This window comes from Cetorhinus maximus, chromosome 4 (genome assembly GCF_964194155.1).
Source record: "Cetorhinus maximus chromosome 4, sCetMax3.hap1.1, whole genome shotgun sequence".
In the NCBI taxonomy this organism is placed as follows: Eukaryota; Metazoa; Chordata; class Chondrichthyes; order Lamniformes; family Cetorhinidae; genus Cetorhinus; species Cetorhinus maximus.
In genome coordinates this window covers 131,677,186-131,799,081 of record NC_135882.1, presented here as the reverse complement: position 1 = coordinate 131,799,081, position 121,896 = coordinate 131,677,186, and the positions used below count along the sequence as shown (strand labels likewise).

Here is a 121,896-nt window from a genome sequence, read left to right as displayed (position 1 = left end):
GCAACAGTCATCGGATCCAACAGAGTTTCCTCTAAGAACTGAATGTCAGCTAGGAACACTTGCTTGTTGATATGATACACCTGAGCACAATCCAGTAATTTAAACACTGGTATCAATCCAGGGATCCCCCAACTTGAACTTCATCAGCCTTTTGTACTCTGTTAAAGTCCAGAATATACTCTTCCATAACAATCTGTTTTCCAAATACTAACTAAGCTTGATGTACAAAGGGACTTGGGTGTCCTTGTACACCAATCACTGAAAGCAAGCATGCAGATGAAGCAAGCATTTAAGAAGGCCTTCATAGAGTCATAGAGGTCTACAGCACAGAAAAAGGCCCTTCGGCCCATTGGGTCTGCACCGGTCAAACAAGTACCTTACTATTCTAATCCCATTTTCCAGCACTAGGCCCATAGCCTTGTATGCCATGGCATCATAAGTGCACATCCAAATACTTCTTAAATAGTTTGAGGGTTTCTGCCTCTATCACCCTTTCAGGCAGAGCGTTCCAGATTCCCACCACCTTCTGGGTGAAAAATTTCTTCCTCATTCCCTCTAAACCCCCTGCCCCTTACCTTAAATCTGTGCCCCCTGGTTATTGATCCCACCACCACCTTCCTATCTACCCTATCTATGCCCCTCATAATTTTATACACCTCAATCATGTCCCCCCTCAATCTCCTTTGCTCCAGGGAAAATAACCCCAATCTATCCAATCTCTCCTCATAACTAAAACTCTCCAGCCCAGGCAACATCCTGGTAAATCTCCTCTGCACTCTCTCTAGTGCAATCTCATCCTTTCTATAATGCGGATTCCAGAACTGCATGCAATAGCCTAGCTGTGGCCTAACCAGCATCTTATACAGTTCCAGCATAACCTCCCTGCTCTTATATTCTATGACTCGGCTAATGAAGGCAGGTATCCGATATGTCTTCTTAACCACCTTATCTACCTGTCCCACTACCTTAAGGGACCAGTGAACATGCACACCAACTGATCCTCAGTACTTCCCAGGATCCTACCATTCATCATGTATTCCCATCCCTTGTTTGTCCTGCCCAAGTGCACCATCTCACATTTATCCGGATTAAATTCCATTTGCCACTGATCTGATCAGCCCGTCTATATCCTCCTGTAATCTAAGGCTCTCCTCCTCACTATTTACCACCCCAACAATTTTTGTGTCATCAGCAAACTTATTGATCAACCCTCCTACATTCAAGTCTAAATCGTTTATATATACCACAAACAGCAAGGGACCCAACACTGATCCCTGTGGAACCCCACTGGACACAGGCATCCAGTCACAAAAACACCCCTTGATCATCACCCTCTGCTTCCTGCCACTCAGCCAATTCTGGATCCAATTTACCAAATTGCCTTGGATCCCAAGGGCCCTTACCTTCGTTATCAGTCTCTCATGCGGAAGTCCAAGTAGACTACAAATGCATTGCCCTCATCTACACACCTGGTCACCTCTTTGAAAAATTCAATTAAATTGGTCAGACACGACCTCCCCTCGACAAAACCATGCTGACTGTCCTTGATTAATCCCTGCCTCTCCAAGTATAGATTAATTCTGTCCCTCAGAATTCCAATAGTTTCCCCATCACTGAGGTTAGACAGACTGGCCTGTAGTGCCACATTGGCTGTCCTCCAGTCCTCTGGCACCTCTCCTTGGCCAGAGAGGTATTGAAAATTATTGCTAGCACCTCTGCTATCTCCTCCCTTGCCTCACTCAACAGCCTGGGATACAGTTCATCCAGACCTAGAGATTTATCTATCTTTCAGCCTGCCAGACCACTTAGAACCTCCTCCTTTTCTATGCTAATTTCTTTAATTATATCACAGTCCTGCCTGATGTCCATACCCACGTCGTCCCTCTCACTTGTGAACACCGACACAAAGTATTCATTGAGAACCCTACCTATGTCTTCCAGCTCCACACACTAATTGCCACTATGGTCCTTAATGGGCCCTACTCTTCCCCTAGTTATCCTCTCACTCTTAATGTATTTGGAAAATAACTGGATTTTCCTTTATTTTACCTGCTAATATTTTTTCATGCCCCCTTTTTACTCTCCTAATTTCCTTTTTAAGTTTCTCCCCTACACATTCTATACTCCTCTAGGGCTTCCGCTGTTTTGAGCCCTTGGTATTTGCCATAAGCCTCCCTTTTTCTCCTTATCCAATCCTGTATATCCCTCAACATCCAGGGTTCCCTGGATTTGTTGGTCCCACCCTTTGTCATTACTGGAATATGTTGGCCCTGTACTCTCCCTATTTCCTTCTTGAATGAGTTCCACTGCTCTGACGCAGATTTACCTAACAGTAGCTGCTCCCAGTCTGCTCTGGCCAAATCATATCTGATCTTATTAAAATCGGCCTTCCCCCAATTTAAAACTCTGATTTCTGGCCCATCCTTGTCCTTTTCCATAACAACCTTGAGTCTAACGGAGTTATGATCACTATCTGCAAAATGTTCCCCCACTGAAACCTCTACCACTTGCCTGGCTTCATTCCCTAAAATTAAGTCCAGGACCATCCCCTCCCTTGTAGGACCTTCTACGTACTGGCTTAAAAAGCTCTCCAGGATGCATTTTAAGAATTCTGCTCCCTCTAAACCAATCACAATATGACTAACCCAGTTAATTTTGGGAAAGTTGAAATCCCCCACTATTACTACCCTAAAATTTTTACACTTCTCTAGGGCTACAGAAATTTGCCTACATATCTGCTCTTCTATTTCTCTCTGACTGTTTTGGGGCCTATAGTACAGTCCCAGCAATGTTATTGCTCCTTTTTTTGTTTTTCAGTTCTACCCATATGGCTTCATTTGAGGAGCCTTCTAAGATGCCATTCCTCCTTACTGCTGTAATTGATTCCTTGATCAATATTGTGATACCCCCTCCTCTTTTACCTCCTTCCCTGTCTCACCTGAAGGCCCGATATCTTGGAATACTGAGCTGCCAATCCTGCCCCTCTCTCAACCATGTCTCTGTGACAGCAATGACATCATACTTCCATCTGTTAATTTGTGCCCTCAACTCATCTGCCTTATTCGTCAGACTCCTTGCATTAAAATAAATACCATCCAACCTTGCCAAACTCCCTTGTGTCTTAACTGGCCTATAATTTCTATGCCTTCCAGACTCTCTTGCTCTCTCTCCTAATTTTGGCTGTGCATCTCCCCCTGCTGAACCTCCTCTCAGTATCCCACCCCCCTGCCAAGTTAGTTTAAACCCTCCCCAACAGCACTAGCAAACTGCCCCGCAAGGGTGTTGGTCCCATTCTGGTTCAGGTGCAACCCGTCCGCCTTGTACAGGTCCCAGTGCCCCCAGAAATCTAAAACCCTCCCCCTTGCACCATCTCTGCAACCACACATTCATCTGGACTAAACGTCTATTCCTATACTCACTTGCGCGTAGCACCGGAAGTAATTCAGAGATCACTGCCTTTGAGGTTCTGCTTTTTAATCTGTTTACTAGCTCCCTAAATTCTGCTTGCAGGACCTCATCCATCTTTCTACCAATGTCCTTGGTACCAATATGTACCATGATCTCTGTATGTTTGCCCTCCCCTTTTAGAATGCCCTGCAGCCATTCAGTGACAGCCTTGACCCTGGCACCAGGGAGGCAACATACCATCCTGGAGTCACATCTACGGCCGGAGAAATGCCTGTCTGTTCCCCTAACTATCGTGTCTCCGACCACTATTGCTCTTCCCCTCTTTTTCCTCCTCCCCACCCCGCTGCTGTGCAGCTGAGCCACTCACAGTGCCATGAGCGTGGCTGCACTCCCCAGAGCAACCATCACTCTCACCGTTTCCCAACACAGAAAAACAGTTCTTGAGCGAGATGCATCCTGGGGATTTCCTGACTACCTGCCTGACCTCTTTCTTCTGACTGATGGTTACCCATTCCCTCTCTGTCTGCACTTCCATAAGCTGTGGGGTCTGAAAACGTGCTATCCACGAAACTCTCAGCCTTGTGGATGCACCTCAGCGCCTCCAGCTGCCGCTCAAGCTCCGAAACTCGGAGCTCAAGTAGCTGGAGGTGGTGGCACTTCCTGCACACGTGGTCGGGCATAGCGCAAGGAGCATCTAGGACTTCCCACATTTTGCAGGTGGTATATGACACGGACTGAGCTGCCCTGCCATGTCTCTAGTTGAAAAAAACCCTTAATTTAAGTTAAATACAGTAAAAAAAAGTTAAATTATTCATGTACTTTAGACAAAAACTAGAAGTCTTACCTTTCCTTAGCTTAATCTATTTTAAACTGGAGAAAAACACTTACCCACTACTCACCAGTCACCTTCATTACAGAGGACTTGAGTACAGGAGCAAGGATGTCTTTCTGCAGATGTAAATAGCCTTGGTGTGACCACACCTCGAGTATTAAATGCAGTTTTGGTCTCCTTACCTAAAAAAGGATATACTTGCCATAGAGAAAGTGCAGCAAAGGTTTACCTGACTGATTCCTGGGATGGCAGGATTGTAGTATGAGAAGAGATTGGGCCAACTAGGCCTGGATTCATTGGAGTTCAGAAGAATGAGAGGGGATCTCATTGAAACATATAAAGTTCTGACAGGGCTAGACAGACTAGATGCAGGGATGATGTTTCTTCTGGTTGGAGGTCTAGAACAAGGGGTCACAGGCTCACGATACAGGGTAGGCCATTTAGGACTGAGATGAAAAACTTCTTCACTCAGAGGGTGCTGAACCTGTGGGATTCACTACCACAGAGGGTTGTGCGGGCCAAGTCACTGAATATATTTAAGAAGGAAATAGATAGATTTCTAGACTCTGAATGGCATCAAGGGCTATGGGGAGAGAGTGGGAGTATGGCATTGAGATAGATGATCAGCCATGATCCTACTGAATGGCGGAACAGGCTCGAAGGGCTGAATGACCTACTTCTGCTCCCATTTTTCTGTTTCTATGTTTCTAATTTACACTGGATAAGACCTTTTTTGGGGAAGTGAACTTTAGGAGAAAGAACTGGATGTGTAGAAGTGGACAAATAGAGATAGAGAGGGGAAGTTTCCTCCCCTGCACTTCCCAAGAAATATCCTGAAAATACCTTCCTCTTTCCAAGCAGGGATGTCTTCTATAACCTAGCAACAACTGCAACTGTTTGATATTTAGAATGTGAGCCTGGCATTAATGAAAGAAAATTATAAATAATAATGCAATTATGTTTTGTTAATTTTCAGGTTTTTGTAAGGATTAATTGGATAGGTTATGAAAATCTAACAGGAATCATTCATGATATTTTCCATAAATAGCTGTCCATACCCATTAGATCTGTTATAAAACCATTGAGACAGCATTGTTTTATCTAGGTCAAATGCAGTTGCTGTTAACACTATTTGGCATTGGGTGGGAATGGGGCCCTGGGGACTGAAGGAATTTAGCTATTGAAGAATTCTGAGGATACTTTACTGAGCTTTTGCCTATTGTCATTGCTTTTTTTTTAACAATATGTATTTTTATTTCACAGCAAGCACTTGATGTTAACTGTGGTCAGTAATAGTACTCTCACCTCTGAGTCAGAAGCTTGTGGGTTTAAGTCCTACTCCAGAGCAGATAGTCTAGGCTGACACTCCAGTTCAGAACTGAGGGGTGCTACTCTGTTGCAGGATCTGCATTTCAGGTAAGTAGTTAAACCCGGCCCTGTCTGCTTTCTCAGGTGTGCTTAAAGTGTGTACAGTACTATTCGAAGAGAACAAGGGAGTTCTTTTCGTGTCCTGGCCTATATTTGATTCGCACCAAGAGAGGGTATCTGGTCACCTTACCTAAGAAAGGATATACTTTCCATAGAGGGAGTGCAGCAAAGGTTCACCAGACTGATTCCTGGGATGACAGGATTGTCTTATGAGGAGAGATTGGACTGACTAGGCCTGGATTCATTGGAGTTTAGAAGAATGAGAGGGGATCTCATTGAAACATATAAAATTCTGACAGGGCTGGACAGACTGGGTGCAGGGATAATGTTTCTTCTGGCTGGAGGACTAGAACAAGGGGTCACAGTCTCACGATACAGGGCTATTTAGGACTGAGATGAGGAGAAACTTCTTCACTCAGAGGTGCTGAACCTGTGGGATTCACTCCAACAGAGGGTTGTGCGGGCCAAGTCACTGAATATATTTAAGAAGGAAATGGATAGATTTCTAGACTCTGAATGGCATCAAGGGGCATGGGGAAAGATTGGGAGTATGGCATTGAGATCAGCCATGATCATATTGAATGGCGGAACAGGCTCGAAGAGCCAAATGATTGCATTATTTACAATTTTCTTTCATTAATGCCAGGCTCACATTCTAAATATCAAAGAGTTGCAGTTGTTGCTAGGTCATGGAAGCCATCTCTGCTCGGAAGGAGGAAGGTATTTTCGGGATATTCCTCGGGAAGTGCAGGGGAGGAAACTTCCCCTCTCTATCTCTATTTGTCCACTTCTACCCATCCAGTTCTCTCTCCTAAAGTTCACTTCCCCAAAAAAGGTCTTCTCCAGTGTAAATTAGAAACATAGAAACAGAAAAATAGGAGCAGAATGCAGCTTCCATCCCTTCCACTAGCCCACTGAGCCAAACCGCCTCTAAAGCTCCTCCCTGCCTTGAATTTGCATCTCTCTATATACTTTCTCTCCTGACTTCCCTCATATCCTCCAAGTTCTTCTTGCCCCTAAAATCCACCTCCTGCTCCCTGGACCCTATTCTCAATAAACTGCTGACCACTCAACTTCCCTTCCTAATCCTCATGTTAGCTGATATCCTTGGGTGTTGTCCCTCTCTCCTTAGAATCTGCTGTCATTACTCCTCTCCTCAAAAAAACCAACCAATGATTCCACCATCCTTGCAAATTACTATCCCATCTCCAACCTCCCTTCCCTTGCCAAAGTCCTTGAACGTGTTATTGCCTCGAAAACCTGTGCCCATCTTTACTGGAACTCCATGTTCAAATTCCTCCAATCAGATTTCCACCCCACAACAGTACCAAAATAGCTCTGATCAAAGTCACAAATGACAATCTATGTGACTGTGGTATACTATCCCTCCTCATCTATCCATTCCTTGGAATTCCCTCCTAAACCTCTCTGCCTTTCTATCTCTCTTTCTCCCTTTTAAAACGCTCCTTAAAACCTATCACTTTGACCAAGCTCGTGACTTATTTGGCTTGGGGCCTGTTTGCTTTATAACACTCCTGTGATGCACCTTGGGATGTTTTATTATGTTAAAGGTGCTATAAAAGTTGTTCTTTCTAGTCAGTTCCCTTCTCAATAGTGTTTCTAGTGGGGAGTCCAGAAGCAGGAATAATGTTCAGATTAGATTTAAGCTGTTTCAGAGTGATATCACGAATCACTATTTCACACAAAGTATGGTGGAAATTTGGATCTTGCTCCCCAAAAATGAAGTGCATGCTGGGGCAATCCCATTTGGGGAGTTAGGAGGTGAGTTACTTGCTGGTGATTAGTGAAATCAGTGAAAGGAGTTTAAACTATTTAAAAGTAGGAACAGGCTAGATGTCTTTTCAAAGAAACCAGTGAGCCCTTAGCATGCATTGTTGGCTTGAAAGGTGATTGCTGACTCTCTGGCTTCCTTCAAAAGGGAGCAGGACTGGTTCTTAGCTCGGAGTACATTTTACAGAAGCTTCATTTCCACATGGTCAATGTGATCTCCCCGTCTGGAATGGAATCTCCCAGTTTTGTTTTTCTCTTAACTAAAAGCAAAATACTAGGGATGCTGGAACTCTGAAATAAAAACAGAAAACGCTGGGAATGTTCAGGTCTGGCAGCATCTGTGGAGAAAGAAAACGAGTTAAGTTTCTGGATGAATATGGCAAAAGAAGCAATGGAGACATGAGAAGAAACATTTTGATGCAGTGAGTGGTTAAGATCTGGAATAGGCTGCCTGAGTGTGGTGGATGCAGGTTCAATCAAGGCATTCAAAAGGGAATTGGAGTAATTTCTGAAAAGGAAGTATGTGCAGGGTTATGGAGAGAAGGTGGGAGAATGGCACTCAGTGAATTGCTCATACAGAGAGCTGATGCAACATGATGGGCTGAATGATCTCCTTTTGTGCTGTAACAATTCTGTGATTCAGTGACTTCTTCAGAACAGAATTCTGCTTCTCTCCACTGATGTAGCCAGACCTGCTAAGTATTTCCAGCATTTTCTGTTTTCATTTGGTTTTTCTCTTATTGGCCTTATTTTCTCCCCCGGGATTTTTTTGTCTCTCCCAGGAGTGTCACGTGGCAATGAGGCAGGGGGCAAGGGCACTGGTGTTATTTTTATTCATTTATGCGTTGTGGGCTTTGCTGGCTAGACCAGCATTTATTGCCCATTTCCAATTGCCCTTGAGAAGGTGGTGGTGAGCTGTCTTCTTGAAGTGCTGCAGCCCTGCGGTGTTGGTACACCCGCAGTGCGGTTACGGAGGCAATTCCATGATTTTGACCAAGCAACAGTGAAGGAACAGCGATATATTTCCAGTGAGTAGCTTGGATGGGAACTTCCAAGTGGAGGTGTTCCCATGTATCTGCTGCCCTTGTCTTCTAGATGGTAGCAGTCGTGAGTTTGGAAGGTGCTGTCTCAGGAGCCTTGGTGGGTTTCTGCAGTGCATCTAATAGATGGTACACACTGTGTGTCAGTGGTGGAGAAAGTGAATGTTTGTGGAAGGAGTGCCAATCAAGCAGGCTGCTTTGTCCTGGATGGTGTTGAGCTTCTTGAGTGTTGTTGGAGCTGCACTCATCCAGGCAAATGGGGAGTATTCCATCACACTCCTGACTTGTACCTTGTAGATGGTGGACAGGCTTTGGAGAGTCAGGAGGTGAGTTACTCACTGCAGGATTCTTAGCCTCTGACCCACTCTTGTAGCCACAGTATTTATATGGCTAGCCCAGTTCAGTTTCTGGTCAATGGTAACCCCCAGGATGTTGATGGTAAGGGATTCAGTGATGGTAATGCAATTGGATGTCAAGGGGCAATGGTTAGATTTTCTGTTGTTGGAGATGGACAAGATGCTTCTGGTCATTGATATTTGACATATTACATCAGGAATTTGGGCCAGGCTTGATCAAACAGCTGATCTTTTTCTTCCCAACACATTGGCACATTCCAATGTCTTGCAGTACATAGCTACTCCAGAAAAAAGCAAATTTCTTTTCATAACGTTCTGGATCTTTCTATACAACATTAAACAAAACATTATAGTTCTTATCTTCCTTGCCTAGTTAACTGAAGCTGTCAAATATGTAGGCCAAAGAGCCCCGTATTTCCTAAATACACAAGAAATTATGGTGAATTTGTGATTGATAGTCCATCAAGAACAGACTGCTTTCCTCCCTGAACTTGCAGATCCTTGCCAGTACTTTTCCATCGGGCAGCTGTCGAAGTGCTTTGTGAATCAGAACTTGCTGCTGGAAGCATTCCCATTTCTACTTCTAGCAGCGAGAAGAGCCATGAGTACACCCGAATGCCATGTCTGTCTGCCCTTTTAGATAGATAGGAAAGATCCCAAGGCACGAGATGAAGAATAACAGGGGTGTTCTCTCAATCTCTGGTCAACGTTTTGGCCATCAACCACATCACTACAAACACGATCTCATTGTTGTTTGTGTATCTTGCTATGTGCAAGTTAGCTATCACATTTCTCTACATTATAACAGTGACTACTCTTCAAAGTACTTCATTGGCTGTAAAGCACTTTGGGAAGTTCTGCTGTTATGAAAAGCACGCTATAAATACATGTTATGTCTTTTTGTGCAAAAAATTTTGCCCAGCAGCAAGTTTCATTCTTGCATCCCGAGAAGACTTTTAACCCCACCATGTAAATCTGAAAACAATCATTCTGCTCCATATTTTTATCTGTTCAAGTAGCTGTCTAAAATTTTGTGCAACTCTTCGCCGGCGGTTCTCGTTGGTACCAAATGGCAAAATATTGTCCGTATGACTCTAAAGAGGAGTCGTGCAGACTCGAGAGGTTAACTCTGTTTCCCTCTCCACAGATGCTGCCAGACCTGCTTAGTTTGCCCAGCTTTCTCTGGTTTTATTATGGTAAATATAGAATTCTCGTTGACCTCGGATGAGCTGGTGATTCAAACGATCTTCAATATGCTGCATTGAGGCAGTCATTTGTAATGGATCAAGATCATTGAACAGCTCTTTCAAAGAGCAGGCATAGATATGATGGACCGAGTAACCTCTTCCTGTTCTGGCAGATTCGTTGATTTTGTGAAATATAAGCTTATATTTCACCTCTCTTCTATTTTTACTTAGTTCTGTTGAAGAGTCATATGGACTCGAAACGTTAACTGTGCTCCTCTCCGCAGATGCTGCCAGACCCGCTGAGTATTTCCAGGTATTTTTATTTTTGTCAATAGAAAATGTCTCTGGTCTTCTCTCTGTCCCCCTTTGTATCCCTCTCTCTCTCTCCCTCTCTAATCGTCTCTCTCTTTCCCTCTCTAATCCTCTCTCTATTTCACTCTTTGTCCCTCTCTCTGTGTGTCTCTCTCCATTCCTTCCTCTGTGTCCCTCTCTCCATTCCTTCCTCTCTCTGTGTCCCTCTCTAATCCCCCCCCCCCCCCCCCCACTCTCTCTCTCTGTCCCTCTCTTATCTGTCTCGCTTTGTTTGAATCTCTTGCGTTTCTTTATCTCACCCACTTCCCTTTGTCATTCTGGCTCTGGCTCTTTGTTTTCTGCCTCCTTTTCATCAATTCTTTTCCAACTCGCTCATTCAGCCCCCTATCCCACCCAGTTCTGTCTGACTCTGCGACTCATTAATAAATGAATCACGTTCCCCACCCCCCCCCCCCCCCCCACCACCGCCCCTCTCCGCTCTCCAGCATCTACCTGCCCCTGGTTAAGAGTGTAAAGAGATACATTTAAGATTCTTCCCGCATTCGCTTAGCGATCTATAATAGGCGCAGGTTGCTATGCGATTTGTGAAGATGCATTTTAAAGACAAATGAATGATTGACACATTCGGTCAGCTCCGTCCAAGTTAAAAGCAAAATACTTGCGGATGCTGGAAATCTGAAATAAGAACAGAAAACGCCAGGAAAACTCAGCGGGTCTGGCAGCACCTGTGGAGAAAGAAAGAGTTAACGTTTCGAGTCCGTAAGAAGGGTCTGAAGAACAAACTCTGTTTCTCTCTCCACAGGTGCTGTCAGACCCGCTGAGTTTTTCCAGCGTTTTCTGTTTTTAGCTCCGTTCAAGTGTCGCTTCCAGATCAGCAAGGTTGAGGCGGGAGCAGAGTGACTCCAACATCCAAAACCCGAGCAGCCCCTCCGGCTCCGTTAAAACCCACAGATTCCTATTAATAGGACATGGGTGAGAGTGAATGTGAGTGACTGAATATGTAAGAGAGAGTATAGAGCACGAGTGTGAGAATATGTATGAGTTCGGAATGTGTGTGTGAGGTATGTGTGTGTCGGGATGCGGGAGTGGGGTTGGTGGGAATATATGTGATTGTGAGTGTGAGAGAATGTGTAAGAGAATAAGGTGAGAATGCGTGTGAGAAGAGTGAAAATATGTGGGCGAGAGACTGGAGTGCGAGATAGTGTGAGATTATGTATGAGCATGCGCAAGTGAGAACGAGAGAGAATGTGTGAATGTGTGAGAATGTGTATGAGAACATATGTGCGTGAGAATGTGTGTGTGAATGTATGTGTGTGAGAATGTGAGTGGGAGAACGGGAATGTGTCAGTGTGAGAATGTGTGTGAGGGTGAATGAGAGCATGTCTCAGTGTTTGGGAGTGAGTGTACATGTTTGTGTGCGGCTGAACGTTCTCTCATCCATTCATAGCGACAACCCCTGGCCCCGACGGCCGACACGAATCACCAACAATGAGAACGCCGAGGATTGCGCACCGCTCTCTGTCTGTTTAAATCACATCACAGACTAAATAATCCAGGATACAGAGTGTAAACCGATTACTGTAATACTGTTTTGTAGACGCCAACCCCCACCTCGGCCACAGAAACAAACCCGAAGAAAGCCCGGGGTTAGTGTGAGGGGTGTGTGTGTGAATGTGAGTGTTTGATGTGGAGTTAAGAAACGGCCAGGGCGCGTCATCGCTACGTCTGCAGCAGATAGACTTTGGTACCGAGAGAGAGAGATCCACAGATTAATTAGATTCTCATCTTCTCCAACAGTGTGTGGACCCCAGCCCCTCAACCTTCCCCTCCCCCCACCCCAATCCAAAGGATTTTAAAAATGAAGAATAGCAGCATTTAAAAAAAAATCACAACAGATAGCAGCTGGAAGTTTGTGTGAGGAGAGAATCGAGGTATTCCAGCATGGGAAGGAGGAGTGAGTCCGAGCTCCGCTGCAGCCTGGGCTGGAAGCTGCTCCTGGTAGCTTGGGCTTTCTCAATCCGATTCGTGGCAGTGGCTGTTACCGGTGAGTAACTGAGAACTTGTGTAACTAATAATTTACCAGGAGCCAGCCCCTCCAGGTTATAGTGAGTGTGGAGGTCTGCTCCTCCATTCGACACCCACAGCTTCTGAGCGAGAGCTTTTGTCTTTCCATCGAGTCTAATTTTCCTGTATACAACCTTATATATGTGGTTAAACTGCTGATCCCAATAGTCTTTAAATGCCTCTACAGTCCACCTTGCCATAAATAGGGAACAGGAAGGGAGCTTCAATGGGATTGCGATATAATGTGGAGGGATGATTTAAAGAGGGGGTAGAAGGCGGGGGTTCACAGACAACGCTTATATCGAAGGTATGGAGAGTGGCTCCATTTCGGATAATTGATGGATTTGAAATAATCAGACGGCGAAAGACCCCTCACAGTGAAGTGATCCACAATATATATTGATTGGGTGATATAGATTGTATGCAGATTGGCTAATTTCGAAAGTATATAGTTGGGCAATATTGATCGTGTGATCTATGTGGGTTGGGCGTTATAGATTGTTGATTTGGTAATGTAGATTGTATATAGTTTGAGTATCATAGATTGTATGTAGCTTTGATAATGCAGATTATGTATCTTGCATAGATTGAATAATATAGGTTGCATACAGATTGGGTAATATGGGTTGTATGTAGGCTGAGTTATATAGATAGTGTATGATTGGGTAAGATATGTGCATAGGTTGGTAATGTAGAATGCATAGATTAGACAATATTTATATACTGATTACATAATATAGGTTTATACAGCTTGGGCAATGAAGATTGTATACAGATTAAATTTGGATTGGTTAATATAGTTTGTATATAGGTTGAGTAATGTACATTGTATGGATCGGGCATTGGTATCTGTGTACAGATTAGACATTATAGAGTTTATATAGCTTGAAAAATGTAGATTGTGCATAAGATAGGTAATATACATTAGTGACAAGTATCATACACAGATTGGGTAATATCAATTGCATATATGTTTGGTAATGTGTACTGTATCTAAATTGGGTAATATAGATTATATATATGTTTGACTATATATTGTAAATGGTTTGGGTAATGTAATGTAAATATGCTATCTTGTGTATATATAGGTGGTATCAATTGTTTGTGTTCAGTAAAATATATATATTTATTAGACAAAGTTGATTGTATAAAGATATGGTGATATAGATTGGTGATTGGTTTGATATATATAAAATGCAGATTAGTAAGAGATCATATATATAGACTGTTTAGATTGGCATTTGTTGATTGTTTACTGGTTGAATAATACATATTACATATATATCCCTATATACAGGACATGGAGGTGGCTGTAATATTTCATATTTGTGACTGTTAACTTAAAAGCTAATTTTAGCACACTGTGATGTCCGCTGTATTCTGAAACATTTCTAACAGAGAAGATAACCAGCAGCTTTGTGCCTTTTTGTTCTCTTTCTTACTGCTGTATTGGAATTTGGCAGTTAAGATGTCTGCTATGAGCTGGCCAGTAATTTCTTTCTTTATTGCCGTCAAAATTTCCTTGTTTTTTCACTGAATTTAGAACCATCTCATCTTTAAAAGGGAAACAAAAGAGTACAATACAGGGCGGAGGGTGTCTGCAGTCCATGGCTGATACACGTTTAATGTAACATATATCTTGATTCATGGCAGTACATCTTCTGCACAGCACATGGATGTAGATGGTACAGCTTCAAGCAGTAATAGAATCCAATGTGCCTCTGCAAATTATGGTTATACAACCATTACAAGCATTGCACAATGCATGTGCACATATACATTTGCCAAATGTATGAATTTGTATAGAATGCAAGTACAGTACATACACATCACATAGACCAAAATTGTGAATCTATAATTTATGTAGAGACAGACAATGTTTGAACATTATATACGGATGCTCTGTACTGGGTGGGGTTTTATACAGATGTACAGTGTGAGGTGCTATATAGCTCTGGTGTACATTGTGGCATTTATGTACGGATATAGTGTACTGTGGGCGCTTGTATGCAGATCTTGTGTACGGTGGGATTATATGCAGGTATAATGTACAATATAGTGATGATGCGTAGATGTAATGTAACAGTGGGGTGATATACAGATGTGTGTTTTGTGGGGTTATATACAGATGCAGTGTATAGTGTGGGTATTATATACATAGATGTAGCATACAATGTAGGGATATATACAGTTATGGCATGCAATATAGGGATAGTTACAGATGTAATGTTCAGTGTGGGCATGTTATAGTGTTGAGGGGTTATATATCGATGTAGTGCACATTGGTGTGGTGATATACATAGAATAAAATCAAAGAATCATAGAAACTTACAGCATGGATGGAGGCCATTTGGCCCATCATGTTCACACCAGCTGACAAGGAGCCATTCAGCCTAACCCCACTTTCCAGCTCTTGGTTAGTAGCCTTCTGGGTTACAGCACTTCAAGCTTATATCCAAGCACTTTTTAAATGTTATGAGGGTTTCTGCCTCTCCCACCCTTTCAGACAATGAGTTCTAGATCTCCACCATGCTTTTCTCCTCAAATCCCCTCTAAACCTCCTACCTCTTACCCTATATCTATGCTCTTTGGTTACAGACCCCTCAACCATGCGAATAGAGCCTTCAGATTCACTCTATCAATGCCCCTCATAATTTTATACACTTTAATTAGGTCTTCCCTCAGCCCTCTCTATGCCAAAGAAAACAACCCCAATCTTTGTAATCTTTCCTCATCACTAACATTCTCCAGTCCAGACAACATGCTCCTCTGAACCATTTCTAGTACAATCACATCTTTCATGTGGTGCAGTGACCCAAACTGCACACAGTACTCTAGCTGTGGTCTGACGAGTGTTTTATACAGTTCCAGCATAACCTCCCAGCTCTTATATTCTAAGCCTCAGCTAATAAAGACAAGAATCCTTTTTGCATCCTTGACCATTATATCTACCTGTCCAGCCACCTTCAGGAATCTTCAATGTCCCTCTGTCCTCTACATTTCTCAGTATCCCATCATTCATTGTGTATTCTCTTGCCTTGTAGTGTACAGATGTAGTGTGCAGCATGGGGTGATATACAGATGTACTGTACAGTGTGGGATTATATACAGATGCAGTATACTTTGTGGAGCTGATATTCATAGGACTTAGGAGCAGGAGTAGGCCATTCAGCCCTTCGGGTCTGTGTTCAGATACACTGTAGAGTTTGGGTTTATACACAGATGTAGTATACAGTGTGGGGGTGATATACAGATGTAGAGTATCATGGAGAGGTTATATACAGCTATACTGTGTGGTGTGGGGTGACATACAGATGTGGGGTTATATATAGATGTCGTGTGGTGGTATGTTACAGTACACTTGGAGTCTGAGCTGCTGCGGCAATATACACTTTTACATGCCCATTATAGTCCAGGAGCTATGGATGGTGATGATAGATGTTCCAATTTCTTCCCATCACTGCCTGACCAGGAATCTACCCCGCTCCTACTGCTTGCCATTGGCTATGTTACATGGATTTACAGGTTGATACTCACCCTGTTTGGCCACGTTATGAAAGATATCATGTTCCCATGGTTTTACATACAGATGTAGAGCACAGTCTAATGTGTGATAGGGTAGCAAAGTCATTTGAGGCCTCACGGAATGGTCATCCCTATTCTTTCGTGAACTGCTGCAGGTCCAGGTAAGGGTCCCATGGCCAATGCTGGAACCAGCCAATTACAGGCAGAAGAACTAAAGCCTCAATGGCTGCTTACAAGTGTAGGATTGTTTGGGAAGAGGACTTGTATTTCCTTAACAGCACACGAGAAAGGCAATGTGAAATCACTTCATGTATTCTTTTTCCTAGCCATATTGCTCATTGAAATTGAACATAGAAGGATCCTAGAAGCAACTGAAGAGGAAAGTGCAGGACCACAAGACATGGAGCAATGAGTAGAGGACCTGCTCTTAGGCAGACTACTGCTCCAAACAGTATTGAGTGTGGGGCTGAAATTCAGATGTCGTATACAGTTGGGGAGTTAAACACAGGTGTAGTTTACAGTTTAGGGGTTTTATAAACATGTAGAATCACAGAAGAAGGCACTGTTGCACCTGTTGCTCGAAAGGAACAATTCACCTAGAGCCACTCCCCATACTACTCCCTGTAACCCTGCAGGGTTTTCCTTTTCAGATAATAACCTAATACCCTCTTGAATGCCTCAATGGAATCTGCCTCCCCTACAGTCTCAGGCAGCACATGCCAGAGCTTAAACACTCGCTGAGTGAAATAACTTTTCTTCAGGTCGACATTGCTTCTTTTGCCAATCACCTTAACTCTCTGTTGTCTGGTCCTCACTCCTTCCACCAGTGGGAACAGTTTCTCCCTATCTACTCTGTTCAGTCCCCTCATGATTTAGAATTCCTCTATCAAATCTCCTTCACTTCTCCAAGGAAGACAGTCCCAACTTCTCTAATCTATCTGCATAACTGAAGTTCATCATCCCTGGAATCATTCTTGTGAATCTTTTCTGCACCCACTTTTATGCCTTCAAAAACTTCCTCAGGTCTGGTGTCCATAACTGGACACAATAATCCAGTTGAGACTGAACCAGTGTCTTATACAAGTTTAACATAACTTCCTTGCTTCTATACCCTATGTCCCTGTGATGATGCTGTATGGTCTATTATCTGTTCTGCCACCTTCAATGATTTATGCACATGTACACCCAGGTCCCTTTGCACCTGCACCCTCTTTAGAATTGCACTTGTTATTTTATACTGCCTCTCCCCATTCTTCACTGTGGGGTTATATACAGATGTAATATACAGTGTGGGTTATATCTATGCAATTGTTCATACATTTTGCCCAATACACACAGATGTCATATATCATGCAAATAGTACATATAAAGGTGTACAAATGTAGAAATTGTATGTATATTACACATATATTCATTCTGCTCATTTTAAATATAAGTTCACATATTACCCATATGAAAAATACTTATAGATATGAGGCAAATGAGTGAAGCTGAGGAACTGAGTGCATATCTGAGAGTTTGGTGAGTGGGGGAGTTTAAAGTATTAATTTTGTTCTTGAAAAATCTAGGCTTGTCTGTAATTAGCAGTAACTGGAAAGTACTGTGCAAGTAGACTAAGTTTCTTTCTTTCTTCCAGTGTTGAACTGGTAAACACACTCTACTGAGATAGCTGAGTAGTATTAGCTAACTGGTTGAATCTGGTTTCTTTAGCCCCAGTTCAGTTTTCTATAAATCCAGGGTTATTTAGTGCAAAAGAGTGCAGCTGAGGAACTGAGTGCATGCCTGAGAGTTTGAGTGGTGGAGTTCAGTGAGGAGGGGAAGGAAGTGTTTCTTTGCTTTTTCTAACATTCTCAACCTGTAGGAATTGGTTCTTACTATGCTACAGGGGAAGAAGCTAGCTGTTTGGTGAGTATCTGGTAAGTGGTTAATGTCAATTCTAGTCCTAAGGTTTAAAATAAGAGATGAACTGGTGATAAAGTTAATAAAATGTTAAAAAAAACATAAATAAATGAATAATACAATAAGTAATCAATTAAAACACATTAAGGATGGCAGGACAGGTGATGTGTTAATGCTGCAGAATGTGGGAACTCCTGGATGCCAGTGTGATCCAGGGCAAACACGTCTGCAGTAAGTGTTTGTGGCTTGAGGGGCTTTGGTTCAGAATCATTGAGCTGAAGGCTGAGCTGCAGAAACAGAGACACATCGGGGAGGGGGAAAGTTACCTGGATGCTTTGTAACAAGAGGCAATCACATCAATTAGGATAGGGTCTTCTGATTTGGAAGGTGGTCAGGAACAGGAGGGTGTGACTGCGAGTGAAGCAGGTAAGGGGACCCAGAGGGCAGGAGTGTGAGCTTCTGCAATTGTCCAATAGGTTTGAGGTTCTCTCTGCTTGTTTGGATGAGAATATAGGCTGCAAGGTGGATGAGCAGACTGGCTATGGCACTGTGGCACAAGAAGCCTTTTAAGTGGGGGGTGCAAAAAAGGAATCTAGTGGTAGTAGTATTATAGTGAGGGGGATTAACACTGTTCTCTGTAGCAAAGAGCGAGAGCCCAGTTGGCTGTGTTGCCTGCCTGGTGCCAGGGTTCGGGGCATCTGTTGAGGGCTGAAGAGGCACTTGCAGTGGAAGGGGGAAGATCCAGTTGTCATGGACCATACAGGTACCAATGACATATGTAGAACTAGGAAAGAGATTCTGCATAGAGAGCATGAGGAGCTAGGCACTAAATTGAAAAGCAGAACCTCAAAGATTATAATCCCTGTATTATTACATGAGCCACATGCAAATTGGCATAGGGCACATAAAATAGAGAGATGAATACATGGCTCAAAGACTGGTGTGGGAGGAGAGGGTTCTGATTTCTGGGCACTGGCACCAGTACTGGGGAAAGTGGGGGCTATATCATTGGGATGGTCTACACCTGAACCATGCTGGAACCAGTGTTTTTGCAAATTGCATAGTTATGAAAGTAGAGAGAGTTTTAAACTAACTAGTGGGGGCAAGGAATCAGGCATGGTGTATCAAAGAGTAAAGAAAAGGCAAGAGAGAAAGGCATTAATATGGGAAATGATAAACAGACTGTGACAGGAAGGGACAGACAGTACAAGTCTAAGAGTAAATCAACAGATAAGGTAAGAGGTTACAAAAATAATAAAATTTTATTATTTATAAATAAATTTATTATAAATAATAAAATAATAAAACTTAAGGCTCAGTATCTGAATGCACGTAGCATTCAAAACAAAATATAAACTGACATTGCAAATAGAGATTAACAAGTATGATCTAATAGCCATTACATAGACATGGCTATAGGATGGCATAGATTGAGACCTGAATATTGAAGGGTATGTGACTTTTAGGAAGGATAGGAAAGTAGGAAAAGGTGGAGGGGTGGTTCTGTTAATTAAAGCCAACACTAGCACAATAGAGAGGGATGACCTAAGTTCAGGAAACCAGGATATAGAAGTGGTTTGGGTAAAGATGAGGAATGATAAGGGCAAGAAGTTGCTTGTGCTAGTGGTGTCCTAATCACATGGTAGGATGGGGTATCAGAGAAGAAATAGTGGGAGCTTGTCAGAAAGATATGGCAATTATCATGGGGGATTTTAATCTGCATGGAGACTGGAACAATCAGATGGGCAAAGGTAGCATAGATGATGAATTCATAGAATGTTTTTGGGATAATTTCTTAGATCAGCATGTTCTGGAGCCAACCAGGGAGCAGGCTATAAAATACAGGGCATTGTGCAATGAGATAGGATTAATTAATGACCTCATAGTGAAGGCACCCCTAGGTAGCAGTGATTATAATATGATTGAATTTTACATTCAGTTTGAGGAAGAGAAGAGAGGGTTGAAGACTACTATTTTAAACTTAAAATAAGGGCAATTATGTGGGCATGAAAGCAGAACTAGTGAAAGCGGACTGGCAATTTAGGTTAAGGGATAGGTCAATGGAGATGCAGCGGAAGACATTTAAGGGGATATTTCAGAATACATAGAATAGATGCATTCCAACGAGAGAGAAAAATTCCAAGGAGAGGACCCATCATCTCTGGTTAACTAAAAAAGTTAAACATAGTATCAAACTTAAAGCAAAAGCGTATAATTATGCAAAGCTGGGTGGCAGGTTAGAAGATTGGACAGAATATAAAACACAGCAAAGAATGGCTAAAAGATTAATAAGGAGGGAAACAGAGTATGAGAGAAAGCTGGCTAGGCATATAAAGACACAGCATAAAAGTTTATATAGATACTTAAAAAAAGTTAACAAAATGAGCATTGGTCCTATAGAAAGTGAGTCTGGGAGTTAATAATGGATAACAAGGAAATGGCAGATGAATTGAACAGGCATTTTGCATCGGTCTTCACTTTGGAGGATACAAATAACATCCCAGAAATGGCTGTAAATCAGCAATTGGGAGAGAAGGAGGAACTCCAGCAAATTGCAATCATCAGGGAAGTGGTACTTGTCAACCGCAGTTCCAACAATTTGCTAAGTCCCTGGGTCCTAATGGACTTCACCCCAGGGTCTTAAAAGAAGTGGCTAGTGAGATAATTGGTGCATTGGTTTTAATTTTCCAAAATTCACAGGATTGGGGAAGGCCCCATTAGTTTGGAAAATAGCTAATGTAACCCCTTTATTCAAAAAGCAGGAAACTATAGGCCAGTTAGCTTAACATCTGTCATAGGGAAAATGATTAAAGATGTTAATCAAGCAGAGTCAACATGATTTTGTGAAAGGGAAATCCATGTTTAATCAATTTATTGGAGTTCTTTGAAGAAGTAACAAGCGCTGTGGATAAAGGGGAACCAGTGGATGTGCTGTACTTAGATTTCCAGAATTCATTTGATAAGGTGCCTCATCAGAGGTTATTGTGGAAAATAAAAACTCATGGCGTAGAGAGTAACATATTAATTGGCATGGATAGAAGACTGCTTAGTTAACAAGAAACAGTGAGTAGGCATAAAGGGTCATTTTCTGGTGGGCAGGATGTGACAGGTGTGCCACAGGGATCAGTGCTGGGGCCTCAACTCTTTACAATTTATATAAATGACTTGGATAGGAACCAATGGTATGGTTGCTAAATTTGCTGATGACACAAAGATACTTTGGGAAGTAAGTTGTGACGAGGACATAAGGAGGCTACAAAAGGATATAGATAGATTAGGTGAGTGTGCAAAGATCTGGCAAATGGAATATAATGTGGGAAAATGTAAGGTTGTCCATTTTGCAGGACAAATGAAAAAGAAGCATATTATTTAAATGGTGAGAGATTGCAGAGCTCTGAGCTGCAGAGGGATCTGGTTGTCCTAGTGAATTGCAAAAGGCTAGTATGCAGGTACAGCAGGTAATTAGGAAAGCTAATAGAATGTTATCATTTATTATGAGGGGAATTGAATACAAGAGTTGGGAGGTTATGCTTCAGTCACACAGGGCATTGGTGGGACCACATCTGGAGTACTGTGTACAGTATTGGTCTCCTTATTTAAGGAAAGATGTAAATGCGTTGGAAACAGTTCAGAGGTTTAGTAGGTTAACACCTGGAATGGACAGGTTGTCTTATGAGGAAAGGCTGGACTGGCGAGATTGTATACACTGAGGTTTAAAAGAGTAAGAGGCAACTTGATTGAAACATATACGATCCTGAGGGAACTCGATAGGGTGAATGTGGAAAGGATGTTTCCTCTTGTGGGATAATCTAGAACTAGGGCTCACTGTTTAAAAATAAGGGCCACCCATTTAAGACAGAGATGAAGAAAAAAACTTTCTTTCAGAGGGTCGTAAGTCTTTGAAATTCTCTTCCTCAAAGGGTGGTTGAGGCAGAATCTTTGAATATCTTTAAGACAGAAGTGGATAGATTCTTGATAAACAAGGGGGTAAAAGGTTATCAGGGGTGGGCAGGAATGTGAAGTTGAGGTTAAAATTAGATCATCCATGATCTTATTGAATGGTGGAGCAGGCTCGAGGGACCGAGTAGCCTACCCCTGCTCCTAATTCGTATGTTTGTATGTCCTTAGGTATAACTGGTATATATTAATGTTTACAACATATGTTTGGATGTATACAAGTGTATGAGCATTTTAAGAAAGTGTATACAGATATAATATAGCACGAGCATTATATACATTAGCTTGGTTTCCCTCTCCACAGATGGTGACTGACCTGCTGGGTGACTTCAATAATTTCCATTTCCAGCATTCATTTGTTGGACAGCATGCTTCTGATAGGCAAATGTTATATGCTCTATAATCATTATATATACCTATATATTGATGTTAAACTCAGTAAGCCAATTATATGGAACTGTTAAATAGTATTTCCATCATGTATAAATTTTATGGACAACATTTCCATTCTATACACTTTTATACTTGGTGTATTGCATAGCATGTTCATTATTTACAGATGTTATATACATGTGTATATTACATACATCTGTGTACAGATATTCTATAATATGTACATTTAATACACATGTTTTACCCAGTTACACCACTCTATCCTTCCCCACCTCATTCCCAATCTGCTCTGCTCTATTCCAGGATCAGATGACACAGTGTCTGCCTACTCTACTGAGAATACCACTTCTGCTGTGCTAAACATCGACAATTCCTCATCTCTCACCCATTCTTATGCCCCAGATCCCCAGACAGCTACCGCTGTCCCTCGCCTCAAGGATTCCCCAAATGTTTCCACTACCCCCAGCTACTCCTCTTGGCCAACCCCCGGTGAATCCTCCCAAGCTCTAGCAGATGGATTAGGGAAGAGCTCCATGGAAGAACAGCTCCAGAGTGAGGGGCTGGATGGTGGAACTGGGAGTGGACAGTTGGGTTGGGAGCAGGGAGTAAATGGCAGCCACCCTGGGTCAGAGGAACTGGGTGGCCTAGGGGTAACTTCCCCTCCTTTGGCCAATGACTTGGATCAGGAGCATGGGGGCTGCCTAGGTTGCCAGGGAACTGAGCAGGAGTTGGAAGACGAGCCATCCAGCCCAGCCAGCCCATCTACTGGACAAATTGCAGTCCCTGGCTTAGACTGGGTAAAAGGGGTGGAGGGAAGCGGGGGGACTTCTGGACCAACAGGAGGGACCACTGCATTCGAAGAGAATCAGTACACCAAGTTGGGCTTATTTGAAGAGGCCACCAACCTCACAACCCAAGGGGCAGAAGGAAGCACTGACTACACCCGGATGGACTTGGAGATGCAGTTGTGGTCCCAGGTGGGTACCATCCCTGCCCTCCAACCCCTGACAACAAGTGAGCCCTCTAAGCTGCCCACAGATTACAGTTATGACCCTGAAAATAGTACAACCATTGGCAGATTTCCCATTGTTGAAGCTTCAGATGTTCTCATGACATCATCCAACTTAGGCTCCACAGAAGATTACTTGCCTGACCTTCCTGCCTTGACACATGGTCCTGATGTCAGTGTCTCAGATATCCAAATGGCCACATTATATTATTGGGATGAAATCTCCACTGAGCTGGAGGATGAGAATGAGCTTAGGCTGACCACAGTCTCTCCTAAGATACAGACCATGTTGGTGAAGGAAGAAGGCATAAGCATGCAGACTGAGCCCAACCAGGACTTCAGATCAGAATCTTTCCTCAAGAAAAATGCCTTCACTGGCTCCTCTGGCTCAGAGAGCAGACGAGACACTAGCCTATCACCCCCTGTTCTTGGAGAAAATGGGAGTGACTGCAAGCTGGGATACCTGAAACAGAATAAGTCTTGCAAGTCCATTTGTGACATGGTCCCAAACTACTGCTACAATGGTGGGCAGTGTTACATCATGGAAAATGTTGGAGCTATTTGCAGGTAAGCAACATCTTATTTTTGAGTTGGGTTTGAATGTGCAAGCTAGTGCATCATCAACAAAATGCAAGCTTGGTAAGACTCACATCACAAGATTTAGGTGAAGAAGGCCTACTTCCCAATATCAGTCCTACTTTCTATCCATTGCAATATTCACATCCACCTCAACAGGACTTGGTTTTGTGTCTGAGCTGAAGGATAACACTTCTAACAACACAGCATTTCCTGAAATGTCAGCCAAATTTCTGTACTCAGATATGGTTTGGGGCTTTGAATCAGCCATCACCTGACCCTGAAGCAAATATGCCACCAATGGTTAGGATGGAAGAGGCAATGAGCGACAGTTTCACATTCCTCTACCCAGATAGGTCAAATTCCTGATCGCTGGTTTATAGCTTCTGAAATCCAAGTCACTGATGGCATATTACTTGAGTGTGTTACGCCCAGAAACCTTTGAATTGGGGTAACCATCAGCGAATTGAGGGGAGAACATGTCCCCTCCAAATTCTTTGTCATAGGCTAAGATACAAATAGCAAGACCTGTAAGCATTAAGCATTAACTTCTTTGGATTGCTCTGCCCTTTGTAAAACATCCCTGAACCGACCCACTTTTCCTTCTACCTCAACTCTTCATACTTGCTTTACATCTGGATCAGATTGGAATGATTTGGGCATCACTGGTTATCTAAGGATAGAAGAAAATCCAGAGCATGGCTCTTCAATCTCACTCCATCCAGACTCCAGATATGATTATTCTTTCATGGGCTACCTTCCTATGCCACCTGTTCTAAGTTCCCTCACTTCGCTCTTTTCAAAATAAATAGCTAGCAGAACTTTTGATATCTCTCTAGCCTCAAAGCATCTTCACAACTGATTGTAATCTAGCTTCTCTTTTACAGGCAGTATTAGCAAAAACCTGCTAAAAGGCTGGATTAATTCCTTCTGATGGCAAATGGTGTGTGTTGGATGGGAATCCCTAAACAAGAGAAAGGAAAAGAAAATGCTTATAGAATGGTTTCTAATCCGTGCTGTACCTGTCCTGGGAGTGTTTGATGGGACAGTGTAGAGGGAACTTTACTTGATATCTAATCCGACTGTACCTGACTGAGGCGTGTTTGCTGGGATGGTGTTGAGAGAGTTTTATCATGAGTTTGGTCTGTCTTTTACCTGACTTGGATATACTTGGTGCTGACAGCTCTGATATGGGCATCCCTCATGTTTGTAAGTCCAAAACCAATTCTCACCCTGAAAACAGTGTATTGAAAAACATTTTACAATTTGTTTACATCTGAAGAATGACACAGGCAGGCTGTGAGCCTGACATTGGTCAGAAATAAGTTATTGGGTGACATTGTATAGGATGTGATATATAACCACTCAAAGAGCTCAGTGATGATTAGGGACACCCAGCATTGTTAGTAGAACATAGGCCTGATTTATTAAACAGATTGAGTTACCTTGAGGAATTGATGGATGTGTGTAGACTAGTTGATGGAGTAAGTTCTGATTTCCAAAAAGTGTTCAATAAAACACTGTTAAAAGCCCCTAAAGAATTTTTGTGTTCCAATGAGATAATGTCTCATTCTTCTGAACTACTGGATTAAAAACATTGAGATCTGATGGGCTTGTGCGGCAATCATTATGTTGCACCTGTAGCTATTTAATATCACGGAAGCAGTGAAATGTTCAGAACTTGTTTCTTTATTTATTCAAGGGATGTAGGCATCGTTGCCTAGGCCAGCATTTATTGTCCATCCCTAATTGCCCTTGAGAAGGTGATGGTGAGCTGCCTTCTTCAATCACTACAGTCCATGTGGTGTAGATACACCCACAGTGCTGTTAGGAAGGGAGTTCCAGGATTTTGACTCAGCAGCAGTGGAGGAACGACGATGTAATTCCAAGTCAGGACTGTGAGTGACTTGGAGGGTAACTTGAAGGTGGTGGTGTTCCCATGCATTTGCTGCCCTTGTCCTTCTTGGTGGTAAAAGTCATTGATTTGGAAGGTGCTGTCAAAGGAGCCTTGCTGAGTTGCTGCAGCACATCTTGTAGATGGTACATGTGAGGAAATGTGACTGGGCTTTGGTTAGAGTGAGGTTTCACAGGACTATGTTTTGGCTGGTCATCATTCCCAATAATATCTAGAGGAGGGTTTCAGCAGACCATTCTTAAATTCAGAGAAGATACCATAATGTGTGCAGGAATGGATTAGCAATTCAAAGCATTGCAATAGATCAAAGGCTGAATGAGAGAATTTTAAGGAATAGGCTTATTTGTGATAGATATGATTTAATGAGGAGAAGTGCAGTGGTAGAAATGATTGTATAAAGTTACTGGACGAAGAAACAGATGTAGTGTAGAGTTGACCATCTGTTAAAGGTATACAAGAAAATGAGGTAACTTATGAGAAAGCAAATATGGTTTTATGTTATACTGTGCCAAACATTGAGTACAAAGTGAAGAAGATTATATGTAGACTACTAAAGACTCTGGGACACCTGTGCTTAAAGTACTGGGACAAATTTTCTTCATGTCATAGACAATCGTCTGCTGAAACTCAGGCACCCAGCTGAACATAAGAATAGAAGAAATGGGAGCAAGAGCAGACCCTTTGAGCCTGCTCTGCCATTTAATAAAATCATAGCTGATCTTCTACTTCCACTCCACCTTCCTGCATTATCCCATATCTCTTAATTCCCTTAGTGCCCAAAAATCTACCTGCTTCTGTCTTGAACATACTAAACAACTGGAGCATCCACAGCTCTCTGGGATAGACAATTCCAAAGATTTCTAACCCTTTGAGTGAAGAAATTTCTCCTCATCTCAGCCTTAAGTGGCTGACTTATCCTGAGACTGTGATCCAGTGTTCTAGATTCCCAAACCAGGGAAAACACTTTCTCAGCATCTAGCCTGTCAAGCCCCTTAAGAATTTTTGTGTTCCAGTGAGATAATCTCTCATTCTTCTGAACTCCAAGGTATATAGGACTAGTCTACTCAATCTCTCCCCGCTGGGATAATCCCCCATCCCAGGAACACTCTCCATTTGTTAAATTTTATCTGTTCTTGCCAGGTGATAATACATGTCAGGAGCAGGGAAGTGAGAAGTTTATTCAATTGTGTCCAATTATGGCTCTCCGTATGTGGTGAAAGATAGTGAGGGTGTAGAGAAGGATGTAGCAGAAGGGTGACTAAATTGATACTAGGCCTTAGTGCTCTTAGCTGATAGGATAGTATCAAGAGTTAGAGCTAATTACTCTGGAGAAATTCAAGGTTATTGAGGATATGAATGAAACTTTCAAATGATGAGGGGATTGGATATAATCCCCCTAGGTTGGTTATTTGGGATAGAGATTATTGGTCCAGAAGGCATGACTGTAAAATGATTAAAGGATTGGATACAGTCCCATTAGATTGATTATTTAAGACAGATAGAGCTGGTGGGATGAGAGAGCTTGGCCATAAACTATGAAGGCAGAGTTGGAGGCTAGAGGGCATGAGAGAGTCATTGCCCTTTGGAACAAACTGCAAGATTGCTCCAGTTCATTGAAAGGGAACTTGACAAGTTGTTAAAAGGATAGGGCATTCCCAGCATTGGGGGTAAACTATTCAGTGGAGCTTGCTTAGTCAGGGAGTTAGAGAGGAATTTTCCAGAGCTTTCTTGAATTAATCCCAGGAATTCCCAGCCCCCCACGCTCCTGCCTTTTTTCCTCCCTCAAGAGGCAGTGTGGTTAGGGGATTGGGACAACCTGTGATCAGATGTGGTAGGCTTGATGGATCAGATGGATTTTTCTCACCTTTTTGTACAATTGTAGGTTTAATCAGATTTGGTGAAACTATTCCAGTGGTCTTCTCTGTGGCCTCACCACCTCCACCATCCATAAAATTTAGATAATCTAAAACCTGCATCTTGAAAACCCATTGAAGAGAAATTAAAATGTTTAAAAAAATCAGTTTCTGCATATGCTCCACTTCTTCGAGAAATGAATCGAATGAATGGGGAACTTTACCCCCTATGATTCCAGAGGCAACATATTTAATCTGCTGTCAGATTTCCCAAAATATTGGTATGGTAGATGACCTTTTGAACCTTTTTTTAGAGGTCAGCCTCACCTACCTACATTTTCATCATCCCCTCCTTCCAGTTTCGTTATCCACTTCAGTCACTTGTTCCACAACTTGATTACACTTTGAGTAACAACTCTTTAAGTAACCGTCTTACCCCTCATGTCCTCATTTTTTAACTTGCTGTTCCTTAGGATCTGAACCATTCACCACACAGAACAATTTGCCTGGTAAAAAAGTTGTCAGCCCTTCATAATCTTGAAAACCTGTTAAATGGTTCCAGCTCCTTCTGACAAGGTGCCTCAGTTCCGTGTCATCTTGTTTGCTGCGGCATATGTGGAGTAACTAATAGCTGAACAGAGATTGAGAAGCAAACTTGGATCTTGATGGAGCTTCACTTTATTGAGTCTGGTGTACCTTATTAATCCACAACAATTGCAAAGATTTAAAACAGCTGGTTTTTAATAGCTTGAAAACTTTGATCACCTCACCCCTTAAGCTTCTAAATTTCAGGGACTATAGATGTTTGTGCAACCACTCCTCATAATTTAATCCTTGGAGTCCAGTTATCATTCTGGTAAATATTTGCTACAATCCTTCCAAGGTCAGTTTATCTTTCTCAAGGTGTGGTGCCCAGAATTGCCCACAGTACTCCAGCTGTGGTCTAACCAGTGTTGGTGCATGACCTACATAAGATTACATAGGATATATGACACAGAAACAGGCCATGTGGCCCAATCAGACCATGCCAATGTTTATGCTCCACTCAAGGCTCCTCTCATCTTTCTTATCTCAATCTACAATCTTAGCCCTATATTCCCTTAATTTAAATGCTTACCTAAATTCCCCTTAAATGCATCTACACTATTCACTTCAGCCAGTTCCTGTAGTAACGAATTCCACATTCTCACCACTCTTTAGATAAAGCAGTTTCTTCTAAATTCCCTGTTGTATTTCTTGGTGACTATTGTCTATTGATGGCCACTAGCTAATCTCTTCCCCACAAGAGGAAACTTTCTCTTTGCATCTACTCAATCAAAACCATTCATCATTTTAAAGACCTTTATAGGTCACCCCCCTTTTACCCCCTTGTATTCTTTTTTTGATTGTTGTCTGTATCTGTTCATGACATTTTAATGATTTATGTACATAGACCTCCAAGTCTCTTTGGACCTCCACTTTCCAGTTTTGCACCATTTAGAAAGTACACTGTTTCATGCTTTTTAGGTCAAAAGTGGATGACCTCACATGAAATCTATTTGCCATAGTTCAGTCCACTCACTTAATCTATCAATTGCTCTGTAATTTTATACTTCTGTCAACACTTCTTACAATACTGTCTATCTTTCTGTCATTGGCAAACTTGGATAAGTCGCATCCTCATCAACAGAGCTACCAGAGACCCTATCTCAGCGAGAACTGGGATCAAATATGGCCATGTCATTGCACCAACTCTGTTCTTCATTTTCCTCGCCCCAATACTGCCCCTCATCTCCAGCAAATTACCCAGAGGCATGGAGATAATCTACAGAACAGACGCGAAACTATTCAACCTATGCTGCCTTCAATCCAAAACCAAAATACTTCCAACCTATAGTCATTGAGCTTCAGTATGCAGATTACATGTGTGCGCTCACTCAGAAATTGAGCTCCAGATCATTGTCGATTCCTTCTCTGAAGCATATGAGAAAATTGGCCTTTGACTAAATGCCCAGAAAACTAAGGTCCTCTGCCAACCAGCTCCCACAGCAAAACACCTCCTCCCATCGATTAAGATCAATGGCGAAATCCTGGAAAATGTGGAGCATTTTCCGTACCTTGGGAGCCTCCTCTTGACGGAGGCAGACATAGAAGACAAATTTAATCATCGCCTCCAATGTGCCAGCTCAGCCTTTGGCTGTCTGGGGAAAGAGTATTAGAAGACCAAGATCTCAAACCTGAGACTAAGGTCGTGGTTTACCGGGCAGCAGTGATCCCTGCACTCCTATATGCTTCGGCGACTTGAACAACCTACAGCCGGCACCTCAAAGCACTGAATAAGTACCACCAGTGGTACCTTCACAAGATCCTCCAAATCCTGTGGCAAGAAAGGTTGTCCAACAGCAGCATCCTCTCCCTGCCAATTTAAGTACCTGTCCATTATTCCGATCGTTAGCCATCTGCCATTAGCCAATTCCTAACCATGTCAGTAATTTGTCTTCAATTTCATGAACGTCATCTTTAACTTTAACTAACAGTGTGCAGAATCGTCCCAGATTTGCACTAAGTGCGGTAGTGGGCGGGTAAAACGATGTTTTACCCACCGGCCGCAATGGAGGCTTTTCACGCCATATCGTCCCGAAGCTGCCACATTAATTATGCATTCCCGGGAAACACGCTGTTTCCATGGCGGGCAGGCTTTCATTTGCCCACCACGCCATCACCTCGCTGCTTCAGCAAGCCAGGCGCCATATTCAAAGTCCAGCCGCTTTGCTCGGTTTACTCTGGACAGTTTGTGTTTCATTGCGTTGAAGTCGGCATTAACTAAATTTAGAATCTTAGTACTATTTTGCATTCTCCCTTTCAAACACTACAGGACAGATTTTCGCTACCAAAGTAGGAAGCCCAGGTCAGGAGATTTCCCAACTCAGCGGACCCATCTCAGTTTAAAGGGCGTCATAACACCAAATCTTTACTCCAGGGAGGTGGGGTGGGATACAGTCCAGCCCACTGACCCCGGAAGCAGATTGTAGGTGCCCATGGGGTGAGCGAGTGCAGAGGTGGGCTGGTTAGAAGGTCTGCCTTGGTTCTCTAGAATTTTTGTCCCAGTTGTTTTAGAAGCTGTGAGGCCCCCTAGCTGTCACCCTCAGACCCACCTTACCACCACCACTCCCTCCATGACACATCATACCCCCACGTCACCTCCATGCCACCTCATATCCCACACAAGTTCCATAGTCACTCACCCAATGTCCACTCTGGGAAGACCTCAGGAGCCATGTGGAGATGAAAAAGAATAAACTTCGAACAATCTAATATAGCTTTCTCTCATATGCTTCATACTGAAACAAATCCCCATTCATGAAACCTACTGAAAGATTTTAAATCCCCTCAAGTGTTCAGTCTTTTATAAAAACAAACAAACTTCTATTCAGTAACCACATCAACTACAGCTAATCCCTTAATGCCTCTTTAAACTGTCGATCAAAATGTGAACTCAGCACCCCTTCACCACCACTGAGATAAGTGCTTTGTAGCTTTTGAAACTCAGCCATGCTTTCATAATAACATCAGCTGTAATAACAGCCTTTTGGAAATGTCAACAGAGAACTTTATTGAAACTGCAGGAACGGGTGCTAATGATATTTTATACACCAGATGGCCTGTCAATCAAAGCAGTCCAGCAGAAGGATTTTTTAAAACTCTAACTGACATGTTCAGCCTTTTTTCATTTTTAAAAGGCTGGGGATTTAAAAAAAATTCAGATCATGACACTTGAACAAACTTTATCTACCCTTCAAGAGTGTTTACATTTACTCCATAAATGCTTGACTCCCACACTGTGGGTTAACACCCTTGGAATAGTGAAAATGGGGTCTGTTTGAACTCAGCACTAATTTCAAATGGCCCACTTGTGTGATTCACACTGCATCCCTTCCCCCTGTGGTAAAACTGGGATCTGACAGAAATGGGAGTGGACCTTTCCCACCTGGGTCCTGCCGGCCATTTTAAAAAATCTCTGGAGTTGGCCTGACTCCACGAAAATCTAGCCCTACATTGAACTTGATCATGTTATGATCCCTATTAGATAAATATTCCTTTTCAAGGGCAATTATTATGGTAGGCAATAAATGCTGGCCTAGCCAGTGACACCCATGCCCTGTGAAAAAGTGAAAAAAAAGTTCATGTACCATTAAGCTGTTAACTAAATCTGACTCATTTCTTATTAGTAAATCTAATTTGGCCTGCCCCTTGGTGGCTCGAGGACGTTATTACTGCAGAAAACTACCCTGGACACACTCAAGAAATTCACTACGTTTCTGACATCAGCTAACCTGCCAATTGATGTGAAAGTTAAAACCCCCATGTAAAACCACTTCGTCTTTACTAAATGCTTTTCTAATCTCTGCACTCTGCATTCTACCACAAAACAGCTGCTACCAGGGAGCCAATACACCCTCTGCTAACATACGAGTATACAAACATCTGAATTAGGAGCAGGAGTCGACTATTCAGTCCCTCGAGCCTTCTCTGCCATTCAGTAAGATCATGGTTGATCTGATTGTGGCCCTTTGACTCCCTTGTTAATCTAGAATCTATCTAATTCAGCCTTAACAATATCCAATGACCCGACGTCCACCGCCTTCTGGGGAAGAGAGTTCCACAGACCCATGACCCTCTGAAAGAAAACAATTCTCCTCATCTCCATCTTAAATGGGAAACCCCTTATTTTTGAACTGTGTCCCCTAGTTCTAGTCTCTCCCAGAATGGAAAACAACCTTTCAGCATCCACCCTGTCAAGTCCCCTCAGGACCTTATATGTTTCAATAAGGTCACCTCAATCTTCTAAACTCCAATGGATACAGGCCCAACCTGTTCAATCCTTTTTTTTTGTTTTTTATTGAAAAATACACTTTATTCATAAAATATCTGAAAGAACATTACAAAACATTTCAAAATGGCCATTACAAAAAGTGCAATCATATTTATGTTTTCCACATAGACCATGAGATGCTTCAATACAATCAATGAACATTACAGGCATTTCAAAATGGTCATTACAGACAGGTCCGACTGTGCAATGGTATTCAAGTTATCTGCATAGATCATGTTGCACTCTGAGGCTTTTCAATACAATTGTGATACATTCAGTGTGCACTGTATACATTCAATGTGAGTCATACAGCCCGAGGGCTCTATACAATTCCCAGCCCCTCGGTGCACTATGGCAGAAAGGTCTTAGACATGACCTTTCCCCATTGCATCTTTGCAGTGGCCGCCCCAAGCTTTAGTGCGTCCCTCAACACGTAGTCCTGGACCTTGGAATGTGCCAGTCTGCAACACTCTGTCGGGGACAACTCTTTGCACTGGAAGACCAACAAATTTCGGGCAGACCAAAGAGCATCTCTCACTGAGTCGATGATCCTCCAGCTGCAGTTGGTGTTTGTCTCGGTGTGCATCCCTGGGAACAGCCCGTTTATAGCATAGAGTTCTGAGTCACTGCTCGGGATAAACCTCGACAAAAACCACTGCATTTCTCCCAAGACCTTCTTTGCAAAGGCATATTCCACAAGGTTGTGAACAATGGTCTCGTCCCCACCACAGTCACCTCGAGGGCAATGTGCAGAGTGGGTGAGATTCCTGGCGTGTAGGAAGGATCTGACGGGGAGGGCCTTTCTCACCACCAGCCAAGCTACGTCTTGGTGCTTGTTGGAAAGTTCTGGCGATGAGGCATTCTGCCAAATGACTTTGACAGTCTGCTCGGGGAACCATCCTACAGGATCCACCCTCTCCTTTTCCCGCAGGGCCTCTAAGACGCTACGTGCTGACCACTGCCTGATGGACTTGTGGTCAAAGGTGTTTCTGTGCATAAATCTTTCCTCGAGGGATAGGTGGTAATGCCCCGGTCCAACTACTTGGAGCGTTCTGTGGCAGCGTGGCCAGACCCATCCTTCGCAACACCGGGGACAGGTAGAACCTCAGCACGTAGTGACACTTGGTGTTTGCGTACTGATGGTCTACATACAGCTTGATGCAGCCCCACACAAAGGTGGCCATCAGGATGAGGGTGATGTTGGGCACCATGTTTTTATCCCCTTTATCTAGAGGCTTGTACATTACGTCCCTGCGAATACGACCATTTTTGACCTCCAGATAAAGCGAAAGATGGCTTGGGTGATCACCACCACGCCGGAGTGCGTCGAATTTCAACTCGAAATGTTAACTCTGTTTCTCTCTCCACAGATGTTGCTAGACCTGCTGAGTTTTTCCAGTATTTTCTACTTTTGTTTCAGATTTCTAGCATTCGCAGTATTTTGCTTTTACTTTAACCTGGGCCCTAAGTAGGAAAGCAGTGGTGGCTTTCCCATTAAGCCAAACCGACCTGGAACAACAGTCATGGCCCGAAGGGGTCCAGTGAGGGAGGTGGTTTTTAAAAATTTGTTCCGTCCATACCCACAACGACCTGTTCCGATTTCCAACCTTGATGGGGATTCCCCTCCACGCACCCTCTGAAGGACTTAGCTTGTGCTGGGGACCACTCCCATCGACACACAATTTCCATTTGGTGAAGCACCAGACAAAAAACAATAACCATGAGAACATCCCATCTCAGCAATATTTGAGAATGTGTAGGCGGGAATGACAGAAATTGGGAAATTGGAAGAGAGATGTGTATTTGCATGACATCTTATTAAATCCTTAGCACATCCCAAAGCTATTTCTCATTGATTGAATCATAATGAATTAAAACAGAAGTGAGAGCAGCAGCAGCAGGAAACCATTAAGTCAAACAACAAATAAATAGAAAGAGTCAGAAAGCTGAGGGAACATGTTGCAAGCTCTCAAATTCAGTTATGTTTTGGTCGGAAGCAATCCCGACAGGCTTAAAAGTAAATTTAATGGCGAACCCCCTCTGGGATTTTAGTGCACCATTTAGTTCAAAAGCCAGTTAGACTTAAAAAGCATCAAGCGCTGGTTTCATTGAATTATTTATTCGAATGACTCAAATCCCTTTAAACTTTCTCCCATATATTAATCAAAAGTAGAGCTTCAAACATCCTCAGCTCAAAGGCCACATTGAAGCTGCAACACATCTCAATCCAAAGAAAAGACTTGCATTTATATAGCACCTTTCACAAACTCAGGACTTCCCAAAGAGTTTTATAGCCAATGAAATACTTGTTAAGTGAAGTAACCATGATAATGAAGGAAATGCGGCAGCCAATTTAACCACAGGTGGCAATCTTTTAAATTCGATGATTAATTCTCAATTGATCATGGGATGCAGGCATCTTTGGCAAGGCAAACATTTATTGCTCATCCCTAATTGCTATTGAGAAGGTGGTGGTGAGTCGCCTTCTTGAACCGCTACAGTCCATGTGGTGAATGTACACCCAGAGTGCTGTTCGAGTGGGAGTTCCAAGATTTGACCTAGTGTCGATACAGGAATGGCAATATAGTTTCAACCCAAGTCAGGATGGTATGAGGCTTTGAGGAGAACTTGCAGGTGATGGCGTTGTCATGCTGCCTTAATTCTTCTACATGATAGAAGTCTTAGGTTTTGGAGGTTCTGTCAGAGGTGTTGTAGCAGTGCATCTTGTAGATTGTACACGCTGCTGCCATTGTGCACAGATTGTGGAAGGGATGAATATTTAAGATAGTAGATAGAATGATAGAATCATAGGGTTGGACTTTCCTCTGATCTTTAGGACCCTGACATCAGGACCAAATGAGACCAGCTCAGTAATATTAATTGCCTGCCTCTGAGGTTGCGGGAGAGATGGTGGTGCTGAGGCAGTTCAGAGACCATGAGGGCACCGCACCATGGAGGCTTCCTCGTTGATCTGCACAGCCGCGCAAGAATGAACCAAGTTAAGGCTGACCGGTCCATTGGGATGGAGGAGAAACATCTCTGCTGGACTGGGATTGCCCTTTTATGCTCAAGGTCATCCCAATACTTGATTAAAGCACATGAGATCCTGAGGGGCCTTGACAAGATGGATGTGAAGAGGATATTTCCTCTTGTGGGAGAATCTAGAACTAAGGGTCACTGTTTAAAAATAAAGGGTCGTCCATTTAAGGCAGAATTGAGGATAAATTTTTTTCTGTCAGAGGGTCATGAGTCTTTGGAACTCCCTTCCTCAAAAGGCGGTGGAAGCAAAGGCTGTGAATATTTTAAAGGCAGAGGTAGATAGACCCTTCATAAACAAGGGGGTGAAAGGTTATAGGGGGTAGGTGGGAACGTGGAGTTGAGGTTACAATTGGATCAGCCATGATCTAATTGAATGACGGAGCAGGCTCGAGGGGCTGAATGACCTACTCCTGCTCCTAATTAGTATATTCATATGTTCCACAGCCTGAGCTGGTGGCCTCTGTTTGTGGCAGGAAGGGGCTGCTCTGCCAGCCTCAAGATGCAGGAGAAGCCACAAAAATATCCCTAATTGGGGTCTCAACTACTTTAATTGGCAGCCTGCCTCCATGGTATGTGCAGCCGATCCGCTTCTGGACCCACCGTTATGAAACTTCCCTGGTGGCAGACCCTCTGGACTATTTGTCCAGTAACATAATCACTATGTTACCATAAATGGCGAAACATGGATTAATAAGACAATTAGCATGAATTTGTTCATGGCAAATCATGTCTGTCTAACCTGAGTGAACTCTTTGATGTCGTAACAGTGAGGATTGATGAAGGTAGTGCAATTGACTTTCAAAATTCATATGATGAGGAACTTCACAACAGACTTATTCAGAAAATGGAAGTGTGCGGGTATATGTAATTATTAAGGTAATAACAACAGCAACTTATATTTGTATAGCATCTTGTAACGTAATGAAATGTTCCAAGTGCTTCACAGGGGAATTATAAAACAAGTATGACAGTGAGCCACATAAGGAGAGATTGGCTCGGATTGTCAGGAGGTTGCAGGCTTTTAAAAAGAGCTGGCCAGACCTGAATTTGGAAGTCCTGCACCCGTTTCCAACAGATGTCATTTTCGGTGGTAGGGGAAAGGGTGTAGGGCGTGACTCTCACATGAGGAAAACCTGAATTCAACAGCGCCATTTGAAATCGATGCTGACTTCAAACAGACCCTATTTTAACTGTGACAAGGGTCTTAACCCGCAGTGTGGGAGTCACGAGTTTTCAGAGTAGAAATAATTGCTCATGAAGGGCTGATAAGATCTGTAGAACTGTCAAGCTATGAAATTATTTAAATCCCCAGCCCTTTAAAATTTTAAAAATACTGCCTGCCTGTGTAAGTGAGAGGTAATAAAAACCCCAAGCTGTGAAGCTATGTAAATCATCAGCCCATTAAAACTTAATAAAATAGGCTGCCTGTGTCAGTGGAGACACAGGATAAAAGAGCATGAGGAGAGCGGCGGAGACACAGGATAAAAGAGTGCGAGGAGAGTGGCAGAGACACAGGATAAAAGAGTGCGAGGAGAGTGGCAGAGACACAGGATAAAAGAGTGCGAGGAGAGTGGCAGAGACACAGGATAAAAGAGTGCGAGGAGAGTGGCAGAGACACAGGATAAAAGAGTGCGAGGAGAGTGGCAGAGACACAGGATAAAAGAGTGCGAGGAGAGTGGCAGAGACACAGGATAAAAGAGTACGAGTAGAGCAGCGGAGACACAGGATAAAAGAGTGCGAGGAGAGCGGCAGAGACACAGGATAAAAGAGTGCGAGGAGAGCGGCGGAGACACAGGATAAAAGAGTGCGAGGAGAGCGGCGGAGACACAGGATAAAAGAGTGCGAGGAGAGCGGCGGAGACACAGGATAAAAGAGTGCGAGGAGAGCGGCGGAGACACAGGATAAAAGAGTGCGAGGAGAGCGGCGGAGACACAGGATAAAAGAGTGCGAGGAGAGCGGCGGAGACACAGGATAAAAGAGTGCGAGGAGAGCGGCGGAGACACAGGATAAAAGAGTGCGAGGAGAGCGGCGGAGACACAGGATAAAAGAGTGCGAGGAGAGCGGCGGAGACACAGGATAAAAGAGTGCGAGGAGAGCGGCGGAGACACAGGATAAAAGAGCGCGAGGAGAGCGGCGGAGACACAGGATAAAAGAGCGCGAGGAGAGCGGCGGAGACACAGGATAAAAGAGCGCGAGGAGAGCGGCGGAGACACAGGATAAAAGAGCGCGAGGAGAGCGGCGGAGACACAGGATAAAAGAGCGCGAGGAGAGCGGCGGAGACACAGGATAAAAGAGCGCGAGGAGAGCGGCGGAGACACAGGATAAAAGAGCGCGAGGAGAGCGGCGGAGACACAGGATAAAAGCGTGAGGAGAGCGGCGGAGACACAGGATAAAAGAGCGCGAAGAGAGCGGCGGAGACACAGGATAAAAGAGCGCGAGGAGAGCGGCGGAGACACAGGATAAAAGAGCACGAGGAGAGCAAAGACACAGGATAAAAGAGCGCGAGGAGAGCAAAGACACAGGATAAAAGAGCGCGAGGAGCGGCAGAGCCACAGGATAAAAGAGCGCGAGGAGAGCGGCGGAGACACAGGATAAAAGAACGCGAGGAGAGTGGAGACAGGATAAAAGAGCATGAAGAGAGTGGAGTCACAGGATAAAAGAGTGCAAGAAGAGTGGAGACACAGGATAAAAGAGCGAGAGGAGAGTGGCAGAGACACAGGATAAAAGAGTAGGAGGAGAGCAGCAGAGACACAGGATATAAGAATGTGAAGACATACCTTGTAGTTAAGAAGCATATAACCTTAGCATCAGTGGTACAAGCATCCAATAAACACAGTACATTGTAGCATACATAGGAAGAAAGTAATTAAAATAAATTAAATAACATAAGTTTGAATGGCGGGACAGGTGTTATGTTGCAGCTGTGAGATGTGGATTTTGGACGCCAAGATGATCCATGACAAACACATCTGCAGGAAGTGTAAGCAGTTGAGGAATTCCGGATTAGGATTATTGATTTGGAAGCCGAAATGCAGACACTGCGCAACATAAGCGAGGGGAAGACTTTGTTCGAGAAGACAGTCACACCTCTTAGAATAGGGTCTTCTGTTTTGGCCAGCAGTGAGGGACAGGAGGATGTGACTGTCAGTGAGGCAGGTAATGGGACCGAGCAGACATTAGTGGAGGAGCCTCAGGCTTTGCAATTGTCAAACAGGTTTGAGGTGCACAACCTGTATGGATGAAAGCCAAGTCTGTAAGGTGGATGAGCTGGCTGACCATGGGCACTGTGATACAGGAAGCCATTCAAGCGGGGGGAGCAAGAAGGAATGTAATGGTAGTACGGGATAGTATAGGGAGAGGGATTGACACTGTTCTCTGCGGCAAAGAGTGAGAGTCCAGAGGGCTATGTTGCCTGGCTGGTGCCAGGGTTCGGGACATTTGCTCAGGGCTGGAGAGGAACTTGCCATGGGAGGGGGAGGATCCAGTTGTTGTGGTCCATGTAGGTACCAATGACATAGGTAGAACTAGGAAAGAGGTTCTGTAAAGTCAGTGTAAGGAGCTAGGTACCAAATTAAGAAGCAGAACCTCAAAGGTAATAATCTCTGGATTATTACCTGAGCCACGTGCAAATTGGCAGAGGGCAAATAAGATTAGAGAGATGAATGCGTGGCTCAAAGACTGGTGTGGGAGAAGTGAGTTCTGGTTTGTGGGATGCTGGCATCAGCAATGGGGAAAGTGAGGGCTGTACCATTGGGACGGTTTATATCTGAACCATGCTGGGATGAGTGTCCTTGCAAATCGCATAAATAGGGAAGTAGAGAGGGCTTTAAACTAAACAAGAGGGGTGAGGGATCAAGTTTGGGTAGAGGTAGCAATTCAAGGGGTAGAGTCAAGTCAGGTGAGCAAAATAGTAATATGAGAAATGAGGGTCAGAGAATGGCAGGAAGGGACAGAAAGAAAAAGCCTAAGACTACATCAACAGTCAAGACGAGATGTTACAAAGGTAACAGAAAGACAAAACTGATGGCTCTCTATCTGAATGCATGTAGCAGTCATAACAAAATAAATGAATTGATGGCCCACATTGAAGTAGATAAATAACATCTGATATCAATTATGGAGATGTAGCTGCAGGACGACAAAGATTGGGTCCTTAATATTGAAGGGTACATGATATTCAAGAAGAATAGGAAGCTAAGTAATGGTAGAGGGGTAGCACTGTTAATCAAAGAGGGCATTGGTGCAATAGTTAGAGATGACCTTGGTTCAGGAGATCAGGATGTGGAATCAGTTTGGGTGGAGATGAGGAATAGTAGGGGGAAAAAGTAATTAGTGGGAGTGGCCTACAGGCCCCCTAAAAGTAGCCACAGTGTAGGACAAAGTATTCAAGAGAAAATATTGTGGGCTTGTGATAAAGGGACGGCAATAATCATGGGTGATTTTAATCTACAAATAAACTGGAAAAATCAGATTGGCAGTAATAGCCTGGATGAGGAGTTTTTGGAATGCTTTCGAGATAGTTTCTGAGAGCAACATGTTCTGGAACCAACCAGAGAGCAGGTTATATTAGATTTGGTATTGTGTAGCATGACAGGATTAATTAATGACCTCAGAGTAAAGGCACCCCTAGGTAGCAGCAACCACAATATGATTGAATTTTACATCCAGTTTGAAAGCGAGAAGAGCGGGTCTAAGACTAGTATCTTAAACTTAAATAAGGGCAACTATGTGAAGATGAAAGCTGATCTAGCTGAAGTGAACTGGGAAACTAGGCTAGAGGATAGATCAATAGAGAAGCAGTGGCAGACATTTAAGGGGATATTTCAGAGTATTCAGAAGAAGTACATTCTTACTAAAAAGAAAAATTCTAAGGGGAGGATCCACGATCCGTGGTTAACTAATGATAAGGAAAGCATCAAACTTAAGGAAAAAGCATGCAACTCCACAAAGGTAAGTGGCAGGACAGATGATTAGACAGAATATTAAGAACGGCAGAGAATGACTAAAAGGTTAATCAGGAGAAAGAAATTAGAGTATGAGAGGAAGCTATTTAGAAATGTAGAAATGGATAGCAAGAGTTTCTACAGGCATTTAAAAAGGTAAAGAGTAAGTAAAGTGAGTGTTGGTCCTCTACAGAGTGACAGTGGGGAGTTAATAGCGGATAATAAGGAAGTGGCAGAAGAAATGAACAAATATTTTGCTTCTGTGTTCACTATAGAGGATACAAAAAAACATTCCAGTAATAGCCGCAAATCAGGAGGTGAACAGGAGAAAGGAACTTGGTGAAATTGAAATCATTAGGGAAATGCTACTGAGCAAATTGATGGAGCTGCAGGCTGGCAAGTCTCTACGGGTCCCGATGGACTACATCCTCGGGTCTTAAAAGAGGTGGTTAATGAGGTAGCTGATGTGCTGGTGTTAATTTTCCAAAATCCGCTAGATTCTGGAAAGATTCCATCAGATTGGAAAGGTGCAAATCTAACCCCTCAATTCAAGAAGGGAGGGAGGCAGAAAACAGGAAACTATGGGCCAGTTGTCTTGACATGGGGAAGTTATTAGAATCGATCATTAAGGAGATTATAGCTGGGCTTTTAGAAGAGCTCAAGGCAATAGAGAAGAGTCAGCATGATTTTGTGAAAGGAAAATCATATTTAACCAATTTATTGGAGTTTTTTGAAGGAATAGCATGCGCAGTGTATAAAAGGGACCCTGTGGATGTACTGTAGTTAGATTTTCAGAAGGCATTTGATAAGTTGCCACATCAAAGATTATTACAGAAAATAAAAGCGCATGGTGTAAGGGGTAACATATTAGCATGGATAGAAGATTGGCTGGCTGGCAGAAAGCAGAGGGTATGAATAAATGGGCCTTTTTCTGATTGGCAGGATGTGACAAGTGGAGTCCCACAGGGGTCTGTACTGGGGTCTCAACTTTTTACAATTTACATCAATGACTTAGATGAGGGGAGTGAAGACACAGTAGCTAAATGTGCAGATGACACAAAGATAGGAAAGTATGTTGTGAAGAGGGCATGAGGTTGCAGATGGATATAGATAGGTTGAGTGAGTGGGCAAAGATCTGGCCAACGGCGTTTAATGTGGGAAAATGTGAAGTTGTTCACTTTGGCAAGAAAAACAAAAAAGCAGAGTACTACTCTGGAGGACAGCTGCATAATTCTGAGGTGTTCTAGTACATGAGTCACAAAAAGTTAGTATGCAGGTGCAGCAAGTAATTAAGGCTAATGGAATGCTATCCTTTATTACGAGAGGGATTGAACATAAAAGTAAGGATGTTATGCTTCAGTTATACAGGGCATTGGTGAGACCGCACCTTGTGCAGTTTTGGTCTCTTTATTTAAGGAAGGATGTAAATGCAATGGAGGTGGTTCAAAGGAGGTTTACTAGATTGATACCTGGAATGAGTGGGTTGTCTTATGAGGAAAGGCTTGACGGACTGGGCTTGTTAGAAAAGTGAAGGGTGATTTGATTGAAGTATACAAGATTCTGAACGGCCTTGACAAGGTGGACATTGAAATGATGTTTCCTCTTGTGGGTGAGTCAAGAACAAGGGGGCACTGTTTTAAAATTAGGGGTCACCCTTTTAGGACAGAGATGAGGAGAAATTTTTTCTCAGGATTGTGAGACTTTGCAATTCTCTGCCTGAGAAGGTGGTGGAAGCGGGGCCATTTAATATTTTTAAGGCAGAGGTAGATAGATTCTTGTTAGGCAAGGGAATCAAAGGTTATCGGGGTTAGATGGGAATGCGGAAATCGAAACACAAGATGATCAGCAATGATTTGAGTGAATGGCGGAGCAGGCTCAAGGGGCTGAATAGTCTACTCCTGTTCCTATTTCTTATGTTCTGGTGAAAGTTAAAAAAAAAATTCCAGCAGTTAGTGTAGCTGTTTGTTGATATTTCCCCTAGGGCAATCATTATGTCATTATTAACACTTGGCTGCATTCCACAACCTATAATTATCTCAGCAGGGAGCCTGGAGTTTCAAGTTTGCTTGACAGCTCTAAGAGGTTACTCAATGTTTAGCTGTCTTTAATATGCTGTTACGAATGAAAGCCTGTTTGTTTTAATGAGGGATTAAATACTTGAGGGGATTTACAAATTTTGAATGGGCTTTCATAAATGGAAGTGTTTTTTGATATTTTGAAGGCTGTAATTGATATTTGGACCTTTATTTTGTGACGGTGGCAGAGTGGTAATGTCGCTGGACTAGTGACCGAGAAACTCAGGCTAATGTTCTGCAGACATGGGTTCAATTTCCACTATGAAAGCTGGTGAAATTTGAATTCAGTAATAAATCTGGAATATAAAGCTAGTCTCCGTAATGGTGACCATGAAACTATCATCGAATTTCATAAAAACCCATCTGGTTCACTAATGTCCTTTATAGGAGGAAATCTGCCATCCTCACCTGGTCCAGCCTACATGTGACTCCAGACCTACAGGATTGTGGTTAACTCTTAACTGCCCTCTGCAATGGCCTAGCAAACCAGTCAGTTCAAGGGCAATTAGATATGGGCAACAAATGCTGGCCTTGCCAGCGACACCCACATCCTATGAAAGACTAAAAAAAATGTTGAGAGTTCAGACATGGGGTGGGGGGAGCATTAAGGGAAACTTGGCCAGGTGAACTAATGAAACTGAGGGATGTGGCAGAGGCAACAGATCAGATTGTATTGATCTTAATTACAAAGAAGTCAGTCAGCTTCTTGCACTTGTTGTTGGAGGCAAGGGTGAAGGAGGTAGCCGCGAGGGGCTTAAGAAGACATTTTTCAGAAGACAAATGGGTTACCTTTGCGTTTCAGCATAATCCTAGAATAGCGAGCAGTTTTAAACAATGAGAACGGGACCCGATAGTGTTTTAAATACTGAGACCTCACACCTGCTTCCTTGCCTAGGTGAAAAATATTTGCTCACAGGATGTTTTTTCTTAGAGTGTGCCTTCATTGCTTTGGAGATCATTTCTACTGCTTTGATCAACACTTCCCACTCAGTTCAGCACTAGGGCTACTTATGTAGCTTCACCTTGGACCTTAGATGAGGGACAAGATGAGCAGCAGCAACAGCCTCCTGGAAGGATGTGAGGAAAAACTTTTTTACGCAGAGGGTGGTGACAGTCTGGAATGCGCTGCCTGGGAGGGCGGTGGAGACGGGTTGCCTCACATCCTTTAAAAAGTACCTGGCTGAGCACTTGGCACGTCATAACATTCAAGGCTATGGGCCAAGTGCTGGTAAATGGGGTTAGGTAGATAGATCAGGTGTTTCTCATGTGTCAGTGCAGACTCAATGGGCCAAAGGGCTTCTTCTGTACTGTGTGATTCTGTGAAGGAAACAAGTTGCTAAGTGAACCAGGTGGGTGCACATTGCCAGTGACTGTCAAAGTCATCATAGCTCTTAATTTCTTTGCCTCTGGTTCCTTCCAAGGATCTGTAAGTGATTTATGTTGAATCTCACAATTTGCTGTCCATAAGTGCATCTCACAGGTGGCTGATATCATATTAGCCAGGGCAGGGACTTATATGCAGTTCCCAACTGATGAGGCCAGCCAGAATGAACAGGCCCTTGGCTCTTTGATTAGCCACTCACAGATCTAGGGAGTCATCAACTACACGCAAGTGGCGGTCAAAGTTCCCCCACATTACCCTGTAGTCTTTATTAATCAACAAGGGTTCCAGTCCATCAATGTCAAGCTTATCTGTAATCACAAAAAGATCATCATGCCTGTTGTGCAAGATTCCCAGGGAATGAACATGCTGTCATCATCCTGTGCCAGTCAAGCCTCCCTGACATCTTGATACCTCACAGCCGTGCTAACAGATTGTTCCTTGGTGTCAAGAGTTAACGAGTGAAAATGTAACTGATGACAGTTGTAAAGAGCCCAGACAATGATGCCCAAGGAAATTACCAATAAAATCCACATTAAAGAACTTAATGTTGTGTCTCGCTACAATATACAGGGAATTGGGGAGGCCACACTTGGAGTACTGTTTGCAGATTTGGTCTCCTTACCTGAGAATGGATATACTTGCCCCAAAGGGAGTGCAATGAAGATTCACTTGACTGGCTCTTGGGATGAGGGGATTGTCCAACAGGAGAGATTCAGTAGACGAGGCCGATATTCCTTGGAGCTTAGAAGAATGAGAAGTGATCTAGTTGAAAAATATAAAATTCTTAAAGGGTTTGGCAGAGAGAACGCTGAGAAAATATTTTCCCTCGCTGGGGAATCTAGAACACATGGTCACGGCCTCAGAATAAGGGGTTGGCCATTTCAGACGCAGATGTGAAGATATTTCTTAATTCAAAAGCATTGTGAATCTTTGGAATTGTCGATCCAGAGAGCTGTGGATGCTCAGTTGCTGAGTTTATTCAAGATGGAGATCAATAGATTTTTGGATACTAGAAGAATTAAAGGAATTAACAGTGTGTGCCTACAAGATGCACTGCAGGAACTCACCAAGCCTGCTTAGACAGCGCCTTCCAAACCCATGACCACTACCATCTAGAAGGACAAGGGCAGCAAATGCACGGGAACACCACCACTGGAAGCTCCCCTCTAAGAGACACACATCCTGACTTGAAATATATCACCATTCCTTCACTGTCACTGGGTCAAAATCCTGGAACTCCCTCCCTAACAGCACTGTGTGTGTACCTACACCACATGGACTGCAGTGGTTCAAGAAGGCAGCTCATCACCACCTTCTCGGGGGCAATTAGGAATGGACAATAAATGCTGACCCAGCCAGCGATCCCCATATCCCATGAATGAATGAAAAAAAGGAATTTGGGGATAGGGTGAGAAGATGGAATTGAGATAAATCAGCCATGAATTTCTTGAATGGTGGAGCAGGCTCAAAAGGCTAAGTAGTCTACTCCAGCTCCTATTTCTTGTGTTATTATGGGCACCTGGCCACCAGGGCTGTGACAGAAGAAGTAATCAGGATGTTGATGATGTGCTTTACATACCTTAACAGACCTGGGGCGATCCTCAGTATGCACCAGTCAGGTAAGCAGAACCTTGCATAACATTGCACAGCAGTGAGGACAGGGGCTCCATGTGGAGAAAGGTACTGAGTGCACTGCACCTTTAGAGGAGGAGTAGCAGGAGCAGGAACATAAGAAGCAGGAAGAGGAGAAGCATGATGTGGTGAGGGTGCCAGTATCTGTGTGCATAGCTGCCCAGGATGGCCTGATTCATTTCAGGAACCTTCTAAGATACCATCCCTCCTTACTGCAGTAATTGACTCCTTGATCAATAGTGCAATGCCACCTCCCCCACCCCACCCCGCCCCCTCCCCCCACCCCACCCTGCTGCATGTCACACCTGAAGATTCTATACCCTGGAACATTGAGCTGTCAGTCCTGCCCTTCCCTCAACCATGCCTCTGTGATAGCAACAATATCATATTCCCATGTGTTAATCAATGCCCTCAATTCATCTGCCTTATTTGTAAGACCCCTTGCATTAAAATAGATGCAACCCAGCCTTGCATTATTTCCTTGTGCTTTAGCAGGTCTATATTTGCTCTGCCTTCCAGACTGACTTAGTTCCCCTTCTATATTTGGCTGTGCATCACCCGCTACTGTACCTCCACTCTGTATCCCATCCCCCTGCCAAATTAGTTTAAATCCCCTCCAACAGCATTAGCAAACCTCCCTGCAAGGATGTTGGTCCTGTTCTGGTTCAGGTGCAACCCGTCCAACTTGTACAGGCCCCATCTTCACCAGAACCAGACCCAGTGATCCAGGCTGTGTTTAAAAAGTCACTGACAAATATGCTGCTGAAGCTTCTGCATTCCTCACCCACTGCTGAGCTTCCCCTCTGCGAGTGGGTCACGACTCTGGGCATCACACTTTTAGAATGATGCGAAATCCCTGGAGAGGGTACACAAGAAAGAGGAAAAAGAGTGGACAGTATGGCCTGTGGAACCTGTTCTGCTGTTCAATGTGATCATGGCTGATCTTGGGCTTCAACTCCACTTCCCTGCTCGTTCCCGATATCCCTTGATTCCTTGAGGGGCCAAAAATCTGTTTATCCCTGCCTTAAATGTATTTAATGATGGAGCATCCACAACCCTCTGGGGGGGAGAATTCCAATAATTCATAAACCTTTTGAGTGAAGTAATTTCCCTTCATCTTAATCCTAAATGATCGGCCCTTTATCCTGACCCCTGTGTTTTAGATTCCCTGAGCATCTCAGCATCACCTTATAAAAGTCCTTCAGAATCTTGTACATTTCAATGAGATCACCTCTCATTCTTCTAAACTCCAGAGAAAAAAGGCCCAATTTGCTCAGCCTCTCATCATAGGACAACCCCCTCATCCCCAGGGGTCAATTTAGTGAATCTTTGCTGTACCGCCTCTAATGCAAGTATATCTTTTTATAAACATAGAGACCAAAACTGCACGCATTATTCCAGAGGTGAAAAATGCATCAGCTTCTTTGGTAGGTGATACGTTTAGACAACACTTTTCTGCGTCAGAAAATTGAACCCCATTTTCCCACGTGATAGACAGGAATACTAACCATTATCTAATCCAGGGCTGCATACAGAGGATGCTTACCAGGATGATGTCAGGAATGAGGGAGTTCAGTTTTGTGAATAGATTGGAGAAGGTGTGATTATTCCTCAGAGCAGAGAAGAGTAAGAGGAGACAGAGTAGAGATATTCAAAATTATGAGGGATTTTGATCGAGCAAGTAGGAAGAAACTGTTTCGTCTTGCAAGTAAGTTAATAACCAGAGGTCATAGATTGAAGACAATTGGGAAAAGTATTTTACACAAAGGGTTGTTAAGAGCTGGAACACAGTACTAGAAACGGCGGTGGAATCGGATTCCATAGGAACTTTCAAAAGACAATTGGGCATGTGCTCGAAGTAGATCAATTTGAAAGGTCATATGGAGGAAGATGAGGCATGAAACTAAATTGGCCAATTCTTTCAAACAGCTGGCACAGGCATGCTGATCGGCCCATGCTGTGCTGTAGGATTTTATGATTCTATCTAACTGAGACCTGAGATGGCAGACCAGAACAATAACAAATACCAACAAAATATATTCTCCCTTTCTATAACAACTTTTTAACACCCTGATCACCCCTTGTGCCAGTTATCTTACTTCCTTTAGTTCCTAATCTACTACTACAAATAAAAGTCCTCTCTGAGTTGCATGAGGTTGAACAATGTGGGGCGGGGGATACCCTTTCTCTGGATCCTTAGAGAAGCTAGTGGATTCTCATTTCAGGGAAACTGCTGTCACAGAGAGCCCTCCAGGCAGCTTGGCATTTGCAGTAGAAAGAGGGGTAGGCCCATTTTGAAGCTCTCATGAGAAAGAATTGGAGGAGGCTTAAGGAACAGCAGTATCATTTGCACCAATTCCTTTTTATCATTCATTCTTTGGGCATGGGAGTAATTGACAAGACCGACATTATTGTCCATTCCTGATGCCCTGAGGTGGATCTTCTCCTTGAACTGCTGCAGTCCTTGTGGAGATGGGATTCCCACAATACTCCTTGAGCCCATAACAACCAGGAAGGCCCTAGTTCTAATATAAGAAAGAAGCCAAATACTGCAGATGCTGGATATCTGAAATACAAACAGAAAATCTTGGAAATACTCAACAGGTCTGGCCGCATCTTTGGAGAAAGATAGACAGAGTTCAGGTTTCAGGTCGATGATGATCCTTCATCAGAACTGAGGAAAGATAGAAATGTTTTGAGCAACTCAAAGTGGGGATGGCCAGGAAGTATAAAAGGGAAGGTCTGTGATAGGATGGAGGGCAGGAGAGATTAAATGACAAAAAGTTTTGTGGTAAAGGGTGAAGTCAAGGAACAAAAGATGTGTCTTGATGGTGTGTGAATGGTTGGATAGCAGCCGTCTGAATGCAAAGTGAAGGAATAAAGAAAGAAATGACATAAAATGGAGACAGAGGTTATGACCTGGTAAACTCATTGTTGAGTGCAGAAGGCTGTAGAGCAGTGGTGGGCAAGCTGTGGCCCATCAGGGTTGAGTGCAGCCTACTAGACATTTTGTTGACTGTTGCCCACGTGCAGGGTTGCGATTCTGCTGGTTTCCGTCTGTTTAGTTTTTTTCCTATTGGTATTACCAAAGTGATATACACGCAAAACCATGGCACGTGAAGTGAGGTGCATGCTGATTGCTCACAACATTGACTGTGAGAGCCATGCGCTCCCTCTGCGCCCAATCAAAGTGCTGCTACGGTTCAATCGGCACGGCCCGCAAATTCTAGGTACGCAAGCGCAGTTAGCAAAATTACCCTATCCCGGGAGACCATCTTGGTTACACCGGTGGGCGTGGGAGGTTGCGTTTTTATGTTACTTTTGCCGGTAATTCAATGTGCCCCTAATTATATAACAGTTCGCTTTGTGTTGAAGTGGCATGATAAAGAAGGAGACTTAAGTGCAAAATCAAACAGTACAGAGGAAGAAGAAGTAGCCAAAAAGAGGAAATTTGATGACGAGGGAAGAATGGGAAAAGAGAGTTGAGAGCTGGATTATTTTGTTATTGAACAGAAAGGGAAGCCATTTTGCTGAATTTGCATTGAGGTGATATCAGTTCCAAAAAAATACAATGTTAAGAGACATCATGAAACACACCATTCCTCTCACGCAGCAAAATTTGCACTATGTTCTGCACAACATGCTTGACAACTTCCAAATCTGAAGGAAGCCATGGAATCATTTTTTATAACTCATTATGAAATATTCAATGTGTATTAAATGTATTTAATCTTATTCATGGTGCCAATGCACAATCCTGATAGGAGCTGCTGTTGACATAAAGATCTATGCCTTGGCATGCTCAACACTGACCTGATTTGAACAGTGCAGTGAGGTCAGTCCTTTACTCCTTGTTGATCATGATCCTGGTGGAATCAGCAGTTGCACTTAACTGAATTGATAAACATTATAGGTTCATGTGGTGACTGATGGCAGGTGTGGTCATGGTGAACAACATCAGAATATAATTCCAGATACCAACAGGTCTCACTGCCCATTTCCCATATGTTACCAACAGAAGGAGGGTTAATTTAAACAGCCCTGAGTTATCCTCTTGCCACCTGTCCATTGGCAGAAAGGTGTTTTGATTTGTTTTTTCCTTTCATAGGATGTGGGCATTAGTGGCAAGGTCAGCATTTGTTGCCCATTCCTAATTTCAATCCCAGATTATATTAATTGAATTCAAATTCTCCCAGCTACCATGGTGGGATTTGAACCCATATTCCTTGGGCCTTAGATTGGGCTTCTGGACTATTAGTCCAGAGACATTACCACTACACCACCATCTTCCCCAGTTTCCCCCTTTATAAGCGGTGGTGTATTTCCCAACCCCTCAATTTTGGTGTGATCCAATTTTCTATTAATAACCCCACAGCAAACTCGAAATGTGGTGACCTCAAAGGGTTAGTTTATTTGTACACTCTCAAACCACAGGAGGAGGGTTGCCATTGCCTCCTGCACAGTAAAAGAGGGATAAAGAAAAGAAAGATTTATAGGGAAAAGACCACAGAGAAATGTTGAAAACCGAGGCTGTATAAATCACTTTTCCAGTAGAGTTAAATTCACACAAGCAGATAGGCATACAGAGATGAATCAGTCTTGAAGGTGATGGTACAGAAGTTCCAGAAACGGTATAGATGGGGCCAGGTATTCAATCTGGGCAGGGTCCCTTTTTCTGCGCTGCTGCTTGTTGATGTTATGAAGGCAGACTGAGCTTTGCAGTACAGCAAGGCAATATTACTGATTCCACCAGCTAGAGATTCATGTCACATGAGTCCCACCTCTCCACTCTGGCTTTGACAAAGAGTGGATCTCCCTTTGTCTGGGTCCCTGGGATTGTTAAATAGTCCAACCATTAAGACTTGAAAGGGAGTTTGCAGGGTCCTTTGTCCTAGCTGATGAATAGGCTCTGGCTGACCAGCCCTGGCTTATGAAATGCATATGGCCTTTGTATATCTTTCTTTGAATTTGGTCTCTGCAGCCCACAGTGGGGTTATTAGTGTCTCTTCAGAGATAATGATGTACAAGTTTCTGGTGATACTGCCACAGCAGGTCCTTTTGTTTGAAGGTCACAGACAGAAAAAGCTTCAGCCATTTTAAAAGGTCTTTGTCCAGTTATAATTGCAAAAATTAGCCATTAGTACATATATATAATAAAGATATCCAGTGTGAGGTTGTAGTCCCTGACACATATATGAGCCCAGATAATGAACGTCAGAGGGCTATTTGACTCTGGGTGGTATCACAACATATTGGCATCTGATGCCAACACAGGCACACTTTCAAGCAGTGGGCTCTGTTATGGACAAGGGAGAGTTAATAGGCATAACTCTCTTTTTTCCTTCACCTATCCACTGACCGAAGACAGCATTTTATTTTTAAAAGGTGTTTTAATTCCTGAGCGCTTTAATTGTTAGGACCAGGAAATTTTTTTGTAAGTTTTGGAAGAAAGATAAATGTTTATTTTTCAACACCCGAATATACAGAACTACACCCATGCTGATACACAGATATAAACACACTCAGGAAAAGATTGCGATTAGAAAAAAACATATTATATGATTTCAAGAGTTCTTTATCACACTTGATTGACTCTGGGATGAAGACTTGAAATGATGCAGGCCTGTAATCCTTTTGTGGCCACTGAAGGAAAGCTCTGAAGGTTTAGGAGGACAGATTTGCTGTTGTTTTATGTTCACAGTAGCTGATTTCTCTTCTTATACTCTAGACAAAGTGCAACAGCAGAACCCTGGTGTGGTTCCACAAGTAGAGAGTTCAAGGTCAGCTGCCTATCTCTGGCTTAAGAGGAGGTGCTCTGAGGGAGGGTCTTTCCCCTTCATTGGCATAGATGTTTTTCTGCCTGCCAGAAACCTTATCTTTGACATGTGACCAGAACATATCTTTCCATTGCCCTCATAAATAGTTTCTGATGGTTAGGCCATTGTCAGGCAATGTAGTGCAAGTCCTAATATCATTCATCCACGGACCATCTTCTTAAAATAGAGCTTTCCTAGAGTTCTCACTACTGAAGGGATTGAATCTTTAAATTCTTCCAAAAGAATCACTTCCCTAAGAGCTGCATATGTTGTCTCTATTTTTAATGCCCATATCCACTGGTCAAAATTATTTTGTTTTACTCTCTCAAACTCAATATAAGTTTGCCCAGGCTGTTTTCCCATATTCCTAAATTTCTGCCTATATGCTTCAGGAACCAACTCATATGCACTCAAAATAGCCTTTTTCACCACATCACAATTCACTGATAGTTCTTCAGACGGTGAAGCATATACCTCATGTGCACTATCCACCGACTTAGACTGTAACAATAATGTCCGGTTTTCCTGTGGCCATTTCATTTGTTTAGCTATCTTCTCAAATGAAATAAAGAATGCTTCAACATATTTTTCCTCAAACTGTGGAAGAGCTTGTACAAATTTAAACATCTCCCCACTGGGTTTTACTCTGGAGATAAGTCCTTCCTCACCTCCTGGCATCTCTTTTTTAACTGCCAACATTTTCAATTGGAATTCTCTTTCTCTCTTTTTCTCTTTCCTCCTTCACTGTCTTCACCATTTCTAACTCCCTTTCCTGTTTTCTTTCTCTCTCTCCTGCCTTTCTGCCTGTTCCCTTTTGAATGCCCTTTCTCTGTCCTTTTCTTCCAATTTAATCATTTTCATTTACAACTGAATTTGAGCCTATTCCAATGAACCACCCCTTGGAGAACTCTGTCTCACAGGTATTACTTCCAATTTCAAATGCTGTACTATCACTTCAATTATGTCTGATTTCCTATCCCCCACAGGTAACCCCAATTTTAATTTATCCACCAACTCTGTTAACTTACTCTTGAATACTTTTTGTAACCCAATCAGCGTTATATCTTCTACTTCCAAAAGATTTAGCCATGGATGCAGCCATTTTTGCAGTCTCGCCACTTCAAAAATACCTCACACCCACTCCTTAATTCAAAGTGCTTCTTGTACTCATAGCCTTAAGAATCACCAATTCCAAAAATCAAGGAATTTGAAATATCCCGGATGAGCACCCTATTATCACACACCCAATGGTAAAGGCTGAGCTGCTCAAATCCCAGAGGGAAATTTGAAACAACCGTCATAATCCATTTTTGCAATTTGTATGTTTTCGAGATGCAGGCTTTGAATTCAGTCGGAATAAGACCACCAAGTTTCAAGAGGTTTTTTATAAAGCTAAATTAAATGTTTATTAATACAAGAAAAATTATAAGCACATACATATGTCTACAAAATTACTACCATAATAACTGCAAAAATCCCCTAATTAATCTGACTCTCAGTTACACCCACGTTAAGGCAACAGTAAAACTCATAGATTTTAAAAGAGACCCCAGGCAAAGCACATTTGACCTTACGAATTCAATATGAGGTTCCTTACAAGTTGGTTCCTTGCAAACACAGTTGGAGGTGTACAGGCTGGTTAAATCTTAAATGCATCTGCCTGACACATGCAAACTCCCTCCTGTTTATACCTAGCATTTCCTTTGAATGTAAATATTCCATTGTATCACTAGGCTTTAAATGTCACATCTTCTAACATTAATTTCCTTTCATCCCACCAACTTCATTAGTAAGCTGAAAAAAAACAAACACATTGCTTGGTGTCTTGTAGCTAGGTGCAAGGTTTCACCCATTCTTTTGAATGGTTTATTCAACAAATGCAAATGTACACTTTATCTTTTAATTTCCTTACTGTTTCCCCAATTAACATCTCAAAACTACTACACATCAAAGCACCCAGACTAGCTAGCTTTAATCCAATTAAGACACACACAGACACACACATAGACACAGACACCACTAAACTCTATTTTTAAAAATAATTTCCAATAACATTATAGACATTAATCTCCTCATGACACCTGGGTTCAAATCCCACCTTGGCAGATGGTGAAATTTGAATTCAATAAAAAAAATCTAGAGTTTGAAGTCTAATGATGACCATGAAACCGTTGTTCATTGTCATTAAAACCCACCTGGTTCACTAATGTCCTTTCAGGAAGGAAATCTCCTGTCCTTACCTGGTCTGGCCAATATGTGATTTCAGACCCACAGCAATGTGGTTGACTCTTAAATGCCCTCTGCAATGGTCTAGCAAGCCACTCAGTTCTTGAGGGCAATTAGGGATGGGCAATAAATACTGGCCCAGCCAACAATGTCCACATCCCATGAAAGAATGAAAAAAAAAGCTCAGGACTGCCCTGGTGAAGATGTGGCCCCAAAAGCCAAGAAGACAGCAGCCGCCCAATTCAGTGATGCATCCCTGGGACACCTTCTGGACACCATGGAGGCCTGCCGCGATGTTTTCTACCCCTGCTCTGGCCACAAGACGCCCATCAGTGTCACCACTCTGGCTTGTGTGGTGGTGGCAGAGGTGATCAGTGCCAATGCTGCACACAAGAGGTTGGCCATCCAGTAGAGAAAACAGATGAATGATCTCATCCATGCTGCCAGGGTAAGGCAATCATCTCATCACTCTAAACTCTCACATTCACAAGGCCATCAGTGAGCTTGCACATGAGCAGGGGAGAGACCTCATCCTGAGTGAGACACAGCCAGAGTGAGTGTGGGTATTGGCAATTTGGTGCACAATGGGAATTCGGTGCAGAGGGGAAGAGGTGCTTCTGCATTTTTTCTTTGCTATCCAACTTCTTAAATCTTCAGAGAGTGGTCTTGCCCTGCTGCAGCAGTAGAGGCTACAAGGGAGAGAAATGACTGGTAAGTAGTGGGTAAGTACAGGTAAGTATTTCCTACTTTTATCCCTTATAGTTTAAGGTCTTTTTGTGGTTTACAGTTTGTATATTCTGTAGTAACAAGGATCAGGAAAGAAGGGCCCTAGAGTAATTGATTTAAAAGTTTTAATTTAAAGGGATAAGTCATGGCAGGAGAGCTCAAAGCCGTGGTGTGCTCTTCGTGCTCCATGTGGCAAGCTGGGAACATTTCCAGTGCCTGGGACCAGCATGTGCTGCAGCTCCTGGAAGCTCAGGTTTCAGAGCTGGAACGGCTGCTGGGGACACTATGGAGCATCCGAGAGTCTGAGAGCATCATGGATAGCACATTTAGAGAGGTGGTCACACTGCAGCTGAAGAGACTTGAGGAAGGAAGGGAATGGGTGACCACCAGGCAGTTCAAGAGAAACAGGCAGGTAGCTCAGGAGTCCCCTGGGGTCCCGCTTGCAAATCAGTATTCCATTTTGGAAGCTGATGAAGGCGCTGGTTCCTCCAGGGACTGCAGACAGAGCCAAGCTTCGGGCACCACAAACAGCCTAAGTGTACAGGAGGGGAGGAAGAGAAGAAGAGCAATAGTAATAGGGGAATCTATAGTCAGTGGAACAGATAGGTGCTACTGTGGCCGTCAACGTGACTCCAGGATGGTGTGTTGCCTCCCTGGTGCCAGGGTCCGGGATGTCACTGAACGGCTGCAGGGCATCCTGAAGGGGGAGGGTGATAAGGCAGAGGTCATGGTACATGTTGGTACCAATGACATAGGTAGAAAGAGGGATGAGGTCTTGCATCAAGAATTCAGGGAGCTAGGCAGTAGACTAAAAAGCAGGACCTCTTGGGTTGTAATCCCTGGATTACTCCCAGTGCCACGCACTAGTGAGCACAGAAATAGGAGAATAGCACAGATGAATATGTGGCTTAAGAGCTGGTGCAGGAGGGACGGTTTTAGATTCCTGGATCACTGGGACCATTTCTGGGGAAGGTGGGACCTGTACAAACGGGACGGTCTACATCTGAGCCAGAGTGGGATTAACATCCTTGCGGGCGGGTTTGCTAGTACCATTGGGAGGAGTTTAAACTAATTCGGCAGGGGTAAGGGACACAGAATGTTAGCAGAATAGGGACACATCATAATACAGTAAACCAATCAAGTCAGAGGGAGTACGGCTGCATTAAGTTTCAAGGGACTAAGGCAAGACTGGATGGCCTCTACTTTAATGCCAGGATTATTACAGGTAAAACGGATGAGTTAAGGGTGAGGATTGACACGTGGAATTGTGATATAGTAGCCATCACAGAGATGTGGTTGAGGGAGGGGCAGGATTGGCAGCTCAACATTCCGGGATATAGAATCTTCAGGCGAGACAGGGGAGGGGGTGAAAGAGGAGGAGGCATTGCATTATTAGTTAAGGAGTCAGTTACTGCAGTAAGGAGAGATGATATCTTGGAGGGGGCATCGAATGAAGCTTTGTGGGTAGAGCTTAGGAATAAAAAAGGGGCAGCCACATTGTTAGGTGTTTATTATAGACCCCCAGATAGTCAGCGGGAAATTGAGGAGCAAATATGTGCACAATTTGCGGAGTTGTGTAAAAAACAATAACAATAGGGTAATTATATTAGGTGATTTCAACTTCCTTAACATTAATTGGGATAGACATAATGTGAAGGGCTTGGATGAAGTGGATTTCTTGAAATGTGTACAGGGGAACTTTTTAGGTCAATATGTAGTGGGTCCAACGTGGGACAGCGCAGTGCTGCACCTAATTCTGGGGAATGAAGCCGGACAGGTGGCTGAGGTGGTGGTGGGGGAGCATTTTCGTCATAGCGACCCCAGCATGGTACAATTTAAGCTTGTTATGGACAAAGAAATAGACAAGTTGCAAAAAAATGTTTTGGATTGGGGGAGAGCAGGTTTTAGTAGAATAAGGCAGGATCTGGCCAAGGTAGACTGGGAACAGCTACTTGTGGGGAAATCTACAGAAGAGCAGGGGGGGGTGTGCGTTCAAAAAGGAAATGGGGAGGGTACAGACTCAACATGTTCTCTCTAGGGTGATAGGAAGGAGTAACAAGTCAAGAGAACCATGGATGACCAGAGATATTCAGGATACGATGAGAAGGAAAAGATAGGCTTTTAGCAGGTACAAGGGGAGCAAATCAGCGGCGGCATTAGTGGAGTACAGAAAGTGCAGGGTGGAGCTTAAGAAAGCAATTAGGAGAGCAAAGAGGGGATATGAGAAAGCTCTGGCTGGTAAAAATAGGGAAAATCCCAAGTTATTCAATAAGTATATCAATGGGAAGAGGATAACCAGGGAAAGAGTAGGGCCCATTAGGGACCAAGGGGGCAATCTATGGGTGCAGCCAGAGGACATTGGTAGAGTGTTGAATGAATACTTCACATCCGTCTTCACCCAAGAGAATGATGATGAAGGTATGGAACTTGGGGAGAGAAACTGCGAAGTTCTTGAGCAAATTGATATAGGGAGTGACAAGGTATTGGAGGCGTTGGCAGGCTTAAAAATGGTCAAATCTCCAGGTCCGGATGATTTGTGTCCCAGACTGCTGAGGGAGGCAAGGGAGGAGATCGCAGGGGTTCTGACCCAAATTTTTAATTCCTCTCTGGCCACGGGGGAAGAGCCAGAGGACTGGAGAACAGTAAATGTGGTTCTGCTATTTAAGAAGGGCTGTAGAGATAAGCCAGGGAACTACAGACCAGTGAGTCTCACGTCAGTGGCAGGGAAACTATTGGAGAAAATTCTGAAGGAGAGAATCTATCTGCACTTGGAGAGGCAAGGTTTGATCAGGGATAGTCAGCATAGCTTTGTCAGAGGGAGGTCATGCCTAACAAATTTGATTGAATTTTTTGAGGAGGTGACCAGGTGTGTAGATGAGGGTAGTGCAGTTGATGTAGTTTATATGGATTTCAGCAAAGCCTTTGACAAGGTCCCACATGGGAGACTTATAAAGGAGGCAAATGCACATGGGATACAGGGTAATTTGATAAGGTGCATTCAAAATTGGCTTAGTTGTAGGAGACAGAGGATGATGACAGAAGGCAGTTTTAGTGACTGGAAGCCCGTGTCCAGTGGTGTACCACAGGGATCTGTGCTGGGCCCCCTATTATTCGTCATTTACATGAATGACGTAGATAACTATGTGGGAGGTAGGATTAGTAAGTTTGCGGATGACGCAAAGATTGGCTGGGTGGTTAACAGTGAGGTTGAGTGTCTTGGGCTACAGGAAGATTTAGACAGGATGGTCGAATGGGCAGATAATTGGAAGGTGGAATTTAACCCTGAAAAGTGTGAGGTGATACATTTTGGAAGGAGTAATTTGACAAGGAAGTATTCAATGAATGGCATGACATTAGGAAGTTTTGAGGAACTAAGGGACCTTGGCGTGTGTGTCCATAGATCTATGAAGGTGGAGGGGCATGTTAGTGGGGTGGTGAAAAAGGCATATGGGACACTTGCCTTTACCAATCGAGGCACAGATTACAAAAGTGGGGAGGTCATGTTGGAGTTGTATAGAACCTTTGTGAGGCCACAGCTGGAGTACTGTGTGCAGTTCTGGTCCCCACATTATAGGAAGGATGTGATTGTACTGGAAGTGGTGCAGAGGAGATTCACCAGGATGATGCCTGGGATGAATCATTTAACTTATGAAGAGAGGTTGGATAGACTTGGGTTGTTTTTGTTGGAGCAGAGAAGACCGAGGGGGCGATGTGATCGAGGTGTACAAGATTATGAGGGGCATGGACAGGGTGGATAGGGAGCAGCTGTTCCCCTTAGTTGAAGGGTCAGTCACGAGGGGACACAAGTTCAAGGTGAGGGGCAGGAGGTTTAGGAGGGATGTGAGGAAAAACTTTTTTACCCAGAGGGTGCTAACGGTTTGGAATGCACTGCCTGGGAGGGTGGTGGAGGTGGGTTGCCTCACATCCTTTAAAAAGTACCTGGATGAGCACTTGGCATGTCATAACATTCAACGCTATGTGCCAAGTGCTGGTAAATGGGATTAGGTAGGTAGGTCAGGTATTTCTCACATGTCGGTGCAGACTCGGTGGGCCGAAGGGCCTCTTCTGCACTGTGTGATTCTGTGATTCTGCGATCACACATTCACTGGCATCTCACTCACAGCCAGCTCAAGGGACATGGCCACTCAATCTCTCACACACACCCTCACAACTCCATCTGGCCTCATCTCCTCTGGGGACTACCTCCTCAACCCTCACCATCTTGAGGCTACTTGCACAAATCAACATGTGTCCCCACACACACTCTGGGATACCCCCACCCTTCCCCAGTACAGCCCTCGCCCTGCAGCCTCTTCCCCTGCCTGAGGCCACTTCTCCCCCTTCCCTAAGCAAACCCTAGCCCTACAGATGTTGAAAATCCATCCCCAGCCTTCCAACTGGTTTGTTAGGTAGAGACCTGCCCGTGAGCCCCCCTAAAAGTGAGGTGGTGCTGCCTCCAAAGCCTGGCAATGATGAGCATGAGTGCTGCCTGAAGCAAGGTAGGCAAACAAATCTCGAAGTCCCAAGCGGAGTGCAGTTCATCAGGTGCATGTCTCTTATGTACAGTTGTGAAACACAGAAACACTGATTGAAGTTCTGTTGAAGGGTCATGTTGGACTCGAAACGTCAACTCTTTTCTTCTCCACTGATGCTGCCAGACCTGCTGAGTTTTTCCAGGTAATTCTGTTTTTGTTTTGGATTTCCAGCATCCGCAGTAGCTTTTTGTTTTTATGAAAATTTGCTCAGTGTTCTTACAGTTCCATGTGTATTGCAAAGATAAGGGTCACCTGACCTCTCAACTTCATTTTGTGTTACAGGTAAGTGTCCATTTCAGGCTTATACTTCATAGCTTCATATTTATAGTTCTTAAGTTTGTATTGTGTGAGCGTGACATGTCACTGGATACTGCTCACCTAGCCAGCGACACCCATATCCCATGAACGAATTAAAAAAACTAATCAGGCATAAGACACCTGGACAACTTTCTCTCTGCTCTGGAGCCTGAGGAATGCTGTCTCTGGATGAGATAAGTGAGAATGTGGCCACCCTCAGTGTCCCACAGTTATAAGCTTAGGGACAGGAGAAGGCCAGTCAGTCCCTCAACCTGTTCAACCATTCGTTTAAACCATTGTTCATTTGTATCTTAATCCCATCTACCTGCCTTGGTACCGTAACTCTTAATACCCTTTCTTATCAAAATCTATCAATCTCAGTTTTCAAATTATTAATTTACCGAGCCTCAATAGCTTTTTGGGGCAGAGAGTTAATTTATCCACTTTGTATGAAGTAGTACTTTATCATATCACATCTGAATTGCCTAGCTCTAATTCTAAGGTTATGCTCAGTTTTTTTGGCAGATCCAGCAGAGAAAATTATTCCTTGCTATTTACCCTATCAATTCCTTTGATTATTTTAAACACCTTGCTTAGATCACCCCATAATATCCTATATTCAAGGGAATGCAAAACGGAATACAAGACAAATTTATTAGCCTATACTCATAATTTAACCCTTTTAGTCTCACTTTTGTTGAAGCTGTGCTACACCTTTTCCAAGGCTCATGCATCCTTCCTGAGGTACAGTGCCCAAAACTGAATGCAGCGCTCCAGATTTGTTTGAACTAGAGCTATGTCCAGCTGTACATAACTTCCACCCCCCAGCCTCTTGATCGCCCTCGCCCCCCTCTCCCTTTGGCATAGCCTGCCTGACTGGCCTCAGCAGGCTTGCTAGGGCCGGTCAGGCAGGCCACACCGAGGGCTATCGAGAGGCCAGGGGTTGTCTTAAACTGAGTGCAGCCCTTGGCTCTGGAGGTGGCCTTCGTGGGGCACAGGGTTTCTGAACAGGAGGGACCCCTGAGTCACAGGCAGGCCTCCAGGTCCGTCATGTAACATGACAGCCCCCATTACTGGTAAACCATGGGCATGACAGCACCCCCTCCACTCTCCCTCCTACAATCCTACCCCCTCCTACCTGCCCTCTGCTGGGAATGGGTTGGGGTGTGGTGCCTCCTGCAAATGGTCACTTTGCAGAGGTAACCAGGGTACAATTGTGTCCCCGGGTCAGGTTTTGGGGAAGAGACAAAAGGCCAACATTTTTGGACGTTGAGTGAAAAGAAAAGAACAAAAGCTCTGTTAGGCTGGGAAAGCTTCACCAGCATTCTGTATTTGTTCTGTAAGCACTCAAAATGTTAATTGGTAATTTGGCTTTGAGTGGGCTTGCAGCACAGACACCGTACTGAGATTGGTAGCTGCAGTTTGAGATGCAGCCAGGTATCATTGCTTGCCTTCTACTTGGTTGGAATTTTATCTTGTTTGTAAGAGGGCTCTTCATATATTTGGAAACATGCGGGCACAGCTCTCTCAAATTCTTCATTGATAAGTTATTCCGAGAAAGGGACCTAGTCTCATTTACCTTTTCTCATCTCCATATGACTCTAGCCCTTCTCTATTCACCTGATTTTTCAATGATAACGAGTTCAGGCAGGAGAAAGCCTTTTGTTAATCTAGCCTACCCATCCACTGTATTCCCTTTAGTCGCCCTTGCTTCTGATTTGGAAGGTTGTAGGGCCCACTCCAGAGTCTTGAGCTCATAGTCTAAGGTGACCTTCCAGTGTAGTGCTGAAGGATTGCTGCATTGTCAGAGGTGCTGAATTTTGTCAAACTGAGGGCCTGTCTACCTGATCAAGTGGTTGTGAAAGATATTTGAAGAAGAGCAGTGGAGTTCTCCAGGTCAATATTTAATCCTCAACAAACACCATCAAAGCAGATTAGCTGCTCATTTTATTCGTTGTTTGTGGGGTCTTGCTGTCTGCAAATTGGCTGTTGCATTGTTACAACAGTGACTACACCTCAAAAGTACTAAATTGGGAATGAAACACTTTGGGACTCCCTGAGGTTCTTTAAATGCGCTATATGAATGCAAGTTCTTTCTTTAATAACCTTGAATCCCATTTGATCTCAAGAACCTGCTCAGTTTCTTTTTGAAACCCATTACCTTTCTTGTTCCATCACCTATATCATTTCACACACTTAACACCCTTCCAGGATAATAGTCCCTCCTGCATTCCCTATTTTCTTTTGTTCTCCTTTATTGGTAAATATCTTGTGCTTAAATTGGGACTGACATTTCCCATTCTATGAGCTCTTCAGCCGAGATCAGGTTGATTTAACAGGTCCCCAGGAGTCCAAAGGGTCAGCCTTCTCCAAACACTTTGTAAACCAATAATACAAAAGCAAAAGCAAAATACTGCAGAGGCTGGAAACCTGAAATAAAAAGAGAAAATGCTGGAAATGTTCATCAGGTCAGGCAGCATTTTGGGGGAGAGAAAAACAGTTAACATTTCAGATTCTGATGAAAGGTCACAGATCTGAATTATTGACTGTTTTTCACTCCACTGATACTGCCTGACCTGCTGAGTATTTCCAGCATTTTCTCTTTTTACTTGATAAACCAGGTTTGATGCAATGTTAAAGTGAAGTGATGTGAAATTTCCCACTTGTGCTGATTCTCCAGCTGCTTCCCTCCAAAGAGAGGCTGGCCCTGACTTTGGATTCAAACTGCAAATATGGGGCTGGTATAAAGGGGGATTTACTTAATTTCAATTCCAAATACACCATTGGAGGCTGATGAGAATGTGCTGTATAGGAACTGGAGATGATGCACAGTAAGGAGTGGAACCCTCCCAAGTGTCCAGGGCAACATTCCTTCCTTAGCTCACTTTCTGGATTGGAATAACAGCACAGCTGTCAAAAATTGAATATTTGTAATTAAGAGCCATACTCCAGAGTTATTACCTTTGCACAAAAACTGGCCCTGTCCTCACAGACAAGCAAGGCTGCATTTATTGTTTTCCCTCTCTCATTTTTCTTTTCTTCTGCCCCACTCCTCAGTATTTACTTTTCCAACCTTTGGCTTTGGAACCATTTTCTGAGCCTGGAGACTAAAAGTAGAAAAAGAAGGCCACATAGCATGTCTATCTGAGCATTCGCTGTTCATTGTTCACTGTTAGAACTATGTGGCCTATTGTGGAAGTAGAAGGCTTTCATTTCAGTTATGAATTCTGGGAGAGGCCTGCTTCCATAATGTGCAAGAGCCTTATCTCATCAACCACAGGTGTTGCCAAGTCTGTAAAAGGCAGAGGACCAGAAGCCAAATCTAATATTTACACTGCGCCTTGTTCTTCCTACAGATGTAACGCTCAGGACTACATCTGGCACAAAGGGAGTCGATGTGAGTTTATCATCACAGAGTTTCAGGTGATGTGTATAGCAGTTGGCTCCTCAGCAGTGGTGATCCTGCTCCTCTTCATGCTCACTGTCTTCTTTGCAAAGAAGGTGTACTCCTTAAAAACTGAAAACAAAAAACTTCGGAAAAGGAGGTGGGTATAGTGACACCATCCTCTGGAACAAATGTAAATGGCAAGTACATGAAAAAGTGTTTCAATAATTGTGTTCAAACAACATTTGTACAAGAACCTATCTACTTGTCACACCTTTCACTTTTCTCTCCTTCACTTCACTTTCTCTTTCTCTCCTTCACTCCTTTGTTTTTCTCTCTCCCCAAATACCCTCTGTCCTCCCTTGCTGTATCAGAATCACACAGTGCAGAAGAGGCCCATCGGGTCTGCACCAATACGTGAGAAACACCTGACCTACCTACCTAATCCCATTTACTAGCACTTGGCCCATAGCCTTGAATGTTATGATGTGCCAAGAGCTCATCCAGGTACTTTTTAAAGGATGTGAGGCAACCCACCTCCACCACCCTCGCAGGCAGCGCATTCCAGACCGTCACCATCCCCTGGCTAAAAAAGATTTTCCTCACATCCCCCCCAAACCTCCTGCCCCTCACCTTGAACTTATGTCCCCTCGTGACTGACCCTTCAACTAAGGGGAACAGCTGCTCTATGTCCACCCTATCCATGCCCCTCATAATCTTGTACACCTCGATCAGGTTGCCCCGCAGTCTTCTCTGCTCCAACGAAAACAACCCAAGTCTATCCAACCTCTCTTCATAACTTAAATGTTTCATCCCAGGTAACATCCTGGTAAATCTCCTCTGCACCCCCTCCAGTGCAATCACACCCCTCCTATAATGTGGTGACCAGAACTGCACACAGTACTCTAGCTGTGGCCTCACCAAGGTTCCAACATGACCTCCCTACTTTTGTAATCTATGCCTCTATTGATAAAGGCAAGTGTCCCATATGCCTTTTTCACCACCCCACTATCTCTCCCATAGTTGCCTTACTTTGTTTCCTTGGATGTCTTTTCATTTCTCTTATTTTTCCTTCCTTACTTCCCTCCACTATTTGTCCGTCAAGCTGAGGAATAGGCAGCAACACTGAGATTGTCGCCGGGATAATGAGAGGTAACAGCATCGAGTCTCAAGTGAGCAGATTATCGAGGGGCAGAATCATTCTCCAATGGCTTTGGGGATGGCTAAGAAGCAATGTTTGAGATGATCTGTAGTGATCAGAATGTCACAGAGCAACTGCATCATCTTCGACAAAAACTCTTGAAATTTTGAGTTTGGAAACATTTGTTGCTTTTACGGTGACTACCTCCCTCAAGGCACTGGCTGCCACCATAATCCAATTAGTGAGAGGTCAGCTTCCAATCACATTTGGATCAGGAGGCAATGATAGAAGTGAAGCCTGTTCTCTTACTGTCAGTGAGTACTACTTCAGTCAGCTTATATCCTTCTGGTGTCTATGTTTTAACTGATGAACTAAAAAATATCAATTCTGGGACCTCCCTTTTTCATTTAGCAAGTTGGATTTTAAGTATTGGTTTTTAACAATTTAATGGTGAATATTAATACATTCCATTGGCCAGAATCTTTGGGTTGGCATGTGGGGGTGGGCCCCACTCACCAACGCATAAAATGATTCTGATTTTCAGTTTGGCAGGCACGCACTGAAGTCGGCTGCACGCCTGCCGAACTGCCAAAGACCTATTAAGACCATTTAAAAACTAATTAAGAGACTTAACATAGCTGCCCGTCCAACCTTAAGGTTGGCGGGCAGGCAAAAAGCCCAGGCGGCCTTTGCATTTATCATGAAACTTCATCCACGGGCGGGGTGAGATTTCATCAAGCGGATCCTGTTGAAGGTGTGTGGATTTGAAGCGGAGGAGATCTACTCCCTGCAAGACTTCCCCAGCGCTGGATGTTTCGACGTGACTTTCAAGCGTGTGGCAGCTTGCGTCAAGTTCCTGAAGATGTTCGAGGAGAAGAGAGACCAGCCGGAGATGAAGATCCTGACGGTGGAGCCATTCTTTGCTCTGTCATTGCAACGGGACCATGTGGTGACTGTGCATCTCTACAACCCCCACGTCCCTGTCGCCGACGTGCTCACCTTCCTCGCCAGGTACGTTGACAAGGTTGGGAGCTGCACCGAGGTTAGAGACGCCTTTGGGATTTGGACATGCAAACGCCAGGTTAAGGTCACGCTCAAGGCCCACGGTAAGGGAGCCATCTTCCACCCTCCTTCCAGCTTCGCTATTGGGGGAAGCCGTGGCTACCTTGTCTACACTGGGCAACCCAAACTTTGTCGCTCATGCGGCAAGTCTGGTCACGTGGCGGCCAACTGCAGTGCCGCCCTCTACAAGAACTGCAAACAGGAAGGGCACCAGACAAAGGACTGCAAACAGACTAAGTGCTGCAACCTGTGTGGCACCTCTACAGGACCTGCCCCAAACACTGCCTCACAGGCAGCCAAAGCCAACGAGGGGGAAGCAGAAGAAATGCTTCATGTCACTACTACCAAGGACACTTGCAACACTCCAACCACCATGGCCCCCAGTGAGAACAATGGGACAAAGGAGGACAGGGAGAGAGACAAGGTGGAGGAAAAGATTGAGGCAGCAGACAGCCAATCAACAGCACTGCCCCCTGAATCTCCCACTCCACAGGAGAGCGAATCAATGGAGGAGGAGGCAGCAGCGGAAAATCAGCAGGAGTTATAGCAGCTGGTGAAGAGAGCCAAAAGGAAGAAGGGACTAAGAAGGGACCAAGCCACTTCCCTGACAAGTGGCAAGAGGCGTCTCCCATCCGACACGGATGACAAGGGCAGCTGCTCTTCGGATGAAGAAGTGCCAGGGCGGCACCTACAGAAGAAGCGGCAAAGCTCTAGGGAGTTGGAGGACGAGACACCCCTGCTCCAGAACATTGGAGACAATGAGGAGACCAGCGCACCCCAATGTTGGCCACAACCCGAAGAGTCCAGCGCACCCCAGCCCCAGGAATCCCGGAGCAGTGAGGCACTTAGCACACCACAGCTCCGGGAAGCCGGGAGCAGCAACGCCCCAGAGGGGGATAGGATTGGAGAAGCTTCTCCAACAAAGGACATTTCAAATCCCGTTCTCTGCACAAACCCCCAGATGCGACCTGAGCAGAACATTGCCAATGGGGAGGTTCAGGACAGTTTCCTCAGCCCATCTAAAGTGAGGCAATTTGTGCACACTATGGGTATGAAGGAGCAGACCAAAGGTCTGGGACTGTCAGAGACAACAGGTTTGCTAAGAGACTAAATGCTTTAAAATGGGTGTAAAGATTATATCCATAAATGTGCGTAGCATTAAATCTACTAGGCGATGTGTTGCGACCTTGGACTACCTTGCCAAGGTCAAAGCTGACCTGTTGTTTCTGCAGGAGTGTGCGATACCGCACCTCAGCTCCTACAGGCAATGGTCATGATGGTGGTCCCATGGGCCATTGATCTGGTCGGGCGGAAACGACCCTTGTTCCTCCGGTCTAAGTATTCTGCTGCGGGGAGGCAACTTCACCGTCTCCCAGGTTAAGGAGGGGGCGGGCGGGCGCCTCCTCATAGCAGACGTAATGTACAAGAATGCTCCACTCCGGTTAATTAACGTGTACGCCCCGGCACAAAAGGCCGAGCGGCTGGCAGTTTTTCGGCAGCTCCCACTGCTGCTGGTGACCTCCAGGCCGGTCATTCTGGGCGGTGACTTCAACTGCATCATCGATCCGGCAGGGCCGACAGCACATTGGACGCTACGTCCAGATCCCTGATGGAGACAGTAAAGGATGCCAAGCTGCACGACGTCTTCAGTAACCCTGCAGATGGAGCGCAGCGTAGATACACCTGATCGTGGCCAGACGGGTCCATCCATTCCAGGAAAGACTTCCTGTTTGTGTCCCGAGCATTCGCAGTCAGATCCACCGACGTCAAGCTGGTGTTCTTCTCTGACCACTGCCTCCTACTGGCTGACTGCCACTAAGAGGAAGACCAGAGGGTGGGCAGGGGGTCATGGAAGCTAAACGTGCAACTGTTGACCCCAGAGAACATTGAGGAGCTCAAGAGGGATTACAAAGGTTGGAGAACCGTGAAACCCCTCTTTGAGTCCCTGACACACTGGTGGGAAGCGATCAATGGAAACATCAAGAGGTTTTTCATCCTCAAAGGCACCCAGAAAGCTAGAAAGGAACAGAGGGAAATGTCCTGACTCCAGAAAAACATGCAGAATCTGCTCCAGCTGCAGTCGATGGGGGTCGATGTCAAGGAGGAACTCCAAGAGGTGAAGAGCCAGCAAGCCTCGCACTTTGCCTCGGAGGCCTCCAAGATCATCTTCCGTTCCAGAGTCCACTCCTTGGAGCAGGATGAGACGTGCTCACGTTTCTTCTTCCAAAAGGTACACAGAGAGAGCTCTGTGATCAGCAGCCTGAAGGAAGAAGACGGCTCAGTAAAGTCATCACGGTCCGACATTTTGAGGATCAGCAAATCCTTTTATGCCGGATTGTATGATGTGAAGCCCCCAGACAGCACGGCCTCCCAGTCCTTCCTGTCCTCTATCACGGAGGTCTTAGACGACAGTACACGGGAGAGCCTGGACAAACCGCTAACTCCTGACGAACTGACTAATGCCCTTGAGTCCTTCGAGAAGAGTAAAACTCCCGGAAGCGATGGCTTGCCGGAAGAGTTGTATGCGGCTCTGTGGGACTGGATGGGCCCAGACCTGCTAGAAGTGTACGAGAATATGCTCCTGGCCGGCAGCATGTCAGAATCCATGAGGAAAAGTATCATCACCCTCATTTACAAGCACAAGGGGGAAAGAGAGAAAATTAGGAATTGGCGACCCATTTCACCCATTGTTGAATGTGGACTATAAGATTCTGTCCAAAGTCATCGCTCTGGAATTGGTGGTCCACCCTGACCAGACCTGCGCTGTTCCGGGCAGGAAGATCTCTGACAGCCTCGCGCTGCTCAGGGATACAATTACCTATGTGCAGGACAGAGGTGTGGACACCTGCCTCATCAGCCTGGATCAGGAGAAGGCCTTTGACAGAATATCGCACACCGACATGGTGGATGTGCTCTCGAAAATGGGGTTTGGGGAGGGAATTCGCAATTGGATCCAACTGCTCTACACTGAAATCAGTAGCGCAGTTTCAATCAATGGGTGGGAATCAGATAGCTTTCCAATTAAATCTGGAGTCAGGCAGGGCTGCCATCTCTCCCCTGTCCTGTTTGTGTGTTGCATAGAACCCTTTGCTGAGTCCATCAGGAAGGATCCGAGCATAAGAGGAGTGACGATCCCAGGCAGTGGAGGCACTGAGGTCAAAGCCTCCCTGTACATGGACGATGTCGCCGTTTTCTGCTCGGATCCGCTGTCGGTGTGCAGACTGATCCAGATCTGTGACCAGTTCAAACTGGCCTCGGGAGCCAAGGTAAATTGTGAGAAGAGTGAGGCCATGTTCTTTGGGATGTCTGATCCTTTGTCCCCTTCACCGTCAGGGCTGACGGCCTGAAGGTGCTGGGGATATGGTTCGGAGGGACCAGGGCATGCGTTAGAAACTGGAAGGAGCGAGAGTCTATGGTGAAAAGAAAACTGGGCATGTGGGAGTGACGCTCCCTATCCATTGCAGGTAAGAACCTGGTCATCAGGTGTGAGGCACTCTCGCTGTTGTTGTATGTGGCGCAGGCCTGGCCTGGCCCATTCCAGACTCCTGCGCGATGGCGATCGCCCGAGCCATCTTTCGCTTTATCTGGGGGTCGAAAATGTATTGTGTCCGCAGGGCCGCGATGTACAAGCCTCTAGATAAAGGGGGAAAAAAATGTGCCCAACATCGCCCTCATACTGATGGCCACCTTTGTGTGCGGATGCATCAAGCTGTGCGTAGACCCTCGGTACGCAAACACCAAGTGTCACTAGGTGCTGAGGTTCTACCTGTCCCCGGTGTTGCGAAGGATGGGTCTGGCCACACTGACGCGGAACGCTCCAAGTAGTTGGACCGTGCCGTACCACCTGTCCCTCGTGGAAAAATTTATGCAGAGAAACACCTTTGACCACAAGTCCATCAGGCAGTGGTCGGCACGTAACGTCTTAGAGGCCCTGAGGGAAAAGGAGAGGGTGGATCCTGTGGGATGGTTCCCCGAGCAGACTGTCAAAGTCATTTGGCAGAATGCCTCATTGCCAGAACTTTCCAACAAGCACCAAGACATAGCTTGGCTGGTGGTGAGAAAGGCCCTCCCTGTCCTTCCAACACGCCAGGGGTCTCACCCACTCTGCACGTTGCCCTCGAGGTGGCTGTGGTGGGGACGAGACCGTTGTTCACCTCCTTGTGGATTGTGCCTTTGCAAAGAAGGTCTGGAGAGAGATGCAGTGGTTTCTGTCGAGGTTCATCCCGAGCAGTTCTGTGACACAGGACTCTGCTCTACGGGCTGTTCCCAGGGACACACACCGAGACAAACATCAACTGCAACTGGAGGATCATCAACTCGGTGAAAGACGCTCTTTGGTCTGCCCGAAATTTGTTGGTCTTCCAGCGCAAAGAGTTGTCCCTGACCGAGTGTTGCAGACTGGCACATTCCAAAGTCCAGGACTACGTGCTGATGGACGCACTAAAGCTTGGGGCAGCTGCCACAAAGGCGCAATGGGGAAGGGTCGCTGTCTAAGACCTTTCTGCCATAGGGCAACGAGGGACTGGGAACTGTTGAGAGCCCCTCGGGCTGTACAGCTCAAAATGATTGTCTGCAAATGATTGTAATATGTATAGCTGCACCTCGTGATACATGTTGTAATAGTTGAATATGATTGTACTTTTGTGATGGTGATTTTGAAATGGTTTGGAATGTTCTTCCAGATATTTTATGAATAAAGTATATTTTTCCAAAAAAAAAGTGTTTATTAATTAAATAAAATTTTAAATTAAAATTCATTGACATGTCCCACATGTGACACTGTCACATGAGGGGACATGTCTGAAATTTTTTTTCTTTATTTTATTTATTTCAATTTTGCATAATTAAATTAAACTCCCTGAGGCAGCTCTGTGCCTCAGGGAGATTTCTGCTCTCTTTCGTGCGCATGCCCTGACTCAGCCTACCCCCCTCACCCGCACAGGGAGCGCTCAGCGCTTCTGTCTGTGTGTCACCCTGGGTGGGCCTTAATTGACCTGCCCACGTAAAACGGCGGCGTGCGGCCGATCGCGGGCGGCGATCGGCTGTATGCCCGCCCGTGCCCACTCCCGCTCAGCACCGCCAATGGGAAGAAAATTCTCCCCCAAGGATACCGTGTCAATAATAACACAATTCCAGAGACACCCTGTTAATATTAACACACACCCAAAGGCACACTGCTAATATTAACACACTCCCAGAAACATAGTATCAATGTTAACACTCTCCCAGAGACACCCTACAAATGTTAATGCATGTCCAGAGACACACTAATAATATTGACACACACACACACACGCACACCTCCACCCCCCTCTGCCACCGAGACACCCTCTTAATATTAACACACTTCCAGAGACACTCTGTCAATATTAACACACTCCTAGAGATACACTGTTAACAACAACACACTCCCGTGGGCCCCCTTCAAATGTTAACACACCCGGGAGACACCCTGTCAATATTATCACACACAAAGAGACACACTGCTAATAATAACACACTCCCAGAGACACACTATAAATGTTAACACTTTCCCTGAGACATCCTGTCAATATTAACACCCCCAACGGACTCCCTGCAGATATTAACCCACATTACCCCTATCCCTACATTCATATTACCCCTTCCCCTCTCTGCATATATTATAACTCTCTCTCTCTCTGTCTCTTTCTCTGTTCATATTACCCCTCTTCTTCTGTCAGTCTGTATCTGGCCTATTCCTTTATTGCGCTGCGTTAATCACTCCCCTTGAGGTAGCAAGCTAAATTTGCACATTTTTACATTAATTCCTGTCATTTCTGCAGCAACAGCAAGCATTCCTTTACATTGCTTAAATGTGAATATTCAACCAAGTTTAGTAACCCAAGAACAAATCAAATAAATGAACGGGAGGACAATTTGAGCATTTGGCTTCATGAAGAATTTCATTCTTCAGAATTTGCAGTGGTTGCACTCATTGAATTCACTCCTGAGTGAACTTGGCACAACAGGACACAGGCTATATTACCGATTGGGAATAGGCCCTTCAGTGGGGTGTTTATCGAGTCTGTGCAGGATGCTCATTAGCACAGAAACAGACAGTGCTCTCTGTGTAATCAATAATGAAAGAGCAGTTTATGTGAAATCTAATTAAGGAATCCTGTCATTGTTGACCTTTCTTGTTTTCCGCATGTGATGAAGAGAAACAACTTTCAAAGCAAATGTTTCGCCACCTCTTGTCAATCAAGGTTCTGTCAATCAGATGTATAAAATGTAATGCTGGGAATTGGCTTGTGAAGGGATTAAGTAGGCGTGACCCAGCCTCGGCCTGTGGTTTCCATGGAGACGAGTTGCTGAATAGCTGTTCAAAATTAGCCAGAGATTCTGTGAAAGATTTTAGTGCACGATGCATTTTCTCCACCTAGTTTTATCCTCCTCTCTCCTGAAGGCTAGAGAAGCCATCCCATCCCTGCCCTTATAATCTTTATTTACTCATTCTTTTCACCCCCAGTTACTGGATAGGATCAGGAAACGGACACTCATAATGTGACAAATCAGCGACGATTCAATTGAATGATGGGACAGGCTTGAGAGGCTGAATGGCCTACTGCAGTTCCTATGTCCTAGTTGAGAGCTGACAATGCAGTTCAGACTAGGCATCTGAACCTTGGACCTCCCTGTTCTGTTTTGATCAGCTACTCATTGAGCAAACTGACTGGGCCACTGGGTACCTCTGAAGGCACTTCTTTCCAGGGTTTAATTTCCATGTACTCTCAGCTACCCTCTGGTTTCTCATTGCCAAGGCAGCATCCACCTTATGTGCACTTATGTAGCAAGTCTTGTTGGGCTATTTGTCAGAGGGCATCATCTGATCCTAACCCCTTACCTGGCATTTATTTTCGAGCAAGTGTCCCAATGTGGTGACCAGGAGCAGGGGTTCAAGCTGTTTCTGTCCCCAGCTTCTTGGCCCAGTGGTACTGAGGCCAGTTGTAGCTGTCAGCAGCCAGTCACCTTGCTCTATAATGAGCACTTGACTCAGCACAGGCAGTGAGTGGGTGTTTGTGGCAGGGCGCCGCGTTGTTGACATTAATTTACAGTTGACTGAAAGTTGCTCCAATGAGAATGTTGCTTGATAACGCAGACATATTCCTGTCTATTGCAGTAACTGGTACTCGGTGCTGTGAGGATACTGGGCCCGTGATCCAGAGTTTGGTATTTCAAATCCCCACAGGACAAATTGTGAAACTGAATTCTGTAAATCTGGTCAGTTATGGGCCGAGACTGGACAAAATGAACCTCAAACCTGTCAAATTGTTGTCAAAAACCCAAGTAGGTCACTAATGAAGGGAAGGGATCCTCTGAGTCTACATATGACACCAGTCCCGCATGATGTGGTTGACTCTTAATGTATCCGGCCACCATCTGTAAAAGTATTTACTGTACTCAGCAACTTCTCGGGATCGGTTGTAAGTTCCAGCCTTGCTAGCCCGGCTAAATGCTGAAAAAAATAAATGAATATACAAACCTAGGGTCTCAAATTTAATCTTCAATTATTGTTGAAATAATTGTTCCTACAAAAGCTGCCCTTGGACTCAATGCAACATTATCACTGAAGCAAACCAACTAGCCTGGTAAGGCTGACAACCAGAGAAGGCCATTGTCTGTGGAGGACCCCACATTGGAGAATGGTACTTATATGTCTACACAGCGTCAGAAAGGTGGCTAAAGATTGCACAGTGCTTGGGATGGGTTCTGGATATGGTGACCCAGCTAAAAACTTGGGAATCATTGAAATAGAGATGTCCAGATTGTGGGGCAAAGGCAATCTGTGGATCTGTTTGAATTATGGCAAGGTGAGCCTTGGAAATCCAGACACTGCACCTTGGCAATTCAGCCCTGATTTTTTTCCATTCATTCGCAGGACTTGTGCGTTACTGACAATGCGGGCATTTATAGCTCTCCCTAATTGCCCTTGAGAAGGTGGTGGTGAGTCGCTGCCTTGAACTGCTGCAGTCCATGTGGTGTAAACACACCCACTGTGCTGTTAGCATGAGAATTCTAGGATTTTGATCCGGTGACAATGAAGCAGCAGTGATATGTTTCCAAGGCAGGATGGTGTATGACTTGAAAGGGAACTTGGATGTTTCCATGTGCCTGCTGCCCTTGTCCCTCTAGGTGGTAGAGATTGCAGTTTTGGGAGGTGCTCTTGAAGAAACCTTGGTGAATTGCTGCAGTACATCTTATAAATGATAAGCATGGCAGCCATGGTGCACTAATGGTGGAGGGAATGAATATTTAAGTTGGTGCATGGGATGACGATTAATCAGGTTGCTTTGTCTTGATAATGTTGAGCTTTCTGAGTGTGCTAGGAAATGCACTCATCCACTTGTATTCCATTATAGTCGTGCCTTGTGGTAGATGTTGTGGAGTCAGAGGATGAGTAACTTGTTGCAGATTATCCAACCTCTGATTTGCTCTTGTACCCAGAGGGCAGAATTCTCCAGTTGGCGAGCAGGGCAGGGCCTGCTCACCGATGTGTAAAATGACATGCAGTGACGTCAGGCGGGTGTTCCGACGTCACCGTGCATCATTTAGATTTGGCTGCGCGCCCGCCGAACTGTCAACAGCCTATTAAGGCCTGTTAAAAACTAATTAAAGCAGTTAAATGAGCTGCCTGTCCAACCTTAATGTTGGCGGGCAGGCGAAGAGCCCAGGCGGCCTTCGCATTTTTCATGAAACCTCATCCATGGGTGGGATGAGGTTTCATGAAGGGTTTTAAAATTTAATTAAAATTTCTAAAATAATTCTTTGACATGTCCCAGCTCATGTGACAGTGGTCAACCCCCCTGATGGGGGGCAAAATTTTCCCATAGTATTTATGTGGATGGCCAATTAGGTTTCTGCTCAATGGTGACCCCAGGTGGAGTATTCAACAATGGTAATGGCATTGAATGCATTGGGGAGATGGTTTGGCTCTTTCCTGATGGGGATTGTCATTGTCTGACATTTGCACTTACCAGCCTGGATATTGTCCAGGTCTTACTGTATGTAGACATAAACTGCTGTTACGTGAGCCATTTCAACCCTGACTTTGGCACTTGAATCTGAACCTTGGCAACCCAGCACTGAGTTTTGGATATCCAACCATGAGTCTTGACAATCCAGCTTGGACCTTGGCAATCCAGCCCTGGGAGCTGGCAATCTGACCTTGAAAATCAGATAACCAGGTTCAATTTGTGTTTATTTGCTATTTTGTCCTGTTTGTATTTTAGTATTCTAATGGTTATAGAAAGAGCTGTTCTTAGTGCTGCTGCCTGATTGGTGGTTAAATCCTAAATCAGAACATCAGGGTGGGCAACTCGAGATATCTGGGAATTAAAGGAAACAAGGTCTGAAACTGTGACAGCCGAAGCTGGTACACATTGGGAATAGTTAGCTGATGTGGTGGGGGAATAAATAGTTGATTCTTTCTGAACAGCCTTCTTCATTGCATCTACCTTTTGATCTCAGCTGGGTGTTGAAATTGGCTCCTGAATTAAGGAGGGAAATAATCAGGCCCTTGTTAACTGACTCACATTGGTCAGTACGTGCATGCGGTGAAAGGAGTACCATCTTGACATGGGGTTAACACCCTGTTTTTCTCTTTTCACATGGTTGGCCTCAGGTCTTTGGAATCTGGTTGTGAGAAAGGAGAGGTTTAGGTTCTTCAGCCTGGCAAAGAGGCACTGAGGGATGATCTTACACAGGAACATCAGATGGTAAATGGAAAGAAGAAGGTAAATGCAGAGCATAACTTAAAAGTGCCTGAGTAGGCCAAACAGACAAAAGTTCAAACTAGCAAATGGCAGAAATGATACTGGAAATTCTTTCTTCACACGGAGAATAATAAACACTTGGAGTAACCCCCAGAGAGAGGAGTGGGGACAGAAACTTCGGACTAAGTTAAGAAATAATTGGAGGCTGCAGTGGTAGAGGATGAGCAAGTGGTATAACAACTCAATCAAAAGAAGGAAAAATACTTTAGTTTACTCATGCGCTGCCCCCTCAGTTCTATGATTCATCTAGTCACCTTTTGCTGCATTGTTGCTTTGAAATAGAAAGACTACAACTGCACGCAGCTGTCCACACTTGGTCTCACTAATGAGTAATGGCTTCCTAGCTCTCTGCGTGATGGTGAAGAGTCAGAGAGAATTATTACAGAATTTTTGAATTGCTGCAGGCTTTTCCCTTTTTCTTGCCTGTCTCAGGAGCAAAATGAGAATGGGTGTGTCTGGGTGAGAGGAGGGCCTTGATAAGCCTGATGATCTTGATGGGTCTGATGATTTTTGTTTACCCTCTCTCGCTCTTGCCACTAAAAACCCATAGGAATTAGAGCTAAAAGCAAAATACTGTGGATGCTGGAAATCTAGAACAAAAATAAAAATACCTGGAAAAACTCAGCAGGTCTGACAGCATCTGCGGAGAGGGATACAGTTGACGTTTCGAGTCTGTATGACCCTTCATCAGAACTAAAAAATATAGAAATGAGATGAAATATAAGCTGGTAGAGGGGTGTGGGACAGGAGGAGCTCGATAGGGGACCATTGATAGTTGGAGGCCAAGAAGCGACTGGCAAAGATGTCATAGACAAAAGGACAAAGGGGTGTTGAGGTGGTGATATTATCTAAAGGATGTGCTAATGGGGACATTAAGGGTAACAAGCAGGACAAGCTAGTGGCAGATGGCCCTAGTGGGGGTGGGGTGGGGGGGAAGGGATCGAAATGGGCTAAAAGGTGGAGATGAAACAATAGATCGAAATAAATTTAAAAATAGGTGGGAAAAGAAAAATATATTTGCAAAAAAATTATAAATTATTGGAAAGGGGGGGATCAGAAAGGGAGTGGGGATGGAGGAGAGAGTTCATGATCTGAAATTGTTCAACTCAATATTAAGTCCAGAAGATTGTAAAGTGCCTAGTTGGAAGATGAGGTGCTGTTCCTCCAGTTTGCGTTGAGCTTCACTGGAACATTGCAGCAGGCCAAGGATGGACATGTGGGCATGAGAGCAGGGTGGTGTGTTGAAATGGCAAGCGACAGAGAGGTCTGGGTCATGCTTCCAGACAGACCGAAGGTGTTCCGCAAAGCGGTCACCCAGTCTGCGTTTGGTCTCTCCAATGTAGAGGAGACCGCATTGGGAGGAGCGAATGCAGTAGACTAAGTTGAAGGAAGTGCAAGTGAAGCGCTGCTTCACTTAAAAGGAGTGTTTGGGCCCTTGGACGGTGAGGAGGGGGGAAGTAAAGGGGCAGGTGTTGCACCTTCTGCGGTTGCATGGGAGGGTGCCGTGGGAGGGGGTTGAGGTGTAGGGGGTGATGGAGGAGTGGACCAGGGTGTCCCAGAGGGAACGATTCCTGCGGAATACCGCCGGGGGGGGGTGAAGGGAAGATGTGTTTGGTGGTGGCATCGTGCTGGAGTTGGCGAAAATGGCAGAGGATGATCCTTTTAATGCGGAGGCTGGTGGGGTGATAAGTGAGGACAAGGGGGACCCTATCATGGTTCAGGGAGGGAGAGGAAGTTGTGAGGGCGGATGCGCGGGAGATGGGCTGGACACGGTTGAGGGCCCTGTCATCGACCGTGGGTGGAAAACCTCGGTTAAGGAAGAAGGAAGACATGTCAGAGGAACTGTTTTGGAAAGTGGCATCATCAGAACAGATGTGACGGAGGCGAAGGAACTGAGAGAATGGGATGGAGTCCTTATAGGAAGCGGGGTGTGAGGAGCTGTAGTCGAGGTAGCTGTGGGAGTTGGTAGGCTTGTAATGGATATTGGTGGACAGTCTATCACCAGAAATTGAGACAGAGAGGTCAAGGAAGGGAAGGGAAGTGTCAGTGATGGACCACGTGAAAATGATGGAGGGGTGGAAATTGGAAGCAAAATTAATAAATTTTTCCAGATCCAGATGAGAGCATGAAGCAGCACCGAAGCAGTCATTGATGAACCGGAGAAAGAGTTGTGGGAGGGGGCCCACCGGGATGGTCTTGGTGGCTCTCCGCTTCTTCCTCGAACCGAGACCTGAACAATCCCCATCCACCACTACTATCTTCCATCTGGCTGAACTAATTCTCTCACTGAACAATTTCTCCTTAAACTCCTCTCGCTTCCTCCAAATAAAAGGTGTGGCTATGGGTACCCGCCTGGGCCCCAGTTATGCCTGTCTCTTTATGGGGTATGTGGAACATTCCTTGTTCCAGTCCTACTCCGGCCCCCTCCCACAACTCTTTCTCCGGTAGATCGATGATTGCTTCGGTACTGCTTCATGCTCTCGTCTGGACCTGGAAAAATTTATTAATTTTGCTTCCAATTTCCACCTCTCCATCATTTTCACGTGGTCCATCACTGACACTTCCCTTCCCTTCCTTGACCCCTCAGTCTCAATTCCTGGGGATAGACTGTCCATCAATAGTCATTACAAGCCTACCGACTCCCACAGCTACCTCAACTACAGCTCCTCACACCCCACTTCCTGTAAGGACTCCATCCCATTCTCTCAGTTCCTTCGCCTCCAACGCATCAGTTCTGATGATGCCACTTTCTAAAACAGTTCCTCTGACATGTCTTCCTTCTTCCTTAACCGAGGTTTTCCACCCACGGTTGTTGACAGGGCCCTCAACCGTGCCCGGCCCATCTCCAGCGCATCCACCCTCACACCTTCCTCTCCCTCCCTGAGCCATGATAGGGTCCCCCTTGTCCTCACTTATCACCCCACGAGCCTCCGTGTTAAAAGGATCATCCTCTGCCATTTTCGCCAACTCCAGCATGATGCCACCACCAAACATATCTTCCCTTCACCTCCCCTGGTGGCATTCCGTAGGAATTGTTCCCTCTGGGACACCATGGTCCACGCCTCCATCATCCCCTACACCTCAACCCCTTCCCACGGCACCCTCTCATGCAACCGCAGAAGGTGCAACACCTGCCCCTTTACTTCCCCCCTCCTCACCGTCCAAGGGCCCAAACACTCCTTTCAAGTGAAGCAGCGCTTCACTTGCACTTCCTTCAACTTAGTCTACTGCATTCGCTGCTCCCAATGCGGTCTCCTCTACATTGGAGAGACCAAACGCAGACTGGGTGACCGCTTTGCGGAACACCTTCGGTCTGTCTGGAAGCATGACCCAGACCTCTCTGTCGCTTGCCATTTCAACACACCATCCTGCTCTCATGCCCACATGTCCATCCTTGGCCTGCTGCAATGTTCCAGTGAAACTCAACGCAAACCGGAGGAACAGCACCTCATCTTCCAACTAGGCACTTTACAGCCTTCTGTACGTAATATTGAGTTGAACAATTTCAGATCATGAACTTTCTCCTCCATCCCCACCCCCTTTCTGATCCCCCCTTTTCCAATAATTTATAATTTTTTTACAAACATATTTTTCTTTTCCCACCTATTTTTAAATTTATTTCGATCTATTGTTTCATCTCCACCTTTTAGCTCATTTCAATCCCTTCCCCCCACCCCACTAGGGCCATCTGCCACTAGCTTGTCCTGCTTGTTACCCTTAATATCCCCATTAGCACATCCTTTAGATAATATCACCACCATCAACACCCCTTTGTCCTTTTGTCTATGACAACTTTGGCAGTCTCTTCTTGGCCTCCAGCTATCACTGGCCCCCTATCGAGCTCCTCCTGTCCCACACCCTTCTACCAGCTTATATTTCATCTCATTTCTATATTTTTTAGCTCTGATAAAGGGTCATACGGACTCGAAAGGTCAACTGTATCCCTCTCCGCAGATGCTGTCAGACCTGCTGAGTTTTTCCAGGTATTTTTGTTTTTGTTCTAGAAATTAGAGCTGTTATCATCCAGAGGCTCGATGTTCAAATCTCACCATGGCAACCTGGGTGAAAAAGTGATTGTGAAAACTGTTGGGGTATGGTAACAATCCAATTATTCCACTCATCTCCTTCACAGAAAGAACCTGCTCTGTGTATACAAGTGACCTCACTACACCCTACTCTGCATGGTTGATTTTTAATGACCTAGCGATTGTTGTAATTGTTTCAAGAAAAAGAGTCACCACCATTTTGTCCAACATCACAACAATGATGACAGGGTGATGTAAAAGCATGGCATCCAATCATTACCTTGCTTTTCAATGTAAACAGGCAGATGTTCGAACCAGAGAGACATAAATACAACCAATACATTGTAGTAGAGGTGGAGATGATCTCATATTAAATGTATCAGCTGATTGAAGCTGTCTCTGTAACATGTAGTTACCAAAGTGAGTCCCTAGCTGTCCCTATCTCTGTATTATCCTCCAACCCCACAACCCTCTGAGGTATCAACACTCCTCGAATTCTGACCTTTTGTGAATTCCCAATCGTAATTGCTCCATAATTGTTGCCTCGGCCTCAAGCTCTGGAATTCCCTTCCTATGCCACTTCGCCTCTGTACCTTGCTTTCCTCCTTTAAGACACTTCTTAAAACTTACCTCTTTGACCAGGCTTTTGGTCATCTGATCTAATATCTCCTAATGTGGCTTGGTGTCACACTTTATAGTTCTCCTGTGAAGTGCCTTGGAATGTTTCATTACATTAAAGGCACTATATAAATATAGGTTGCTTTTGTCTGTAGATAGTAACAGTTCACAGTGCGGAATGCTGAAAGAGACTTCGGGCAGCTTCAATCAGCTGACATATTTAATGTGAGATCAGGTCAATCTTTGCTACAATATCTTGGCTCATTCAGATGGACTTACTGCGCACTGTGTATAGTGGGCCAATCACGTTACCTTTAATATAACCTCTTAACGTGGGGTGGGGGAATGTACCAATGGTGATTCAGTATTCAAAGGTTACACATCTAGGGAGCACCTTATTATGTCTTTCAGAAGCTTTAAAAGTGCTTCACATACAACAAATTACTTTGAGTGCAGTGAATTTTAGCATGGAGCCACACCTGGAAGGATATGTCGCACAGAACAAAATGCCCCAGACCTTTGAGTGTGGCTGCATCAAGCTGTGCGTAGACCCTCGGTATGCAAACACCAAATGTCACGACCTGCTGAGGTTCTACCTGTCCTTGGTGTTGTGAAAAATGGGTCTGGCCATGCTGCTGCGGAACGCTCCAAGCAGTTGGACCGTGCTGTATCACCTGTCCCTCGTGGAAAGATTTATGCAGAGAAACACCTTTGACACAAGTCCATCAGGCAGTTGCTGGCACGTAACGTCTCAGAGGCCCTGAGGAAAAAGGAGAGGGTGGATCCTGTGGGATGGTTCCTCGAGCAGACTGTCAAAGTCATTTGGCAGAATGCCTCATCATCAGAACTTTCCAACAAGCAGCAAGACAATGCTCGGCTGGTGGTGAGAAAGGCCCTCCCCGTCAAATGCTTCCTAAACACCAGGAGTCTCACCACCTCCGCACGGTGCCCTCAAGGTGGCTGTGGTGGGGAAGAGACCGTTGTTCACCTCCTTGTGGAATGTGCCTTTGCAAAGAAGGTTTGGAGAGAGATGCAGTGGTTTTTGTTGAGGTTCATCCTGAGCAGTTCTGTGACACAGGACTCTGTGCTCTACAGGCTGTTCCCAGGGACGCACACCAAGAGAAACACCGACTGCAGCTGGAGGATCATTAACTCGGTGAAAGACACTCTCTGTCTGCCCGAAACTTGCTGGTCTTCTAGGGCAAAGAATTGTTCCCGACCAAGTGTTGCAGAATGGCACATTCCAAGGTCCAGGACTATGTGCTGAGGGACGCACTAAAGCTTGGGGCAGCCGCCGCAAGGGGAAAGGTCGCTCTCGAAGGCCTTTCTGCCATAGTGCACCGAGGGACTGGGAATTGTATAGACCCCTCGGGCTGTACGACTCACAATGAATATATGCAGTGAATACTAAATGTATCATAATTGTATTGAAGCACCTCAGAGTGCAACATGATGTATGTCGATAACTCCAATACCATTGCACTGTCTGACTGACTGTAATGACCATATTGAAATGTCTGTAATGTTCATTGATTGTATGGAAGCGCCTCATGATCTATGTGGAAAAGTTGAATATGAATCCACTTTTTGTAATGGCCATTTTGAAATATTTTGCAATGTTCTTTCAGATATTTTATGAATAAAGCATATTTTTCCAACAAAAAAAATGCCACAGACAGAAATAAGAATGGCCAAGGAGTTCAGTTTGGCTTGAGTGAGAAATATTAGCTAAGTCACTGGAAGAACTTTTTCACTTTGTTTTTGAAAAACTGCTCTGGCCTAAAACCTTGGACTTTGTGTTTTGAGTCCACAACATTTTAACAGTTGAATGTTTGAACTGAGGCATGGTAACAAGCAGTCAGGCAGGGAGAAGGCCTTTACCGTGGCTCCCTTGCCCCAATTGGAAGAAGACTATTGGTTGACACACTGATTCAGATGCACAGATTCAGGGAGGAAAAGGCTTCCTGCAGGCAATGACTGAGTGAGTCTGCCATAGTTTCCCCAGTGAGGCAGTGAAGTGCTTTTGAAAGACTTAGTGTGCAGTGTGCACCTCCCCCACAATCAGTACCAGGGAGCACCATGCCACCAACCCCCCCCAACCCCCCCAGCTTCCCACCCTCCGCTCCGTCCAACTTCTATTCCAGGCTCTGAAATAACTGAAAGTAAGCTTCCTCTGTTCCATTTTCTCTTTTGTTCCTCTCTTCCCGCAAAGGCACTGGGGTAGATCTTGACTTTGTGCAATGGTATAAAATGGGTGATAGCAAGTCGACAGCTCATTCTACATCTGTCTCGACTTTTAATTCCATTAACTTCCATTGACCCATTTACTCTCTCTCACAAAGTCAGCATCTAGTGACTCATGCTGGGGTACAGCTCCATGGGTGCTGTCTACCCCACCACACTGAGGGCAGAATTTAATTCCCTCGCCTGTGGTGAGTTTGGTGGTGGGAGGTCATTTTGGAGGGTGGTGGATGGACACTCAGCTGCCAACCCACCCCATCTCCAATTGATACCCAATTAAGGAGCTCATCCCACCACTGTTGGCATTATCCAAGGCTCACCATGGGGGCTGTTGAATGACAAACAAACCTGTACGGTGTTGCTTGTGGGCTCCCTTGGGGGGTCCCTCATTCAAACGCACTTAGTGCCTTACCAAGTGGCCCAGCATTGGGAAGGGGGTCCCACTGAAACCCACCCCCTTGCCCTTGCTGCTGACCCCGCCCCTCCATCCTCCTCTGTGACCCTCCCACCCCCTCCAATGACACCCCCCTCTCACCATCACTGCCCTGGGATCCAGTGGCAATCCTCGGCCTTGGGCTGATGTATCAGCAGCAGCGACCGCCTCCCCGGTGGCGGTGCTGATCAATAGAGCTGCTGGCCTCTGATTGGCTGGCAGCTGTTACTGGGTGGGAATTTCACTGCCCCCCACCACCCCCCCCCCCCCACTCCCCCGGCGTCCTTGATCCCGGGAAAGGCCCACCACTGTCTAGTTAAGTACTGGAATGGTACTTAATGTGGCATTCCCTAAAAGAGGCAACATGGGGCTCTCGCTGGCTTTCCAGCTGGTGGCTGAGACCTCTATCACCTCCATTAAATATCACCTCTAGTTCCAAATGGCTCTCATCTCATTTTCTCCACAAAGTTCTTTAATGACTTATGAGTGAACAGTACATCCTGAATACACCAGGTTGGGAATCTGTGGACTTCAAGTAAGACTTCCTCAGCTGGGGTTTACATTCAGCATCATCAATGCGAGAGACTTATCAAAGGAGGTACCTTCATGAATGTCGTTTTTGTCATGTTTGTTTATCTTGAGAAAATTCTTCCTACTTACAGATGTCTATTTTGTGCTGTTACAGAGTAACCTCCAAATAATTTTTATATTTCTTGCTAACCACTATGAAATCACTTCCCGGTTATCAATGCACCACTGAAAGGTGTAGGACCTTACTCTTTATACCTGCTCTGCGATTGTTTGATGGGATAGTATAGAAGGAGGTAAAAGCTACTGCGGATGCTGGAAATCCAAAACAAAAACAGAATTACCTGGAAAAACTCAGCAGGTCTGGCAACATCGGTGGAGAAGAAATCAGTTAACGTTTCGAGCCTTCATGGCCCTTCGGCAGAACTGAAGCATAGTTAGGAGAAGGGAGAAATATAAACTGGTTTAAGGTGGAGGGGTGGGGGGGGGGGAAGAGAGACGTTGAGGGTGTGGTGATTGTGGAGATAAGCAGTGATAGGAGCAGATAATCAAAAGATGTCACAGACAAAAGGGTCGAAGAGGTGTTGAAGGTGATATTTGTCTAAGAAAAGTGCTAATTAAGAATGGAAGACAAGATATTCAAAGTACAGCTCTAGTGGGGGTGGGGTGGACAGACTAACAAGGTTTTAGTTTTAGATTTAAAAATAATGGAAATAGGTCTTTCCCCACCTATTTCCATTATTTTTAAATCTAAAACCAAAACCTTGTTAGTCTGTCCACCCCACCCCTACTAGAGCTGTACTTTGAATATCCTGTCTTCCATTCTTAATTAGCACTTTTCTTAGACAAATATCACCACCTTCAACACCTCTTCGACCCTTTTGTCTGTGACATCTTTTGATTATCTGCTCCTATCACTGCTTATCTCCACAATCACCACACCCTCAACGTCTCTCTTCCCCGCCCCCCCGCCCCCCCACCTTAAACCAGTTTATATTTCTCCCTTCTCCTAACTATGCTTCAGTTCTGCCGAAGGGCCATGAAGGCTCGAAACGTTAACTGATTTCTTCTCCGCCGATGCTGCCAGACCTGCTGAGTTTTTCCAGGTAATTCTGTTTTTGTTTTAGTATAGAAGGAGCTTTACTCTGTATCAATCCCATGCTGTACCTGCGCTGAGAGTGTTTGATAGGACAGTATAGAAGGAGCTGCTCTGAAAGTCTTTGACACTGAGTACATGCAATGAGAAGTGCTCCAATTCTCTGCACAAATCGGCAGATTTTAATGCCTGCTCTTGAGGCTAATTTGGAGGCCGGGGCATTTAATGGGGTGGGAGAGCTGGGTGGAGACCCCGCCACCATCCTGCCTCTGCCCCAATTAAGTCTGGGGTGGGAAGGCTTGTGAGCAGTCTTCCCACCACCCCCCCCCCCCCCAACCCCCCACCAATTGAGGTGCTGAAGTGGGCAATTAATGCCCACTGAAGGTCCTCATTCTACTGCTGCTGGTATTCAAGCAGTGATGGGTGGGCCACATGCCATGCGGAGATTCCGTAAAGCAAAGCCCTGTTGGGTTTGCTTGTGAGCTCCCGGGTGGGGGGAGGGAGCCCTCATTGTCAGGCACAGTGCCTGATTGGGGAACCTGGCATTGGGAGGAGGGCAGCTGCTGAAAACCATTCCCCCACCCCCGGTGCCGACCAGCCTCCCCTCTGCTCTCCTGCAGCCCCTGCCTGTGAGCCCCATCCTGCTGCCACTCATCTGTGGCTTGGATCCCTCGCTGATACTGGGCCTTGGGCGGGTGCATTGCCAGCAGTTGCCACCACTCTCGCTGGCACGGCCTGCAAAGAGACAGCTATCAGCCTCTGATTGGACAGCATCTTTTAAGGAGAGGGATTTGCTTGATCCTGTGGAAGGCCCGTCGCTGACCAGGTGGCACTTAATACAGCAGACCTCCCTCAATCAAAGTGACATGGGGCACTCACTGGCAATCTAGCCAGTGGGTAAGACCCCCCCGCCCCCGCCATCTCTCGCCTGATGAATTGAAAGATTAAAAACACGTTAGAAGAATAAAGATTCGAATGAGAGGCAAAGAATTGCCGATAGAGGAATGCTTTGTGGGACTGCAATCATGCATTGAGGAGTTACAGGTGACTCCCAGGTGAAATGTTATGTCTATCCTTCATGACACTTTGAATTAATATGATACATTAAATAAAACTTTCTACTTTGTTTTTCAGCAAATACAGGCCTCAGCTGGAACAACACAATGACAATTTCTCTCTCTCCACCATTGCTGAAGGCTCCCAGGCAAATGTAAGAAAACTCTGCACCATTTCATCTAATGTTTTACCCCATGCCCATGTGTTGGCTTACTATGATAATATTATATGTCAGGTAATCTCTTGCATATTTTCTAAATGCCTGCATGTCCCGCAGCTAGAAGAAAAGTCTACCTGCCGTCCGGAGCAAGTCTGATCTTACAGCAGAAAATTGCCCCTCTCTGACCACCTTTGGAAATTTGAGGATTTTTAAAGCAGCAACTCTGAGAAAAGGAACTCGCTTGAGTCAGTAAACAGTACTTGAATTGCAGGATGAGTTAGAAGGGGCAGTGGGCTGTGGAAATAGGTTCAAGGGTAAAGCTCTGTTGAGGTTGCTCTGCTCATCTGATTTTACTTTGGGGAAAGAGTTGTGAAAATGCAGAGCTTGCTGACATGTGAAGTTTTTTTTCTTCTCAGGATGTGAGTATTACTGGCAAGGTCAACAGCTATTGCTCATCCTTAGTTGCCCAAAAAAGGTGGTAGTGAGCCGCCTTCTGATACAACTGAATGAATGGCTCAACTTTTTCAGAACCAATCACATCAGTGTCTGACTGGCATTATATTTTGCTGAACTGGATAAGAATGGCTGGTTTCCTTCCCTAAAGGACATCAGTGAAGCTGTTGGGTTTTTATGACAATCTGGCAGAAGGAGGTCATTTGACCCATAGTCCAGCAAGCGTTTCCTTTTCAAGCATATATACAATTCGCCTTTGCACATTACTATTAAATCTGCTTCCTCCATCCTTTCAGTGGACGGATTGCAGGGGATGGCGTGTGGTTATGGAACAGATGTTGATGAAGGGCAAAAGCCTTTCTTCGAAAATTGTTCCATTTTGAAGGCTTAGTTGCCTGTCAAGATTCTTTCAGGTCCCTGTCACAAATTTCCTGCTACAAATGCAAGTGTACTGCCAAAGACCTTTGCACATGGTCACCAGAAAGTGTCTAAAAATGGCCAGGTGTATCCCGCCCTGTCCCATTTTGTATCCTCAGCTGGCTACGGGCTGGCTCATTTGAGGAACATACTCTGCCAGGGGATGTAGAGTGGGTACCTATGCGGTGCTAAAAGCGTAATAAAAGTTGGAGAGAAGTTGGTCATTTGCCAGCAGGTTTCAACCCAATAACACAGGAGACTGCAGTTAGACCAGTGTTCAGCAATGTCCACATTGACTCACCAATCATTGATGCTTAATTATTGTTTTGACCCATTAATACTTAATTATACTGGATTATGGTGGTCTAGTTCTTCTTAGGGAGTCTCTCGGGATTGAGGATGACTTTCTTCCACTCCAGTTCGGTGGGTTCGGAGATGGCTGATAAGTCCAATGTGAAGTCTGCAGACTCTGCCACATCCAGGAATACGGTGGTGCTTGAAGGGTCAGGCAGATGAGGTGTTTGGTGGTTTGTGAGCTCTCTCCGACAACTCGACTTTGCCTCTGTGTCCTTCCGTAGTCTCTCAATGTGATCGATGCCTTCCTGAATAAACCTCCATTTTGACCAGTCACAAGCCAGAGACTCCCATGCGTAGGTGAGGATGTTTGATCTCTTCAGGGATGCTTTGAGGGCATCCCTAAAACATTTCTGTTGATCTCCTAGGAGTTTTCTGCTGCAACAGAGTTCCGAGTAGCAGTTGCTTTGGAAATCCAGTGTCAGGCATATGACCATGTTCCTCCCAGTGGAACTGACTTTAAGTGATAGGTGCCTCAATGCTGGGCATGTTACCTTAGGAGAGGATGCTGCCGTCAAAATGCCTTTCCTGCCACGAAATTGAGAGGATCTTGTGAAGGCACCACTGGTAGTACTTCTCCAGTATTTTGAGGTGGCTGCTTTAGGTTGTCCAAGTCTCCAAAGCATATAGGAATGTGGGGATCACTATTGCCCTGAAAACCATGGCTTTAGTCTAGTGGTGATGCGAAGGAACTAGTGGCTCAGTTAAAAGTTCAAATCCCACAATGGAAACTTGTGGAATTGGATCATAAGAAATAGGAGCAGGAGTAAGGCATTTGGCCCATTGAGCCTACTCCACCATTCAATAAGATGATGCTGTTCTGATTGTGGCCTTAACGACACTTTCTTGCCTGTCCCCCATGATCCTTGACTCCCTTGCCAATTAAAAATCTGTCCAACTCAGCCTTGAATATATTCAATGACACAGCCTCCACTGCTCATTGGGGAAGAGAATTCGAAACACTAGCAGCCCTCTGAGAGAAGAAATTCCTCTTCACCTCCACCTTAAATGGGAGACCCCTGTCTTTAAACTGTAGTCCCTAGTTCTAGATTCCCCCACAAGAGGAAATATCCCCACAACACCCACCCTGTTTAAGCTCCCTCAGAATTTTATATGTTTCAATAAGATCATCTTTCATTCTTCTAAACTGCAATGAGCCTAGGCTTATAATTTGTGAGCTTACAAAAAAAAAATGATCCTGAAAGCTTCTGTTTGTTGTAAAAAGAACACAACTGGTTGATTCTGTTCTTCATGAAAGGAAACCTGCGACCCTTATGTACATGTGATTCCAGTCCTACACTATATGGTTGACTTTTAATGTCCCTGGGGTCACGGGTGATGGGTAATAAATGTGACCTCGCCAATGTCACCCTCATCCTGAGGACAAATTAGAAAAAGTATGCACCATCTAGTTCAATAATGAGCTAAGTAGTCGAGAAGGTCTTAGGTACAAATGCCTAATTCATATTAAGCGGATAAATTCCAATTGGGGTAATGGGGATGATGCTGCATTTTGCTCAGCACCCCATGGCTAGGGAAGGAAACACATTTCACCAAAGTACTCACTTTTGATCTGTGATCCCCTCCTCCCCATCCAAAGTATATGTTTGCTGATGTTGGGTGAGTACAGAATTTGGTTTGGCTCCCTCCATGATTGAATGGTCAGTCAACACTCTAAAGCTAAATGGAGAATTATCACACAGGACTGCCCAGGAACAATCTGAGAGTTAAGAGAGAGAGAGAAAAAAATCTGATCTCCCAAAATGCAGACTTCTGAGTTTGATGAGCAGATCTTTCAGTGGTCAGTGTCACACCTTAAAACCAACTGATTTTGACCTAGACAATATAGCAGCTTCAAACCTGGTGAAATGATTTTAATTGATCTGTTTTTGTCCTTCTCGAATAGAGCAGAATGCTCATTGAACGTTAAATACTTCTAAAATTGCAGTAACTTAAAATTTGACAGATACCTTACACATTTATAGTGGACTGATAATGAGATTTGTTAGTTCACTTTGCCCTGTAGTCATATAAACAGATTAGTTGCTGTTACAGTCCAGATAAACACATATCTCAATCCAAATCCCACCTTGTTTAGAACCCCCACTGGATAGAATCCCAATGCAATAAACCCTTCCCCATTCACTCCCATTGTCTAGAATCACAATATGTTAAATCCCTTCCCATTCACACCTACTGGGGAAAAAAACCCATCCCACCCACTCTACACACAAACATACGAACAAGGAGCAGGAGTAGGCCATTCAGCTCCTTGAGCCTGCTCTGCCATTTAATAAGATCATGGCTGATCTGATAGTAACATCAAATCTGCATCCCACCTACCTCCTATAACCTATCACCCCCCCTTGCCTTAAAAATATTCAAAGACTTTGTTTCCATCGCCTTTTCAGGAAGAGAATTCCAAAGACTCTCAACCCTCTAACAGAAAAAAAATTGCCTTATCCCCGTTTTAAATGGGCAACCCCTTATTTTTAAACAGTGGCCCTGAGTTCTAGATCCTCCCACAAGAAGAAATATCCTCTCTACATCCACCCTGTCAAGACCCCTCAGGATCCTATATGTTTCAATCAAGTTGCCTCTTACTCTTCTAAATTCCAGCGGATACAAGCCTAGTCTGTCCAACCTTTCCTCATAAGACAACCCACCCATTCCACGTATTAGTCTGGTAAACCTTCTCTGCTTCCAACACATTTACATCCTCCCTTAAATAAGGTGACCCAATACTGCACACAGTACTCCAGATGTGGTCTCACTAGTGCACTGTATAACTGAAGCATAACCTCTCTATTTTTGTATTAAATTCTCCTTGCAATAAATTATAACATTCTGTTAGCTTTCCTAATTACTTACTGTACCTGCACAATAGCCTTTTGCGATTCATGCACTAAGACACCCAGATCCCTCTGCATCGGAGCTCTGCAATTTCTCACCATTTAAATAATATTCCTCTCTTTTTTCTCCCTGCCAAAATGGACAATTTCACATATTCCCACATTATACTCCATTTGCCAGATCTTTGCCCACTCATTTAACCAATCTTTATCTTTCTGTAGCCTCCTTATGTCCTCTTCACAAGTTACTTTCCTTCATATCTTTGTGTCATCAGGAAATTTGGCAACCATCCCATCCATCCCTTCATCCAAGTAATTTATATAAATTGTAAACAGTTGAGGCCCCAGCACTGATGGCACACCAGTAGTTACATCTTGCCAACCTGGAAAAGACCCATTTATGCCTACTCTCTGCTTCCTGTTAGTCAACCAATCTTCTATTCATGCCAATATTTTACCCCCTATACCATGAGCTTTTATCTTCCGCAATAACCTTTGATGTGGCACTTTATCAAATGCCTTCAGGAAATCTAAGTACAGTACAACCACCAGTTCCCCTTTATCCACAGCACATGTTACTTCCTCAAAGAACTCCAAAAAGTTGGTTAAACACGATTTCCCTTTCACAAAATCATGTTGACTCTGCCTGATTACCTTGAATTTATCCAAGTGCCCTGCTATAGCTTCTTTAATAATAGCTTCCACCATTTTCCCCATGGCAGAGATTAAGCTAACTGGCTTGTAGTTTCTGATTGTTTTTAAAGCCAATGGAACAAACCGCTTCACTCCTGCTGTCCATGAAACATCATTGAACTAATTCCTCTCATCTAATCCAATTTTATAGAATCTCAATGGAGCAAACCCCTTCCCATTTACTCCCATTGTCTAGATCCACAATGGAACAAACCTCTTCCCATTCACTCTCATTGCATGAACTCTCAACAGAACCATCTCCTTCCCAATTCTATTCATTCAATAAAAGTGTAATTGACTAACCTCTTCCCTTTCACTCCCATTGCATGAAATTCCAAAGTGCAGGCCTATATCCCATTGACTTTGGGTACATGGAATCCTAGTAGAACAATTCCCTTCCCTTTTCTACTGTACAGAATATGAAGCCCCTTGGGAAGTGAGAGATGCATTTATCAGGGATTGACCATACTGCTTTAATCTAGAGCAACCCAACTGAGTAGTGGCATCATTGGACATCGCATCCCCATGAGGTGGTCCCACTTTCACCATCATGTCAAGATTTCAAGCCTGAAACTTAAAGATTGGTCAGTTAAACTTAAAGATCAGTTGGGGATGTGATTCTCATGTTCATTCTCTTTGCTTAATTATCCTACAGCTTTTAAAATATAGAACTTCATTCTTAAAGGGATATTTTCTACATGCAGGAGCATTTGGGCAGAGCATGTTTTGTTTGGGAAGGAATAATAATCAGGAAAAAAAATCAACAAGCACAGGAGAGCCATTATGGAGTTGTGAAGGGTAGATCGTGCTTGACTAATCTAACTGAATTTTTTTGAAAAGTAACAGAGAAGGTTGATGAAGGGGATGAGGTGAATGTTATTGATATGGATTTTAAGATAGTGTTCGACAAAGTACCACATAAAAGACTGGTCAATAAAATTGAGGCTCATAGAATAGGAGGGTCAGTGCCTAATTGGATAAAAAAAAATTAGATATAAAAAGGACAAAAAACAGTGGGTCGTGGAAAATGGTTATTTTTTAGACTGGAGGATGGTAGGCAGTGGTGTTCTCCAAGGGTCAATGTTCGGACTCCAGCTTTTTTGCTATATATGAATGACTTGGATCTTGGAATACAGAGTAGCATTTCAAAATTTGCTGATAATACCAAACTTGGAGGAGCGGCAAACAGTGAGGATGAAACAAATTGCCTGCAACATGATATAGATAGGCTAGCAGAATGAACAGGCAAATGGCAGATGGAATTTAGTACAGAGGTGTGAATAATGTATTTTGTCAGAAGGAATAGAGACAGGCAATATTGACTTAATGGCACAGTTCTAAAGAGTGTGCAGCAACAGAGCGACTTGAGGGTATATGTGCATCGATCTTTGAAAGTGACAGAACACGCTGAGAGGGTGGTTAGCAAAGCATATAGGATCTTGGGGCAAAAGTTTATGACAATTATTGGACACTGAAGGTTCAGTTCCTGTCTGGCCACAATTTTTCGGCCAGCGGGAGGAGTTCAGGGATGGGGGAATGCCTGGCAGATTTCCCTGCTCGGGCTCAAGCGAGAAATGATGGGGAGCGCACCTCCATCACTGGCCCCCTTTCCAGACTGGGCACCCCCCAAGGTCTATTCCCCCCAACCCCCTGGTTGGTCCCTCTTTGCCGGGCCTTGCTATCACAACCCACAAATTCCTCTCCCCTCACCTCTCAGGCTTTCACTCCTGTTCCCACCATGAGACCCCACACCTAACTGGTCCAATCAGATGCCCGACAGGTTTCCATGGCGGGACTTTCTCCCGAGTGAGGACAGAAGTCCCACCTCCTGCCAATTAATGCTCTTTGTTAAATGGCTGCAAGGCAGCTGGGATCGGCAGGCTGTGTTGCACCCAAAATCTTCAGGTTACAGGCTGGGAAACTCCTCCATTCAAAAAATCCTGCCCTTGTGCTTCATAAATAGAGGAATTGAGTACAAAAGCAGGGAAGTTATGCTGCGCATTTAAAAACCTCTGGTTAGGAACTAATTAGACTATTGCATCCAGTTTTGGTCACCACACTTTAGGAAAGAAATAATAGTCTTTGAGAGGGCGCAGAAGAGATTTACCAGAATGGTTCCAGGGATGCGGGATTTTAGTTCCAGCTTTTAGTTGGAAAAGCTGGGTTTGTTCTCCTTGGAGCAAAGGAGATTGAGGGGGAGATTTGATTAAAGTGTACAAGCTTAGGACAGGTTTGGAAAAATAGACAGGAAAAAACTATTCCCATTAGTACAAGGACGAGGGGAGACAGATTTAAGGTTTTTGGCAAGAGATGCATGGAGAATGTGAGGAGAATCTTTTTATGTAGTGAGTGGTAATGACCAGGAACTCGCTGCCCATGAGAGTGGTGGAAGCAGAAACAATCAATGATTTCAAAAGAAATCATTGGCTACGGGGATCTAGCAGGGGAGGCGGACTGACTGGATTGTTCCATGGAGAGCCGGCATGGGCTTGTGCCATAAATGACTTTATACTCTAAGAAGAGCTAGACGATGTTAGGTGAAATGAGACATTGAGGCATTTGACATGATTTACATAGTTGAGTAATGCACTTGAAAATAACGTTGCCATCATCCATAAATTCTAGTGATGGAGAAAAATTAGGACGGTTTTGTGGAAAAGTGAAGGTTAAAGGCGAGGTAATAGAGACTTTAACTTACTAAAGGTTTCAGATGAATAAATAGTGAAAGTTTGTTTCTAATGGTTGGTGAATCAGTAACAAGAATAGCAATACAACAAAGAAGGAGATAAGAAGAAATATTTTTGTAGTGAGAGCTAGTAGAACATGGAGAGGGTCATTTTAACTTTTGACAGTGTAACCTGGTGATATCAGATCAGCCAGCTGTTATACATCTCCACTAATTTCCATTTCAATTGAATGGCTTACATTAGGAGGCTATTGAGCTTCATCATTTAAAAGGGAGCTAGAGAAGGATTTCAAATGGAAGAACATAACAAATTATGAGGAATAGGCAGGCAAAATGGATTAGAGCAGACAGCTGAAGTTGAAGAGTCAACACTGGAATGGTAGGCTGAATGGCCTCCTGTGCTTAATTTCAACAATGCTATGAACTGGCATTTAAAGCTTTTCCCCAATGCTTTGGCTTGAAGAGAATATTTCTTCAGTAATTGCTCATTGTGGTTTGAAATGTTTTTCACTGATGTTTCTAGAAAGCTGCAGGTAATACTGTCAGCGATGATGTCAAGACACAGCACATGTTTCCATGTTGATCGATTTACTTTTACTGAAATTGTTACGATCCCAGCTGATGTTATTACTGGACAAGTCAGATCCCAGAATAGAACCTGGCTTGATAGATCTTAATATTTTGTTTTTTTTAAATCGTGGAGGGTACTTACTGAAACAGATTCACAGAAGTCTGCTGTTGACTTTTTAACATTAAAAAATTATTAAACAAGAAACATTAACTATATTACACTAGACAACAAAAAGGTTGGAAAGTTTTTAACACAGACACCAAGAATAAAATGATTCAAACTCATGCTATCTCTTTTATTCCAGCAATACCTTTATAGACCCAATACTCCAGTGAAGCGGTATCACTATTTCCACACCAAAGGGTAGAGCTGGTTCAGTTGCAAAGAGGTTTCTTTTCCAGAAAACATCTGAACTTTTACTAGATGTCCTTCCACAATTGGTATCTCCTTGAGATATCCAGAAAACTCACTCTAATTCACTATTACTTTAACTTTACACATGAGTTCCTTAACAGTCTAGCATCATTTTCAGCTAGAGAGTGAGTCTTAGACTTTTCTGTCTTCACTCTGCGGTATACGCATACCAACTGAAACTAAAAACTGCTTTTCTTGTTCCTCCCTGTATCTCTGTGGGTCTCTCTCTTTGATACCCTGTTGCTAGGCAACAGCACAGTTTTTTTCTGCTTTTTTTTTGTATTCCCTAAACTACTAACCCTTTGGTAACCCATCTCTTCACTTCAAAAGTCCTAAAACCCCATTAAAAATGCATGTATAAAAACAGGGCCTGGTCTTCCTGACTGCATCTCACAGAAAAACTCTTAACTGAAACCAAACCCAGGTTTCACCTTTCTTAACACTCGAATAAAAAATAAATTAAACCTAAAGCTTTACCTTGTTCCTAAAATACAAATATACATTACTTAAAACTATATCCAGTTCCTAACTAAATGACCACATATCCACTCTGAGAGCTAGCAGATGTTGTTCTGTGCTCTTCATCACCTTGTGAGTGATTTGTGTGGTGTTCCCTGTACATGCACTTGACTGTTTCTCAGTCACAGATCAGAGGGCGAGTGTGCTGAGGCAAAATGGACGACTCCGGTTTTGATTCCGATGTGCTGACAGCTGAGTCTCAGTTAGGTCAATGGTCTGGTGTTGAGCAATATGATGGAACCCGGGGTTAGGCAGGGTTTCTATTCCTGATCACTAGTACTAACTTTTCCCAGTCACCATCCCCTATTATCACTATTGATGTGAATCCAACTCCTCACACGGTCACTTAGTAACCTATTCCCCATCACTCTGTGTTACCAACTGTATCTGTACTGATGTTAATCCAGCTTCCTTGCACTGCCACTCAGTTATCCAATCACTTGAGGTCAATGGTCCAATTGTTTTCAGTTAATCATTAAGAACGGCTGTAACACTACATTGACCATTAAATCTGTTGGACCCCCATAAAAAGTGTTCACTTTCCATCTTGGATTATGAATTGCCTAAATGTGCTGTGACTGGAAGCAGATGTTTCTCATTCTCAAACCCGATCTGAGGGAAAGCTTTGATTGTGTATCACTCCCAGGACCAGCATATCCTTTTCTTACCTTTTCTTCTCTTTTCTTCTTTCCTGTGTGTGCGTCTCTTTGTGTGTATGTGTGTCTGTATCCATGTGTGTGTGTTTGTTTGTGTGAGTCTGTGTTTACGTGTGTGTTTGTGTGTTTATATGTGTTTGTGTGTCTGTCTGTGTGCGTGTATCCATGTGTGTTTGTGTGTATGTATCCATGTGTGTGTGTGCGTGCGTGCGTGAATGTGGGGTTTATTTTTGTTTTGCAACAATTCTATCTCCAGGATGATGCAAACGGACAAAATAAAACTCAAGATTCATTAAAAACTTGCCCGAAAGACGGAGACTCACTAAACGTGCAAAACAACTGGACTCCAAAACACGACAACAAAGACAGCGCGAGTGCTGAGGTAAACTCGCTACAGAACAACATGATGTAAACCAATTGCAAAAGTGTACATTTTTAAAAAAAAATTACAATTTTCCCCCTGCCTTATGAAACGCTTAGCATGCTTTGATGTATTTTATATATATATATATATAAAGAGAAATAATTACAAGAAATCCTTTGTTATTTGTTTGACAAAAAAGACAGAAAACAGCAAAAAAAATCTCCCCTTCCTCAATTTGAATTGTGATCCCAGCAACCTCGCTTTGATTGACCATTTATTGCAGTTTGATGGAGTGAAATATGTTTGCTGCTGAGTTTTGTACTTAGCCTCTCCGGCTATATTTTTCTCTCTCTTGTGGATTTTTCGTTTTGACCTGAGAATCAGGAAACAACATTGTTGAGTACTGAAATAAATCTTTTTAAATTTAATGGTGGCACATGTGGATGTGTTCATTTTTCTTCCCTTTCTGTGTGGTTTTCACCCCACACTTTTACCCAGGGTATCCAAATGGAAAGTTGCAAAGAGAAGTGGCGAGAAGGTAGACAGGATCCTGATGTAATACCTCACCCAAAGGACAGCATCTCCACCAGTGCAGCATTGTTGCTTCCCTCCTGCAACTTGGGCTCTTCTCAGTATCTTTGATTATTATTGCAGTTTTCCATCCTGCAAGTGCTCGCCTGCTGTTGCTCGTCAGACCTGGGTGGAGCAAAGCATTTAATGTGTTCAGGCAGCAGGCCAACCTTGAAGCAGGATTTCCCTGCTTATTGCGGAGAAGCTTGGAGCAAGTACTGAGGGCCCCTGCGTAGCAAGCTAGGGTAAGATGTAAACAGAAACAGGGGAATGAACTCAAATAGCAGAGTGCTGACTTTGCACGTGGGACGTAGCACGATCGACATACGCATTCTCCAATTCTCTTTTGGTTCGAGCAATTGTTCGGACACAACAGTGGTGTCAGATGTCAGTGTACGGTAGTGCACGTTCTTCCTTCATAAGCATTTTTACAAGAGGTGAAATTTGTGGTTGAGATTTGCGGAAGCTATTCAACCCAAGAGGAGTAGCGATAGTTTAAATGAAATACAGAATGCTGTTTGCTGCAGGCAACTGTACAGATTTGGCCCAATCTTACCAGCATGCGTTGAGAAGGCCAAAAGGCTTTTTGAGCTGTTAAAAGTTTCAGGCTGTTTTATCTCCACAGATAGACAGCGTCACTGCTCTGTGATAGAAAGTGACACTTTTAAGGCTATAGGATGTTTAACAAGAGGCCCTAAAGTCGTAAAATCAGGATGAAACAAACACACAAAAAAGATGTAATGTCTAGTACCAAAAGATAAAAGGAAAAATGTTAATTCAGCTGGCTTAAATGCTCCACAGAGTGTTTTAAAAGCTTCAGAGAGTGGCACAAACCAACATTGATCATTGATGTCAGCATTTGTCTTATGAAGAGAAACTAACTCCGCAAGAAGCCATTTTAATATGGTTTATTAGGAAAACTCTCTTTAATTCTCCAAGCAACAACTTTTAAGAAATTAGTAATTTGAGGGGCCCTGCTTGTGATTCTGAAATGAGTGTGATGTAAAAAGAAGTTGTTTTTGTGTGTGAGCTGGTAATGATATTAAAGACACCTGTAGCATCCATGATTGATGGAATTACTGAAGGAAGTTTAAAACAACTTAGAACATCAAAGCTATCTCTAATATCATAATTTGAACAAATAATTAGATGCCTCATAGGACAATTTAGCTTCAGGTAGATTTTGATAGGACAGTATGAAACCTAAAATGAAACATTCTGCCTATATTGGAAAGGTGTAAAAATCATGGAGAAGATTTATTCTGTGCTTTAGCCTGGAAATTTGGCCAAGTGCTGAAGAGTATGATCGACAGGAGGTGACTGTTCATTGGGTATTGAGTCATCAAATCCTTTGGTGTGCTTCAGAAAGCAAGACTTCTTTATTTTTGTATGCAGCAAAGATAGAGAGCTGAGATGAGATAGGTGAAAAAGGTTTGCAACACTGGATTCTATGATGAAGAATTTAATTCAGAATCTACACATTTTGAGATTGAAACCCTGCCCACAATACTAAGAAGGTATTTGCCACACAAGCTGTCAGGCAGGAAAACCAGGTAGGTCAATTTGCAAAGTGTGTTAAGTCATTACATAAAGTTTGCTAAAGTCCTTTAGCCAGGTAAGAGTTAAACCTACAATTTTCTGATCCATAATCAAATGCATTATCCATTGCACCACAGGCCCAAGCAGCAAACAGGAAGGTATGACTCACATCCTGCAGAACTGTGATGTTAATAGTACATGAGCGGGAATGGTAAAATTTGCAAGCTGAAATTACATTCACTGCTTCTCTTCAATGGTTGAACTTGAAAAGTTGTGAATTTCATTAGAAAACAAACCAAATCTGTCCTCAGGTGGCTGGTTCAATAAAGGCTCAAAGGAACAGACGTTTTGGAGTGTGTGGTAAGCAGCAATTCGCTGAAGACAGCTTTCTTAACTTGACAAGTAGATTACAGTTAACATGCTGCCACCAAAGTACAGGATCCCTCTTTTTCTGTCCGTAAACAGCCTGTACATGGTTGTGTCACTTCTGCAGTTGCATCTGCTGGCCAGCAGGGAGTTTCTTTGAGCAGCAATGCATCCAAATACTCAGCACGCACTTGAGAGCAATAAAAACCTTGTACCAGTCAGACAGCGCTCTCGACTGGTCTCTCAGGTTTGGTGCGGCTGCTGGTTTGCAGTCACCTTTCTACCCTTCCACAAGTTCGGGATTTTTTCGGCTTCTTTCGTGGTTAGCGTGTCTGTCCGTCCTGCCGCAACTTGGATGCTGTGCTTGGGCATGGTGATGAGAGCAAAACATTTATTGTGTTCAGGCAATTTTTGAATTGGCAGCAAGTTTTCCCTGATGGCCATGAAGCAGCTAAGATGTGGGACTTTAGGTCCTGCTGCAAAACAATCTAGGGTAAGAAGGCAATAGAACTTGGGGAATTAGCTGAAATCGTAGAGTGCTTGCTTTGCATGTGAGAAGTAGGCTGAGGGCAACTTTTTGGACGCAACGGTGGTGTCCAGTGTCACAGTACTTTCTTCTGAAAGTTTTCTACGTGCTGAGGTACAAGGACAACCGAAACATCAAACACTTGTGCTGTAGGAAGCAAGGCCGCTTTATTTTTTGGCTGTGTTTGCTGCCCCTGAACCTGCAGAGGCACCGGACATGCAGTCACAGTTCCTGTGACATCACTGCCAGCGGTGCCTCAGGTAGCTGCCTGCGTCAAAGAATATTGAGCATCCATAATACTGAGTAGCGTAAAGATATTTTAATAAGTGCAGCAGCAATAAAATGTGTCCCTTACGCCATAGTTAAGGATTGTAGTTTTCACAGAATATTGAACCCCAAAACACCAGTTAAAAATCCTGGGATCGCTATTGTGCTTTGCTCACCGTTCCGCTCATTGCCTCCCTCCCGCTCACTGCCTCCCTTCAACTCACTGCCCTGCTCCCTTTTTAGGCACTGTCTCTAGGCAGTGAGCAGGGCAGCTAACGAAGAACAAGTGAAGCAGTGAGGGGTGGTGTCAGTGGGATGGCAAGGGGGCAGCGAGTGGGGCGGCGAGCAAAGCGGTGAGTGGTGTGGCAAGTGGGGTGCACAGGTGGGTGGCAGGTGTTCAATGGGCACACAACGATGATATCAGTGGCACCGACTCCCTGTTCCAGTGCGGTGGCAGGAGATAGTGCTTTTAAATGCATCAAATTAAAACTCCTGCTCACACAAGAACTTGATGAGAGTCACCTTTGTATACCTCTGAGGCACAAAACACAATATTTGGCAATGAAGATAGAAAGTAGTTTAAACTTACCAACTCCAGCACCTTTACTTTCTTCACTGCGAAATCCACCCATGCCATGGGATTGATAGATTTTGGGGTTCAAGACCTATTAGTTACGGCGGATATGGGTGGTCCACTGGTAGACACACAATAAGGCAATACTTGTCCATTGTCTCAGGGCAGAAGGCCAGTGAGTATTGGAGCAGCTCATATAAGACACATCTGCGTTTGATATGGCGGTAACTGCTGTCCAAAAATATTTCAGGCCAAAGAAAAGTCTGCTGATCCAACGACATACATTCCGCCAGATGAGCCAGAGAAATGGTGAGCCCTAAGAACAACATGTGGCAGCATTGTGGCAGTTGGCTTCCATGTGTAAATTTGGCACACAAGCTTAAAAAACTAAATCATGACCAACTTATTGAAAAGATTTCAATTCCATGAACTAGGGAACACATACTCGATGATTTAGTTTTGGAAAAAACCACGACCTTGCCAGTCCAAATCAAGTCCACCATGTTTGATTCAAAGTGATTGTACAGAAATGCACCCTGAAACTCAGGATGTTGCAGCTTGCTCAACCAGCTCAAATAAAAGGGTTATGGAAAAAGAGACCTCAGCAGGCTCATCAGCACTTGTCCATACAGTCAGATATCCCCAAAAATGTGCTCAAATTGTGGGGGTTCCCATTGATTCACAATACCATGTCCAGCTCGAGAAAAAAAGTATAATTCATGCTTAATGCTGAATCACTTCACAAAAATATGCAGGTTGTTCAAGAAGAAGACTTCTTAACTTCAACATGTGGAAGATTCATAAAGGAGGGCAAGATAGTTTCAGTAATGGTGCCATGAAACTATCATTGATTGTAGTGGTAATGTCACTGGACTAATAATCCATAGGCCCAGGCTAATACTCAGGGGATGTGGGTTCAAATCTCACCAAGGGAGCTGATGGAATTTAGTTCAATTAATAAATCTGGGATTGAAAGCTAGTCTCAGCAATGGTGACCATGAAACTCATTGATTGTCATAAAAATCCATTTGGTTCACTAATGCTGTTATGATCCTCAGCTGGGGTTACCACTGGACAAGCCTGATCCCAGGTTGGAACCCAGCTTGATAGATCCTAACTTTTATTTTTGTTCGTTTAGATACATGGAGAGGGGCTACTGGACAGAGTCACCGGAGTCAGCTAATAAACTTTTAACAAAAGCGTAAAACATTTATTAAACAAAAAAAGATTAACTGTGTTACAATACTCCTTCACCCACAACTATACCTTTTACAGATATATACAGATTTACAGTTAAGGATAACACAAGTTGCAAAGCTATCTTATACTCTAATGTTCATAGTAAGTACACAGTCCATGTAAACCAATAGGCACCCTGTGGTCAGACACACCACACTCTGAAATCAAGTGACAGATGCCACCTCAACCAGATGCTGTGGATATCTCCTTAACTCCCCCCAGATGCTTGTCACACCGTGAGCCAACCAGTCCCACTGAACTCTGTCTTTCACATGAGGGTTTCCAATCTCCACTTTCTAAGATCTCATCTTAGAATCTTCTGCCAAAACTGACGCTTTCCCTCAGGCGCCTTCCACAAGGGTTCACCTCTAGGGTTTCAAACTCTCCTTCCAATGTTCCTCTTCCCTGGGTCACCACATGCATTCAAGCTGTCTTCCATGCACTCTCTCTCACCGACTCAGCCATCAAGAGTACAGCACTGCTTCACATGCCCATAGCAAAGAGTTATATACCTTCAGCCACCTCTTTGGACCTTCTTGCCTCTTGTAAGCTGTTCTTGCTTTAAAAATTAGGGGAGTTTGTGGCATGGTGGTATTGTCATTGGACCGGCATTCCAGAGACCCAGGGTAATGTTCTGAGGACTTGGGTTTGAATCTCACCATGGCAGATGGTGGAATTTGAATTCAATAAAAATCTGGAATTAAAAGTCTAATGATGACTATGAAACCATTGTGGATTGTTGTAAAAACCTGGTTCACTCATGTCCTTCAGGGAAGGAAATCTGCTGTCCTTACCTGGTCTGGCTTACAAGTGACTCCAGACCCATGCAATGTGGTTGACTCTAAAAATACCCTCTGAACAAAGGCAATAACTGCTGGCCTAGCCAGTGATACCCATATCCCATGAATGAATTTTAAAAATTGCTTTCTGCAGCTTTTGTCTCTTTAAATCTGAAGCTTGGAGCCTTTCTCTCTGCCTCTCACTCTTAACTTCATTAATAGGACCTTTTCCAGGTTTCTGTCCTTCCTTTGACTAGGTCTGCTTGGGACTTTCCCCTGTTTCTGTTTGGGGCGTTTTGGTTCTTTTGGGAAATCTGCTCTCACTTTGCAGCCCCCTCTTCCGGTGTCCAGTCTCTCTGGAGTCCTGGCTTCAAACTGAGCTCAAAAGTGCTGTTCTTTAGTTTTTCTGTGTATGTCTGTGGGAGGGACCTGCCTCTGTGGAACCCTGTTACTAGGCAACAGCCCAGTTTATCTACTCTTGTTTGTTTAACTTAGCTGCAACAGTCTTAAGCCTCTCATTAGAAATGCAGGCACCTTTTAAAGTGAAACTAAAACTCGATTTGACCTTTTCTGAACACATACAGAAATACAAATCAAACTTAAACATTAAAGCTAAAGCTCATTCCTAACACCTACAAATACAAATATAACTTACTTAAACTATCTCTATTTCCTAACAATGCCCTTTAGGGAAGGAAATCTGTCATCCTTACCTGGTCTGGCTACATGTGACTCCAGATCCACAGCAACCAAGTTGACTTTAACTGTCCTCCGAAATGGCCTAGAAAGCCACCCAGTTCAAGGTCAATTAGGGATGGACAATAAATGCTGGCCCTGCCAGCGATGCCAACATCCCATGAAAGAATTTTTTAAAAATGGCTTGGCTTGGTGACTGCATATCAATGCAGATTCTAATCTGGTTCTTGCTCCTGGGTTTCCTGATGACTTGTATGGATCAGACCCAAGGGGTAGGTTCATCCCCAACTTTCTCAATAATGTCAAGGTAAAGTAAATGCTGAAGTTCCATCTCTGTGTGCTTTTTGACATATCGCTGTTGATGCATGATTGGGGGCACATTAGGGTCTATTTTTCAGTTTGCCAATACCAGTGAAGAGATCAGTATATAAATCAAGAATGTTGTTCATATGTGTAGGAATCACTGTGATTGCAATCATGTGCCAATCTGTTGCTGTGTGGAAAACGATAAGCGTGTCACTTTCTCCAGAATATATATTATAGTGTTGTCGGGTTGGAATAGTTTCAATGATTTCCGAAGGCTGCTAGCACTCTATTTATTTTAACGTATTTACTGATTATGGAAAACACTCTTACAAGCTTCTGGCCATGCTTACTTTCCTTTTCACTTTCACTTTAGGCTGCCCCAGAGTCTCAGATCACATGAATATATGACACTCCCTTCTATGATATCACAGACTATTACAGTTAAGCCTTTATGAGACTTAGCCTTAGGAGAGTGCGAGAGGAGGATCCTGGGACAGGCAGTCAGCAGCACCTAGAGGAGAGTGCGAGAGGAGGACCCTGGGTCAGGCAGTCAGCAGCACCTAGAGGATCTAGTCTATCTAGAGGATCTAGCATCTACCCCGTCAGATCCTTCCTACACGCCAGGAGTCTCACCCCCTCTGCACGATGCCCTCGAGGTGGCTGTGGTGGGGAAGAGACCGTTGTTCACCTCCTTGTGGATTGTGCCTTTGCAAAGAAAGTCTGGAGAGAGATGCAGTGGTTGCTGTCGAGGTTCATCCCGAGCAGTTCTGTGACACAGGACTCTGTGCTCTACGGGCTGTTCCCAGGGACACACACTGAGACAAACATCGACTGCAGCTGGAGGATCATCAACTCGGTGAAAGAGGCGCTTTGGTCTGCCCGAAACTTGTTGGTCTTCCAGCACAAAGAGTTGTCCCCGACCGATTGTTGCGGACTGGCACAATCCAAAGTCCAGGACTACGTGCTGAGGGACGCACTAAAGCTTGGGGCAGCTGCCGCAAAGGCGCAATGGGGAAGGGTCGCTGTCTAAGACCTTTCTACCACAGCGCACCGAGAGACTGGGAACTGTTTAGAGCCCCTCGGGCTGTACAGATCAAAATGAAAGGCTGTAAATGATTGTAATATTGTTTGTACTGATGCACCTGGTGATACATTTTGTAAAAGTTTAACCTGGATTGTACCCTTGTAATGTTGTCTTTGAAATGGTTTTGAATGTGATTGAAGATTTTTTACGAATAAAGTATATTTTTACAAAAAAAAAAAAAAAGTCTACACTCGCTTCGCTCGGTCTTTTGGCTAAGATCAAGTGTTGCAGGGGCGACACCATGGTCCTGCCAAGGCAAGGTCGGGATGGAAGGGCGATAACCAATCGCAATCCAAATCCATACCGTGGATTACCTATCACCGTCCGAGTCACGATGAACCACAGCGAAGGAGGATCACCTATGGATCGGGGCTTCTTCACCAGGAGGATCCTGTTGAAGGCGTGCGGCTTCCAAGCTACGGAGATCTTCACCCTGCACGACTCCCGCAAAGGTGGTTATTTCGACGTGACGTTCAAGCGAGTGGCAGACTGCGTCCGGCTCCTGAGGGTGTTCGAGGAGAAGAGAGACCTGCCGGAGATGAAGATCCTGACGGCGGAGCCGCACTTTTCTCTGCCGTTGCAACGGGAACGTGAGGTGATGGTGCATGTGTACAACCCCTTCGTCCCTGTCGCCGACGTGGTCACCTTCCTCACCAGGTACTTCGATAAGGTGGGGAGCGGCACCGAGATTCGAGACGAGTTGGGGATCTGGACAGGCAAACGCCTGTTTAAGGTCACGCTAAAGACCGATGGTAAGGGAGCCATTTTCCACCCTCCTTCCAGTTTCGCTATCGGGGGAAACCGTGGCTACCTGGTCTACGCTGGGCAACCCAAGCATTGTCGCTCATGCGGCAAGGCTGGTCATGTGGCGGCCAACTGCAGCGCCTCCCTCTGCAAGATCTGCAAACAGGAAGGACACCAGACAAAAGACTGCAAACAGGCCAAGTGCTGCAACCTGTGTGGCGAGGCAAGTCACCTCTACAGGACCTGCCCCAAACGCTGCCGTACTTACGCACAGGCAGCCAAAGCCGACGCGGGGGAAGCAGAAGAAAGGTTCCGTGTCACTCCAACCACCAAGGCCCCCAGGGAGCTCAACGGGACAAAGGAGGACACAGAGAGAGACAAGGTGGAGAAAGAGATTGAGGCAACAGAGAGCCAATCAACAGCACTACCCCCTGAACCTCCCAGTCCTCAGGACAGCGAATCAATGGAGGAGGAGGCAGCAGTGGAAAAGCAGCAGGGGGAGTGGCGGACGGTGAAGAACAAGAAAAGTAAGAGGGAGCGAAGAAGAAGCAAAGGCGTTTCCCAGAGAAGCGGCAAGAGGCGTCTCCCATCCGACACAGATGACAAGGGCAGCAGCTCTTCGGATGATGAAGTGCCAGAGCGGCACCGACAGAAGAGGCGGCAAAGCTCCAGGGCGTTGGAGGACGAGACACCCGAGCTCCAGAAAATTGGAGACAACAAGGAGACCAGCGCACCCCAACTTTGCCTGCAACCTGAGGAGGCCAGTGCACCACAGCCCCTGGAATCTGGGAGCAGTGAGGCAATCATCGCACCCCAGCTCCAGGAAGCCGGGAACAGCAACACCCCAGAGGGGGTGAGTTTTGGAGAAGCTTCTCCAGCAAAGGACATCTCAAAACCCGCTCTCTACGTGAACCTCCAGATGCCACTGGAGCAGAACACGGCCAAGGAGATCTACCTCAGCCCATCCAAAGTGAAGGAATTTGAGCTCACTACGGGTATGAAGGAGCAGACTAAAGGTCTGGGACTCTCAGAGACAGTGGGTTTGGTAGGAGAATAAATGCTTTAAAATGGGTTTAAAGATTGTATCCATAAATGTGCGTAGCATTAAATCTACTACGCGATGTGTTGCGACCTTGGACTACCTAGCCAAGGTCAAAGCTGACCTGTTGTTTCTGCAGGAGTGTGCGATACCGCACCTCAGCTCCTACAGGCAATGGTCACGATGGTGGTCCCACGGGCCATCGATCTGGTCGGGCGGAAACGACTCTCGTTCCTCCGGCCTGGGTATTCTGCTGCGGGGAGGCAACTTCACCGTCTCCGAGGTCAAGGAGGTGGTGGGCGGGTGACTCCTCGTAGCAGACGTAATGTACAAGAACGCTCCACTCCGGTTAATTAACGTGTATGGCCCGGCACAAGGGGCTGAGCGGCTGGAGGTTTTTCAGCAGCTCCCACTGCTGCTGGCGACCTCCAGGCCGGTCATTCTGGGCGGTGACTTCAACTGCATCATCGATGCGGCTGGACGATCCGGCAGGGCCGGAAGCAGATTGGACGCTACGTCCAGATCCCTGATGGAAACAGTTAAGGTTGCCAAGCTGCACGACGTCTTCAGCAACCCTGCAGACGGAGCGCAGCGTAGATACACCTGGTCGCGGCCAGACGGGTCCATTCGTTCCAGGATAGACTTCCTGTTTGTGTCCCGTGCATTCACAGTCAGATCCACCGAGGTCAAGCCGGTGTTCTTCTCTGACCACTGCCTCCTACTGGCGGACTGCCACTTGGAGGAAGACCTGAGGGTGGGCAGGGGGGCATGGAAGCTAAATGTGCAACTGCTGACCCCAGAGAACATTGAGGAGCTCAAGAGGGATTACAAAGGTTGGAGAACCGTGAAACCCCTCTTTGAGTCCCTGACACACTGGTGGGAAGTGATCAAGGGAAGCATCAAGAGGTTTTTCATCCGCAAAGGCACCCAGAAAGCTAGAAAGGAACAGAGGGAAATGTCCCGACTCCAGGAAAAGATGCAGAATCTGCTCCGGCTGCAGTCGATGGGGGTCGATGTCAAGGAGGAGCTCCAAGAGGTGAAGGGCCAGCAAGCCTCGCACTTTGCCTCGGAGGCCTCCAAGATCATCTTCCGTTCCAGAGTCCGCTCCATGGAGCAGGATGAGACGTGCTCACGTTTCTTCTTCCAAAAGGTACACAGAGAGCGCTCTGTGATCAGCAGCCTGAAGGAAGAAGACGGCTCAGTAAAGTCATCACGGTCCGACATTCTGAGGATCAGCAAATCCTTTTATGCCGGACTGTATGACGTGAAGCCCACGGACAGCACGGCCTCCCAGTCCTTCCTGTCCTCTATCACGGAGGTCTTAGACCACAGTACGCGGGAGAGCCTAGACAAACCGCTAACTCCTGACGAACTGACTAAGGCCCTCGAGTCCTTCGAGAAGAGTAAAACCCCCGGAAGCGACGGCCTGCCGGCGGAGTTGTATTCGGCTCTGTGGGACTTGATCGGCCCAGACCTGCTAGAAGTGTACGAGAGTATGCTCCTGGCCGGCAGCATGTCAGAATCCATGAGGAAAGGCATCATCACCCTCATCTACAAGCACAAGGGGGAAAGGGAGGAAATTAGAAATTGGCGACCCATTTCACTGTTGAATGTGGACTATAAGATTCTGTCCAAGGTCATCGCCAACCGGGTCAAATCCGCTCTGGAATTGGTGATTCACCCTGACCAGACCTGCTCTGTGCCAGGCAGGAAGATCTCTGACAGCCTGGCGCTGCTCAGGGATACGATTGCCTATGTACAGGACAGGGGTGTGGATACCTGCCTCATCAGCTTGGATCAGGAGAAGGCCTTTGACAGAATATCGCACACCTACATGGGGGATGTGCTCTCCAAAATGGGGTTTGGGGAGGGAATTCGAAATTGGATCCAACTGCTCTACACTAACATCAGTAGCGCAGTCTCAATCAATGGGTGGGAAACAGATAGCTTTCCGATTAAATCTGGAGTCAGGCAGGGCTGTCCTCTCTCGCCTGTCCTTTTCGTGTGCTGCATAGAACCCTTTGCCGAGTCCATCAGGAAGGATCCGGGCATAAGAGGAGTGACGATCCCAGGCAGTGGAGGCACTCAGGTAAAAGCCTCCCTGTACATGGACGATGTCGCCGTTTTCTGCTCGGATCCGCTGTCGGTGCGCAGACTGATGCACGTCTGCGACCAGTTCGAACTGGCCTCGGGAGCCAAGGTAAATCGTGGGAAGAGCGAGGCCATGTTCTTTGGGAACTGGGCTGACCGATCCTTTGTCCCCTTCACTGTCAGGGCTGACGGCCTGAAGGTGCTGGGGATATGGTTCGGAGGGACCGGGGCATGCGTTAGAAACTGGAAGGAGCGAGTGGCTATGGTGAAAAGGAAACTGGGCATGTGGGAGCGACGCTCCCTCTCCATTGCGGGTAAGAACCTGGTCATCAGGTGTGAGGTACTCTCGCTGTTGCTGTACGTGGCGCAGGTCTGGCCCATTCCACACTCCTGCGCGATGGCGATCACTCGAGCCATCTTCCGCTTTATCTGGAGGTCGAAAATGGATCGTGTCTGCAGGGACGCGATGTACAAGCCTCTAGATAAAGGGGGAAAAAACGTGCCCAACATCGCCCTCATACTGATGGCCACCTTTGTGTGTGGCTGCATCAAGCGGTGCGTAGACCCTCAGTACGCAAACACCAAGTGTCACTACGTGCTGAGGTTCTACCTGTCCCCGGTGTTGCGAAGGATGGGTCTGGCCACGCTGCCGCGGAACGCTCCAAGTAGTTGGACCGTGCCGTACCACCTGTCCCTGGTGGAAAAATTTATGCAGAAAAACACCTTTGACCACAAGTCCATCAGGCAGTGGTCAGCACGTAACGTCCCAGAGGCCCTGAGGGAAAAGGAGAGGGTGGACCCTGTGGGATGGTTCCCCGAGCAGACTGTCAAAGTCATTTGGCAGAATGCCTCATCGCCAGAACTTTCCAACAAGCACCAAGACGTAGCTTGGCTGGTGGTGAGAAAGGCCCCCCCCGTCAGATCCTTCCTACACGCCAGGAGTCTCACCCCCTCTGCACGATGCCCTCGAGGTGGCTGTGGTGGGGAAGAGACCGTTGTTCACCTCCTTGTGGATTGTGCCTTTGCAAAGAAAGTCTGGAGAGAGATGCAGTGGTTGCTGTCGAGGTTCATCCCGAGCAGTGCTGTGACACAGGACTCTGTGCTCTACGGGCTGTTCCCAGGGACACACACCGAGACAAACATCGGCTGCAGCTGGAGGATCATCAACTCGGTGAAAGACGCGCTTTGGTCTGCCCGAAACCTGTTGGTCTTCCAGCACAAAGAGTTGTCCCCGACCGATTGTTGCGGACTGGCACAATCCAAAGTCCAGGACTACGTGCTGAGGGACGCACTAAAGCTTGGGGCAGCTGCCGCAAAGGCGCAATGGGGAAGGGTCGCTGTCTAAGACCTTTCTACCACAGCGCACCGAGAGACTGGGAACTGTTTAGAGCCCCTCGGGCTGTACAGATCAAAATGAAAGGCTGTAAATGATTGTAATATTGTTTGTACTGATGCACCTGGTGATACATTTTGTAAAAGTTTAACCTGGATTGTACCCTTGTAATGTTGTTTTTGAAATGGTTTGGAATGTGATTGAAGATATTTTATGAATAAAGTATATTTTTACAAAAAAAAAAAAAAAATCTAGTCTACACTCGCTTCTCGGCCTTTTGGCTAAGATCAAGTGTTGCAGGGGCGACACCATGATCCTGCCAAGGCAAGGTCGGGATGGAAAGGCTATAACCAATCGAAATCCATACCATGGGTTACCTACCACCGTCTGAGTCACGGTGAACGACAGCGAAGGAGGATCACCTATGGATCGGGTCTTCTTCGCCAGGAGGATCCTGTTGAAGGCGTGTGGCTTCGAAGCTCCGGAGATCGTATCCCTGCAGGACTTCCCCAAAGCTGGTTTTTTCAACGTGACGTTCAAGCGGGTGGCAGACTGCGTCCAACTCCTGAGGGTGTTCGAGGAAAAGAGAGACCTGCCGGAGATGAAGATCCTGACGGCGGAGCTGCTCTTTTCTCTGCCGTTGCAACGGGAACGTGTGGTGATGGTACATGTGTACAACCCCTTCGTCCCTGTCGCCGACGTGGTCACCTTCCTCACCAGGTACTTCGATAAGGTGGGGAGCGGCACCGAGATTCGAGACGAGTTGGGGATCTGGACAGGCAAACGCCTGTTTAAGGTCACGCTAAAGACCGATGGTAAGGGAGCCATTTTCCACCCTCCTTCCAGTTTCGCTATCGGGGGAAACCGTGGCTACCTGGTCTACGCTGGGCAACCCAAGCATTGTCGCTCATGCGGCAAGGCTGGTCATGTGGCGGCCAACTTCAGCGCCTCCCTCTGCAAGATCTGCAAACAGGAAGGGCACCAGACAAAAGACTGCAAACAGGCCAAGTGCTGCAACCTGTGTGGCGAGGCAGGTCACCTCTACAGGACCTGCCCCAAACGCTGCCGTACTTACGCACAGGCAGCCAAAGCCGACGCGGGGGAAGCAGAAGAAATGTTTCGTGTCACTCCAACCACCAAGGCCCCCAGGGAGCTCAACGGGACAAAGGAGGACACAGAGAGAGACAAGGTGGAGAAAGAGATTGAGGCAACAGAGAGCCAATCAACGGTACTACCCCTTAAACCTCCCAGTCCTCAGGACAGCGAATCAATGGAGGAGGAGGCAGCAGTGGAAAAGCAGCAGGGGGAGTGGCGGACGGTGAAGAACAACAAAAGTAAGAAGGAGCGAAGAAGAAGCAAAGCCATTTCCCAGAGAAGCGGCAAGAGGCGTCTCCCATCCGACATGGATGACAAGAGCAGCAGCTCTTCGGATGATGAAGTGCCAGGGCGGCACCGACAGAAGAGGCGGCAAAGCTCCAGGGCGTTGGAGGACGAGACACCCGAGCTCCAGAAAATTGGAGACAACAAGGAGACCAGCGCACCCCAACTTTGCCTGCAACCTGAGGAGGCCAGTGCACCACAGCCCCTGGAATCTGGGAGCAGTGAGGCAATCATCGCACCCCAGCTCCAGGAAGCCGGGAACAGCAACACCCCAGAGGGGGTGAGTTTTGGAGAAGCTTCTCCAGCAAAGGTCATCTCAAAACCCGCTCTCTACGTGAACCTCCAGATGCCACCTGAGCAGAACACTGCCAAGGAGAACTACCTCAGCCCATCCAAAGTGAAGGAATTTGAGCTCACTACGGGTATGAAGGAGCAGACTATAGGTCTGGGACTCTCAGAGACAGTGGGTTTGGTAGGAGAATAAATGCTTTAAAATGGGTTTAAAGATTGTATCCATAAATGTGCGTAGCATTAAATCTACTACGCGATGTGTTGCGACCTTGGACTACCTAGCCAAGGTCAAAGCTGACCTGTTGTTTCTGCAGGAGTGTGCGATACCGCACCTCAGCTCCTACAGGCAATGGTCACGATGGTGGTCCCATGGGCCATCGATCTGGTCGGGCGGAAATGACTCTCGTTCCTCCGGCCTGGGTATTCTGCTGCGGGGAGTCAACTTCACCGTCTCCGAGGTTAAGGAGGTGGGGGGCGGGCGACTCCTCGTAGCAGACGTAATGTACAAGAACGCTCCACTCCGGTTAATTAACGTGTATGGCCCGGCACAAGGGGCTGAGCGGCTGGAGGTTTTTCAGCAGCTCCCACTGCTGCTGGCGACCTCCAGGCCGGTCGTTCTGGGCGGTGACTTCAACTGCATCATCGATGCGGCTGGACGATCCGGCAGGGCCGGCAGCAGATTGGACGCTACGTCCAGATCCCTGATGGAAACAGTTAAGGATGCCAAGCTGCACGACGTCTTCAGCAACCCTGCAGACGGAGCGCAGCGTAGATACACCTGGTCGCGGCCAGACGGGTCCATTCGTTCCAGGATAGACTTCCTGTTTGTGTCCCGTGCATTCACAGTCAGATCCACCGACGTCAAGCCGGTGTTCTTCTCTGACCACTGCCTCCTACTGGCGGACTGCCACTTGGAGAAGGACCTGAGGGTGGGCAGGGGGTCATGGAAGCTAAATGTGCAACTGCTGACCCCAGAGAACATTGAGGAGCTCAAGAGGGATTACAAAGGTTGGAGAACCGTGAAACCCCTCTTTGAGTCCCTGACACACTGGTGGGAAGCGATCAAGGGAAACATCAAGAGGTTTTTCATCCTCAAAAGCACCCAGAAAGCTAGAAAGGAACAGAGGGAAATGTCCCGACTCCAGAAAAAGATGCAGAATCTGCTCCGGCTGCAGTCGATGGGGGTCGATGTCAAGGAGGAGCTCCAAGAGGTGAAGAGCCAGCAAGCCTCGCACTTTGCCTCGGAGGCCTCCAAGATCATCTTCCGTTCCAGAGTCCGCTCCGTGGAGCAAGATGAGACGTGCTCATGTTTCTTCTTCCAAAAGGTACGCTGAGAGAGCTCTGTGATCAGCAGCCTGAAGGAAGAAGACGGCTCAGTAAAGTCATCACGGTCCGACATTTTGAGGATCAGCAAATCCTTTTATGCCGGATTGTATGACGTGAAGCCCACAAACAGCACGGCCTCCCAGTCCTTCCTGTCCTCTATCACGGAGGTCTTAGACGACAGTACGCGGGAGAGCCTGGACAAACCGCTAACTCCTGATGAACTGACTAAGGCCCTTGAGTCCTTCGAGAAGAGTAAAACTCCCGGAAGCGACGGCTTGCCGGCGGAGTTGTATTCGGCTCTGTGGGACTTGATCGGCCCAGACCTGCTAGGAGTGTACGAGAGTATGCTCCTGGCCGGTAGTATGTCAGAATCCATGAGGAAAGGCATCATCACCCTCATCTACAAGCACAAGGGGGAAAGGGAGGAAATTAGAAATTGGCGACCCATTTCACTGTTGAATGTGGACTATAAGATTCTGTCCAAGGTCATCGCCAATCGGGTCAAATCCGCTCTGGAAATGGTGATTCACCCTGACCAGACCTGCTCTGTGCCAGGCAGGAAGATCTCTGACAGCCTGGCGCTGCTCAGGGATACGATTGCCTATGTACAGGACAGGGGTGTGGATACCTGCCTCATCAGCTTGGATCAGGAGAAGGCCTTTGACAGAATATCGCACACCTACATGGGGGATGTGCTCTCCAAAATGGGGTTTGGGGAGGGAATTCGAAATTGGATCCAACTGCTCTACACTAACATCAGTAGCGCAGTCTCAATCAATGGGTGGGAAACAGATAGCTTTCCGATTAAATCTGGAATCAGGCAGGGCTGTCCTCTCTCGCCTGTTCTTTTCGTGTGTTGTATAGAACCCTTTGCCGAGTCCATCAGGAAGGATCCGGGCATAAGAGGAGTGACGATCCCAGGCAGTGGAGGCACTCAGGTAAAAGCCTCCCTGTACATGGACGACGTCGCCGTTTTCTGCTCGGATCCGCTGTCGGTGCGCAGACTGATGCACATCTGCGACCAGTTCGAACTGGCCTCGGGAGCCAAGGTAAATCGTGGGAAGAGCGAGGCCATGTTCTTTGGGAACTGGGCTGACCGATCCTTTGTCCCCTTCACTGTCAGGGCTGACGGCCTGAAGGTGCTGGGGATATGGTTCGGAGGGGCCAGGGCATGCGTTAGAAACTGGAAGGAGCGAGTGGCTATGGTGAAAAGGAAACTGGGCATGTGGGAGCGACGCTCCCTCTCCATTGCGGGTCATCAGGTCATCAGGTGTGAGGCACTCTCGCTGTTGCTGTACGTGGCGCAGGTCTGGCCCATTCCAGACTCCTGCGCGATGGCGATCACTCGAACCATCTTCCGCTTTATCTGGAGGTTGAAAATGGATCGTGTCCGCAGGATCGTGTCCGTGCCCAACATCGCCCTCATACTGATGGCCACCTTTGTGTGTGGCTGCATCAAGCGGTGCGTAGACCCTCAGTACGCAAACACCAAGTGTCACTACGTGCTGAGGTTCTACCTGTCCCCGGTGTTGCGAAGGATGGGTCTGGCCACGCTGCCGCGGAACGCTCCAAGTAGTTGGACCGTGCCGTACCACCTGTCCCTGGTGGAAAAATTTATGCAGAAAAACACCTTTGACCACAAGTCCATCAGGCAGTGGTCAGCACGTAACGTCCTAGAGGCCCTGAGGGAAAAGGAGAGGGTGGACCCTGTGGGATGGTTCCCCGAGCAGACTGTCAAAGTCATTTGGCAGAATGCCTCATCGCCAGAACTTTCCAACAAGCACCAAGACGTAGCTTGGCTGGTGGTGAGAAAGGCCCTCCCCGTCAGATCCTTCCTACACGCCAGGAGGCTCACCCCCTCTGCACGTTGCCCTCGAGGTGGCTGTGGTGGGGAAGAGACCGTTGTTCACCTCCTTGTGGATTGTGCCTTTGCAAAGAAAGTCTGGAGAGAGATGCAGTGGTTGCTGTCGAGGTTCATCCCGAGCAGTTCTGTGACACAGGACTCTGTGCTCTACGGGCTGTTCCCAGGGACACACACCGAGACAAACATCAACTGCAGCTGGAGGATCATCAACTCGGTGAAAGAGGCGCTTTGGTCTGCCCGAAACTTGTTGGTCTTCCAGCACAAAGAGTTGTCCCCGACCGATTGTTGTGGACTGGCACAATCCAAGGTCCAGGACTACGTGCTGAGGGACGCACTAAAGCTTGGGGCAGCTGCCGCAAAGGCGCAATGGGGAAGGGTCGCTGTCTAAGACCTTTCTACCACAGCGCACCGAGAGACTGGGAACTGTTTAGAGCCCCTCGGGCTGTACAGCTCAAAATGAAAGGCTGTAAATGATTGTAATATTGTTTGTACTGATGCACCTGGTGATATGTTTTGTAAAAGTTTAACCTGGATTGTACCCTTGTAATGGTGTTTTTGAAATGGTTTGGAATGTGATTGAAGATATTTTATGAATAAAGTATATTTTTGCAAAAAAAAAAGTCTACACTCAAGTAGAAGTAAGGGTAAAATAAAAGCAAGGGCCCATATTCTATTTAGTTAAGATATGTCTGGGGAGCTCAGTCCTGTGATTTGCACACCCTGCACTACGTGGGGAATGCTAGATGCTCCTGGTGATCTGGATGACCATGTGTGCAGGAGGTGTCTCTGACTGGAGCAACTTGAGCTCTGGGTTTTGGAGCTTGAGTGGCAGCTGGGGGCACTATGGTGCACTCATTAGACTGAGAGATTCGTGGATAGCACGTTTCAGGATGTGGTCACCCCACATCTTAAGGAAGTGCAAACAGAGAGGGAATGGGTGACCACCAGACAGAAGAAAGGGACCAGGTAGGTAGTGAGGGAATCCCTGGAGGGCATCTCGCTCATAAACCATTTTTTGGCCTTGGGAAATGGCAAGAGTGACGGCTCCTCTGTGGAGGTCAACCAGAGCAAAGGCCATGACACTGTGGGTGGTCCAGCTGCTCAGTGGGGAGGAAGAAGTATGGAAGGGCAATAGTGGTAGGGGATTCATTAGTGAGGGGAATAGACAGGTGTTTCCGCGGCCGTAAGCATGAATCCATGATGGTATGTTGCCTCCTGGGTGCCAGGGTCAAGGATGTCACAGAACGACTGTGTCAGAGCAGTGGGAGGACCAAATCCGGAGAACCCTGGATTTCAAGGGACATAAAGGTTAGGGTTAAGAAAAAAAGAGAAGCTTATGAGGGCTCAATATGGCAGAGTCCTTATGTTATGACACAGCAGTTGGTAAAGCTGAGTTATTTAAAATCCCAGAGGGAAACAACTGTCATAACTTATATTTTCAAGTGGTATGTTTGAGAGGCAGCTCTAAATTCAGGAATCAGACCACCAGTTCTCGAGAGGTTTTATATCAAAATACATGAGATATTTATTAATTTACACAAGATAAATATATACACATGGCTAGAAATTACTACTATCATAACTTTTAACAAATTCCCAACCTAACCTCCATTAAGACAACAACAACCTATAGACTTAAGCAGATTTCAGGCAAAGCATTTTCACCGTACAAATTAAAAATGAAGTTCCTTTCACTTGGTTCCTTTGCAGACACACTGGTAGGCTTACAGGCTTTTTACCTTACATTGCCTCTGCCCTGCACACACAAAACTGCTATCGGTGATACCCAGCACATGTCATTGAATGTAAATTCTCATTGCATCACCAACCCTTTTGAACTCCACCTCTTCTAACAATAAAAACATTTTCATAGTGCCAAGTTTATTAATAATTTAAACATTGCTTGGTCTCTGCTAGCTAGGTGCCAGATTTCACTCCTCTTCTTGAATGCTCTATTCAACAAAAATGCAAATACACTCTACCTCTTTTACATCTCAAAACTAGTATACATCAAAGCACCCAGACTAGCTGGCTTTAATCCAATTAAGATGCACCCACAGGCTAACTCTCTATTTAAAAAAAAATAATTTCCAATAATGTTATATACATTAATAGCTTCATGACACCTTAGAGGAGTATAAAAAGTGTGGTGGGAACTTAAAAAGGAAATTAGCAAAGCTAAGAGAGTGCATAGAAAGCACTGGTGGGGAGAATAAAGGAAAGCCATAGATTTAAGGTAAGAAGTAGAAAGTTAAGAGGGGAGTTGAGGAGAGTCCCAGAGGGTGGTGGGAGTCTGGAACTCACTGCCTGAAAGGGTGGCTGAGTCAGGAACTCTCATAACATTTAAGAAGTGTTTATATATTCACTTGCGTTGCCATAGCCACCAGGGCTAGGGCCAAGCGCTGGAAAATGGAATTAGTGTAGTCAGATCTTTGTTGACCGGCGTGAACATGATGGGCCAAATGGCCTCCTGTGCTGTAGACGTTTATGAGTCTATGAGTCAATACTCCAGTACTACATCTCCCCCCAAATCTCTTCAGGCTTCAATGTTCTCTGATATCTCTGGAAACCCAATGCTTCAGTCTCCTAATCATTCTGAACATTTCTGTGTTTTGAAGTCTTGTCAGAAATGTGGCCTCTTTTTGCTGTCTTAGGTAAGTATAATTTCTTTCTTTCTCCATGTTCTCTTCTTTTTCTATCTTCTCTCTCCCTCAGGTTTTTTGAGATTCTCACTTTCTCTTACGCCGATAAGCGTTGTGGTGCCTTCACTAATCTACTGTACCTCATTCTCCTCTCATTTATAGGGAATAAGGATCTCTCATTCTGCTGTTGGTCCTCTGGACGCTGTTGAACAGAATTCAAACTGGTAGATGGTTCAGGATCAGCTACTTCCATGTCTTCTTACATTTCTGATGATTGTGACCTCTCTGGTCTCTGATTTTCACTCTGTTGCTCAATTGCAATCAAATCTCTTTTGTTTCTTCTTACTGTGCCTTGTTCCGTCTAAACAATGTAAGATCCCGGGAGTGGTGATTTCTCCATTATTTCACCAAATCTTGAGTGATTACTGATCCAAACCTGTTCTCCCTATCAAAGATCTCATAATGTTCTTGCTATGTGATGATTATCATAGTGTTTCATCTGTTTACTTCGGTAAGTTTCCTCTGTTTCTCATAATTTCTCTAAGTCTGTGTCTTTGACCTATGGCATCAATGTGTGTGGAAGGGTAGGAAACTGTGTCTGCAATCTTCTTCCCACAATAACTCACATGGAGCTATTCCATTCTGCAAGGGTCAGGATCTATAACTCAAGAGTGCTAGTTTTTCAGTAAAGTCTTTACAGTTCTGACACCTCTCTCCACTTCTCCAGCAGCCTGAGGAAACTTTGATGAACTTGCTGTGTGAACAAATCCAAATAAATCAGTAAAATCTTGAAACTCTATGTTCACGAATTGTGGACCGCTATCTGATATCTCAATGTCAGGAAACCCATGGACTGCGAAAATTCCTTTCAATGACGTTATCACTGTTTCTGGTGTGTGACCATGTAACTGTTTCAGTTCAATTCATCTTGAGTAGTATCTACTACTATTATGAACATTTTCCCTTTATGCTCAAATAAATCCATTCCTAGGCATTCCCGTGACCTTGTAGGAAAAGATGATGACATGAGTGATTCATTTGAGTCTGTGAATTGTACATGTGACACATCTGGATATCATTTCTTCCAATGACATCAACAAACCCAGCCACCAAACCGGTATATTGTGCTCTGGCTCTGAACTTGTAGGCATTGTAAGATTTCAAGTCTCAATGCCTTTGGGATTACAATTCTATCATTGTATACCAGTCAACCATTGATCACTGTCAGATGTGCTCGCTGCTCGAAATATGGCCTTAAGATAGGACTATGTAGCATATATGTTGGCCATTCTCTAACGCAAACTTCCTTGTTCTGCTTACACTCATCTGATTTTGGAGTCTCTTTGATTTCACTCAATCTTAGTGTAGCTGCTGGTAATGCACAGGCTGCCATTATAGCAAACTCTTCAACTGACACAAATTCTATATATCACATTTTTCTGGATCTGTTTCAATGCATGATGATGCATCTGCTGTGATCTGTTGTTTAATAGAAACATAGAAGCAGGTCATTCAACTCTTCGAGCCTGCTCTGCCATTCAATATGATCATGGCTGATCCTCTATCTCAAAAGCCATACTCCCGCTCTCTCCCGCCATACTCCTTGATGCCATTAGAGTCTAGAAATCTATTTCCTTCTTAAATATATTCAGTGACTTGTCTCCTCAGGCCTCTGTGGTAGAGAATCCCACAGGTTCACTACCCACTGAGTGAAGAAGTTTCTCCTCATCTCAGTTCTAAATGGCCTACCCCATATCCTGAGATTGTGGCCCCTGGTTCTAGACACCCAGCCAGAGGAAATATCATCTCTGCATCCAGTCTGTTCAGCCCTGTCAGAATTTTATACGTTTCAATGTGATCCCCTCTCATTCTTCTAAACTCCAGTGTAAATAGGCCGAGTCAGCCTAATCTTTCCTCATATGAAAACCCTGCCACCCCAGGAATCTGTCTGCTGAACCTTCGCTGCATTCCCTCTATGGCAAGTATATCTTTTCTTAGGTAAGGAGACCAAAACTGCACACCATACTCCAGGTGTGGTTTCACTAAGGCCCTGTATAGCTGTAGTAAGACACCCTTGTTCCTGTACTCATATCCTCTTGCAATGAAGGCCAGCATATCATTTGCCTTCTTAACTGCTGACTGCACCTGTATGCTTGCTTTCAGTGATTGGTGTACAAGGACACCCAGGTCCCTTTGTACATCAACATTTCCCAATCTATCACCATTTAAATAATACTCTGCCATTCTGTTTTTCCTACCAACGTGGATAATTCACACTTATCTATGTTATACTGCATCTGCCATATATTTGCTCACTCACTCAACTTGTCTAAATTGCCTTGAAGCCTCTTAACAGTTCATGTCCAAATGCAGCAAGACCTGGACATTATCCAGGCTCGGGCAGACAAGTGTCAAGTAACATTCGCGACACACAAGTGCCAGGAAATTACCATCTCCAACAAGAGAAAATCTAACTATCGCCCCTTGACGTTCAATGGCATTACCATCACTGAATCCCCCACTATCAATATCCTGAGGGTTACCATTGACCAGAAACTGAACTGGACTAGCCATGTAAATACTGTGGTTACAAAAGCCGGTTACAGGCTAGGAATCGTGCGACAAGTGACTCACTTCCTGACTCTCCAAAGCCTGTCCACCACATACAAGGCATAAGTCAGGAGTGTGATGGAATACTCCCACTTGCCTGGATGAGTGCAGCTCCTACAACATCGAGGACAAAGCAGCCCACTTAATTAGCACCACATCCACAAACATTCAATGCCTCCATCACTGATGCACATTAGCAGCAGTGTGTACCATCTACAAGATGCACTGTAGGAATTCACCAAGGCTCCTGAGACAGCTCCTTCCAAACCCACAACCACTCCCATCTAGAAGGACAAGGGCAGCAGATAGATGGGAACACCACCACCTGGAAGTTCCCCTCCAGGTCATTCGCCATCCTGACTTGGAAATATATTGCCGTTCCTTCACTGTCACTGGGTCAAAATCCTGGAACTCCCTAACAGCACTGTGGATGTACCTACACCACATGGGCTGCAACGGTTCAAGAAGGCACCACCTTCTCAAGGGCAACTAGGGATGGGCAATAAATGTTGGCCCAGCCAGCGAAGCCCACATCCTGTGAATGATTTTTAAAAATCCTCCTCACCACTCACTTTCCCACATAGTTTTGTGTCGTTGGACTTGTTGGGAGCTGGAGTGGAGCGGACCTGCGGGAAACAGCCGGGAGCTGAGGAGTGCCTATAAATACAAACCGGGGATTCGGGTGAGGCCTAACTTGTTGGGAGTCGGAGCCAAGTGGACCTGCCGGAGACAGTCGGGAGTTGAGCAGTGCCCTGTTTCACTGTGTCAGCTGCTGTGAGGCTGCAGTCAGGGAAAAAGAGAAAAAGCAACTGTGATGTCACAGGAAGCTAGTACGTTGATTGGCCGGTAAGTGCTCAGTCAACGGGACAGTGTGTGAGAAACCAGTTTAGGACAGGCGAGTTCAGGTCGATCTATAAATAAAAAGAACTAAAACTTTAAAATAATAAACCAAAATTTAAAAACTTTAAAATTAAAATCAAACAATAAAGATAAAAAAAGCAATGAAAGTAAAGTAATTTAAACAAACATCTAAAACAAATGCCTTGTAGTTAAGAAGTATATAACCTTTAGTTGTCAGTGGTACGAGAATTCAGTAAACACAGTAAATTATAGTATAATAGGAAGAAAGTAATTAAAGTAAATTAACGAAATGACGTAAGTTTGAATGGTGGGACAGGTGTCATGTTGCAGCTGTGAAATGTGGGAGCTTTTGGACACTAAGGTGATCCATGACAAACACGTCTGCAGGAAGTGTAAGCAGCTTGAGGAATACTGGATCAGGATTATTGATCTGGAAGCCGAAATGCAGACACTGTGCAACATAAGGGAGGGGGAGAAACACCTGGATACTTTGTTCCAGAAGACAGTCACACCTCTTAGAAGAGGGACATCTGTTTTGGTCAGCAGTGAGGGACAGGAGGATGTGGCTGTCAGTGAGGCAGGTAATGGGACCAAGCAGACAGCAGGGGATGAGCCTCAGGCTTTGCAATTCTCAAACAGGTTTGAGGTGCTCACAACCTGTGTGGATGAAAGCCAAGTCTGCAAGGTGGATGAGCTGGCTGGCCATGGCGCTATGGTACAGGAAGCCGTTCAAACGGGTGGAGCAAAAAGCAATGTAGTGGTAGTAGGGGATAGTATAGTGATGGGGATTGACACTGTTCTCTGCAGCAAAGAGCAAGCGCCCAGATGGCTGTGTTCCCTGCCCGGTGCCAGAGGTCGGGACATTTGCTCAGGGCTGGAGAGGAACTTGCAGTGGGAGGGGGAGGATCCAGTTGTCGTGGTCCATGTAGGACCAATGACATAGGTAGGACTAGGAAAGAGGTTCTGCAAAGTCAGTATGAGGAGCTAGGTACCAAATTAAGAAGCAGAACCTCAAAGGTAATAATCTCTGGATTATTACCTGAGCCACGTGCAAATTGGCAGAGGGCAAATAAGGTTAGAGAGATGAATGCATGGCTCAAAGACTGGTGTTGGAGAAGCGGGTTCCGGTTTGTGGGGCGTTGGCATTAGCAGTGGGAAAAGTGAGGGCTGTACCGTTTTGACGGTTTACACTGGAACCATGCTGGGACGAGTGTTCTCGCAAATCACATAACTAGGGAAGTAGACAGGGCTTTAAACTAAACAAGAAGGGTGAGGGATCAAGCTTGGGTAGAGGTAGCATTTCAAGATGTAGAGTCAAGACAGGAGAGCAAAATAGTAATATGAGAAATGGGGGTCAGAGAATGGCAGAAAGGGACAGAGAGATAAAACCTAAGAATACACCAGCAGTCAAGACTACATGTTACAAAGGTAATGAAAAGACAAAACTGAAGGCTCTCTGTCTGAATGCACGTAGCATTCATAACAAAATAAATGAATTGATAACCCCCACATTGAAGTAAATAAATATGACCTGATAACAATTACAGAGACGTGGCTGCAGGATGACAAAGATTGGGCCCTCAATATTGAGGGGTACATGACATTCAAGAAGAATAAGAAGCTGGGTAAAGGTGGAGGGGTAGCACTATAAATGAAAGAGGACATTGGTGCAACAGTTAGAGATGACCTTGGTTCAGGAGATCAAGATGTAGAATCGGTTTGGGTGGAGATGAGAAATAGTAGGGGGAAAAAGTAATTAGTGGGAGTGGTCTACAGCCTCCCTAACAGTAGCCACATCGTAGGACAAAGTATTCAAGAGAAAATATTGTGTGCTTGTGATATAAGGAATGGCAATAATAATGGGTGATTTTAATCTATACATAAACTGGAAAAATCAGATTGTCAGTAGTAGCCTGGATGAGGAGTTCTTAGAATGCTTTTGAGGTAGTTTCTTCGAGCAGCATGTTCTGGAACCAACCAGAGAGCAGGTTATATTAGACTTGGTACTGTGTAACGTGACAGGATTAATTAATGACCCCAGTCAAGGCACCCCTGGGTAACAGCGACCACAATATGATTGAATTTTACATCCAGTTTGAAAGGGAGAAGAGCAGGTCTAAGACTAGTATCTTAAATTTAAATATGGGCAACTATGTGGGAATGAAAGCTGAGCTAGCTGAAGTGAACTGGGAAACTAGGCTAGAGGATGGATCAATAGAGAAACAGGGGCAAACACTTAAGGGGATATTTCAGAGTATTCAGAATAATAATATATTATTATTATGAAGAAAAATTCTAAGGGGAGGACCCACCATCTGTGGTTAACTAATGATGTTAAGGAAAGTTTCAAACTTAAGGAAAAAGACAACTCTGCAAAGATGAGTGGCAGTACAGATGATTGAACAGAATATAAAGAGCAGCAGAGAATGACTGAAAGGTTAATCGGAAGAAAGAAATTAGAATATGAGAGGAAGCGAGCTAGCAATATAGAAATGGATAGCCAAGAGGTTCTACAGGTATTTAAAAAGGAAAAGATTAAGTTAAGTGAGTGTTGGTCCTCCAGAGAGTGACAGTGGAGAGTTAATGGTAGATAATAAGAAAATGGAGGAAGAAATGAACAAATATTTTGCTTCTGTGTTCACTATAGAGAATACAAAAACCTTCCAGTAATAGCTGCAAATCAGGAGGTGAATGGAAGAAAGGAACTTGATGAAATTGAAATCACTGGGGAAACGGTACTGAACAAAATAATGGAGCTTCAGGCTGGCAAGTCTTCAGGTCCCAATGGACTACATGTTAGGGTCTTAAAAGGCCCTATATTTCTATATATTTCTATATTTCTAGCTAGCTTCCTCTCATACTCTAATTTCTTTCTCCCGATTAACCTTTTAGTCATTCTCTGCCGTTCTTTATATTCTGTCCAATCATCTATCTTGTCACTCACCTTTGTGGAGTTGTATGCTTTTTCCTTAAGTTTGAAGCTTTCCTTAACATCATTAGTTAACCACAGATGGTGAGTCCTCCCCTTAGAATTTTTCTTTATAGTAGGAATGTACTTATTCTGAATACTCTGAAATATCCCCTTAAAAGTCTGCCACTGTTTATCTATTAACCTATCCTCTAGCCTAGTTTCCCAGTTCACTTCAGCTAGCTCAGCTTTCATCCCCACATAGTTGTCCTT

At 45.0% G+C, this 121,896-nt stretch overlaps 1 protein-coding gene across 2 annotated transcripts; it reads left to right on the top strand.

The window, feature by feature from the left end:
* The first annotated feature begins 11,823 nt into the window (after positions 1 to 11,823).
* On the top strand, positions 11,824 to 94,971 carry LOC144679362 (uncharacterized). 2 transcript variants are annotated; one of them, XR_013576331.1, is made up of 6 exons: positions 11,824 to 12,398; positions 22,496 to 23,768; positions 62,427 to 62,615; positions 84,528 to 84,603; positions 84,727 to 84,854; positions 94,481 to 94,535. XR_013576331.1 is itself a non-coding variant. In XM_078539729.1 (5 exons), the coding sequence occupies exons 1-5, from the start codon at positions 12,296 to 12,298 to the stop codon at positions 94,634 to 94,636; spliced, it is 1,797 nt and encodes a 598-aa protein (XP_078395855.1). In that variant the 5' UTR covers positions 11,824 to 12,295; the 3' UTR covers positions 94,637 to 94,971. The 2 variants fall into 2 exon arrangements, 1 of the variants encoding a protein (XP_078395855.1); XM_078539729.1 differs by lacking the exon at positions 84,727 to 84,854 and having other exon boundaries at positions 94,481 to 94,971.
* The last annotated feature ends 26,925 nt before the right edge of the window (positions 94,972 to 121,896 follow it).

Bases quoted from the DNA above. Each gene is read 5' to 3' on its own strand.
- LOC144679362 (XM_078539729.1), top strand. From the start codon at position 12,296: ATGGGAAGGAGGAGTGAGTCCGAGCTCCGCTGCAGCCTGGGCTGGAAG. The intron at 62,616-84,527 runs GTGGGTATAGTG...TTTGTTTTTCAG, and splicing joins AAAAAACTTCGGAAAAGGAG to CAAATACAGGCCTCAGCTGG. The intron at 84,604-94,480 runs GTAAGAAAACTC...TTCTATCTCCAG, and splicing joins CTGAAGGCTCCCAGGCAAAT to GATGATGCAAACGGACAAAA.